The sequence below is a fragment of the Peromyscus eremicus genome, chromosome 16_21, assembly GCF_949786415.1.
Source record: "Peromyscus eremicus chromosome 16_21, PerEre_H2_v1, whole genome shotgun sequence".
NCBI classification, from domain to species: Eukaryota; Metazoa; Chordata; class Mammalia; order Rodentia; family Cricetidae; genus Peromyscus; species Peromyscus eremicus.
Window position 1 is genome coordinate 67,905,500 of NC_081432.1, and position 144,179 is coordinate 68,049,678.

Below are 144,179 nucleotides of genomic sequence, written 5' to 3' on the forward strand. Positions count from 1 at the left end.
ACATGGAAAAATTATAAATTCTCAATAGGATTAAGAAGAAATGATACACATTCATATAATTTGTACTAACCCAAATCTGCAACAACAAAGAATATGTACAATATTTGTGAAAGAATAAAGGGAAAAGTGTGAGAAATCCAATAGCAAAAGCATAAAACTATAGTCAAGCTTTCATTAAAAGACCTAAGGAAACTCAGACAGGAAAAGTGAGAACTCCACCAATGTTACCTATGATTGTATAATGTATGTGTATAGAAATTAAACAGATTTCACTAGTCCCACAAAAATAACTTAAAGTGACTGCTAAATGGTTATATTTCTGACCCTCCAGCTACTACTGATCTCTCTTCCAAATCAAGAGGCTCCATGCTCTAGAGCTCTTTCTGGAAATTGAGATGATCAGAAAGGTTGGCTATTGAATTGCATCCCCCCATCCCCCCTGTGGTTTCAGACAAACCCAGTCTGACTGATGCCCACATAGAAAACAGTGTTGAAGGATAATTTAATGTCTGCTTCCTGCCACATGGATTATGGTACAAGATGTGGAATCTTCCCTTATCCATCAGCCCAATACAATGCACACCCAAGGAACCTCTGCAACTCAGAAATTCCGTTTGTCTCCTAGAATTGAATTTCCCTGAATCATGTCATTGTAGCTTGTGGTAGAGGAAAGTTAAAGCATTCTAATCAAGTATTTCTGAAGGATGATCCTCATTACCTCCTTTCTATCAGTTTCTAAACTAGTTGTAAATTTTATCACACAAAACTGAATGTGGAATGCAACCAGGCCTCCAGTTTTTCAATCTGTCTGCCCACTGCACATTAAAAGCATTGCCTGTGTATACAAACAGGACAGTGATATTATAAGCACCACAGCTCCAATGGCCAGGCATGAAGAGTCTCTCCATCCCTAGGAAATACACACTCAGGGAGGCTTAGAGTCCAAGGGCCACTGCCCAGGTCAACACATGGACTAACAGCACCACAAGTCCATCTCATGGTCCACCCAACTCTCAGCATAACTGCATGCTCAGCTAATCTGCTTCTCCTAAAGGGAAGGCAATGCACCCTCATTCAACATGGCATGGCTAATGGTCTCCCTCATGGCTCCCTAGAGCTACATCAGAGAAGAAGCCTAGAAAAACCCCTTAATCTACCTCCCACTAATGCTCCTAATTGCTAGGCTTGCCCAGAGTTCCTCAATACCACCAGGCTGGGCCTCAGGACAGAGATCCTACTAGATGAGCAGAGATCAAACGACTAAGGCAACAAGGCCTTCCCGGCTCTGCCCTTCCACCCAAGGGGCAGGTAGGACTCTAGTCTGGAAAGTTTGTGTTTTAGTAGAAAGTCTTACAGTCTCTCAGAGTGCTTCCTGTTTCTCTTCCAAGATACAGTGTCCCTTGTGTGCATATGTCATTATACAGTTACTGTCCAAAAGTGGGGCCAACCCTTTTCTTTATAGCTGGGAAGTTCTGCAGCCAAACATAGGTCACATTCAAATAGCAACTGTTGTTAAGGCAAAAAGAGGCCATGAATGAGAAAACAATGGAGGAGAGTTTAAAGTCAGGAAAGAAATGGTTGAAATGATGTAATTATAATCCCAAAAAATTATTTAAAAAGTTGAAACAGGCTTTATGGCTACATACTTCAGACACTAGGGATTTGTATTAGAGCAAACCAAGTATTAGTCACACATTTTCCCTCAGGCTGTACATCGTAAACCTACAAAATAACAGTTCTTTTAGGCAGGGCCACACCATTTTATCCAGTTCTATTTTGGTTGAACTAGTGTTAACTACTGTAGTTTGGGCTCATGATAAGTTTAATTCTTTATCCAGATTCTTTATCCAAATTACCTGGTCTGAGGACCCAAGAAATGGCCAGTGAGAACATAAATTGATTACCTCACTACTTATTTCTAATGTGAGCTACAGTCAAAGGAAAAAAGTTTTCATGCTCATTCTTGCCTACACATTCCTATGCTGGACTACAGCTGCTTTAAAGTTGGTCAGGGAACTCAATTCTTACACAGTCCCTCTTCATTTGTAAGTTTGCAATAAAATCCAGAGAAGTTGGAGGTCTATTTTCCCTTTTTACTGACCATTCAAGCACCAGCCTGGAAGGAGTTGTAGGACTTTCCTTCCAGCACTGGGCAGCAGATGCAGTAGTAGATGTTCAAAGTACATACTGTAAGGCAGGCATTAGCTGAAGGAGGCATTGCTCTACATAGGAAAAAAAATCAACAACACTTGAGAAAAATGACAAGAAATTCTTAATGACCTAGAATCAATGGGGAGTAAAAACAAATAAGAGAATGGAGCAGTGATGCATTTAAAGAAAATCAAATTTAAAAAGTGAAACTAATAATTATCTTTTTAAAAAGATAAATATAGGGCTGGAAAGATGGCTCAGAGGTTAAGAGTTGTTCTTCCAGAGGTCCTGAGTTCAATTCCCAGCAACCACATGGTGGCTCACAGCCATCTGTAATGAGATCTAGTGCCCTCTTCTAGTGGGCAGATATACATGCAGGCAGGACATTGTATATATAATGAGTAAATAAATCTAAAAAAGAAAAAAGACTATAAAAATATAAATATAATTGAAAAAACACATAGCTATACTGACTTTGAAAAAGAGAAAACCATTCCCTGGTAGAGGGAATGGCATTAGTTAAGATACTTTTTCACATGGCCCTATGTGCAATGTTAGCTGCTGAGACTTGTAACCTCATACACATAGCTACAGCCAATGGATTGTGTCTCAAATCTCTAATGTAATCATGACAAGCAGGATTGATCTTATCTGCATAGGAGAGTTCCCTTGTTGGAAATTCAGTATTCATTGGCTCAAGCTAGCCTGTCCAAATTGTACAGTGCTGTGGGCCACAGGAATATATCATAAGAACTCAGCTGGTTATGGCAAAGTCACTACCTGGAGGGATCAAGAAATTCCTCCAAAGGAAGCCAAATTCCAAGGAGCTTTTGGTATTACTTGGCTTGTTATATATCAGCTATCTTCTGTTGTGAAAATCACGTGTGTCTTCATAGTTTTCCCCTAAGAAGGGCTAACAGTGTGGACTGATCACTCTCTGGACATACACATCCAATGTTATTTGGAGAACAGCCTCAGGAAAGGCTTCCTCTGGAAGCAGATATCTCCCTTAGCCACTTTCAAGGACTAGCAGTGATAACAGTCCACATGCAAGTCTCCTGGTTTAAGGTAAATTACACAAGGAGACACTGCCTACGTCAGGTGGACCTTAAGTAATAGCTTTACACAATTTAGCTCGGACACTCCTTTCTTACAGCCTTACTAACTTTATAGACCTTTAACTTCTTACCTAACCACTTCTAAGAATATTTAGAGAACCTTCTGCGCTGACAGCTATGGTCAGCCAGAACCCCAGTTCAAACCTCCCTGTAATTATCGTCATTGGCAGCATCCGGCCAGGTCCATTCCCAGATGGAGGAAAGTACCTTATCAGAGATACCTCTGTACTCTCTAAGAACAGACTTGAGCATCCAGACTACCTGTTTGAGAAGGCCTGGTGGATGTGTCAATTAAGCTTAACTTCCTCCTTTCCCAAAACTTACCTCCAGTTCCAGATCTCCCTTTAACTATCACCAAAGGCATCTAGCTGTACACAGGTTGCCCAGTGACCAAGCATACTTTCCCCCACCCTGCAGAAAAATGGCAGATAGCTTGGACAGATATGAGCCACAGGAAAAAAGAAGGCAGTTTTATTTTTCTCCCATTGACATAGCAACTTATAGATTCTTAATATTTTCTACCAATCACATTTAAGACTATAGTGGAGCACATAAGATTCTTCTTCTTAAATATTATCCAAATTTAGCCTTTAGTTAATTCATTTCCCCATTGGTCACTTCTCTTTGGGATTGCAAATGATAATTGTCCCTCTATGTGATTCTTATCACCCCTCTGTTTGACCCTGGAAGCCTGGCTTTGCACTGCCAAGGGATTACTGCTTGTAAGTGTATATATACTGGGACTCCCAGGGCACAGGACAGAGAGATGGAGAATGGGGAGGGATAAGGAGGATTTTGACCAGAGAGTACCTGTGGGCGAGATGGAAGATGAGGAAGAGCCAGATGGGGAAGTATTAGCTGGATAAGAACAAGATGAAAAGAGCCTAGATGAGGCAGAGATGACAGAATTAAGATAGAACTTAGAGGGAGCAGTAGATAAATACAGAGAGAAATCTGGCAAGAAAGGAGCTAGGCACGAGAACAGAACTGAAGCTGTGTAGATAGGATGTTATGCCAGAGGAATTAAAGCAAGTGGACTATAGAGCTCGGTGTGCTGAGATTCTATTTCCCAAAAACAGTCCTTGCCATTCATAGTTCTCTCTCTTGAGCTCCTGGGATATATAATATTAAGGCTGGTCCCTCTAATATTATACAAGAGTACAGCCACCAATCTGACCTGCCTTTATTCACATGACATGGATTAATACATGCTGAAAAATTTAAAAATCACTGATCCTGCCGCAATTGGGTCCTATTTTACAATGGTGACTCTATCAACTGTTTACCTACTCTGTTACCCCCTCCAGTATATATAATAAACTGTTTATCCTATTCTGATCTGAAGGCAGAAGCCATGCTCCATACACAAATCTTGTTCCTGTTACTGAAATCTTGTTCCTGTTCCTGTTGACAACATGACTCAAATTTGTAATTTTAAAACTCAATGGTGTTTGAGTTTTTTAATCTAAGAATTCAGTTGATTTAATCACAAAGACAAGAAGGTCATTACCCTGGGGAGCAATGGAGTGGGAAAGAAGGTTGTCTTAGAAACATTTTTCTAGAAAGCTGGAGGAACTGCTGTTCTAGAAGTATTAACATGCCTTTTCAGGGAGAAATCATTCTACACACTTGAAAGTTTAATAAACAAAAATTTCTTTAATAACAGCATGCATCCAGTGGTGGCTAATGCTGAAAGAGGAGCCAGATGAGGATAGACTTTGCAGTCCTCATATGCTGTCATCCTCAAATCTTTTTTAGGTTCAGATCCCAGGCTATACATTGAACAGTTTAAGTAAGGACAGGAGAACGCATGCCTAGCCACTTAGGCAGATGGAGATTTACAGAGCAAGTCTATCTTTTATATCATGCATTATGATCTATTATCTTTAAATGTAAAAGATACATTTAAAAGATGTATCAATACCACAATCCTCACATATCACTGTTTGTCACGGCATAGGTGTGTGGGTTCATGTGGATCCATGGAAAGAACACTCAGAGGTATCTTAAGAATGAATTTGGCCTTACATGGCTGCAGGGAGGGTCCAGCCTCGAAGGACTGAAGCACTTTTCCTTCACCTTGGGCATTTTTGTTTTCTCTCAATTTATAGTTTAGTCAGTTAATTTCCAGACCTTCAAAGCAAACTGATCCTTTGCTCCCAAAGATAAAATGCCAAGTGCAAATTCCTTGATTTCTCAGGTATCATGGTTTTCCTGGTTTCCTGAACCAAGTTTTGCATAGGCCTTTGATCCTTGGGACTCTTTGATCCTTGACTCTCAGACAAGATTCACATAGGGCAAAAAGAGAAACAAAAGGTTTAAGAGAAACAAAAGGTGTTGGTTAAACAAAGGATGAATTAGGGCCAGGTGCTACTCTCTGGAACTAGGCCAGGTGTAGCTCAGCAGGAAAGCAGCCACACTCACATGTACAAAGGACATAGAACACAAATACAAAAAACAAAACAAAAAAGGGAAAGTTACCAATAGAACACAAATACAAAAAACAAAACAAAAAAGGGAAAGTTACCAATCCACACTGTGGATGCCGTTCTTAAGTGAACAGCTAATCCGAGCTATTCTAACCTCAGAATCAGGCTTCTTTTGCCCCTGAGCAAGCTAGCTCAGAAGAAAGTCACAGCTGCTTCTATGCAAGACCAGAAAGAGTTTATTTTAACTAGTCCTGACTGCTGTCTGTCTCAAGGCTGTGATATTACTGTACAGGATTCCATTTTTAAGTCTTATTTTATGTATATGGATGTTTGCCTGCGTGTGTCTGTGTGCAGCTCCTGCAGAGACCAGAAGAGGGAATCAAATCCCTTAGAACTGGAGTTACAGGAGATTGCTGGCTATCATGGTTTCTGACAATGTAACCTATGTCCTCTGCAATAACACTCAGTGCTCTTAATTGCTGAGCTATCTCTCAAGCCATATTGTTATTTAAAATTTATTTGTGTTTATTTTAATTAAATATATTACATCACTTTCCCTTTTCTTGTCCTTTCTCTATCCTATCCCAAATTCCTCTCTTTTAATTTCTTCCTTGTTAAGTATGTGTGAAAAGGTATGTGCAAATATATGAATAAGACCTGCTGGGTCCATGTCTGTTGGTTGTGTGTTATGATTTCAAGACTGTGTTGGATACACAGATCAGGAGTTCATCCCTGCCTGAGGCTAATTCACCCACTTGCAGGAGAATTTTATTCTTTATTGAGCAACATGAGTGTAGCTGAAGTTTTCCTGTGTCCTGCCTGGTCTGCAGTCAGGACAAATCTCTCTCACCCACCAGTCCCACAGCTGCTCAGACCCAAGTAAACACACACAGGCTTATTAATTAAAACTCCTTGGCCATTAGCTCAGGCTTCCTACTGACTAGCTCTTACACTTAAACTCAGTCCATTTCTGTTAATCTATAGGTTGCCATGTGTTCCATGGCTTTACCTGTCTGCCATTATATGCTGCTCCCTGGATGGTGGGCTGGTGTTTCCTGACTTAGCCTTCCTCTTCCCAGAATTCTCCTTATGTGCTTATCCTGCCTATACTTCTTGCCTGGCTACTGACCAATCAGTGTTTTATTAAACCAGTGTACAAAAGCATTATCCCACAGCACATGAGTCTGACCCCAAAGTGACCTAGGCTGCCTTGGACAGGAAACATTTTCAAGAATAGAAAACTTGGGGTGATAAATACCTCAGCTAACACTTGCTGGTGCCATGGCCCTGAAGTTCTAGAGCTGCAGGGAAGACTGTGTCCTGAGCCAATCACAGTCTCCCTAGGTTCTTTGTGCCTCCCACCTTAACCCATTGATCATTCTCATCTTGGATGACTTTGAAATCCTGAAATCTCTACCTCTCCTTTCTAAGTATCATGGTTACAGGCATGTGCCACCATACCTGATTTAGGTGGCTTCAATTTCATCTAGTGAGTCATTAGAATGATGGGATGAGGAAGATGAGCAGTTACACTTAAGTATATTCAAAACCCACTGATTTCTATGTGCCTGAGTTTCACCATTTGTAGTATAATGACAGTACTCTGCCCTAGTCCCTTGATGAATTATAATAGATTCAAAGATAAATAAAAACAATATTGCTCATAGTTGGAATACAGTGGACTTTAAGGAAGGAGGGCTGCATTTGATGGGAGCCTTCTTCTAATATTGGAGTTAGGCCAGAACTTGTGTCCTGGCTACCCTAACCAGCCTGGCTCAGCCACTCACTCTTATTAAGCCAATTAAAAAAAAAAACAAGTTACACTAGGTGGTGGTGGTACACTGGAGAGGCAGAGACAGATGGCTCTCTGTAAATTCAAGGCCAATCTGGTCTACAGAGCTAGTGTCAGGAAAGCCAAGGCTAAACAAAGAAACCCTGTCTCAAAACAACAACAACAACAAAATACAAAAAACAAAAACAGAAAACCAAGTTAGTTGTTTGTGATGTGTCCACCTATAATTCAGGTACACTGGAGACAAGGTAGGCAAACCTTTCTGACATTCTAGAAGACCCTAGGCTACATAGTGAGTTCCAGGCCAGCCACAGATTCATACTGAGATTATTCTTTAAAATAAAAGAGAAAAATATAAAAGAAAAAAGAGCAAATTATTAATACAAATTATAAACATGACATTTTTTCAGTGTGACTAATTTGGAACAGCGACGAAGATATAAGGTGATGAACAGGTTTAGATAAAAAGTAAGAGATGTGGACAATTAAGTAATATAACTAAATCATATGGTGAAATTTTTCCCCATCTTTAAAATCTTCCCTCATCCTCAGGTCATTTATCTCTTGCAAGGTGATCAGATAATGAGTAAATGTTTCTTCAGTAGAGACATTTCATCTTGAGGAGTTAGTCTTTTCCCACAATGAAATTCCCAGGAAAATTGGAATTTCATGGTGTCTACTGTTTCACTAGTTGTTAGCCAAAGGCAGGTACCAGGGATTGGTGGGGTGGAGACCAGGAGCTTTAAGATCCCAGTGGGTATTGCAAAGTAGAGGCTGTAGGGTATTGCCACTGACAGCTACATGAGTTGCCAAAAAAAAAAAAAAAAAAAAAAGCAAAGTAGAAGACCTGGAGGGGGCTGACCCACCACAAGTAAGGGGATACAGAGTACAGTGCATGTCAGCTTAGGTACACCTCAAGCACTGCTCTATGGCACTTGATCCTCGGTTTTCACACCCAAAACCCCCTCCCTATTAATTACTCCAAACCCCTAGGTCTTTGCAAATGCTTGATTGCCTTAGCCTTCGAGTAACTTCTGTTTAAATCTCAGGATCTCTTGACAACCTGGATGTCATCTGGAGTCGCCACCATTCAGAGCTGCCAACTGAAGGCTTTGCAGGCATCAGGGAAGCAGAATATGATCCCATTCGGACAAGTCAATCTTCATGCCTGCAAGTTCCTTTTCTCTCCTTACAGGAGGTATAAACTCAAGCAGGAGTACACCTGACATATGCCCCTTTGGGCCCCATCACTGCCTACTTACCACGTTAGAGATAAACCAAGTCTTGTGGCTTTGGTTATATGGTCAGCCACCTTTTAAAGACTTCTACTGTCAGCTTCTCTCCTGATTATTTTTTGTACTTTCCCCTCATTTTGTGGAGATTTGGGCTTGGAAAAATCTCCTTTAACTACCAACTGTAAGTTAGTTTCTGATACTATCAATCTTATATTTCTTCTGGGTCATCAGGGCTGAAGTACAGATGAACTTATATCAGCCATTCACACCTTACTACTATTAATAACATGTTCATGGGGCTGAATAGAAGGCTTAGCACCTAAGAAGACTGGCCACTCACTCACTGGGCTTGACTTTGATATCCAGCAACCACAAGACAGCTCACAACCTCCAGTCACAAGAGAGCAGACACTGTCTTCTGGTCTCTACTGGTGCCTGGAATGCACTTGATACACTCACTGGCAAAACTTATAGACCTAATTTAAAATCTTTCTTAAAATAGCATACACATGAAGATAACCTTTTTCACAATATGTAATCACATATATATCTGTCTTTTCACCACTTCCATATCTGATGCCCTAGAAGGTCAGAAAAATGTACCAGATCTCCAGGACCTAGAAATACAGGTAGTTCTAACCAATCTGATGTGGGTACTAGGAACCAAACATGAGTATCCAGGAGCACAGTACTACTTATTCAACTTTCCAAGTCCCAAATATGTCATTATAATGCAGAAGATGAAGATGTCCCACCACTCCTTCTGTCTCCTATGACTTGAAACTTCTGAGTCTCTTCTAGATGGTTGTCAAAGGATTCAATGGACTTCTGGCCCTCTGTGAATGGACTCTCCATATTGCTCTTTATTTTCAATGTTATCACAGTTCTCTTCATGTGAGTAAAGATAACAAAAAGGTTTTGTCAAAACAAGTCAGAGTCCAGCCAGATTATATTAGGAAAAGTTCCATAATTTGAGATATGCATTTTCTTTTTGGAGTTTTTTTGAAACAAGATATGTCCACATAGCAATGGCTGCTCTGGAACTCACTATGCAGACCAAGCTGGCCTCAAACTCACAGGAATTGGCCCAACACAGCCTCCCAAGTGCTGAGATGACAGGCATGCACCTCTAAGTCCAGCTCATATGTTTCTTAAATAATCTGTCATTGAATCAGAGAATGAAAAGATAAAATAAGATTTAAAAAGAAACCATCATTACTTTGATGAAAAGTAATACTTCTTGAAATATGTTCTATAATAATTTAAACTGGCAAATCATTTCATATGTTCTCAATAATTGAGTTATTTTCTTTGCTTTGTTAATTTCATCCATTTAAAAAATATTTGAACTGTATTTGTGTGTATACACCATGATGTATATGTAGCACTGAGAAAACAACTTACAGGTGTTTATTATCTATTTCCCCTATGTGAGTTTTAGTGATGAAATCCAAGGAGTCATTTGGCAGCAAGTGACCTCTATGACACTTATTTAGGTTTAAAATTTATTTATAGGTATGCTAATGTAGGAGTGTACATATGCCACAGCCCAAGTGTAGAAAAAAGAGAAAAATTTGTAGGAGTAATATGGGTCACCCAGAGCTAGAACTCAGGTCATCAGGTTTAGCAGCAACCAACTTTACTGGCTAAGGCAATTCCTTGGCATTCAATTGAGATTTTGAGAAAGTGTTATAAACAAATATTTAGTCCTCAGAATAAACAAATTAAAAAATATGAATGGTAGTATAAATTATTTTCATATGTAAAGGGGATTTATTTTTTCAAATTGTCCTGTGTTCCTCTATCCTTGTATGAAATTATGTTTACAATCTGAAAAGAAGACAACAGTTTATTGATGTAATATTTCTACTAATGTTATTTGAGCATCAGTGAGAAAACTAAGTGCAAAATCTCTGTGATATGCAAGGCTGGAAACCTGACCTTCATCACCATATAAAGAAGACCAAAAGTAGACCCCACAAAGCTGTCTTCTTGTCTCCACATATCTGTCATGGCCTACAAATTCATAATCACATTACACACATACATAAATGTTTGTTACAAAATAAATCTTAGTGCCATTACATTATATGACATCTCTAGACAATTCCCTTAGAAAGAAGTACTTCAAGATGAATTGTGAAATGGTTAACTAATGGGGACAGGAAGAAGTATGGAATGTTAAATATATATGTATATATATTATTTATGAGAGGCAGAATTATGTCATGAGATACACAGTTGATTGCTGATTATCTCACTTTATTACATCTCTACCAGATAAATAAAAATACTGCTCTGAATATACACGAGTTATTTAATGTTTCTTTTATTCTCTTCTATAAACATTTTAACATTAACAATGTTAAATTGCATTGACAAATCAGCAAATATTGAGACTACATCACCTACTCTTGGACTTGTACTCAGAAGGTTAACACATAAGGATCATGAGTTCAAATGTATTCCTGAATAATTACTGACATCCAAGGAACACTGAATAACAAACAACAAAATTTCAAGGGAATTTGTGAAAATATGAAAAACAAAACCAGGAACAACAACCTACGACCATTTCACAGACATCCTTTCCTTGACAATATGTTCACATACTGCCTGATATTTAAATAAACAATGATTACTTACATGATGGGCATTCCATTCTATACATTGCAGCAGAAAACTACCTATCACTAAGTAAGAGCACAATAGAAGAACAACAAAAACCACATGAGAAATATAAGGACCAAAAAATAAATGTCATTAACCATACATATAACACACTTTAGTATCTACATCAAATGTTTCAAAGTAGAAACCACAATACATTGATCACCACTATCAGTCTTGATTAAACATGATAAGTAATTTACTTCCTTCAAGGATATGATGAAAATGAAACAAGATTTTTTTCTTGGACTTAAAGACAACTGTGATGTCTAAAGTCTTTACCAAATCATTTACATGAATAGGGATTTTCTCTTGTATGAGTTCTTCCCTATTTCTTGACTTCAAAATGATGTAAATAGGCTTTAAAATATTTATAGGACTAGATATATGGCTGAGCAGTTAAGAAAAATTCATTTCCAGGACCAAGGTTTGGTATTTGAAAACTTTCTGTAATTCCTGCTATAAGATGATCCAAGGGTCTAACCTTCTTGGGAACCAGCATACACATGCACATACAAATACACACTGATATCATGCAATTAAAATGAAAACAAATCTTTAAACAAACAAGTTTTCACTCATGAAAGGTTGTCTCTTGTAAGCATTAATTCCTGTAAGACAGGTGTTGAGGCATCTAAAGGCTTACTTGCAGATGTTTTCTTTATCATGAGTTGGTTCATATAACAGAAAGCAAGTGTGTAGTCTTGAAGTCAGAGAAACCAATCCTTCTCAGTTGGTGGCATCATTTAGGAAGATTTAAGAAATACTGCACTGCTGGAAGAAATATGTCACTGGGGGTAGTGCTCTGAGAATTTATATCCATGCATCATTTCTGTTTCCACTCTGCTTCATGCTGCAGATTAGGGATCTGAGTTCTTAGCCTCTTGCTTTAGCTGCCATGTCCGACACTTGTTGCCATGCCACTTTCATGGACATCCTGTACACCTCTAGAACCAAGGGCCAAATTAAACTCATTTATAAGTTGACATAGACATTATATTACAAAAACAGAAAAGGCACTAATACACATCCATAAAGTTTTACATCTGAATTAGTTATTTCATGTAATTGAAGAAGTATGAAATCTAAAAGGGTTGCCTTACTGTTTAAATTCAAAGGGCTTTTGTTCACATGAGTTTGTAGGTACAAACAAAACAAAGACAGATATAATGCTTGAACATATTGTTGACACTGTCAATTTTTCGTCTCCAGAATAAATACTCTTGTGCAACTGAATGTAAGTGTTTTGGCTAACATCTTACCAAATACTTTATAATAAGGAGCTCTTCAGTATTAGTTTTTTAGGCACTCAAAGGCTACTGTAATATGCAAAGTCTTTAACAGATTGATTGCACACAAAGTTTTATTCATGTATAAAGTGCAAAACTTTACCACACTGACTACTTTTATACAGTTTCTCTGCAGTATGATTTTTTCTCATGATTTCGAAGACTACTGATACATGCAAAGGTTTTATCACACTGATTGCATTCATAGGGTTTCTCTCCAGTATGTGTTCTTTTATGCCTTTGAAGATGACTATGACATACAAAGGCTTTACCACATTGATTACATTCATAGGGTTTCTCTCCAGTATGTATTCTTTCATGACTTTGAAGATGACTATGACGTCCAAAGGCTTTACCACAGTGATTACATTCATAGGGTTTCTCTCCAGTATGTGTTCTTTCATGCCTTTGAAGAGTACTAAGATGTGCAAAGGCATTACCACAGTGATTACATTCATAGGATTTCTCTCCAGTGTGTGTTTGTCTATGTATTCGAAGACTACTGTGATATGCAAAGACTTTACCACATTGATTACATTCATAGGGTTTTTCTCCAGTATGTGTTCTTTTATGCATTTGAAGATGATTGTGATGCTTAAAGGCTTTACCACACTGATTACATTCATAAGGTTTCTCTCCAGTATGTGTTCTTTTATGCACTTGAAGATGACTATGATGTGTAAAGGCTTTACCACACTGATTGCATTCATAGGGTTTCTCTCCAGTATGTGTTCTTTTATGTATTCGGAGACTACTGTGGCAAGCAAAGGCTTTACCACACTGATTACATTCATAGGGTTTCTCTCCAGTATGTGTTCTTTTATGCATTTGAACACTACTGGGACGGGTAAATGTTTTACCACATTGATTACATTCATAGGGTTTCTCTCCAGTATGTGTTCTTTTATGGATTTCAAGATGACTAAGACGTGCAAAGGCTTTACCACATTGATTACATTCATAAGGTTTCTCTCCAGTATGTGTTCTGTTATGTATTTGTAGATTACTAAGACGTGCAAAGGCTTTACCACATTCATCACATTCATAGGGTTTCTCTCCAGTATGTATTCTTTTATGTACTCGGAGATTACTGTCACATGCAAAGGCTTTACCACACTGATTACATTCATAGGGTTTCTCTCCAGTGTGAGTTCTTTTATGGACTTGGAGACTACTCTTGTGTGCAAAGGCTTTACCACATTGATTACATTCACAGGGTTTCTCTCCAGTATGTGTTCTTCCATGCCTTGGAAGATGACTATGATATGCAAAAGCTTTAACACATTGACTATATTTAGAAGATTTCTCTTGCGTATGACTTCTTTCATGCCTGCAAGGAAAGATAATTGGCACATGTAAAAGCTTTACCACATTCATTACCCTTTTGAATCTTTATATCTGAATGAGTCAATTTTACAATTAATTGTAAAATTACAATTGGTCTAATTGTAAAGAGGAAAGACCTTAAGCTTTTGTCACTGTATTTATACTCATGTTGTTCCCCTTCATTAAGGGTTTTTTTTGTATCTTTGAAGATACCTGTATGATTAAAAACCTTTATTACATGGTTCACACTTATAGAATCTTTTTCTTATATGAAAATTTTCACACACTTGAAGAGAACTTGAAGAACTCAGATTTACCATGACTATTGCATTCATAAATTTTCCTATATTGTGAGTCATACTATATTTGTTAAGTGAACTAGGACAAAGAGAAGTATTTACATGTTCCTAGTACTCATAGGGCTTTTAGCAATGTGAGTTTGTTAATGTATTAACAATGAAACTTGAAAGCCAATTACTTATGTACTTGAATAAAATTTAACAAGTTTACTCAATGTGGGGACTACTACATACCTTCTAATTGTTCTGAGAAAGAAAGAGGTTACATCTTTCCATATCACTATGCTCATATGGCTTATATACAGAGTGACAAATGATATATCTACTAAGAGAAGAATAACAAACAAAAGGTTTTCCCATCGAATTCACATACTTTTACTTTTTGCTCCTCATAGACATATGGAATAGGGATTGAGGTTTCTCCACAATAACTGCCCCTTGACGTTTGACTCTAACTCCCTCTTTCACTAAACTTAGCAAAGTCACAAGTATAACAGTAACAGTAGCTTTACTATGGACTATTTGCTTATTAGAGGGTTTTGGACACTAATTATCACCTCTTTAATGTATATACATTTTGTAATATGAGCACTATAAAAATAAATGGATTGGCAGGTCTACAGCATAGTTCTAATGAGGATATGATTCAAATGGTGATATCTGTTAAGACATTGTTATTGTTTCCCTGTCTTCTTTCTTTAAAGAATGCTTTGAAAATGAAATTCACTTCATGATAACTGAAGTATACAGTTTTGTGAGAACTTAATATTCATCAATGCACATTAAGCTGTGCTTATTTAAACTGCTGCTTTTCTTTAAAACTTCCAGCACACATTACAATTTCTTCAGAGGCACATTTATATCAGCTTGCACATGAAAATTACCTTTCATGTCTTCTAGAACTTTGATAAGTTTCTTCAGTATTATGGTCTTCCCAACTGTATCCTAAAATAGATTACCAGAAAATATATGGTATATTATTGAAAATTGTGCAAAATTTAAGTTACTATCTTCAGTGAACCTTAGAACCATGCCTGATTTGCTAACCTTGTTCTTCCTCTTTCTCAATCAAATTACAGAAGAGCATCAATAACCAAAGAACAGTTGTCCCTCTATTTGAAAACATGAAGGAAAATTCAGTCTTACCTATAATAGTGAGGTTCCTGTAGGTCTCCAGCATCACATCTTTGTAGAGATTCTTCTGGGAAAGATTCAGCAATGTCCACTCTTCTCGAGTGAAGTTGACATGCACATCTTCATAGGTCACTGCATTCTAAAATATCCCATACATATGTACAACAGAAAACATGATACTGAAAGCATTGTAAATGTATACTTCTTTGACAATATAGACATAGACATATAATTCTGGTGCTATGCACACTTACTCCATCATACAGACATTATAATGTAGTCACCAAGTCACTTTAGAAGGAAACCAAATAGGAGGTTCACTTTTTATTGATTCCCCAGGGTCCAAGGGGGCTTTGCTATGTCCAGCATGGGATATCAGGGGGAAAAAAAAACTACATACACTATGTTCTTATGGCTGTTAACTTTATTCCTCTAAGACAAAATTACATCAATTCAGCTATAGTTCCACCAGGCATTCAAGGCAGGAATAACTCTAGACATAACAAGCTCTATATCTACTTTACTTCTCTGGGATGAAATCCTGTCTCCATAACTGCAGTTCTGTCTAGCTCCCTAGTTCATAGTCCAGCTAATGACTAACTCCTATGCTTTCAGCCTCATCTTCGTTCTCTGTATCCTCTTTCTCCATCTCTGCTACTCTCTACTCCTGGGCACATGGTTCCCTGCCTCCTCAGGAATATTGTTTTATCTCTCACCTTGATATGTAAAAACCTCTTTTGTTCTCAGTCAAAATGCTCTGGAGAATCACTAGGCCTCCTCAAGGTGAGGGGATGGTCTGAGCTTCATTAGCACAGGAAACAAAGCTATGTGCCTCTTAACAGCTTGTCTCCTAAGCTCAGCAGGGCAGTTAGTAACTTAGTAGGTACAGCAGATCTGGGGAGCTGAATTGTTTACCATTTGGTCTGGACAAGCAAGGATTTCATAGCAGAAGACAGCTGGAATATTAAAGGCTGGGTAACAACAAATATTCATAATAAATGGGTTTGCCTTTTGACAGACCCTTGGCTGGTCAAAGTTCAACTTTAATACACAGCTGAATCTCTACGATGTATTCTTACGGCCCGCAAGAACTTCTGCAATTTCTGAACTGTTTGAATGGGATATCACTTTGCAAGAAACATGCCTATTAACGAACATAGACAAGTTAACAGATCAACAGGACAGAGTACACATCAGAAAAATTGTATGAACAATTACTAACTACAAAAAAGAAAAATAAGATTTGAAAACTGGGTGTATTGGCAAGTGCCTTTAATCCCAGCACTCAGAAGGCAGAGGGAGGTATATCTGCTTCAAAACTGAATGCCAGCCAAGAGTATGCAGTCAGTTCCAGGACAGCCAAAAGTATACATTAAGACCCTGTCTCCTGTGCAAAAATCAATTAAACAAAAAAGATAGAAAGAACTCAGAGGTTTTCATTGAAGTTCCTACAAAGAGGTATGCATTCATTTCAATTTTATATTAATCTTGCAGAAACCTGAAGTGTCCCAGTTTAAAATGTAAAATCAATAAGATCCTACTATGTAGCTGGAGAGTTTCTCTCCAGCTCCCAAAAAGTCCCACCAGTCCCAGAGCCCACTTATAAAATAAACACACAGACTCTTACATTATTTAAACTGCTTGGCCATTAGCTCAGGCCTATCATTGTCTAGCTCTTACTCTTATATTTAGCCCATTTCTATTAATCTATACTTTGCTACATGGCTCGTGGTTTATCGGTACCTTACATCTTCCTTGTCCTGGCAGTGGCTCTCACAGTCTCTCCCTTCCTTTCCTGTTTCCTCAATTCTCCTCTCTGTTAGTCCCGCCTATACTTCCTGTCTTGCTATTGGCCAATCAGTGTTTATTTATACAGAGCGATATCCACAGCACTTCCCCTTTTCTTCTTTTTCAAAAAGGAAGGTTTTAACTTTAACATAGTAAAATTACATATAACAAAACAGTTATTGAGCAAGAATTACAGTTACAATATTAAAGAAGATATCTTATCTATCTTATAATTGTGAGTTTAAGGTTTTATATCTAACTTATCTTTTATCATAACTAAGGAAAACTGTAACTATGTAGCTTCAACTACATCAAAGACCTCAGAAGGATATAATATTACCTGAGAAACAGGAGGATGCAAGCAACTCTCAGGAGTCTTGCAGGGTAGACAGAGACAGCTGGCAGCCTGGACAGTCACCTCATGTTCCTTTGTAAAGTTGGGGCATCTGTCTTCAGCTCACAGGGCTAGAGTGTCTTGGTCATTTTTCTCAGTGTCATGTAGAATGTCTGGCAGTTTTCTCTGCAAAGCAGGAACCTGAAAGACCATTTTGTCAAGCAAAGTTCAGTGGTCACCTTTCTATGGGTCCTGTATGTCCAGTTGATCAAGCAGTGCAGGCAAGAACAGTTTTTTGTCCAAATGGCTATTTTTGCCAAGGTGAAGATAAACTCCATATGGAGTGTCTTCAATGCCCATCCTCCTCTCTGAAGTAAATCCGGTGTTGTCAGGAGCAGACATGTCTCATTGTCCAGAAAGTCTAAATTTTTAAAAATATTTTAAATGCCATATTCTGTAGGTCTTTGAAGTATTTGAAGATTACTTATCTATCTGAAATATATATATGTATACCAAGAAGACTTAACTAACATGGCTATAGGTATGATTATCATAGATGACTAATTATTAATCTATTTAATTATCCATTTTAATCTAAATGAGTTACATAAACATAATACCTCAAACGAGAATAGAAATATATATATACAGTATAACAAAATTAAGTTTAACCTTGTATCAAGAAACTAAAATCTATATCAATGTAAAACATTTTTAAAATAAACTAAAATCTATACCAAATGTAAAACATTTTAAACAAGTTGTTGTTCTTTTAATAGTAGGTTCTTTAATCTACCCTTTTATTCTATCATATCTATATCCTATATATCTATATCATATTCCCTTTTCTTTAGAAAGAGATTGAATTTATAATCAACCTGTTTTAAATAAAAATATTGGTTTTTCTCTGTCCCACACCAGAGGGCTCTTCTGATATGGGACAAAATAATCTTTTATCCTTTTATTTTAGGAATATGTTTGGGTTTAGAGAAGGAATGAGCCAATTCCATCTCCAAAGCCAGCATGGTATATTTGGGAATTTGGGCATAGCTTCTCTTACTACTTCCTGCTGGAGGTGGATGCTATATCTTATGGGGACACAAAGAAAATTTTAAAATTATGGAGTAGTCCGTAAGGGTGTATCGTCTGAGCCAGTTGCCTTGAAACAGTTCTGGATGTTGGATCATCTGGGCCATGATGTCATCAGAGACCTTTCAGGTGGTCTTGGCTGGTCAATTCTGATGTATCTTAATCTGGAACAAATCCATAGCCTCTGGCCTTCTGTGGAAACAAAAGAAGAGCATCCTTTCCAAAGCAACATATCCTTACATCCAAATTTTGAAGTTAAAGTACCTTTAAAGTATACATTTTGGCATAACTCAACAGCTTTTACAATCAAATGTTTTTCTTTAGTTACGAATATCAAAGACAACATAACCCAGATTCTCTGTGTGATAGCCATCTTTACATGGCTTATTACCTTTACTGTTTCTTTAAACCCTTTATTTTTAAAAACTATTTGTTTATATAACTGTATATATTCCTTTTTCTCTCTCTTTCAAGCCTACATACATTTTTACATACATTGTAAACTATTCCATCTGAACCAGTCTTATTGTGAACCTATTGCTTTAAACTGCAGCATACTAAGACTGAAACGGCGCTGTGGCTGCTGGCTCTGCCCACTTCAGCTTCCCAACATGGCAGTGGTACATTTTCCACTAGCTCTGGCAGCCATCAACTCTCAGAGATAGTGGGTCTATGCTTCTATCAAAGCAGCATGTAGCCCAGAAACCTCTTTGTTTTGTACTAGCAAAGGCTAAATCCACTACGCAGCTTAATGTGCCACTTGCAGAGGCCTCATTCCCACCATACTGCAGGTCCAGCGTGCACACCAGGAACCCGCCATAGTAGATAGTAGCTCAAACATGCAGGCTGCCGCTAACTTGAAAGAGACAACTAGAAACTTTTTTTTAGCTCCGTTTCAGTATCTTTTTACTCAGGTTCTAGGTGGAAACTCTTGCCAACATGTTGGGTGCCATTTGTAGCTGGAGAAATTCTCTCCAGCTCCCAAAAAGTCCCACCAGTCCCAGAGCCCACTTATAAAATAAACACACAGACTCTTACATTATTTAAACTGCTTGGCCATTAGCTCAGGCCTGTCATTGTCTAGCTCTTACTCTTACATCTAGCCCATTTCTATTAATCTATACTTTGCCACATGGCTCGTGGTTTATCGGTACCTTACATCTTCCTTGTCCTGGCGGTGGCTCCCACAGTCACTCCCTTCCCTTCCTGTTTCCTCAATTCTCCTCTCTGTTAGTCCCACCTATACTTCCTGTCTGGCTATTGGCCAATCAGTGTTTATTTATACAGAGCGATATCCACAGCACTACTAAAAAGCACTCCATGTTGAAACAGTTACAAATGGACAGATGAAAACATCAGCGGTATAAATGTTGATCATAAATAATCAAGACAGGGCAGGAGAAATGGCTTGGTACTAAAGAACTCTTCCTGGTCTTGCATATAGGTGGGCTCAATTGCCAGTACTTACATGGGGGATCACAACTATCCATTATTCCAAGTTTAGGGTTTCTGATACTGGCTTTTTACCACCGTGAAGATCAGGTACCCATGTGGTGTACATCCATGCATACAGGTAAAAGACTCATGTTCATTCAAACGAATTCAAAATAAGCCAGTAGGTAAAAAGAATGTCACACACCTGGAATCCAGTGGCTCAGATGGCGTAGGCAGTATTAATGTCATGAATACTGCCATCCTGGGAAAGAGAATGATACCCTCTGCCAAGTTTAAAAATTCAAGATGTGGGTGAAGCTCAACACAATAGCATATCCTTGACATGTATACAAACTTACATTCCAGGCCCATCACTCAATAATATAAAAACAAAACAAACCAGCAATCTTGGCCCAACTTTAATCCCAGAACTTGGGAGCCAGAGGCAGGGGGATCTCTGAATTTGGGGCTAACCGGGTGTACAGAGCTACTCTCAGGACAACCAGGGCTACAAGTCAAATCTTGTCTTCAAAAACAAATAAACAAATTAAACAGCAGGCTAGCAAACTGGCCTAGCACTGAATAGAAATTGCTTCTACTGTATCTTATGTGATTTAGAAATAGAGTCTATAATGGTGATGAAGGTATGACAGCACAAGAAGGAAGCTGGCTTATTAGTCTCAACCACAACACAGTAGACACAAAGAACAGCAAATAGGCTGAGGCTATAGACACTAATACCCATCTCCAATGAGGAATTTCATCCAGAAAGGCTGTTCTACTAAAGGTTTCACAAGCAACCCATAGAAAGCCACCAAGGAGAGACACATGATCAAATACATCATCCTATCTGGGAGGTTTTTCATTTCATCAAATACATTCTGACCAAGGTAACTACAGGCTCATGATCATCCATAAAAAAATGCATTTAGTCATTTCAATGGTCCTCAGAGTCTGCAACAGCCTTTACATTGTTCAAATGTCCAAAATTTCTTCTGACACTCAAGACAATTTCTTGATTGTGACATCTAGTAAAATTAGAAAACAAGTTACATCTCTCCAACATACACAGAGAATGGGGAGTGAAGAATACCTATTTGTATTCCAAAAGAAATGAATGGGGATATACTGAAGAAAGATCAGACAAAGGCAAGACTGAAGCACAGCAGGACAAACATCAAATTCTGTAGCTCTGTCTCAGACACCCTGGGGCTTCAGTTTCAAAAGGCTTAGATGTAGCTAGAGTTTTCCTGCCTGGCCCACAGTCAGGACAAATCTCTCTCACCTGCCAGTCCCACAGCCGCTCAGACCCAACCAAGTGAACACACAGAGACTTATATTGCTTACAAACTGTATGGCCATAACAGGCTTCTTGCTAACTGTTCTTATATCTTAAATTAACCCATTTCTATTAATCTATAAGTTGCTATGTGGCTTGTGGCTTATCAGTATCTTAACATCTGCTTGTCATGGCGGCAGCTCACAGCACCTCTCCGCCTCAGCCTTCTTGTTCCCAGAATTCTCTTCTCTGCTTGTTCCACCTATACTTCCTGCCTGGCTACTGGCCAATCAGTGTTTTATTTATTAACCAATCAGAGCAACACATTTAACATACAGAACACCCCACAGCACTTCCCCTTTTCTTTTTTTTTAAAAAGGTTTTAACTTTCACATAGTAAAATTACAGATAACAAAACAATTATCAAGCAGAATTACAGTTACAATGTATAGTCTATTTATAATAACTAGTCTATTTGTACTTGGCAAAATTAAAGAAGATAACCTATCTATCTTATATTTGTGAGTCTAAGGTATCATATCTAACTTATCTTTTATCATAACTAAGGAAAATTATAACTAGTCTTCAACTTCATCAAAGACCTCAGAAAGATATAATATTACCTGAGAAATGGGAGAAGTATGCAAGCAACTTTTGAGAGTCTTGTGAGAGTAGACAGAGACAGCTGGCAGCCTGGACAGTCATCCAAATTTCTTTTGTAAAGTTGGGGCATCTGTCTTCAGCCCACAGGACCAGAATCTCTCAGTCATTTCTCTCTGTGTCCTGTAGAATGTCTGGCAGTTTCCTCTGTGAAGCAGGAATCTGAAGGACCATTTCACCAAGCAAAGTTCAGTGGTCATCTTCCCATGGGTCCTGTATGTCCAGTTGATCAAGCAGTCCAGGCAAGAACAGTTTCTTGTCCAAATGGCTATTTTTGCCAAGGTGAAGATAAACTCCATATGGAGTATCTTCGATGCCCATCCTCCTCTCTGAAGTAAATCTGGTGCTGCCAGGAGCAGACATGTCTCACTATCCAGAAAGTCTAAATTTTTAAAAATATTTTAAATGCCATATTCTGTAGGTCTTTGAAGTATTTGAAGATTACCTATCTATCTGAAATATATCTATGTATACCTAGAAAACTAACATCGCTACAAGTTTGACTATCATAGAGGACTAATTATTAATCTGTATTTCTTAATTATCCATTACAAACTAAATGAGTTACATAAACATAATACCTCAAACGAGAGTAGAAGTATATATACAGTATAACAAAATTAACTTCAAACTTGTATCAATAAACTAAAATCCATAGCAATGTAAAACATTTTAAACAAGTTGCTCTTTAAAAGTAAGTTCATTAATCTACCCTTTCATCCTATTATATCTATATCATATCCCCTTTTCTTCTTTAGAAAGAGATTGCATTTATAATCAACCTGTTTTAAATAAAAATATTAGTTTTTCTCTGTCTCACACCAGAGAGCTCTTCTGATTTGGGACACAAGAATCTCTTAATCTTTTCTTTTAGCAATATGCCTGGGTTTAGAGAAGGAGTGAGCCAATTTCATCTCCAAAGCCAGCTTGGTGTATTTGGGAATTTGAATGTAGCTTCTCTTACTATTTCCTGCTGGAGGGGGATGCTGTATCTTATGGAGACACAAAGAAAAATTTAAAATTATGGAGTAGTCTGTAAGGGTGTATTGTCTGAGCCAGTTGCCTTGAAACAGTTCTGGATGTTGGATCATTTGGGCCATGGTGTCATCAGAGACCTTTCAGGGGGTCTTGAATGGTCAAACCTGATGTATCTTAATCTGGAACAAATCCATAACCTCTTGCTTTCTGTGGAAACAAAAGCAGAGCCTGCTTTCCAAAGCAACAAAGTGAAGATATCTTTAAAATATACATATTGGCTTAACTCAACAGCTTTTACATTCAATTTTTTTTCTGAAGTTAAAAATCCCAAAGATAACACAATCCAGACTCTATCCATCTTTATGTGACCTATTTTTTCATACTACCTTTACTGTCTCTTTAAAGACTTTATTTTTAAGAACTATCTATTTGTTTATATAACTTTATATATTCCTTTTTCCCTCTCTTTCAAGCCTACGTACATTTATACACACATTGTAAAGTATTTAAAGTCTTGTTCCATCTGAATCTGTCTTATTGTGAATCTACTGCTTTAAACTGCAGCATTTTAAAACTGAAAAGGCCACTGTGGCTGCTGGCTCTGCCGATCTCAGCTTCCCAATATGGCGGTGGTACAGTTTACTACCAAGTAAACACACAGAGACTTATATTGCTTACAAACTGTATGGCTATGACAGGCTTCTTGCTAACTGTTCTTATATCTTAAATTAACCCATTTCTATTAATCTATAAGTTGTCATGTAGCTTGTGGCTTACCAGTATCTTAACATCTGCTTGTCATGGCGGCAGCTCACAGCATCTCCCGCCTCAGCCTTCCTGTTCCCAGAATTCTTTTCTCTGCTTGTCCCACCTATACTTTCTGCCTGGCTACTGGCCAATCAGTGTTTTATTTATTAACCAATCAGAGCAACACATTTAACATACAGAACATCCCACAGCACTAGATAGCCCTATTCCTGCAACTTCTCATACATCTCTCTCTCTTTGGTTACATCTACTCCATATGTGTACCTAGCTCTCCATGGCAGATATATCATAGCTTAGGTATCTTGACATCTTGTGGTCTCAAAATGCAACCCAGGCTTCATCCTCACACCTTCATGCAATGAACTCTGTTTCCTCACTGAGTTTGTGACTCTGCTAAACACAGATGCCTGCAACAATGCTGAAATGAAACCACAGACTAAAAATTCATGACCTAAAATTTAGATTCTTTCTTCTTTCCAGGACCGGCACATCATGGGTGATTGTGCAAAGTCTGACTTCTTAATTGGGATAGACACTAACACACTTGGATGACAGGTGCAGCAGATTTTACATTGAGTTGCTCCTGGGACTAGGAACCACTTTGCTTACTCCTTCCATAAACTGAAGGTTTGGCTACACAGAGTCTTACCCTTAGGACACCTTGCGAAGCTTTGATTCCAGAGCAAGGGCCTTCTATAGAGTGGTGATAAACTCCTTAAAAATTCCTGCCTGTTTCAGCACTTGACTGTCATCTGAAACTACCTTCTCATTTTCATTTATTTCTGTCCCACTCGATTTTTTTCCACTGTAGACCTGAATCATCAGTAGTAACCATCCAACAGATTTTGATACTCCTTTTAAGAAATTAACCCATTATTTTTTAATTCTACCTTATTAAATTGCCAGGTCATAGGCAGAATAAAATGACTTTTGAGCCAAAAAATCACGCAAATGACCTCTAGCTTAATTTTTTTTTGAAATCTATTTCTGACTGAAACCCTATGACCTGAACCTCCACTGTCTGCCATGACTCTCAACATTCTCATCTTCCTGATCCTACAAAAAAAGTCAATTAAGTTCTATGTACAACTTTCTATGGCTTTTGCCACCTAATTTTCTGATATCTCCCACGTTCCTCCAAAAGACAACACTCCCAGGTTCTACCTAGCAACAAAATCACTTTTAGTGTCCCATTTTTTGTTCTAACTTGCTTTTACGTTGCTGTCCTTCAATCCTCTAACTAAAAGCATTTCAGGCAATGAATGGGTTTACTTGGGTGATCATATCAAAACATACTCCATCATTTTGGGAGTGTAGGATAGAAACTCAAGCCAATAACTGAAGATTAAGCCCATGGGAAAACATAGTTTCCTGGATTTCTCTCTTGCCTAGTCACTGTCTCATGCTCATATAGTTATCTTATCCAGCCCAGGCCCACTTTCTTAGAGATATTGCCACCTTCAGTAGAGAAGCCTTCCCACATCAATCATCAATCAACACAATCTCTCACAGACATACTATTTTATGGCTATTACCAACAAAGCTGCTATGAACATAGTTGAGCAACTGCCCTTGTGGTAGGATGGAGGTGCATCTTTTGTGTATATGCCCAAGAGTGGTGGTATAGCTGGGTTTTAAGGTAGATTGACCTCCAAATATCTGAGGACTACATACTGATTTCCACAGTAGCTCTACAAGTGTGTACCTGCATCAGCAATGAACAACTAACAATGAACAATGAACTCCACCCAGGGAGCAGCATGTAAAGGCAACAGGTAAAGCCACAGAACATGTGGCAACATATAGATTAATAGAAATGGGCTGAGTTTAAGTGTAAGAGCTAGTTAGTGGTAGGCCTGAGCTAATGGCCGAGCAGTTTAATTAGTTCCAGTTGGTCCACATTCTTGCCAGCATTAGATGTCACTTGTGTTACTGATCTTAACCATTCTGATAGGTGTAAGATGAAATCTCAAAATAGTTTTCATTTGAATTTCCCTGATGGCTAAGGATACTGAACATTTCTTCAAGTGTTTCTCACCCATTTTAGATTCCTATTTTGAGAATTCTGTTTAGATGTGTACTCCATTTTGATTGGATTATTTGGTTTGTTATCTAGTTTCTTGAGCTCTTTATTATCTTGAGTGAGGGAACCCAGAAACACATAGATAAACATGGCATGTACCAACTTATAAGTGGATATTAACTGTTCAGTAAAGGTTAACCATAGTACAATCCAAAGATGCAGAAAGGCTAAGTAACAAGGATGGCTCTAGGAGAGATACATGGCTCTCCTTGGGAAGTAGAAATAGAATAGCTTTTGTGGGTGCATGGGAGGTGGTTGGGGATGGGAGCAGGAAGTACTAGGTGAATAAGGAAGAGATAGAGGGTGAGAATACAGGGATAGATGACTGGAATAGTGGAGCTTTTAGCAAGGGATGTGGAAACTTAAGTGCAGTGCACACTTCCTGGAACAGTATGGAAAAATAGGGGGGGGGGGAAAGCTAAGAATAATAACAGAAGGAAAGAATTCCCAAGTCAATGGCCTAGAAAATATTTTCAAAGAGTCAATCAAAAACTTTTCCAATTTAAAGAAGGACACCCAGAGAACAAAGCCCACAAAATCAACTATGCAGGGCTCATGGAGGCTCACAGAGATTAAAACAACAACCACAGAGCCTGCAAGGGTCTTTGCTAGGTCCTCTGCATATACATTATGTTTGTGTAGCATGGTGTTTTTGTGAGACTCTTAAAAGTGGAAAGGGGTGTCTCCGACTCTTTTATCTGCTGTTGGGATCCTTTTCCTCCTAGTGGGTTGCCTAGTCCAGGCTTGATATTGGGTTTGTGCCTATTCTTATTGTAACTTGTTATGCCATGCTTAGTTGATATTCCTGGGATATTTGCTGTATTTTGAAGGGAAAAAGAGGAGTGGATCTGGGAGCAAGGAGGAGACTGAAGTGTGCTGTGTATATCACTCTGTATAAATGCTGATTGGCCAGTAGCCAGGCAGGAAGTATAGTTGGGACAAGCAGAGAAGAGAATTCTGGGAACAGGAAGGCTGAGTCAGGAGACACCAGCCTGCTGCCCAGGGAGCAGCATGTGAAGGCAACAGGTAAAGCCATGGAACATGTGGCGACATATAGATTAATAGAAATGGGCTGAGTTTAAGTATAAGAGCTAGTTAGTGGTAGGCCTGAGCTAATGGCTGAGCAGTTTAATTAATATAAGCTTCTGAGTGATTATTTTATAAGTGGTTGTGGGGTCTGTGGGGCTAGGCAGGACTGGAGAAAACTTCAGCTACAGAAGTGGAGGGGGAGAAGACTGTAGTCAGGATGTATTGTATGAGAGAAAAATAAGTAAAACAAAAAGAGGAATGTGGACACAGTGAGGGAAGACTGAACCAAGGCAAGACTAAAACTTAGCAGGGCAAACACCAAATTCTGTAGCTGTGTCTCAGACACATGGGGCTTCATTCTTAAAGGTCTTAGATATCTCTACCCTGCAAATTTTCATACATGTCTCTCCTTTGCTATTTTCACTCCCTGTATGCAGTTCTCCATGGCAGATGTCTCATAGCTTGAGTATCTCAACATCCTATAGTTTCAAAATACAACACAGGCTTCATCTTTAGAGAATCATGCAATGAACTATTGCAGTCTTCTTAACGGATTTCTGACTCTGCCAAACTTGAACAGGTCCCAGCAGAGGATGTAAGGAATTGGCAAGGGAAGAAGGCCATGGTGGTAGTCAGAATCTTGCAGTCTGACTGACTAGCAGCCAGAATGCTTCTTTATTTATACAGAATGTAGTAGCAGGAATAAGTTCATGTTGTTCCAAATCATAGATAATATTTTTGTTTTGGGGCATGTGTTTCCCTTCCTCTTGCTTATCTTTTAGTCATCTTTAATAAACTATGATAGAACAGAATTAACATTTCCAATCATTTTCCCTTAAGTTTTGACATCATTGATAATGTTTTCATTTTTACTCATTAACCCATAACCCAGTAAGAATCTAAAGGAATATGACAGCCTGTTCTCAGGCTGGTAGCACTAGTTGCTTCAAGGTTGCTAGGCCAAAACAAAATCTTCAAGCCAGCCTGAGCATACTGCCATGTCTCGAGTAGTGTATTATTAACTCTTAATTGTCCGAGTGCCCACGAAAATTCCTCAGGCCAAAGCATATGAAATTACTATTCAAATTCTGGCATAATACAATGTTTAAATTTTATATAGTTATAGAATTTGTTTATATGTCTAATCCTGGCATTCTGTTGTTCTTTGGTCATATGTCATCACAGTGACCTTCATGTACTAACTTTTCTAAGAAAGGGAGGTCCTGAAATCTCATTCTTTTATCATATATCCCATCTATCCACTCCATTCTTTGCTCACCAATATAAGTTTCTGTGTAAGGCAGAGGTAACTTCAGCTAATCTCACTTTGTTGCTGTATATGCCACATAGTTGCCTGAGTGTATAGTGAGAAGAGGCTTGCAATTTGAACTGTGGCCAACTCCTCTAGCCCACTGAATGTTGTTGACCTTTTCAAGTTTATTTTCTTTTCAATATCTTGTTCCTGAGTAAGTACAGGGACAGATGTTTAAATATCTCATAGCCTCCTAAAGAGACCTCTGGCTTCTTTATGTGTCACAACCTGCAAGGCATAAGGAAGACCTTCAAGTGATAAGGATATCTCCCTGAATGTGGGAAGGGTAGTATGCTCAGGACTTTCCTGGGAAAGCCTAGAAGCAATAGTCCTGGGAGAAGGCATAAATGATTCATAAAAAATTTTCCATCAATCCAATATTCCCAAATTGTACAAATATTAAAAGTCTCCCAAGTATGCAACAGATAGAGATGAAAACCAAAGGTGGCACAGTGGCCATCATGTGGCTCAGCTTTGCTAGATCTCTTTCAAGTAGTTGTGCTGGCCTTATGATTTTTGCCATTCCCATCAGATATGGCTGTGCCATAAGTGCAACAGTGCTGAACTGAAACCATAGAGTAAGAATCCATGACCTTTAAATTTTGCAATTTTCTTGTTTCCAAAACCAGTACAACATTGATAAGCCCCCAAATTTGCCTTCTAAGTTGTGATGGACCCTGCCATGCTTGGACCAGAATTGCAGTAGGTTCTATGTGAAGTTGCTTCCTGGGACTAGGAATCACTTTGCCTATTCCTACCATAAAGGTTTAGATGGATAGAGTCCTACCCTTGGGGTACCTTCTTACACTTCCAATGCAAAGCAAGGACCTTCTCTTCAATAATGCTAAACACCTTGAAATTTTCTACCTCTGTTTCACCACAGGACTGCCATCTAAAACTACCTAGGGCTGTTTTTATCTACAAAACAGATATTTCTGCAGAGATGACTGGCCACACTGGTGGAAGCCCATGAACTGTAGACTAGTGGCTATGGAGCCCCCATGGGACTGGATATGGAAGATGGTTGTTTGGCTCGAACTATTTGGGGGGCACCCGGACAGGGGGATCGGGATCCATCCCTGATGCATGGGCAGGCTTTTGGGAGCCCAACGCAGGTGGTGTGACACCTTATGTAGCCTTGGTGCAGTGGAGAGGGGCTTGGACCTGCCTAGGCTCAGTGTGCTGGGCTCTGCTGACTCCCCATGGGAGACCTTGATTTGGGGGATGTGGAAATGTGGGGTGGATTGGGAGGGAGGGCTGGGGGGGTGGGAGGAGGGAGGAGTTGGGATTTGTGGGTGGTATGTAGAGTGAGAAGATAGTTTCTTAATAAATAAAAATGAAAAAAATAAAAGAAATGATAAAAGGTAGACTTTTGAATCTACTCAGAAAAGAAAAAAGAAATATGGATATGATAAGATAAAAAGATAGATTATTGAATCTATTTTTTAAAAGGAACCACTTGTTTTACATAGGATAAGTAATGAAATTTTTTTGTCTGAATTTGTCAAATGTTAATGGACTGGTCATTGTTAATCTGTCAAATGTTAATGGACTACACATTGTCAATATAATTCTTGACTGTATATTGTATATACTTATTGTATATACTTTTTCTTATATTAGTTATAACCTTTTAAAATTTTAAACAAAAAAGGGGAAATGTGGTTGATATATTGTGCACCCCAATAAACTTATCTGGGATCAGAGAACAGAACAGCCACTAGATAGACATAGAAGCCAGGCATGGTGACACACACTTTTAATCCCAGCACTTGAGATCTCATGTCTTGCTTGGGAAAGACACGTGCCTTTAATCCCAGGAAGTGATGGCAGGAAGCAGAAAGGTATATAAGGCATGAGGACCAGGAACTAGAGGTCTCTTTAGGCTTTTAGGAGCAGTTCAGCTAAGATCTATTTGGGTGAGGATTCAGAGGCTTCTAGTCTGAAGATTCGTGGAAACAGGATTGGCTGAGAAGTTGGCAAGGTGAGGTTAGCTATCTGCTTCTTTGATCTTTCAGCATTCACCCCAATATCTGGCTCCCATGTTTTTTATGTAATAAGACCCTTTAGAAATTCATCTACCTACAATTTTCAGTAAGTGATTAGAGTAATTTAAGACTATTTGGTATTGCTATGTTTTCTGGGTATTTGCTTCTTCTGTGTACATTTTCTCTTAACTAATTAAATCAAAATTTCCCTCTTCCCCCCCTGGTTTTAATGTTGTACTGGTTAGATTTAACTATAAAAAAGGCAGTAGGTGTGAGGATGGCAGTGGTGTGTGACTTGAAATGGCAACTACTCAGTGGAAACCTTGCTTATTCTTCAATTGCAGTTAGAATGAGTGGAAGGTTTCTTTTTCTCTTCCCTTTTTTTTTTTTCGGTTTTGCGAGACAGGGTTTCTCTGTGTAGTTTTGGTGCCTGTCCTGGATCTTACTCTGTAGACCAGGCTGGCTTCGAATTCTTGAACTCACAGAGATCAGCCTGGCTTTGCTTCCCAAGTGCTGGGATTAAAGTCATGTGCCACCACCGCCTGAATGGTCTCTTAATCATAGCAAAAATTTAGCAGTTTGAATCCTCTGGAGAGGGTGAACTTTTGTTTTATCAAGTAAAAACTATGGAATTTGCTAACATCTCTGGTAACTGATCCACTTTTAACTATAGTATTCTCTATTGTCTCTGTCAGAACATTGCTTAATATGTCAAATTCAAATCCAGAAATTTTTCTAAGGAACTCCTCAAAAGAAATATGAGGCTGATTTTTCTCCTTAATTTCTTCTGTAGGCTCTTCAAGTTTATGTGTTTATAAATAACACTTGCAGAGAAATATTTTATATTGGAAATATCTTTGCCAAGGAGTCAGTTAAGTAGCAAGCTATATTGCAAATCTTAGTAACACATTTTTCTCAGTAAACATTGAGCAAAGGCCCAATTATTCTGTCCTCAAATTTATTTATTGTATTTAATCTCTGTAGGCCTACTATGACAAAAGAAGTGATGATTGTATTGATACTGAAACAGTTTTGAGAAAATAAACTAACACATTAAAAAAACATATTTCATTTTTTCTGTCCCACTTGTTTCTTTTTTACTATAGACGTGAATGAATCATCAGTAATAACCATCCAACAGAATTAATACTATTTCTAAGAAATCAGCCCATTAGTTTTTAAATCTACATTACTCAATAAGAACAAGTTGGGGCCAAAATATTATGTAAATGACCTCTAGCTAAATTTTTCATGGAGTCTATTTTCCACTGAAAACCTATTTTCTGCATTACTTGCAACACTTCTGCTGTGGAATAATCCTTTGGTACACTATGAAGATTTGGCACTCAGATTGGCTTAATAAAGGTTTAAATGTCTAATAGTTAGGCAGGTAGAGGTTAGGTAGGATTTGCAGGCAAAACAAAAAACAAACAAACAAACAAACAAAAACCCAAAAACCCATGGGGAAGAAAGAGGCCAGAGTCACCAGCCAGATACAGAGAAAGCAGATGAACTTGCCATGCTGAAAAAAGGTATTGCCACATGGTAGAGAATAGATAAAAAATATGGGTTAATTTAAGTTGTAAGAGCTGGTTAGTAACAAGCCTAAGCTATCTGGCAAGCACTTAGAATTACTAAATCTCTGTGCGGTTATTTGGGAGTGGGTTGGTGGGACAGAAAACTCCACCTACAAATTATGGAATCCTCTTTCCCTCTCACCCTGTTGGCCACCAGGCTGAAAAGGGAAAGAGGTAGGAGTGACAGAAAGCTTTGTACACAGCCCAAGAGCAGAAATGGAGACAGCCTTCTGGGAGACAGATTTCAGTGAATCAGCTCAATTTTCTTCCAGACTATAAGGAATATATAGGCATGCTCCTATCACAAGGCTTAGTATGTGACAGTAAGGTCCTATAACAGAGCTCCTAGAGCAAGTCTTCTTAGCGAGGATCTGTGCCAAGGGTCAAGGTAAAGACAAATCAGGCATCTAGTTTAGAGACAGCTTTTAGATAAGGTCAGTCTTCCAGGCCCTAGAATATTCTCCAGATAAGGGCAGGTAGAGAGCAGGAATCTTTGTTGGAGGCAAGGAACTCTATGCTGCTGAGCTACTGAGATAAGCTGCCAGGCCACGGGGAGGCTGAGACCTCTGTCTCTGAGACAATGTCTTCCAACATCTCCCATTTTATTTTTTTTAATAGAGAGGTGTCATTTTAATCCCTAAGGAACCTGTGGCCTGTGCCAGAAGGTTCCAGGGCCTGGTAGTGAACCATTACCTGACTGCTGGTAATTTAGCAATGGTGGTGATCTGTCACTGGACGAACTGAATAAGGTAGGTGCTGTGGGATGGTCTGTATGTCAAATTGCTCTGATTGGTCAATAAATAAAACACTGATTGGCCAGTGGCCAGGCAAGAAGTATAGGCAGGACTAACAGAGAGGAGAATTGAGAGAACAGGAAGGTGGAGGGAGACACTGCCAGCCAGCACCATGACAAGCAGCATGTGAAGATGCTGGTAAGCCATGAGCCACATGGCAAGGTATAGATTTATAGAAATGGATTAATTTAAGATGTAAGAACTAGATAGCTAGAAGCCTGAGCCATTAGGCCAAACAGTTTAATAATATAAGCATCTGTGTGTTTATTTTATAAGTGGTTTGTTGGACTGCCGGGACTTGGCGGGAGCTGGAGAGAAATTCTCCAGCTACAGGTGGGGGCAAACATCAAAATAAAACAGCATAATCAGAGTACCAATAAAGTGTAGGAGCCAAGAAAATAAGTGTTTATGGAACCAGCTAATTTGTTATACAGACTGTGATTTTGAGAGTAGGTCTTTGTATAGTTTTTTGAGTGTTGACATTAGTTTAACAACATCTGATTTGTTTACATAAAAGCAACATTCTTCCCCTAATACGAAGCAAGTTTCCCCATGTTCAGCACTTATGAGGTCTAATGCTCTTTTGTTTTGGAGCACAACCCTGGCAAGAGACTTCATCTGTTTTTCAAGTGACTCAAGGCTCTCAGTTGTAGATATCATTGTCTGATCAAGTCTGTATCTGAAGTCTCCAGACAGATGATATGTCTGGACGATGGCAGTTGTTGTAGCCCTGGAAGATCCAAAGGAGATGACAAGATGGCAAGTCTTATTGCTATCAGTAAAGGAAGGAATATCTTTTGTCTTTGATTAGCAGCAGTGTCACTTCTTTCTCTTCATATGGACAGACCTGTGGAATAATCATACAATAGTGTAAACCCTGGCAGGGGGTGTCTGTGCAGGAGGTTATCTTACATGTCAGCCTGGAAAGAGTGACGTTAGTGAGACACTGGTCCTAGGGTAAAGGAGAGGGGTACTAACCAGTACAGCTGCCAGCAGAGGTTTATTGCTCAATATATAAAATAAGCAGTTAGAGGCATTAAGGTAGATGGTGAAAGGGAGAAAGTTAACAACACATTGAACATACTGTAGCTAGGGTGGGCTGAGCATTTCTTCTTAGCTGTATCTCCTCTTTAAGAATATTTCTATGGGTTAGCATGGACTGGAGGTCTGCAATAGCTGTTGAGAAATATGAACATCAGCAGAGAGATATTTAACATAACTGTTTTCCTATGACTCCTGTTCTTTATCTTTCATTCCAGGAGTCATCTACAATAATGGTGAGATGGTTATTTAGGTGTTGAAATAGGAATGGCATCCTTGGTTGGGCCAGTCTATGGATCCAATATCATTGTTTTATGTCCGAGTAGGTTTCCTCAAAGAAAACATGCCAGTGGTGACTGTTGAGTTGAGAATTAGGGAGTTAAATGGTGGCAGGACAGCCCTATAATAAAGACTACCATTAAAATAGCAGAGGAGGTGGGAGGGCATATGGCTTGGGCAGTGGCCACCAGGTCATGGATGTCCCTTCAGGAGATTTTGTTGTTCTTCAAGAGGTGGAGTTTCTTCTATCTTCTCTGTCCCTGACCAGACAGTGAGAGATGAGCCATCTTTATGGTTGGGGGTGTGTTGCTGGACATTTCTGGCTGGGATCCAAATAGGCCTCAGTTGGTCCTTTCTGTAGAAAAAAAAAACAAAAACAAAAACAAAAAAACACAAGCAAAGAAACCTCTTCCTGCTATGGGGAGGTCAGGTCTCTTACATATTCCATTCATGGGGTGAGGCCATCCATCGTACCAAGATGGGAGGGTGTTTGAAGTTTTTGAAGATATAGAATATTTTTAGGGTGGCCATTGTCTTTGCTAACTGTATTGCTAGAGGTGTAGATGGTCATTTTTGTTTTTAAGTTGACCTTTATTAGTTTTTCTTTTAATTTTTAAATTTAGGACAGGGTATGTGAGCCATACCCTGTAAAAGGTAAGGACTGAGGGGCACTGGGAGAACCTGGCAGCAGGTCTAGCTTTGATATGTTAAATAGGCATCTCAGCCTCTTGTCCCAGATTTGAAACATACATACATACATATACATACACACACACACACACACACACACACACACACACACACACATATACATATATGGGACAGGAGGTAAAGTTAAAATTAGTTTTTATTAAAATTTTAAATATTGACCAAGATGGAATCTTGTCAGAGCCATCATCTGGAAACCTTTTAGTTGTGTGGCTTTGATATACATTGTTGGGGCTTATATGGACAAAACCCATATGAAATCATACCTTTTTATAAGGCTTTGTTATTATATTTTAAGAAGTACAACTCCCAGAGTCCTAGGAAGTTACCTGGTACTTGGGTAGGTGTTATCTTTTAAGAACTACAGCTCCCAGAATTCCAGGAAATTACCTGGTCTCATTAGCCATTGGTGTTAGTGAATTGTTTGTTTGTTGAACTTACCTATCTAGCCACTGTTATGGTAGCAGGGATGATACCTTTCATAGCTGCTTTCAGGTGAGCTGAGGCATATGTTGTCAGGGCCCAGGAAGGCTGAGAGGCTTAAGCAAAAGCTTGTTTGTAAGAAGCATCTGATTAGCTGTTCCAGGTGACGGGGAGGGAGCACTTATATCAGCGGGACTGGTTTATATTAGCATTTAGTAAGTCCAGAGCTCAGTAGCTTGTAATTTACAGGTGTTTTTTGTTTTGTTTTGTTTGGGTTTTTGTTGAGGCGGGGGATGGTGATTGTCAGCCAGGTGGAACTCTGTTAAGACACAGGTTGGGCAGAACTTAAAGTTTAAAGAAAAAGAGAAATTTTACATTTGGAACCCTTTTTGTTTGATTTGTTGACAGATAGATGCAAGCCTTATGATTTTGATTCCTGGAAGCTTATATGAATTTTAGTTTTTACTAAAGCAGATGAAAGTTTTAGATATATTAGTATTATCATTATACTGAAATCCACACTATAGAAAAGGCAGTTAACTGGTGTCTGTAAAACAGCTGGAACAGATTTACATCTTGGTGTCATAGCAAAGGCTATGGCTTTGGGATAAAAGGCATGAACATTTTTTCTATGTCCAGAGAATCAGTTACTGATTGAACAGAGATGTCTTTAGTCCAATGTGAAGTACCTTTAAGTCTATATTTAGAGGATAACTAAAGAAAACGTACACTTTTGTGGTTGTTGATTTTTTTGGGGGGGGCAGTTGAGACAGGGTTTCTCTGTGGAGCTTTGGAGCCTGTCCTGGAACTTGCTCTGTAGACCAGGCTGGCTTCGAACTCACAGAGATCCGCCTGCCTCTGCCTCCCAAGTGCTGGGATTAAAGGCATGCACCATCACCGCTACCACCCCCTTTCCACCCTCCACCCCCCCACCCGGTGGAAACTCTTGAGCTTGTGACTAAACAATAAGTAGTCCGTATTTTTAGAGCTAGATTAATAGCTTGTCAGAACTCCATTGGTTAATGCTAAAACTTTGAGCTTTTAAAGTCTTAATATCATAATATCATAGCAAAGGAGAGAAATCTGAAACATTTTTTATATACCTTAAGCCATTTTTATATCTTTATAAATTGTATCCATCCAAGTATCTCCAAAATATCTTTTATAGATCCTCACAATCCAGGTCTTGATGTCCTCAGACCTTTATAATTTGTATTTATATAACTTAATAACTTGCAATTAATTACTTGCATTTAAATACTTAAGTCATTTTTATCATAATTTAAGCTTTTACATCTTCAGACTTTTACAGCTTATATTTATATACCTTAATATACCTTCTTAGACCTTAAGACATTTGTTTAGATCTTCACAACTTAAGGTTTAAACTTTACATCCTTTTATAGATTTATAGATTTTTTTAACTAAATCCAATAAATTAAGTTTAACTTTTTTTGATGTTTCATTTTTAGTGTCTGCATCAGGAGGCTCAGCCTGATAAAGGACATAAAGAGGCTTTTAAACATACTTGAATTTAGGGAAGGGGAGAGCCAGATCCCAACTCTAGAAACAGCTTTTTAATAAAATAGAGCATCAAAAAAATAATCCTTAATGTTATCCATACGAAAGGATATGTAAGCTTTTGTTAACCTGAATCTAGTGGCCAGAGAGCTCAGATATATTCTGAGGTCCCGCAAATAAGAAGTAGCCACATGGTGACTTGCAAAGACAATAAGAGACAAAGATATTTAACCCATCTTTGTTTTATGATATATTTAAATGACATTCATAGACATACCAGAATGCACAAACTGATGAACAGACAAACTGCTAACAACACAGCTTTCTTGAGAAATAGACACACAAAAACTTCCCATGAGCGGGATATTTCTTTGTGAATTATATAGATTTTTAATTTTGTCTGATGGGCATCCTATAGACTTTGAAATAAAAGAGAAAAGTTAATATTTTTAAGATATAGAAAAGAGGAATTTTAGTGGGTCTTTAAGGTTTTGTAGTCAGGATTGTAGTTTTGAGGAGATGGTAAAAGGCAGCATGGTGGAAGTGTCCTGCACCCAGTGGCTGCCGGCTTGGGGAGGAAAAGTGAAGTTTCCCTGGGAGGGAGGCAGTGCAGTGGATTGTGGGAGAGTTCAGCAGGCCTGGTATTAAGCAGGTTGTGCTACCAAGAGGGTGCAAGATGGTTTGGCACACTTTGGCACTATCTTTCCCAGCCCCTTTTCCAACAAGGCTATCCTAGCCATGGGGGAGGGGGGGGACAGTCTCCCACGGACCTCATCCCTGGCCTCGTCCATCCATCACCCCCATCCATCCATCACCCACTGCCATTGGAGCCACCGGGCATGGGGTGAGTGCCCTTAATCTGTGATGGCCCAAGCAGTGGCTCATGTGGGCCTCCAGCTGCACTCACAGTGAGACAAAAAGCTGCCACCCCTCAAGTAGGCTGTCTACGAGCTGCAGTTGGGACACGAGTTCAGTGTGGCTAGGGGCTCCCACCCCTGGTGCAGGCTGTGCTGTGGTGGTGGGAGAACATAGTATTTGTTTTTGAGGCAGGGAGTTGGGGAGGGGTAGAGGCCTCTCCTTCTTGCAGGGCAGAAGGAATCTGCAGCTGCAGATGTTGTAGGGGCAGGAGTGAGGGGCAGGAACCTCTCCATCTGACTTATACATTGTAACAAACGTATGGACAGGAAATTTATGTAGTTTAGGGAGAGAAAGAGCAGTGACAGGGACCCAGGCTGTACCCCAGCAGGGCTTTAGATTGGCCCCACGACCAGGCTGCCCGTACATGGCAGCCTGGACAGGGGGTTCCATTTGTCCTGTTCACGCAGAACATGGACTCTGCTCTGCCCAGATCACAAGCCAGGGTGACTCGGGAGGGAGTCTCTGTTCAGGCCCTGCTCGAACAGCAGGACTTCCAAGAGATAGGCTCTGTTCTGTGCTCACTCGCATGTCAGCCAAGACAGGCTGTACTCCTGTGAGTTCTTATGCGAAGAATTTCCTAATATTGAAAAGAGAGGAAATGCTATCAGAGGCATTCAACATTCCTGAGGCAATTTAGCCCAGGGGGTTGAGACGTTCTAACAAGCTTAAGCCTGTCTGCAGATTTGAGAGGTTGGCAGCTGCCCTAGTTGGCATTTAACTGGCTGCTGCATTACCAGGTTTTGTTGTACCTCATGGCTTTTATTGCATAGTAAACAGTGCAACTTAAGGAATAACATTGGTGCCACATAATAAACAACAAAGGGATAACAGAACATTTTTTGCATGGCTCATGAGCACAAACAGACACATCTCTCCAGGAGACAGACTTTCGTGAATCAGCTCAATTTTTTTCCAGTCTATAAGGGATAGGATTGTAGAGCCTTTGGACAAACCCTAATTTTCATTAAGTGGCATGGTCCTATCACAAGGCTTAGTATGTGACAGTAGGGTCCCACAGCAGAGCTTCTAGTGCAAGTCTCCTTAGCAAGAATCTGTGCCAAGAGTCAAGCTAAAGTGGGGGGGGGGGGCTGGAGGAGCCGGAGAAGAGAAGAGGGAAATCTGTGATTGGTATGTAAAATGAATAAAAAATTTCTTAATAAAACACACACACACACACACACACACACACACACAGAGTCAAACTAAAGATGAATCAGGCATCTGGTTTAGAGACAGCTTTTAGATAAGGCCAATCCTCCAAGGTTCAGGGACATTCTTCAGATAAGGCTAGGTAGAGAGCAAAAAGCTTTGCATGAGGGAGGGAGCTCCATGTTGCTGCCCTAATGAGATAAGCTGCCAGGCCATGGGGCAGGCTGCGACCCTGACTAGCCAGCAATGTCTCCCAACACAAATGGCATTCCAACAAGGGGCACGAATTTCCACATAAAACCTGAGAAAGCTTTAAAAAAGGTTCCAAACACAAAAATAAAGCCAAATGTGGCTTGCTAGTCTCACAGTCTCATGCCAGCCACAGCATAGAGACGCACCTCCCAGCAGCACCCCTGTGGGATGAAGCCAGCTGCGAGCTGCCATGTGCTAGCTCCAGCTTAAGATTCATCTCATGAGATCAGAGAACACTACAGATGCTCAATAAAGACAAACCCAGATAAAGAAACTTCTAAATAGGTTACAGTGTGCTTAAAAATGTACATAAGCTTAAGAAGGAAAAGAGAAAGCATACAGACAGTCACAGAAAAAAGGATGGTTTAAAAATAATAAAGTCCTTAAAATAGGAGTAAAGTAATATAAAAGAAAAAAGCCACATAAAGATGGAAAAATACATGGAAAGTCTGGATCCTGTGTTGTCTTTAAATTTTTTGATTGCTGATAAACAAGTGATAGCTGACAAGACACACTGGATTATGGAGGCTGCTGGATTAAACCAACATAGACATTTTTAAAATGTCTTTTTTTTTTTTTTTGGTCTTCTGAGACAGGGTTTCTCTGTGTAGCTTTGCGCCTTTCCTGGAACTCACTCTGTAGTCTAGGCTGGCCTTGAACTCACAGAGATCCGCCTGCCTCTGCCTCCTGAGTGCTGGGATTAAAGGAGTGCGCCACCACCGCCCGGCTTAAAAATGTCTTGACTTCAAAATGGAAGTCAAAAGATGTGCTGTTTTGAGGAAGAGGTTATGCTTTCTTTCCCATAGAAAACGAGAGGTTGTAGATTCATTCAAGGTTGGAAATGTTCAGATTTGATTGAGGAAGATCCCCTGAAAATCCTGGCTACAAACATAAAAAAATAAACCTACAAAAACTACAAGCCACGTCATGTATATTTTACCTGCTCAAACATAAAACAAAAAAATCTTTAGCTGACTTGTGTACAATGCAGTCTATACTTGTATTAATGCAGATATGTATGTTACCTTTAAAAGTTTATGTATTTTCAGAGCAAGGGGACCAGACACCAATAAAAGGGGGCGGGCCAGGTGATCCAACAACTGAAAACACCTCTGTTGCAAGTTTCTCAAAGTTCAGTATCCAGAATAGCTTCAAGGCTGCTGGTTGAGATCATCCAGCCTCTCAGACTACTCCAGCCAAGACTTAGCCATTATCCTGATTTTTTCAAGGTTCCCCAAAGATGCCAGCACCCCCAAACAACAGGAAGCAGTATAGAGAAAACAACATCCACAGTCCCAGAAGGATGGATTACGGATGTTTGTCATCATTGGGGTGGTGGTGGTGGTGGTGGTTACAAGTTGCTATTAGCCATGGTCAAGAAAAAAGCTAAACAAAAGAGTTAGATTCAAAGATCTCTTTCCAAAAAAAAGTAGGGGATATAAGAATGATAGAAAAACAGTTAGATTGTTGAATCTACTTTAATCCAAAAAAAAAAACAACCATTAATCTCAAAATGTCTTTCATTGGTATGGATTTTAGTTTATTGATACAAATTTAAAGTTATTTTTGTTATAGTGTATGTATGTTTCTACTCTTGTTTGAGGTATTGTGCTTTATGCAACTCATTTAAAGATATAATGTGTAATTAAGAAATACAGGTTAGTAGTTAGTCATCTATAATAATCAAACTTGTAGTCATGTATATTTTCAAGGTTAAACAGATATAATTAGATAGATAGATGGTCTTCAAACACTTCAAAGAATACGGCATTTAAAATGTTTTAATAACATAGGGCTTTTCTTGACAGTGAGACATATCCACTTCTGGCAGCACTTCGGAGAAGATAACTAGTATTGAGGAAACTCCATATGGAATTTGCTTTCTTTATGGCAAAAGCTAGTCACTGGGCAAAAAACTGTTTTTGCCTCAATTGCTGGCAGTATACTATCCAAACTGGACTAGGAGGACTCAAAAGAAAGCAGCTGCCAAACTTTGCCAAGACAAGGTAGGACAGTCCTTCAAAATTACCTGCTTCTCAGAAATGTCTGTCAGATATACTAGGCCTATAGGCCAAAGACGGATGCCCCAATGTTGAAGAGGAACTTTGGGTGACTGTCCAGGCAGCCAGATGTTCCTGTCATTAGGTAATATTACATCCTTCTGGGGTCTTTGATGGAGTTAAAGACTAAATAGCTAAACTTATAATTTTCCTTAGCTATGATAAAAAGTAAATTAAGTATACAATTTTAAACTCACAAAGATAAGATAGATAATAGAGTATTTTCTCTAAATTTGCCAAATACAAATGGACTGGATATTGTAACTGCAATTCTTACTTGATAACTGTTTTATTATATATAGTTTTACTCTGTTAAAGTTAAACCTTCCCTTTTAATTAGACAAAAAGAGGAAAATGCCATGGAATAATCCTTTTGTACACTGTGAAGATTGGTCACTCTCATTAGTTTAATAAAGGGCTTAATGTCCAATAGCCAGATAAAAGTTAAGCAGGACTTGCAGACAAAAGAGAGTAAAAGGAAGACAGAGGGCTGAGTTACCAGAGAGACACAGAGGAAGCAGGCCATGAACATGCTGTTGGGGTGGGGGAGAAGGGTGTACTACCACATGGTAGAGCATAGATGAGAAATATGGGTTAATTTAAGTTGTAAGAGCTAGTTAGTAACAAACCTAAGCTATCAGCTGAACATTTATAATTAACAATAAGGCTCAGTGTGGTTATTTGGGAACAGGCTGGTGAGACAGAAAACTCTACCTACATACTCCCATATTCCAAGTTCTACAAGAACAGCTGATTAAGTAACACAAACTAAATGGTCTTATTAACAACAAAAAACAAACAAACAAACAAAAAAACCCAGAGCCAGATATTAGGGTGAAAGCTGAAAGATCAGAGAAACGGAACAAGCCAGCCAGTAGTTCTTGCTGTGGATATTGGTCTGTATAAATAAAACACTGATTGGCCAGTGGCCAGACAGGAAGTATAGGTGGGACAAGGCAAGAGGAGAATTCTGGGAAGTGGAAGGCTGAGTAAGAGAGAGACTGCCAGCCACCGCCATGACAAGCAGCATGTGAAGATGCCGGTAAGCCATGAGCCACATGACAAGGTATAGATTTATAGAAATGGGTTAATTTAAGATATAAGAACAGTTAGCAAGAAGCCTGCCACAGCCATACAGTTTGTAAGCAATATAAGTCTCTGTGTTTACTTGGTTGGGTCTGAGCGGCTGTGGGACTGGCGGGTGAGAGAGATTTGTCCTGACTGTGGGCCAGGCAGGAAAACTTCAGCTACAAGTTCTTACCTCTATGAAACCCTCAGTCTAAAGAGAGTGAGTTTGGCCAGACAGTGGTGGTGCACGCCTTTAATCCCAGCACTTGGGAGGCAGAGGCAGGTGGATCTCTGTGAGTTCAAGGCCAGCCTGGTCTACAGAGTGAGATCCAGGACAGGCACCAAAACTACACGGAGAAATCTTTTCTCACAAAACCAAAGAAAGAGAATGAGTTCCTGTTTTCTCACACCTTATATACCTTTTTCTGCTCTGCCATCTTACTTCCTGGGATTAAAGGTGTGTATACTTCCCAAGCAAAGGCATGAGATCTCAAGTGTTGGGATTAAAGGTGTGTGCCACCATGCCTGGCTCTGTTTCCAGTGTGGCCTTGAACTCACAGAGTTCAGATGGATCTCTGTCTCTGTGTGGAACGATAGGATTAAGGATGTGTGCACCACTGTCTGGCTTCTATGTCTAATCTAGTGGCTGGCTCTGTCTTCTGTTTCCCAGATAAGCTTTATTGAGGTGCACAATATATCACCACACAGCTAATTAAGTTCTGTGTGAAGCTTTCTATGATTTTTGCCATCTAAAGTCCTGATGATATCTTTAACATTCCTCCAAAAATCAACATTCCCAGGTACTCTGTAGCAAGAAAATCACTTTTGGTGTACTACTTTTTGTTCTAACTTGCTTGTTTCTGGCTGTGATTAAATTCTCTAATCAAAAGCATTTCAGGTAATGAACAGGTTTATTTGGCTGATAGTGATAGATCACAACCCACATTAGGATAGGAACTCAAGGTCACGGCTGAAGGCAAAAACCATAGGGAAACATTGTTTACTGGCTTTCTCTCTTGTTTGGTCACTTGTCTCATTCTCAGCTAGCTCTCTTATTCATCTCAGACCCACTTGCTTAGGGTATTGAAACCTCAGTGGAAGAACCTTCCCATGTCAATCATCAATCAACACAATTTCTAACAGACAGCAACCAGCCATTCTGGTGGGGGCATGCATTCAACTGATGTTACCTCAGTTGATTCTAGGCTGCATCTTGTTGACTGGTGGAGCCAATTAATACAAACAGACAATAATATATGAGAAGGTTTTAAAAACCCCAAACCAAAGTATAACCATATCAATCATTTAAGCAGCAACAACCCAAACATGAAGATAGCAAAAACTAGAAAACAAAGATATGCCAAGAAACGAGGAGAGGCAAGGCTTTAAGATCAAGAAAATAAAACTATCTCCATAGAAAGTTTCCAAACCAACAAAAATTCAAGGAACTCATAGCAAATTATAGTAAATTTTCTGAATACAAAAATTGGTGAAGGTCTATCATTATCTACAGAAACAACAAAATTATTAGATGATAATTAGTAAAATCAACAAAATAAGTGGTGTTTGGGTGGGAGCTCCACCTCAACCCCTGGCACACTGGCATCCATATACCCAAAGAGTCTGGAATGTTCTGGTGGAAGATCCACTTCAACTCCTCTCCCCCATCTCTCGCCCCAAACCTGCCCCTTTAAAACCTGCCAAACACAGCTCCTCCCCCAGAGAGGCTCAAGACCACTCCCACAGGGTATATAAGCTGCATCTCAGAAAACAGTTTTGTGGTCTCTGTGGGGCCAGAGAATCACCTGGGAATGCTTTACCCATTAAACTGGGGCTTTTTCTAACTTGGTCTGATTTGGATTGCTGTGTTGGTGGAAAGGCTTATGGGGTGAAAAACCTATCAAGTGGCACCACTGTGGAGAGTATTACAACTCTGGGGGCAGGGTGGCAGTAAGGTATCCTGACTGCTTGGGGAGTCAGGCTATACCTTGAACTGCTAGGACAGCTCTGGCGGCTGGAGCTGCAATGGGACAGCTCAGCTCTGGATGAAAAGGTATCCTTACTGTTTGGGGAGTCAGGATATACTCTGAGTTGTGGTACAGTGGGGATGGTCTCCCCACAGGATATAGCAACCGTGCTCCTCTCCTGGAGAGCCACTACAGCCGAGCTTTGCTCAGACCCCACTTAAGGGGGCTTCCCAGCAGAGCTCTGCTCCTTCTCTGGACCAAGATATTGCTTCTTTTGCTTCGCTCTGCTAAAGGGGAAACTCCTGCAGAAATGAAGCAATCTCCTCCAATGAAGTTACTTTTTCTGCTCTACCTTGCTCATTCCCCTAAGAAGTCTCAGTAAGGTTCTTCTGTTCAGCTCTGCCTTGCTCAGCCCCCTAAGGGAACGTCTCTGCATGTTTTTTTCTGCTCAGTCCCCTAAGGGACATCTTAGCAAGGTTCTTCTTCCCTGTGCTGGCAAATGAAGATCTTCATACCTAAGACTCTTTTAAGATATTTATTTGGGAAGGAGGAGTCTAGGACAGTGGCTGCCTCTACCAGGGTGGAAAAGAACAGCCAACAACTGAACAGGCAGGGTGGTTTATATAGGGTTTCTTATGGGCAAAGTTTCTCCAGGGAGATTTTCTGTTCAGGGATTGGTTAGTTTTTCCTGCTCAGGGATTGGTTAGTTTCATTGGTCAGGGGCAAAGATGGCCCTGATTTCAAAGCCAAACTCTTTCTTTCACTGGCCTTTCTTAGCTTTTCTAAGGTCAGGACATATTTCTTTCACTGCCTCTGATTCTAGGGACAAAGTGTGTTTCTTTGGCACTAGTTTCAGAGTCAAGGCATGTTTCTTGGGTTTTGGGTTTGGGGATAAAGTGTTTCTTTCACTGGTTCTGAGTTCCAGGGTCAGGGTGGGTTTCTTTAGCTGGCCCATTTTCCCTACAACCACTGACAAAATGAAACACAAAGACATACCTACAAATATATCATGGTCCTTTAAACAAGAACTACAAGATTCTACTTAAAATCCAAATCCAAGAAATCACTGGCCGACATTCATCCTGTGCATTCTAGCTATCTCCTGTGCTAATAATAGAAAATTGGTTGTTTAAGGAGGGCTGTTCAAATGGAGAGTTTCCCCTGAAGCTTTCTAATGTTTTAACATTATAAAAAATAGATTTGACTACTAAAAGGATCTCATTTTCTCATGATAAAGAAAAGGATGTTTGTTAGGATCACTTGAAAATCATTTTGTTTCCTATGATTGATGATTGGATGTAAGTCTGTATTAGAGTGAGGAAATGAAAACTTTCCAAATCAAAAGGAAGGTGACAGATTTTTAAAGAAACAGTGTATAGTTTGTAGTATATACCTAAAGCAACTTGTTTTGTTCTTATTGTTTTATAAATCACAAGAAATTTTGAAAACAAGCTTATCCCCATTGTTTTGTGTATGTTTGTGTGTGAGAGAAAAATTCTTCCCTATGTGCAGGTGACATACAGGAGAAGAGGTTGTTGGATCCTCTTGATTTGGAGAAGCAGGTGGTTATAATCCTCCCAATTTGGGTGTGGGAATCTGAACTCAGATCATCCCCAAGAAGAATTTGTGCTGAGCTGCTCAGTACCATAGTATTTATATCCAATAAACTAAATGTCTTTTGCAGATTAACAACAACAACAACAACAACATAACCTAAATAAAGAAGTAAATAAATGGTCCTTGGGAACATGATGCAACAATATTAAGATGTTGTGAATGGTTAAATTTGCAGTATGAATTGAATACAACCAAAGGAAATTTCCAACAATTTAAAACAGGAAAACTGATTACAAAGCTACAAACAAAGTAGAAACACTCAGAATGCTCAATGGGATTGTGAAAAAACAGTTCACACATGAATACAATGTGACTTCTATACTTACCACAAAGCTACAACAATCAACAATGTGTATAATATTTGTGAAAGAATAAAGAGATGGCTGGCAGTGGTGGCGCACGCCTTTAATCCCAGCACTTGGGAGGCAGAGCCAGGCGGATCTCTTGTGAGTTCGAGGCCAGCCTGGACTACCAAGTGAGTTCCAGGAAAGGCGCAAAGCTACACAGAGAAACCCTGTCTCGAAAAACCAAAAAAAAAAAAAAAAAAAAAGAAAAAAAAAAGAGTAAAGAGATGGAGAGAAAAAGCCATGAACAAAAGCAGTAAAATACAGTCAACTTTTTTTTTTTTTTGAGACAGAGTTTCTCTATGTAGTTTTGGTGCCTGTCCTGGATCTCGCTCTGTAGACCAGGCTGGCCTTGAACTCACAGAGATCTGCCTGGCTCTGCCTCCCGAGTGCTGGGATTAAAGGCATGCGCCATCACCGCCCAGCTACAGTCAACTTTTAATCATAAGACCAAAGAAATTCAGCCAGGAAAAGTGTGATCTTAACCAATGATACCCAACTACCTGTGATTCTATATGTATAGAAATTAAATAAACAGACTTTACAACTCCCACTAAATTAACTCAAACTGACCTTTAAAGTGTTATGTTTCTGACCCTCCAGCTACAGATATTTCTTCCAAAGAGTGGCCCCATGCTCTAGAGCTCTCTCTGCAAATAGAAGTGATCTCTTGCTATGGCTCTGCAAACTCTTGTGTCCCCTTGTGGTTTCCAGCAAATCCAGCCCCACTGATTCCCATACACAAAACAATGTAGAAGAATAACTTAAGGTCTATTTCCTGCCACATGGATTATGGCACAAGATGTGGAATCTGCCCTCTCCACCAACCCAACACCATGCACACCTGAAAAACCCCTGAAGCTCAAGAAACTCCTTTTCTTCCTAGGAATTTCCCTGAATCATTCCATTGTGACTGGAGGTAGCAGAAATTTAAATACATTCTAATCATGTATTACTGAAGGATGATCCCCATCACCTCTTTCTACCAGTTTCAAAACTACTTGTAACATTTATAAAACCAACTTGAAGTGGAATACAAAGTTGAGAACTTCTAGAAACCAGACCTTCAGTTTTCCAACCTGTCTTCCCACTGCACACCTAAAGCAATACTTGTGTGTGTACACTAGACAGTGATATTACAACCATCAAAGCCTCCCATAGCCAGCAGAACCTCTTCCTCACAAGGGAATTTACACAACAGGGAAGTTCAGAGGCCAAGGGCCACTGCACAGGTTGGTCACCACATGTATCAACAGAACCACACAATGGCCCGTCGTCCATCCCTGCCCCAGCACCTCTGACAGTTCAGCAGACTTGTTTCTCCTTGTCCGGGGACAGTGGCCCCACACTCACTATGACATGGCTTGTGGTCTCCCTCACAGCTACCTATAGCAGAAACAGAGAATCCTGGGAAGAACCTGAAAGCTAATTCCCACTGGTATTCCTGATTGCTAAATCTTTCTAGAATGCCTCATTAACTAGGGCAACCCAGCTGGGCCTCAGGACATTAGCAGCTCCCCTACTGAGTGAGCAGCGATCAAATGACTAAGATAGCACAGGCCTTCTCAGGTCTTCCCTTCTGCCCTAGGGGTAGAAAGGGCCCTGGTCTAGGAAATTTGTATTTTAGTAGAAATTCTGCCAGTCTCTCAAAGCACTTCCTGTTACTCTTCCAAGACACAGAATCCCTTGTATGCACCTTCTACTACACTCACAATGTGCAGTTCAGCCAACCCTTTGTTTCATAGCTGGTTAAGTCCAGCAGCCAAACATAGGTCACACTCAAGCAATAACTGCTGTTACCATGTAACTGTTGTTAAAGCAAAAACAGGCCATGAATTAGAAAAGAATGAGGGGGTCACAGTAAGGCTTGGAGGTAGCAAAGAGACTGTGGATACCACATAGTTACATTTCAAAAAATAATTTTGAAAAGTTGAAACAGGCTTTATGGCCACATGCTCATCACTAGGAATATATAATGAGAGCACAAAAGGATTACTTACATCTTTCTCTCAGGCTCTACATCTTAAACCAGGAAAATAACGGTCCTGTTAAGCAGGGACACAGTATTTTACCCAGATCTTCTATTTTGGTTGAACTAGAGTAACTATAGTAATTTGGTTTTAAGATAAGTTCAGTTCTTTATTCTGATTCTTGATTGCCCTGGTCTATGGACCCCAAGAAATGGCCAGTCAGGAGAATTATGGAGTATCTAAAATTGATTACTCGATTCCCCATTGCTGATTTTAACTATTGTCAAAGTAGAAAAGCTCTCACCCTCTTTCCTGCCCCTCCCTTTCTGCACTGTAACAATACCAGCTTCAAAGTTGGTCAATAAACTTAATTCATGCACAGGTCCCTCTTCATTTGGAAATCCATAATAAAAGCCAGATGTATTGGAAGACACTCATTAACGGGTCTATTTTTCCTTCTCAATGATCAGTCAATGCCCAACTTGGAAGGAGTTGCAGGACTGTCTTCCTAGCACTGGACAGCAGAGGCAGGTTTAGGTGTTCAAAGCAATTCTCAACTACATTGTTTAAGACAAGCCTGGCCTAGAAGAGGCATTGCTCTGAACAGAAATGAATAAATCAATAGCACTTGAGGAAAAAAAGGAATGAAATTCTTAATGACCAAAAAACATTGGAGAACAGAAACAGAGAAACAGAAAAATGTGTTCAAGGAAAATGAAATTTTAAAATTTAAAAATGATATCAATAATTCACTTTTAAAAATAATTCATTTTTAAGAATAAAAATCTTAGCTATATTCAATTTGAAAAATTCCATAGTAAAAGGAATATTATTAATAAGAGACTGATATGATATTGCCCATATGTGCATGTTGGCTTCTGAGATCCATAACCTGACACACAGAGTTACAATTAATGGCCTGTATCTCAAACCACTGAGCTAACTTAACTTTGTCAAGTAAGATTGAACATATATACATAGGAAAGTTCTGCTATTGGAAATTCAATATTCATTGGCTCAAGCTATCTTCTCATACTGGATACCCACCAATCTGGTCTGCATTCATTCACATGACATGAAGTAATACATGCCGGGATATTACAAAATCAATGACCCTGCCACAATCAGGTCCTTTTTCATAATGGTGACTCCAGCAGCTGATTGTCCACCCTGTTTTCCCCGTGGTGTACACACTAAACTATTCCTTCTATTCTGGTCTGAAAGTAGAAGCAATGCTCCATATGTAAATTCTTTTCCTGTGACTGAAATAGATAGTTAATATTGTAATAGATACATTACTCAAATGGATAATTTTAAAACTCTGAGGTGGTACAGTATTTAAGAATTTTGGGGGTGTAATATAGATGACAACAAGTTTTTTTCCCTGGAGAGCAATTGACTGTAATCAATACCACCTGAATCAACATGAGAGCTTGTCTCTGAAACATTTTTCTAAGAGGCTAGAAGTGCAGCTGTTCTAGAATTAATATGCCTTCCCAGGGAGAAATCACCTCACACAGTTAAGAGATTCATAAGGAAAAATCTCTTTAATGATAGCATGCATCCATCAATAGCTAATGCTACTCACAATGGAGCCAGCCTAGGACAGATTTTGCATTCCACATATGCTGTCATCCTTAAGTTTCTTTTAGGTTCATGTACCAGGTTACACTTTGAACAATTTAAATAGGACAGGAGACTGAAGTGTGATCCTTATTGGTCTTAACAACAAAAACCCAGAGTCAGATATTGAGGGTGAAAGCTGAAAGATCAGAGAAGCAGAGCGCCAGCCACCAGAGACTTCTTACCTCTATGAAATCTCAGACCGAATAGGAGGCCATCCTGTCCCCACCTGCCTTATATTCCTGTCTCCACCTCCCTAGTACTGGGATTAAAGGCATGAGCCTCCCAAGTCTGGGATCAAAAATCATGAGACTCCCAAATGCTGGGATAAAAAGCATAAGCCTCCCAGGTGCTAGGATTAAAGGTATGTACCACAACTGCCGGGCTATATTTTTTTAGACTGGTTCAAGCTTGTGTAGCCCAGGGTGGCCTTGAATTCCTGATCTTCCTGATTCCTCCTTCCAAGTGCTGGGATTAAAGGTATGTGCCACTACTGCCTGGCCTCTATGGTTAACTAGTGGCTAGCTCCACCCTCTGATCTCCAGGTAAGCTTTACTTGTCAGAACACAAACAAAATATCATAGAAAAGGAGACTGCAAGTCTAGCCACTTAGGCAGATGGAAGACTTAAACAGCAAAGCTATTACCAGAATTCCTGTAATTCATAGAGCAGAAGCCCTAAGTACATTACACTTTTTTTAATCTAGCTAAGCAGAAATTAGTTTAAGACTGCCTTTAAATATGGACAGGAGACTGAAGTGGTCCAACAGTCAAAGTGGACAATCCAAATGTTTGTATTATAAAATAGAAATTCAATAAAATTATACTCAACAGCTATTTCTCTAAAAAAAACCAGAAATGTAAAAATAATGGCTTGACAAAAAGCTATAAGACAAATGTCTTGTTATTATTGTTCAAATATCAAAATTTATAAGCACACATGCTTAGACCATGTGCATGCCTAGGTGTTTTCTAAAATTAAGGAAAAGTACCAGAGTTGAAACATTAAGAATTCAGATTGTGGATATACTCCAGCACTTCAAAAGTGTAGGCAGGAGGATCAGGAATCCACAGCTTGGGACACTGTTTCAAATAGATAAAAAAATAAAAGCATTACTGAGCAGCTGGTGAGAAAGCTGGGTAGAGAGGCTTGCTGCCAAGCTAGACCAGAGTTTGATCTCCAAGCACCACATGATTGGAGAGAGAGACCTTCTGACCTCCACACATCTCCTATACACAAATATGTGAATACAATTTTTTAAAAAGTAACTAGGAATGCTGAGGCAGGAAGATCAAGACTGGATAAGGCTACTACAATGAAACCCTGTGTCAACAAAACCAAACACTGAAAATAAAATCAGACTCCTTATATTTAAACCTCATTCTGTTGATCACGAAATATTTCCTGTGTTTTTTTAAACTCACCTGAAAAGATTTAATGAATGTAATTCTGTCAGTGTTTTTTTTTTCTTTTATAATTTGATTTAATTTTACATATCAGCCACGGATTCCCCTGTCCTCCCTCCTCCTGCCCCACCCCGTCCTCCCCCTCAGCTCACCCCCCATTCCCATCTCTTCCAGGGCAAGGACTCCCCTGGGGATTCAGCTCAACCTGGTAGATTCAGTCCAGGCAGGTCCAGTCCCCTCCTCCCAGGCTGAGCAAAGTGTCTCAGCATAGGCCCTAGGCTCCAAAAAGCCAGCTCATGCACTAAGGACAGGTCCTGTCTCCACTGCCTGGGGGCCTCCCAAACAGTTCAAGCCAATCAACTGTCTCACTCATCCAGAGGGCCTGATCCAGTTGGGGGCTCCTCAGCTATTGGTTCATAGTTCATGTGTTTCCACTAGTTTGGCTATTTGCTGTCAGTGTTGTTTTAAAGCTAGGTTATTTTTAAAGAAAGAAAAATATTTCTCTTTGCACTAGACCAAAAGTACTTATTAGTTAATCAAATTATTGAAATACAAACATTAATATATTAAATTCTGTACCAAATTTTCAACCTCATTTATTAAAAACATAATAAAGAAGCTTTATCCTAAGAAGAGGGAAGGTGGCTTCTTCCTAGAGAAACTTTTGGTATGATTTAAAGTTGAGACACCTTTTTAAATAGAAAACACTACCAAGTAATAACCTGGCCAGGAGCTATACACGTATACTATAGTATAATGTCCACAGTCCTAAATTTGACATTACAAATTAGATTAAAAACTAACCACTGAGGAAAGTTTAGCAAACGTATTATAAGAGCATAGCCAAGTTTTAAACTAATTTATCCCATATTATTAAACACTACCAAATAAGTTTTCAGTTTGTCTCATTTCTGAGTTTAGAACTTACCAGCAAAGAGAGAATTCCAGACTCACCTATCAATAGTTTCCAATTTTATTTCTTTCATTGTAAAATTGTAATAATAGGGATGCTATTTATGTTACTTTCCAATGTCAACATTAGGGTCAAGTGTATCTCAGCAGTTTTCTATTGTTAATTCAAAACCCTGTTTAAATGTATCCCAATGAGCATAAGGCCACACTGAATACTATTATAAAATGATGCAAGCATTATTAAATTATATCTAGAAAACTTAAATTATTTCCAGTGAGCAATACTGAGTAATTCTCCAAAATGTCAGTGTGTTACAAAAAAGTATCCAGCACCTTTTGATGTTTGGGGTGTCTCTTTAGACTTTACCAGCTAAGCTTGTATCATCCATAAGGCTTTTCAACATTTTGACAGGATTTCAGATTTTCTGATGAGGCATTCTCAACATATCTAGTGAATATATTAGAACATGAGAACACATTTCCAGAACTGATGGAATGAAAAACATCATACAGCTAGAAACTTAAAAATCCTTAGAAGCAATACTTACTCTCTAAAACAAGCAGTTTTCCTATCTACTAAAATCATTTTCTAATTTCAAGTAAAGAAATATGTAATTTACTAAACTCCCACAAATTTAGGAACTAATAAATATGCAATTGAGATATTGCTCAACATTAAAAAAATGTCCTCTACCACATTACCTAAATATACCTCTTCACACTAATTCCGAGGATAGGAATGGATATTCTAAGACTGAAGTTCTGTGAACAGTTTCATGGAATCCCACAAAGACACCACAGCCTTCTCTCCTATATTATTTGTATCATTCTTAAGTTTCTTGTTTAAGTTTTTAAAATTGTAAGGATCCTCTTAAGACTTATTTTTGTTTTTGAACACAATGAAAACAAAAACAGATTCAGAAACTGTGGATCATTCCTTTAATCTCATAACTCAGGAGGCTGAGGCAGTGGGGCTTGTCTCAAAGAAAGACAAAAAAAGTATATATTTCATACACGTGCGTACTAAACTTCAAAGATATACTGAGTTCTAGAATAAAAAGTGATTTTATAATAATCAGGTGTGTCTCAGTGAGTTTGGGCCAGCCTGGTGTATAATATAAAGAGCCATTCTAGCAAGTTCTATACTAAGAACCAAATTCTGAATAAAAAAGATTATTTTATGGTATGTCTCATTCTTGTTGTAAAGGACTATGAAAGAATGGATTTTGGTATCTGTTTTATTCCTGGAGAAGGCATATACATGGTGGAAGTGAATTACAAAGTGAAGCATAATTTAGCAAATGACTAAGTGAGGAAAATGACTAATAAACTGCTTGCAAATGGAACTAATCAACAAGGATGCACATGAAAAGGAAACAAAAGCCAACAAGTACTTATGAGTTCACTTATGAATGAAAGTAAAAATAAAAAAAAAATGTAAGCAATTAAAGCACCACTAGGCTCATGTCCAGTCAAAAATTCTAAGTTACAGCTCCTTTCTCAGGACAGGTAAGCACATCTAAGATCTCCAGCCTAACCCTGGAACAGAGACATGTTTTTGACTCAAGTACCCTATATAATAATGAACCTGAACCTGATGACTTGCTAAGAAAGGCTAGGAAGCCATTAACAGCATTTCCACTGTTCTTCCTTTAACATGCCACAATTACAGTCAATGGGTTATGAGATTACTAGGGATAGTGGGACAGACAGACAGAGTCCTACGTTTATCAGCTCTACTCAAAGCAGACACTGTTGCCTATACCCATAAAGTTACCAAGTTTAAAAATTGCTATTTATTTGATGTGAATGGTAGGATATTTAGATTTGAGTATACTTGCTTCCCCACATGGAACTTACTCCACTGGATAAAGGAGAGCTTTTGGCTTTTTGTATATATCATGTTGCCCTTTTGGCATATAATTCCTTATGATTATTTTGGCCTTGTTTAATAAACTTCATTTTAGAAGGAACTATGACAACGTGCTCCAGAAACTATTACACCAGAAGGAACAAACCACCTATATATGATTCTGGCAGACACACCTGTACAAGTCATAATTAAAGAAACTTCTTCAGGAAATGTTTTGTCTCCATGATGATACCTCAGGCCAAGATTATTGTATTCCAGATTTTTGGTTCAGCCCCACATGTCACTGCCATTTTTACCAAAAGACCGGGTCTGTATACACTGGTCATAGACCAGAGATGGATGGCTCTGGAGACTCATCAGATTTCCTAATGCTTTATATTCATCATTTGTTTTTCATAATGTTAACATACAAACAACTGAGAAATATCACTGGAAGCTAATTATGAAGAGTACTGGATTCTTAGTTGCTCTTTTCATCAATAAAAGAAGAAAAACTTCTCCTATGGCCATGAACTACATTCTACTTGACACTGATCAGGTTAGAATGATGCTCTACAATGATTGGCTTAGCTCAGAGTCCTATAGCTCCAACCTTACTATGTCCCTTTTACAACATTTTTATTTGAAAGTGACTGCATTTCCTTTTATTTCTAAATGTGTTTTCAACTTGGGGTATATTAAACCTGAGAAAATATAAATTTGGGAAAATATATGCCAGAGGGATCACAACAATATCCTGTGATTTATATTGTGTCAACCATTTTGCTTAATAATTGTATGTTATAGTCCCTGAGATTTATTTTCCTGCATTTGTTTATCTATTAGTTATTAGAGTATATGTTGTATGCTTTCTCCTTTTTCTGTTGTGGCCCAAATTTGCAAACTGCTGTGAAATTGTTAATAATTCTTATACGTGGTCTGCATTGGCACTGTTTATGCCTCAAGGACCAACGGATGGAGTGTAATGAGCATAGTAAAAATTTAAAAAAAGTATTTTAGACACGTAAAAACAGCTTAGTCGGGAACCTGACTACACCCAAGTGTACCTGATAACCAGAACCTTGTGATATCACTCACTCCAGATAACCAGACACAGTCCTAGAACCCCATGACACCCACTGGACAGTATATAAGCAAAGAATAAGAGCAATGCTCAGCTCTTGACATGTGGAGAGACATCACCTTGATCAGTCTTGTAGCTAGAGCATCTCCCTCAGCATCCTGACCCTTGAATCAGAGACTTCTGTTAGAGACTGAACCTGAACTTCAGATAAAATATATCATGTACATGTGCAGCCTTGGGGAAATAGGCTTAGGAGCACAGTTAGGAATTTAGAGTGTGAACCTTGAGTGATGACCATCAGCATAATAAAATATAACTTTTGTTATACTAACTATGCATATCTACCTTCTTGCTCACAAAGTTAGGATCGCTTTCCTATGATGCATTATTAGATGTAAGTCTGCATCAGAGTGAGGAAAGCAAAACTTTTCCAAACCAAATGCAAGATAACAGACTTTTAATGAAACATTGTTTGACTTGTATTATACACCTAAAGCAACTTGTTTTGCTCTGTTTTATAACTCACAAGCACTTTTGAAAACAAATTAATCCTCATTTTGATGCACATGTTTGTATGTCTGAGAGAATGTCTTCCATGTGTGTACAGGTGACACACCAGAAAAGAGGGCATCAGATCGCCTGGACCTGGAGAAGCAGGTGGTTATGAGGCTCCTAATTTGGGTGCTAGGATTTGAACTCAGGTCATCCCCAAGAAGAATTTGTGCTGAGTGACCTACCAAGCCCCATAAAACTTCTTATCCAATAATCTAAAAGATTTTCATGGATTAACAACAACGAAACCTAAATGAATAAAGTATATAAAAGATTCTTGGAACCATGATGTATCAATATTAAGATGTTGTATATGGTCAATTTGCACCATAAACTGAATACAATCTAAAGACAATGGGCAACAATTTATCACAACAAAGCTGATTACAAAAACATGCAAAGTGGAAACATTCAGAATGCTCAATGGGAATGTGAAAAAACAGTACACACATGGACACAATGTGACTTTTATATATTTACCACAAAAGTTACGGTAATCAAGAACATGTACAATATTTGCAAAAGAATAAAGGGGATGGAGAGAAAAAGCCAAGAGCAAAATCATGAAAATATAGCCAACTTTTAATCAAAAGATCAAAGGAGGGACTGGAGAGATGGCTCAGTGGTTAAGAGCATTGGCTGTTCTTCTAGAGGACCCAGGTTCAATTCCCAGCACCCACATGGCAGCTCACAACTGTCTGTAACTACAGTTCCAGGGATCTGACACCCTCACACAGATATTCAGGCAGACAAAACACCAGTGTCATTAAAAAAAAAAAGATTAAAGGAAACAGGCAGGAAAACTGTGACCTTGACCTACGTTACCCAGCTACCTAAGATTCTATGTGTATAGAAATTAAATAAACAGACTTTACAACTCCCACAAAATTAACTAAAACTGACCCTGAAACTGTTAACTTTCTGATCTTTCTTCCAGAGAAAGATAAGCTACTGATATTTCTTCCAGAGGGGTTCCATGCTCTAGAGCTCTCTCTTCAAATGGAGGTGATTTCCTCCAAAGCCTACTAGGGCTCTACAGTACCTCAGGCCCCCTTATGGTTTCAGGCAAAACCAGCCCCAATGATGTTCAATCACAAAACAATGTAGAAGAATAATTTAATGTCTGCTTCTTGCCACACAGACTATGGCACAAGATGTGGCATCTGCCACACGTCCAACACCATGAAAAACTGAGATACCTCCAGAACTCAGAAACTTCTTTTGTCTCCTGGAACTGAACTTCCCTGAATCACACCATGATGGCTGGCAGTAGCAGAAAGTTAAAAGCATTCTAATTATGTATTGCTGAAGGATGATCCCCATCACCTCCTTTCTACCAGTTTCTAAACTATCTGTAACATTTATAAGACAAACCTGAAAGTGGAATATAACATTTAGAACTTCTAGAAACCAGACCTTCAGTTTTCCAATCTGTCTTTCCACTGCATATCAAAAGCAATGCCTGTGTGTGCACACTGGACAGTGATATTACAGGCACCACAGCCTCCCATGCCAGGGAGGCAGAACCTCCCTCTCCCTAGGAAATCCACACTCAGGGAGGCTCAGAAGTCAAGGGCCAAGGCTCAAGTCATCACATGGACAAACAGAACTACAGTCTGAATGATGGTCCATCCCAGTCCCAATAGTTAGGCCTCTGACAGCTCAGCCAACTTGTTCTTCCTGATCCGGAGACAGTGGCCCCAAACTCACCATGGCATGGCTTATGGTCTTCATTAGAGCTCCCTATAACAGAACTAGAGGAGAATCCTAGAAAGAACCTGCAAGCTACCTCCCACTGGTACTCCTGATTGCTATGCCTTCCCAGAATCCCTTGTTAGCTAGGACCACCTAGCTGGGCTTCAGGACTTTAGCAGTTACCCTACTGGGTGAGGAAAGATCGAATGACTCAGAAAACACAGGCTTTCCCAGCTCTGCCCTTCCACTCTAGGGTCAGACAAGGCTCTAGTCTAAGAAATTTGTACTTTAGTAGAATATTTCATTCTCTCAGAGCACTTCCTGTTCCTCTTCTAAGGCACAGGGTCCTTTGTGTGCACATGTCATTACACACTCAATATCCAGTGCAGCCAACTCTTTGCTTCATTGCTGCGAATCCTGCAGCCAAACACAGGTCACATTCAAACAGTAATTGTTGTTAAAGCCAAAAGAGGCCATGGATTAGAAAACAATAAATGTGTCGGGGAGCCCCAAACAGCTTGACCACACAACTGCCATGACAGGCTTAGAGGCCCAGACAGGCTTACTGGCAGGCAATACTAGGATCCAGGAGAAGCCATGAGCTGACCCCACCCAGGGAGGGCTTGCTTCTAAGGGGAAATTCCTGACATTCCAAACCTTCCCTATACCCCTAAACACATGTCAGCCAATCAGGGTCCTGAACCCTGGAAATTCCCTCACCCCAACCTCTGCAATGATAAAAACCCCACCCTGCCTGGGCTCAGTGCTCTCTGCTCTCACCACTGTGTTGGACAGAGAGTCCAAGCTCTGAGCTTGAAATAAAGGCTCTTTGCTTTTACATATGGGATTTGGTCTCCATGGTTGTCTTTTGGGGGTCCCCTTTATCTGGGCATAAACAAAAGGGTCTATGGGAGGGCTTGAAGGCAGGAAAGAGATAGTGGGAATGATATAAATATAATAAAAAAAATATGTTAAAAAGTAGAAACAGGCTTTATGGCCATGTGATCCAGAGACTAGGGGTTTGTATTAGAGCACCAAGTACTACTCATGCCATTTCTCTCAGGCCGAACATCTTAAACTTTGAAAATAATAATGTGTTAGGCAAGGCCATACCATTTTATCCAGTTCTTTTATTTTGGTTGAACTAGTGTAACTACAGTAATTTGGTTTCACCAAAGTTCACTTCTTTATCCAGATTCTTGATTGTCTGGTCTGTGAAACTGAGAAATGCCCAGTCAGGACATTTATGGAACATCTAAGATTGATTGCCCCACTACTTACTGCTAATGACAACTACTGTCATAGCAGGAAACCCTCCTTCCTGCCCATCTCTTTCTGTGCTATGACTACACCTGCTTTACAGTTGGTCAGTGAATGTAATTCCGACACAGGTCTCTCTTCATTTTTAAGTTCCCAATAAAAGCCAGAGAGGTTGGAGGACACTCATTAACTGGTCCATTTTTCCTTCTCATAAACCAGTCAAAGCCCAGCCTAGAATGAGTAGCAGGACTGTCTTCCTAGCACTGGGCAGCAGAGGCAGGATTAAATGTTCAAGCAATTCTGAACTACATAGTGTGAGGCAAGCCTGAAAAACAGGAGACATTGATCTAAACCAGTGGTTCTCAACCTTCCTAATGGTGTGAACCTTTAATATAGGTTCTTCATGTTGTGGTTGTTAATATTCTGACCTGCTCCTTGGTGCTGCCCTGTGTCCTGATGTAGAAGCCTCTTCTTAAGGAAAAACTCTACCCCTTTCTCTCTCCCTCCAGTCCCATGAGGTGTGCACTCCTCAAGCCCCTCTTTTCTCTTTTCTCTTCCTCTTTCCTATCTTCTTTTTGTATCCCTATTATAATAAACCATTAACACGCAGATGTAGCATCTGAGTTGTGAATGTCCACCTGCCATCCTGCTGCCATGCCCACATGGAGTGGGTCACCCACCAGCCCGTTGCTGTATCTGCCCTGCATGCCAGCATGTTTCCCTGCACACGCAGGATACCCTTGGGATTCCTCCCACATAATATATCATAACAGTGGTGACCACCCCAACTCTAAAATTATTTCTACTGCTACTTCATAACTGTAATTTTGCTACTGTTATGAATTGTAATATAAATATCTGTGTTTTCTAATGGTCTTAGGTGACTTCTGTGACAGGGTCATTTGATCCCCCAAAAGGATGCCTTCACCACCTCAGGTTGAGAACCACTGCTCTAAACTGATCTAAATAAACAAATTAATAAATAAATAACTAAATAAATAGCACTTAAGAAAATAATGGAATGAAACTCCTAGCGACCAGGAAACATTGGAAAATGGAAACAAATAGAGATTAGAGCAGTAATTAATTTAAAAAATGAAAATTTAAAAATGATACCAATAATTGACTTTTTAAAATGATAAAAATAATTGGAAGAACACTTAGCTATACTGACTTTGAAATGGAATAGACACTTCCCTGCTACAGAGAATGCCATTAAAAAGAGACTTTATGACTTTGTCCCATGTAAAATGTTAGTCACTGAGTGCTGTAAGCTGACACACAGAGTTACAGCCAATGGCCTATGTCTCAAACCTCTGAGCTGACTTAATTGCTTAACTGTGTCATACAGGGCTGCACAAAACTGCATAAGAGAGTTTCCTAACTGAAAACTGAATACTCAGTAGTTCAAGCTATGCTCCCTAAATTGTATACCCCCAAATTCTGTCTGCCTTCATTCACATGGAAGGAATTAATACATGCTGGGAAATTACACAGACAATCACTCATGCTGCCCCATCAGATCCTTCTTTATGATGGAGACCCCTGCAGCTCACTGCCTTAAACTTAAGTCTGTGATCTGGCTATTGTCTAGTCTGTTTCCCCCTGCAGTGTACACAGTACACTGTTCCTCCTCTTCTGGTCTGAAGGGAGAAGCTATACTCTACACACAAATCCTTTTCTTGTTGCTGCAAAGGACAGTCCACTATATGACTTGAATGGGTAATTTTAGAACTCTGTGGTGCTACAGACCTGTAATCTAAGGATTAAGGGTGGTTAGTCAGGAGGATAGCAAGGGCAATGCCCTGTGAGGCTACAAACATGGTTCAAGTCCACCTCAATCAACATGGAAGACCTTAATTCAAAACCACTTTTGAAAAAGGCTAGAGATGCAGCTGTTCTAGAATTAATATACCTTTATAGCACATCAGGACTTAATGTTGGTTGTGACCCTGTAATAAAACCTTGAGCAGCAAGTTAGAGGCCTATTCTTTGATGAGAGTTGGGCATTTTGCCTGGTTGTAAATCAGGGTTATCTCCTTTGTTATGAGAATGAAGTTTAATGGCTGATTAATCCTGGTGAACAAACATTTACATCTTACCACGCTACTTAATTTCTAACAGGCATGGTTAGCATACTACTTATCTTTGGGGTATTTGGAAGGAAGCTTTTCCTTAGCTAAATTCTGCTTTATGTGACTTAATGTCTCATATGATTTGGTAAATTCTTATGCCATCAATCCTATAACCATTAATTCTACTCTTCTATATCACAGTTTATCAGTGGAGTGCTACTTTACATAGGAGATACCATTTACAAGGTCCACAAAATTAACTCTAGATGGATCCTAAGCATAAATGTTAAATGTTAAACATGGAGAACTTCTGTAAGATACTAGAGAGACCAGGGCTCCCTGAGTTTGGCAAATCTGTCTTCCATAAAGACAATACAAGCACTACAGGCACCAACATTTCACAGTGATGTCAACAACTAGGTATTTCTAAGCACAGTCCCGCTCCAATGCTCTGTGCATACTTAGCCCATGGAGAGAAGTTATTCAGAGGCTGCCCCACCAGCCCAGGGAGTTGCAAGGACCATGCAGGACCACACAGGACCACTCAGGATTACGCAGGGCACGCAGCACCGGGCAGGAACATGCCGAACCTCTGCGTCTGGCCACTAGCTCCCACCTAGCTGGGGGAGGACCCATTACACCAGCTCCCGAGGCTCATCCAGCCACTCCACCCAGTCTGGGGACAGCAGCCCCTCATTCACCACGGCCGGCCACTCCTCCTCGCCTGGGGACTGCAAGTAGACACTCGCTCACCGTGGCTGGCTGCTCCACCCAGTCTGGGGACAATGGCCCCTCTATCACCGCAGCAGGCTGCTCCACCCAGTCAAGACACAACAGTCCCTTGCTCACCATGGTGTAGCTGCCGAGCTCACTCACGCTCTCCCCACAACGGAGCACAAGGTACAACACTAGAGACAACTTCCTACTTCCTCAGCAGAGGAGCTGAGCAAGAAGCCTTGCCTTCGGAAGAACCCGCCCATTGGTCTGCTGGAGGCTCTGATTGGCTAGTGAAGCCTGAGTGACTGGATAGGGTGAATGGAAGGAACAAGGCGTAGTGGTTCCCAGCCTTGGCTTCCACTCTCAGCACAGACCTATCTCAAATGGGCTGGAGATTTGCACCAAATTCAACAGCAAGTCTCTTGTTAATGTAAACCAAAGGGTACAGTTTTAAAAGGAAGTACACAAATTCAGGAGGCTAATCAATGTTGCTCAAAAAGAAAACAGGGTGTCTCAAAACATTATAAACAAAGTCCACAGTGGCATTGGGACTGATAACCACAACCCCATGTGGGGAAAGACTTGAGTTCTCAGGATCTGAAGCAAACTTTCCTAAAGGCCCTGACCTCAGAACATGACCAGCTCTCCCAAGTATATTCCTGGTTTTAGACAAAGAGCTCTGTTTTGTTCTCTATACATCAGGGCCTTAGAGAAACCTCCCAAGGCCTAGACAGGTTGCCAAATTCATAAAGGCCTGGTTTCAAGTATCTTCTAGAAGCTCTGCACTTCCAGTTTGACATTTAGGAGATTCAGTTGGAGTTAATTTTGTGGTGGTTGTAAAGGGCATGTCATGTACTGGGTAACACTCCACTACTAGCTGTGATGTAGAAAAGTAGAACTGGTATTACAAAGGACTTACCAGTGCTTAGGAGATAGTAAGTTACACAATGTATAACTTAGCTAAGGGATGGCTACTTCTAAAATATCCCGAAGATAACTAGTGTGTTAACTAGGCCTGTTAGAGATTAGGATGCTAAAATGTAAATGTTTATTCACCTTTTATGTATATTGTTATTGTTCACATGTCTGTAGTAAAAGCAGGTAATGGGATGCTCATCCATGGAGAGGATAGAGAGAATGTTCTGAGTAAAGATCTCACTATAGTAAGCTGGAGCATCATAGTTTAAAGAGGGATTTCTTAGTTGTTTTGTACTAGATGCTGTACACATCAATTTGATAATGTTTTGTTATGTATTTGCTGTTTCTTTATATTGCCAACATACACCCATTAAAAACCAAAGGCATGTTTATAGTAGTAATGCCATGTATTCTGTGAAGACTGTCTTGTGTTTTCTTTAAAGTTTAGTTTAACAGATTGTACTAGGAAATGTGTAATTTATTACATTATTTTATATGCAGTTTCTATTCAGCTTTCTTTTATTTAATTCCTGTTGCTCAGCAATGTCTTAAGACAAACAATTGGCATCTTCTGATGTTCAGCTATGCCTGCTTACAAAGGATGACCACCACCAGGTTTCCTGACTGTTGACAGTTCATCATTGAAGGAGGTATCCCCACCTTCTGAGTATACAGCTTCTTTCCCAGGCAACTGTATGCAATTCAACCCTAATGACATGTGACCTTGTGGTTTGGGGAGGAGCTACAGCACATAGCCTGGGTAAGACTTGGGAAGAGGTGGATTCTGTATTTGCATTTATAAGAAAGTTATCCATGTACACTGAGAAATGTAATGTAATGGTAGAGTATATAAGCAGTGGAAGAGTAGGGAGAAGTTGACATCCACATATACAGGTGTGGGAAAGCCATTGTACATACTGAATGAAAACATTCATGTGTTGCTGCTTTTGGATATCTGTTTTAATTAGAGTTTCTATTTCTGCGAAGAGACACCATGACTATGGCAACTCTTATAAAGGAAAACATTTCATTGGTTCCCCCAAGGGTGGACTTTTGTGAAATTGTATTTTGCATTGTCATTGGGACTTATGGGGATGGTATAGACATTGCTTCGTCCCCCTCCACAGGGGAGAAAATTCTCACAATAGATCATAAATATATTTGTTAATGTTCTTATGTCTCCTGATATTATAAAAAGGAACAAGTACATAAAAGAACAAGATAGAAGAATATAAACATGGTAATGGCCTTAGGAAAGAACTTAGATATATGAAGATGATAATGACTGGGTGGCTCCAGAATAAAAAAGACTAGAAAGCTTTTGCAAGTTATGAAGTTCTGAGTAAGTTGTTTAAGGTACATAAAAGATGAGATTTAGAGATCATATATTGTATTAAAGTTGGTAAGGTCAGATATCAACTATTCCAAGGACTGGCTAAAATGTATGTCAAACAAAAGTTTATTGAGTTATATGTGGCTACTGAAATAGTATACAGTAATTAAAAGAACCAAGCTGGTATAAAACTGATCTTTTGGTGTTTCATAATCATTTTTGGAGGCTGTTCTAATATGGTTAAAAGGACTAAAAGGGAGAATATTTCTCCCCTTTTCCTACAAGGTCAATGAGGTCCCATTGATCACTTACTGTCTTGTTCATGGAGGCTATCAAGACCCTACTGACCCCACTCAATAAATTTGAAATACTGTCTGGTCTACAAAAAGGAGGGTCAATGTGAAGGAAGATTTCCTCAAGGCTTCAAAGGAAGCCACAGTACATAAAACAAAGGCTTTGACTTAACCTCACATTGGTGGACAACTGGTAAAAGAAAGGCTAAGAGTCTGATGTTCCTGCTATGGGATATTTTTCTGTATGCTGTGAATGTATGTTACTCTGATTGGTTGATAAATAAAATGCTGATTGGCCAGTAGCCAGGCAGGAAGTATAGACAGGATAAGCAGACAAGGAGAATTCTGGGGGAAGGCTGAGTCAGGAGTTGCCAGCCAGATACAGAGGAAGCAAGATGAGAAGGCAGAACTGAGAAAAGGTATCAAACCACGAGGCTAAATATAGATAGGAATTATGAGTTAATTTGAGTGTAAGAGCTAATCAGTAATAATCCTGAGCAAATGGTGGAGTAGTTATAATTAATATAAGCTTCTGAGTGATTATTTTATAAGTGGGCTATGGGACTGCAAGGTCCTGGTGGGACCAGAGAAACTTTCCAACTACAGGTTCCCCTCAAGCCCAAGTGACCCCTGAGGACTAGTTACTCAACTAGCCTTGACAGCACAGAAAGAAAGATTAATTTTACCTACCTGCATGGTTCTTATCACTCATCAGGAAAGTATAACCAAAGACAAAGGGAACTGGTAAAGCCCAAGGAATTGCACTCCACAGACATTCAACTTAATTCTACATGAGATATTATTTAGACAACCAATTTCACTAATATTTTCTTCTTTATAAAAAGATGTTGCCCACATGTGAGATGTCAGACCTTGGCTCCCTGAGCACCTGCCCACAGCCAAGAAAGACAGGCCCATGATTGTTTTAATCCCCAAATTAAATGATGCTAAATACCTCTTCTCTCCCTCTCCAGAAGCTATATGGGAAGGGCTTCATGCTAACTTTTGGCTGATGAAACAGCCTTGAAAGAGTGTGAAAGCTTACTGTAGGTTCATCACTCTGGAGACCAACTATAGAGGTTAAAGGGAAATATCTAATAAACAGGGGCTACTGTGAGCCCATCAAGAATGTCTCATGGACTTTGGACATTTTAGTCCTTTCCAGACACCAGTAAAGGAATTTCTTTCCTGTCTGAATCTGAGAGATTGGTCCTTGTGATAGGTCCTCTGGAAGGGTAGCCCAATACTGCCACCTGATACCTCAAATTCAGTTGGAAGGGACAGATCAGTCATTACTCTAATCCCATAATGGCAGTTTGGGTTATCTCTTCAGATGGAGGTGAGATAAGAACTGGAGGTAGAAATCAACTAGGCAGTTTAGAGTAAAAAGACCACAAAGAAAATTAATTAGTTGCTTTCTTGACTAAAAGCCAGAAGAGTCACTGTGATTCCTGCAATTCTATCCTAGTCAGAGGCCAAAGATGCCAAAAGTGTTTTGGGAATTCTGACTGATCTATAATGCTAAGTGATTCTGGAAACCTTAGGAAGGAGGAAACTTAAAAGTAGTAAAGAATGCCTGTTAAGAGATAAAGGCCCTTGGTCAAGAGAATAAAATCTCTGTCCTGGGTGTAGACCTAACATTTCAACGAGTCAATCTCCTGGCCAAGAAGCCTGCTCTGTAGAGCCCAAGAAATGGCCACTTGTAACATTTATTGATCAAGTATAATTGGTTCACTGTTTGCCCATTGGTGATCCCAACTACAGACAAAACTGGAAAACTTTCAAGTTCCTTCCTGCTTCCCTTCCCTTTCTGTGCTGGAACTATAACAACTTGTAATGTATGGACCATGAATTCTCATTCTTACACAAGCACCTCTGCATTGGTACTCCCCAATAAAAGCCTGGGCTGCATTAGAACACTGTCTCCTTTTCCTCCTTGCTGACCAGTCAGGGCCAAGCCCGGAATGATTGACATATGTGTCTTCACATCACTGGGTGGCAGAGACATGATTGGTGTTCAAAGTCATTCTCAATGACACAGTGTGAGGCAAGCGTGGGTTACAGGAGACATTGTTCCAAACAGAAATAAGTGAATAATAACCACTGGAGAAAATGGAAGTGAAGTTCTTAATGACTGGGAAACATTGGAGAACAGAAACAAATAGTGATTAGAGCAGTGATCCTTGTACAGAAAATGAAATTTAAAAGTGATACAAATATTTGACTTTTTAAAAGGATAAAAATAATTAGAAGAACTCTTAGATATACTGACTTTGAATTAAAGTAGGTGCTTCCCCATAGAGAGAATGCCATTAGTAAGATACTGTTTGACCTTGCATTGAAGCAAGGACAGCACAGGATGACATAGGACTTCAGCAGCTGATATTTTGTTCAAAAAATTATCCTGGAAATATCTTTAGGGTATAAATATCCCCTCTAACTAAGGACTGGACTTGCAGTCTTCTGTCTCTATTTCAGCTGTTTAAAGTATAACAAGTGGCCAGACCTGAAAGAGATTTAAGAGATTTAAGGATTAAGATTTATGGGTGTGTGGAATGCATAGACCTAAGGTATACGAAAGTTATCAAAATCTATTCCAGGCCAGCTCCTCTTTAAGCATTAGCCAGACTTGAATATGTACTGCTATTAAAGAGATTTTTCTTTATTAATCTCTAAATGGGTGATACGATTTCTCCCTGAGATGGCATATTAATTATAGAACAACTGCATCTCCAGCATTTTTGAAAAGTAGTTTTGAGTCAACATCTCCAATGTTGATTGAGGTAGACTTGAACCCTGTCTGTAGCTTCACAGGAAATTGCCCTTGCTATCCTCCTGACTAACCACCCTAAATCCTTGGATTACAGATATGTAGAACCACAGAGTCTAAAATTACCAGTTTGGAGTCACACAGTGAGTTGTCTATGGTAGTAATAGGAAAAGGATTTGTGTGTGGAGCATGGCTTCTTTCAGACTAGAAGAGGAGGAACAGTGTGCTGTGTACACTGCAGGGGGAAACAGATTAGACAATAGCCAGATCACAAACTGAAGTTTAAGACAGTGAACTGCAGGAGTCTCCACAATAAAGAAGGACCTTCTGGGGCAGAGTGAGTGACTTTCTGTGTAATTTCCCCAGATGAATTAATTCATACTATGGGGATAAAGGCAGAAAAAATTGGCTGTACAATTTTGAGAGGTTAGCTTGAGCCTCAATATTTAGTTTCCAAGTGGGCAAGACTTCTAAATAGTTAAGTGCAAATCTGGTTGACAAAATCAACAGTGGTCAGAGAATTGCCGCAGGGCATTTGGCTCAGCATCTGGCTACTAGTTTCAACTCATCCTTATGGAGGACCTACCACACTAGCTTCTGAGGCTCAGGTGGCTGCTCCCCCCTCTCTGGGGACAGAAGCTCCTTGCTCACCATGTAGTGGCATCTGAACTCACTTGTACTTCGACACAGTTCCCAGCAGTCATGTTCACATTGCAGCACAAGGGCTCATTCTGAAATCCCTTAGTACAGGAGCTGAGTTAGCAAGCATGGAGCGTAGAAGAGTCCTCCACCCAATCTGAGTGACTGGTCCTCCCAGAGGCTTTGATTGGTTAGTGAGGCCTGGGGGACTAGAGCTGTTATCATGAGAGAGAGTATGCTGAAGGGTTGGATACTTTAGTTCTGATTCTTGGCTTCCACCTCAGGCATAGACCTGTCCCAGTTCTTCAGAGATTTGCATAATAGTAGAACTCCTCCCCAGCCTCTAATATCTAACCCCTGCTGTCTTCCTGTACTCTATATGCACTTGCCCTTCTTCCTCCTGGGCACAGAGCTGCTAGGATACACACGATGTGAAGTGAAGTCATTCCCCTGCCTCACAGGTGGAAGAGTGGCTAGCCAAACCACAGACCAAATTTAAACCACCCAGTTGATATTCACCAGACATTGATAATTTTAACAAGACAAGCTTAGGATTTTTCACACCTTTCTTACCTTAACTTTTGTCACCTAAAACATTAACACTTTCTGAACCTTCTGCAGTGGCACTGGCCTATCATGCCGCACTTGGAAAGTGGAGGCAAGACATCAAAAGTTAAATCCAGCTTGGGCTATGACCTGAAACCCCAGAAATTGGGGTCCCAAAAGATTAAGTGTTGAAGGTATGGACCAAGGATGGGAAGAGAAAGATAGAAGCTTTGGGATCAGTAGGTCTGGTATAAGCTGATACCTCATGCCAAGCAAGTTGCAGAAGTACAGCTTCTAATACACTATTTTCAGGGGGACTTAGGGCAAAGTCAGTAGAAAGCTAATAAATTCTGCTCTCTTTATAAGATCAATTCTATCACTTTTGGGATATTTGCTGTTAATTTCTCCCAAAAAATTACTGCAAGCTCTGTGCCAAGATTCATTTTCTGTCCATAATTTTTCAATGTCCTCCTTAGTTAAAGGTATGAAAATTTCTGCTGGGTCTATTCCTGCTAATTGACGAAGTCTCAATTTTCCTTTCAAAATCAAGTCAGAGATTTTTTTCCACATAAATTTTAAATTTTTTATTCGGTTTATTTGGTAAAAATATCCACTCCAATATAATATCTTCCCTCTGCATTAATATTCCTGTAGGAGAATGTCTCGAGGGTAAAATAACCAAAATGCAATCCAGCTTTGGATTGATATGATCCACGTGTCCTTCATGTACTTTCTTTTCTACCAAGGCCAATTCTTTCTCAGCTTCAACAGCTCAAGTTTCTACCTAAAACCTGAGAAAGACGATTCTAAAACAGAGCTAAAACAGCTTCCTAGTTGTCTCTTTCAAATTAGCCGCAGTCTGCATGTTTGAGCTACTCTATGGCAAGTTCGTGGCATGCATGCATGCATGCGTGCGAGCTTGTCTTACACTATGTTACACAGAGGTGTCTCCAAGCTGTGCACTACGCTGTGTGTTGGATATAGTTTTTGCTAGTAAAAAAAAAAAAAAAAGGTTTCTGGGCTACACGCTGCTATGATAAAAGCATAGACCCACTGTTTCCAAGAGTTGATGGCTCCCAGAGCTGGCGGAAAACGTACCACTGCCATGTTGGGAAGCTGAAGTGGGCAGAGCCAGCAGCCACAGCGGTCATTTTGGTCTTACAAATGCTGCAGTTTAAAGCTATAGTTACACAATAAGGCAGATTCAGATGAAACAAGACTTTAAATGCTTTACAATGTGTGTAAAAATGTACATAGGCTTAGAAGAGAGAGAAAAAGGAATATATACAGTTGTATAAAGAAATACATAGTTTTTAAAAATAAAGTCTTTAAAGAGACAGTAAAGGTAGTATAAAAATAAGCCACATAAAGATGGATATTACACAGAGTCTGGATTGTGTTGTCTTTGGGATTTTTAACTGCAGAAAAACATTTGATCATAAAAGCTGTTGAGTTAAACCAATATGGATATTTTAAAGGTACCTTGACTTCAAAGTTTGAATGTAAGGATATGTTGCTTTGGAAAGGAGGCTCTGCTTTTGTTTCCACAGAAAGCAAGAGGCTATGTATTTGTTCCAGATTAAGATACATCAGGTTTGACCAACCAAGACCCCCTGAAAGGTCTCTGATGACTCCATGGTCCAGATGATCCAACATCCAGAACAGTTTCAAGGCAACTGGCTCAGATGATACACCCATACGGACTACTCTATAATTTTAAAATTTTCTTTGTGTCCCCATAAGATACAGAGTCCCCCTTCAGCTGGAAGTAGTAAGAGAAGCTACGCCCAAATTCCCAAATATACCAAGCTGGCTTTGGAGATGGAATTGGTTCACTCTTTCTCTAAACCCAAGCATATTGCAAAAAAAAAAAAAAAGTTTGAAAAATTCTTTTGTCCCATATCAGAAGAGCCCTCTGGTGTGGGACAGAGAAAAACCAATATTTTTATTTAAAACAGGTTGATTATAAATGCAATCTCTTTCTAAAGAAGAAAAGGAGACAGTTTAGATATGATAGGATGAAAGGTTAGATTAATGAACCTACTTGCAAAGAACAACAACTTGTTTGAAATGTTTTACATTGGTATAGATTTTAGTTTATTGATACAAGTTTAAACTTAATTTTGTTATACTATATATATATGTTTCTATTCTCATTTGAGGTATTATGTTTATGTAACTCATTTAAATTGTAATGGATAATTAAGAAATATAGATTAATAATTAGTCTTCTATGATAGTTAAAATTATAGTTATGTTGTTTTCTAGGTATACATAGATATAATTCAATTAGGTAGGTAATCTTCAAACACTTCAAAGACCTACAGAATATGGCATTTAAAATGTTTTAAAAATTTAGTCTTTCTGGACAGTGAGGCATGTCTGCTCCTGGCAGCACTGGATTTACTTCAGAGAGGAGGATGGGCATCGAAGACACTCCATATGGAGTTTATCTTCACCTTGGCAAAAATAGCCATTTGGAAAAGAAACTGTTCTTGCCTGCACTGCTTGATCAACTGGACATGCAGGACCCATAGAAAGGTAACCACTGAACTTTGCTTGACAAAATGGTTCTTTAGGTTACTGCTTCACAGAGGAAACTGCCAGACATTCTACAGGACACAGAGAGAAGTGACTGAGAGACTCTGGTCCTGTGGGCTGAAGACAGATGCCCCAACTTTACAAAGGAACATTAGGTGACTATCCAGGATGCCAGCTGTCTCTGTCTACCCTGCAAGACTCCTGAAAGTTGCTTGCATTCTTTTGTTTCTCAGGTAATAGTATATCCTTCTGGGGTCTTTGATGTAGTTGAAGACTAGTTATAATTTTCCTTAGTTATGATAAAAGATAAGTTAGATATGAAACCTTAGCCTCACAAATATAAGATAGATAGGGTATCTTCTTTAATTTTACCAAATACAAATAGGCTAGAATTATAAATAAACTAGATATTGTAACTGTAATTCTTGTTTGGTAATTTTGTTATATGTAGTTTTACTATGTTAAAATTAAAACCTTCTTTTTTGAAAAAAAAGAAAAAGGGAAGTGCTGTGGATAACTGTATGCTGTGAAATGTTGCTCTGATTGGTTAATAAATAAAGTGCTGATTGGCCAGTAGCCAGGCAGGAAGTATAGGTGGGACAAGGAGGGAGGAGAATTCTGGGAAGTGGAAGGCTGAAGAAAAGATGCTGCCAGCTGCCACCACGACAAGCAACATGTGAAGATGCCAGTGAGCCTTGTGCCACGTGACAAGGTAGGGATTAATAGAAATGGGTTAATTTAAGATAGAAGAACTAGATAGCAAGAAAGCCTGCCATGGTCATACAGTTTATAAGTAATATAAATCTCTGTGTGTTTACTTAGTTGGGTCTGAACAGCTTGGGGACTGGTGGGTAAGAGAGATTTGTCTTGACCATGGGCCAGGCAGGACCAGGAAAACTCTAGTAACATCCCCAAGTTGCTTTGGTCATTGTGTTTCTTCTTAGCAATAGTAACCCTAAGATAAGTTGATAACATAAGTGGGTGTTCCTGTGATAGACCTGGCCATGTTCTTTTGGGGAATATTGTGGGAGGATTTTGGGACTTCAGGCCAGAAAAGCTACTGGGTATTGAGAGCTCAGTGAGCTGTTCAGTGGGACCTTGGAATACAAGAATGTTGAGAGCAATGCAGATGATGGAGGCCTGGCCTGTGAAGTTTCAGAGGGAAGTGAAGACTCTACCAGTTCTTTCGTGTGAACAAGCTGTGGTGTCTGGTCAGCTGGAGCTGAGAAATCAGCTGTGATTAAGAAGAGATTGGTGTGATTGAGGTGAAATCTTCGGGGAAGTGTTTCCCTAGGATCAGCATCCAGAAGTTCTGTTCCAGAAGTGGCCAATGTTGTACCTCCTCTTAACAGCCAAACTTGGTAGTGTAAGAGTCACCTAGGTGGTACTGGTTTTGAAGGCATGTAGAGGGCATGGAGAACAGCTGAGGCTTGATACTGTGTGGCAAGACTGGAGTCTCAGAAGACAGCCCAGGAGAGACTACTGGTGAAAATATAGCCTAGTTGCAGCAGAAGTCCCCAGCAGTTTTGGAGATGACAGTACCATGGGCTGACCGTCAAGAATGGAACCAGCCGGAGCCCAGAAGAAAGCTGTATGTGCTGCAGAGGGTGCAGCTGGAGAAGTGACCCACGGCCCCTGGAGAAGCCCAAAAGACCATTAGTGGATGCCAGACATTGGACATTGTGTTATCTACACTGTTGCAATTTGGTTTTGCTTTGTTCAGATTGTGACTGTGTGAGGGTTCTTCCCTCTTGAAATAAGGAAGTACTTAATTTATTTTTAATTTAAAGGAGCCTACAGTTGAGAGACTTTAAACGTTAAAAAAAGATTTTGGAGTTTTGCAGAGAATTTGGATTTGAAAAGAGACTGGATATTTATGAAACACCTTGTAAAATGTTTGAATTTGTAAGGCTGTGGGTCTTAAGTCTTATAGTGTGATATCTGATAAGGATGATAAGTATTTTGAATCCTCCAGTAATGGTTTTCTCTGCTGATGCAATAAGCCAAATCAAGCCGAATTAATAAAACCAGGTTTAATCTGAGCAAAGCACTCCAGGGTGATCTCAGGGGAAGGAAGGAAGAGAAATCACATGGCAGGTCTACAGCTGGGAGCCCAAATACCGTGTAGGTGGAGTCTTGAACAGCTCTGGGGGAGGAGCTGCCACTTGCAGGCTTTCTGAGGGTCAGGGTTTGAGATGGAGGAGGGGAGACTGAAGTAGAGCTTCCAAAGGAACAATATTCTTATGAGAGTGAAGTCTTGGGGACAAACAAGATCTTTCCCTTCCAACCCCCCTTCCTAACTCCTTGCTGTGTCCCAGCTCCCAACCCCAACAGGCACCCTCTAACCCAAGGCTGTTCCTGCCAGGGCAACAAGAAGGCTGAAGGTGGATGCACACCTCTCCTTCTGCTCCTCCAGATCTAATCCCCTCAATCTAATCTCCAGTTCTCTAGCAGAAAATCTTCTAGGTCTCTGTTTCTGCTCTGACCCCATCCCCAGTGTTTCACAAAGATCTTCTCCCACAATTTTCTTTCCCCCAAGTCTTCCCAGCCTCCAACACTAGCAGGAACTCACTGGGAACACACAAGCTGATAAAGGAAACAGGTAAGCCAACTGAAGACTCCCTTCTCCCCTCCATGTCAAATCCCCCAGTCTCATCCCTAGCACTGCAACAGAATGCCAGATGCAGCCTCCTCCCTCACCCCATCTCCTCCTGCTGTCTGTACTTCCTGTTGATCTGTAGCACAAATCTTAAAAGGTCTTATTAATAAAATCAAACCTGGAGCCAGGTATTGGGTTAAAGCTGGAAGATCAGTGAAGCAGAACAAGCCACAGCTTCCTCACCTCGCCAAATTCCTCAGCTGATCCTGTTTCCTCAGATTGGAAGCCTCTGAGTCCTCATCCAAATGAATCTTAGCCAAACTGCTGCTTAAAAGCCTAAAAGCTTAACCTGGCTCTGGTTCTTCGTCCTCATGCCTTAAATACTTTTCTCCTTCCTGCCATCACTTCCTGTGATTAAAGGCTCTTGTTACCATGCCTAGCTGTTTCCAGTGTGGCTTTGAACTCATAGAGGTCCAGATGGATCTCTGCCTCTGGAATGCTAGGATTAAAGGCATGTGCTACCATTTTCTGGTCTCTATATCTAGTGGCTGTTCTGTTCTCTGACCCCAGATAAGTTTATTAGGGTGCACAATATTTTGGGGAACACAATATCATTGATTCCCAAAGACCATCCCCTTCTATCTCCCTCCCCACTCATCAATTTACCCGGCCCCTAACTCATGCAAGCACCACCTGCAGATCTTCTCTTCTCCCTCTCTTCCCCTAGATCCAACACCCCATCTCATCCCTAGCTCTGCAGCAGAACATCTGTGGCAGCCTTCCCTGCCTGCCTGTTCCCATCTCCTATGGATCCCACAGATCTTCCCCTTCTAACTTCCCTCTTCCTAATTAGTGTGAATGATGATGTGGTGGGACATGTAAGAGCTGTACCCTAATGGAAGATTACTGATTCTGCTCTCCTCACTAGGGATTGCTTTTTTTTTTTTTTTTTGGTTTTTCGAGACAGAGTTTCTCTGTGTAGCTTTGCGCCTTTCCTGGAACTCGCTTTGGAGACTAGGCTGGCCTCGAACTCACAGAGATCCGCCTGGCTCTGCCTCCCGAGTGCTGGGATTAAAGGCGTGCGCCACCACCGCCCGGCCGGGATTGCTTTCTTAACCTGTAGTTACCATCACATATATTTCTACCATTGTGATGACAGTAATCGTGATGTATGGCATAGATGGCAGCATGCAGTAGCCTGTGAAATGTTATTTTTGATTAATTCTCCAAAACCATTTTAGATAAAGTAAGTCTTACATGTGAAAGCAGAGACTTAGTTATGTATACAAGCTGGAAGTTAAGTCCCTGGAAATTTACAAAAAGATATAAATTATTTAAAAATAATTTAAAATAATAATAACCTTTCACAAGATGTTCAAAGATGACATCATAGATCCTAAAGAAACTTGTTAACAAGGAAAATATATGCAATATTTCAAGTGGCAAAACCTGGACAAGAGAAATGGTGCATAAAGAATATAGGAATCTGAAATTTAAATGTCCTAATTCTGGAAAAAGTAATGTCAATTACCACTCAACATAGTCTCACCTAAGTATGATTTATTATCTCTGTATACATTTATTGGAATTCCCTTCAAATGACAGATGAACCTTTAGAAATTCAGGATGGACATGAAAAAAAATACATTTATTCAGAGTGTTTGACCAAAAGTACCAGGAGAGAAAGGGATCAGGGATACACAGACACAAAGATGGGATGAGGTCTGTGGCCTGGGGACAACTGCTGCTTTCAACCTTAAGCAGAGAAACTCCTTTAGTAAAGACAGATACCCTAGCTCAAGGCACTGAGGATTATTTAATGTTGAGTTTTTTTTTCTATAAATGGGACATCTACATTACTCTCTCTATGGCTCAGAAAAGATTGTGGAGCAGGATGTCCAAGGAGTCTAAGCCATGGATTTGAAAGTCTATTCTGGTATTATATAGCCTTTGTCATCATGAGTTTATACCAATGTGGCCCTTGCATTGCACCTGAATAAGACTTGGCCTGTCACCTTTCAGTCTTGGACTAGGGACAATTTCAAGGGGACTTATGGTTCCCTGTGGAAGCTATTGGGTGTTTATGGATACTTGTGAAAAGGATCATTGACATCAGTGATATAGTGCCAAGTCCATCCAGCATAGCTCCAGGGATGAACTTGACTGGAGCAGTGAGAGAATAAGGAAAAGACAGGCAGACAGACATGTGGACATAGATCTGGGGTTAAGTGCTCTGGGGTCTCACACAGCGAAAGCTCAGAGCCCCAGAAGCTCAGCACATTTATTGTATAGAGTTGAATAGAGACACAGGGTTACTGCACACACTTGAACAAGGAGGTGGAGTTATAACGTACAATAAACAAGGAGATGGGGTTGAGTATGTACATCTGGATCAAGGAGAAAAATTTAGCTAAGTAGGTAGGAGCCATGTCTGTAATACAGATGAGGGCCCCTCTTCCCAACAATTATATCAAGAAATCACCCCAATTAATGTCACCAAAGTGGACAGCATAAGTTTGCCTGATATGATGGACTTATAGGGGGAGCTCAAAATCTGATCTCTATGTTCTCTCCAGAAAAGCTTGTCATGTATGAATTATTCCTCCTGCCTTTGGGGAGAGGTATTGTAATCTGGAAGGTCATATCATGTATAAAAAAATCAATCAAATACTCAAAAGGTATTCCTCATGGAACTATTTAGCCTTGAGTTAATAAAAAAGGAGGAACATAAGGGGTCAGTTCAAATGGTGTCACTAAAAGACAGGGAATGTGAGAAGTGCCAATACCTCCTGTGGCTGTTTGAGCAGAATTGAGTCTCTGGAACACACAATGACTCATAACAGAATCCTAGCTAACTGGAGACCCTCTAATTTGGCACCAAAGCCCAGGGTGTTGTCTGCTTCCTGCCCTTTGTCTGCAGACACACTGACTGGACATACTGCCCCCTGTACACCATCACATAATGTGGGTAGTGTGTCATTTGGAATGACTGGACAGCAACTTGATATGACCTTAGCTGACTGGATGATGTATGCATACATGCCAGTTAACATACACATTAAACTAGATCTGCACCTCAATGCTGGTCTCTGGAGTTTGCTTCCCAGGAAACTCTTTAGGACTCTGTCTCTCTCACCTCTCCTCCACTGAGCCTCTGGTAAGAGGGAGAAAAAATTTCTACACTCTGTGTAGGAATGGCATTCAGGCTGTAAACATCCAGTTGAGAAAAATATGGTGGACTTCTTTTTGAACACACTATCAATACCCACATTCAGACCACTGAGGTAGGGCATTAAATTTCTCTGAGCCTCACCCTGGATAATACAAGCTTTTTCATTTTTCCATGGGTATGAGATTATTGTTCTTTACATGACTGGCTTATGTGAAGAACATACACACACACTAAAGACTTTACACACTCTGGGATTCCTCCACTCTACACAGTGTAGCCGCTGGTTAGTCCTCCTTGCTGCAAAGAGGCATGCTGCAAGTGAACCATGGTGAGAAAGTTTCACTGGGCATGTCTCTATTGGGACCTACAGCTAACTTCCTAAACTGGACTCATCAGTCGTTAACAATGAATGTTTGTTAGCCCCCAATGTGATGAAGTGTCCTTTTTCCTTCTCATTTCTGATTTCTGTTTTATTTGAAAACCTCAGCACAGTGGAAACTGCTTTCACTGGGCCTCTCTTGGGAATCCCAAGTAGCTACCTTAAAGGAGATTCCACATTCAATTTCTTCTTGATGTTTTGCTTGCCCAATATAAAGACATATTTTTATATACCTGTCTTCCTGGCTGCTTGCCTTCCTGTCATCTTTCTGTTTATCATCTATCTATCTCTCCACTGGTACATATTATTTTGGATAGATCAGGTACACATACACACACACATATATACTTTATAAATTAGGATACACATATGAGAGAGAGCATGAGATTTTTCTGAGACTGGGTCACCTCATTCAATATTATATTGTCAAGATCCATTCATTTTTATGCATATTTAATTGTGTGTGTTTGTGTAATTAATGACTGATTTAGAACAAAAACAATTACTATGACAGACAAAACACACAGCACACCTGCAATTCGGAAGATAATCATCACTGAAACAAACCCAAGAATTCACTGATGTATCTAATGATGATTTGAAAAGCAGTGACATTCAGGCCTTCCATAGCAGAATATCAGGGCACTGTTGGTTACCAGTTTTGTGTGTGTGTGTGTGTGTGTGTGTGTGTGTGTGTGTGTGTGTGTGTGTGCTTGCATTCACAGTCTGTTTTTGACTCTTTCTCAGTTGAAGCTCTCATCAACTGCACTTGTCTGTCTTGTTTAGTTTTATTTTTCATTTCTCATTAGCTCACAAAGAATCAAACTTTATTATAGCTTTTTCAACATTTTTAAAAATTTTATTTCCCCTTTGTTATTCCAATCTCCCTCTTCTCATTGATCCCCCCAACTCCAGTAGCTTCCTTTCTACTTTTATGTCACATGTGACCTCTCCCCATTCTTTACCTCTTGTCCACCTCTCATGGATGCCTATCTAGTTTTACAGTCTATGGTCCACTCTCACAGCTTGTTATTTATGTTCATACAAACATAAGTTAGGATACAATATGAGAGAGAACATGGGATTTTTATCTTTCTGAGACTGGGTCACCTCATCCATAATATCAACCCCCAAGATCCATATATTTTTCTGCAAATTTAATAATTCCATTTCATATTTTTTAAACAGGTGAACAAAACTCAGGCATTTTGAGACTATACTCACTGATGAATCTGAAGAAATAAGACTGCATATCTTCTTTATACTTTGGGCTTGACATCTAACAGGTTAAATAGTAGTATGGGATAATTTACAATAAAACTTTTCAATTCGTCATTTATGTATTTCTAGTGGAATCAGAATGCCATGGTTATTTTTTATTTGCATCAACAACCATATGTTTAAGAATAATTGCACAGTAAGGTGACTACAAGTAATAATACTATATTGGATATTTAAGGTCACTGAGTATACATCTTCAATGCTCTCTCTTGAATGTATGAAATAAGAGATGTATTAGAGGGCTGGAGAGATGGCTCAGTGGTTAAGACTCCCCTTCAAGAGGTTCTGAGTTCAATTCCTAGCACCCACATGGCAGCTCACAACCACCAGTAATGAGATTTGATGCCCTCTTCTGGCCTGCAGGGACACATGCAGGCAGAATACTGTATACATAATAAATAAATAAATCTTTAAAAAAAAGAGAGAGATGTATTAGATTAATTCATTTAACAGTGCACATGTATATCAAATATGCTGTATATAAAACCATGCAATACTTGTTTGTCAATTATACTTTTCAAAAGCTGAAAATTTGTAAAAATTAGGCTATGAACATACTGGCTTCATTCTTCTCTCTCTCTGATTAAAGACAGTTACAATGCTATGAGCTGCCCTGGAACACATAACAGGAAAAAAATGAGAAGTGTCTGGTCAAGGGCGAGCAAACAACTAAATCCCTGTGAGATACTGAACCCTGTAGACAACTATTCAAGTGAGCAAGATGAAGCCTATTGGTCTTCACTTTGATCCATTCAAGTCAAGATGTTGATTGAACTTTCTGAAGCTCTAGAAACTCCCTGTCTTCTTTGGCTAACACAACCCTTCTTCCTTCCAGAGAAAGAGTGGTTAACTGAATCTCTCATGCCATATCACTTTGACACTCCCTCTCTGTCTTCTTCTTATACTTACAAGCAACCCTGTGAATGTACTTGACTCACCTAGATAATCTAGGAAAAATCTCTTCATTCCAATGGTTGTCTAACTAGCAGCCTTACCTCCATAGGCAACTATAATTTCCCTCTTTCATGTGCTATTACATATTCACAGTTTTCAAAGATTAGCTCAGGACAGCTTAGATGTTCTCACCACAATTTTTCTGGGTTTTTTTTTTGTTTTTTGTTTTTTGTTTTTTTTGAGACAGGGTTTCTCTGTGTAGTTTTGGTGCCTGTCCTGGAACTTGCTCTGTAGACCAGGCTGGCCTTGAACTCACAGAGATCCACCTGGCTCTGCCTCCTGAGTACTGAGATTAAAGGCATGCACCACCACTGCCCGGCTCTCACCACAAATTTTAACTATGTCAAGTAATGGATGTGTTAATGAGTTTAATTAAATCATTTCACAATGCATACATATATCAAAACATCATCTTGCACTCCAGAAAAATAATAATCCTCTATTTGTTAATTAAAGATTTTAAAAGCTGTTTTAAAGCTGAGTGTGGTGAAGCTTGTCTTTAATCCCAGCACTGGGAGGCAGAGGCAGGAGGATCTCTGAGTTCAAGACTAGCCTGGTTACATATCCAACCAGGGCTATGTAGTGAAGCCATTATTCCATATAACAGACAACATGTTTTGTTTCTTTGTTTCAGGGGGGAATGCTGGGAGTGATCTAAAGGCCTTGTACAAGCTAAGTATGTACCCTACCCTTGATCTATACTCTACCTCCTTACAAAAACTTTCTTATCTGGCATTATATCAAGTTAAAAGTCAATGTGTATGAATCATCAATTATAAACTAAAATGACCCTTGAAACAAATACAGCCTATAAAATACAAAACTGAAGAAGCTCTACATTGTCTTTTTCAATATTTGAAAGTTGCAAATATCATAGCAATTTCTTCAAAAATGGTGAAGCCCATTCTATTTTCATAATACTGTTAAGAAGTTTAACCTTGCCGGGCGGTGGTGGTGCACGCCTTTAATCCCAGCACTCGGGAGGCAGAGCCAGGCAGATCTCTGTGAGTTCGAGGCCAGCCTGGGCTACCAAGTGAGTTCCAGGAGAGGCGCAAAGCTACACAGAGAAACCCTGTCTCGAAAAACCAAAAAAAAAAAAAAAAGAAGTTTAACCTTGACAATTAATTAAAGCTCCTCTTTGTCATAATTCCCTTACTTTCTCAAGCATATCCTTTACAGAAATCAAGGATCACTCATTGCATTTAATTATCAGATAGATCATTTTAGTTTGTTTAAAACCAGAAGTCACACTTCCTTTTTTGTTCTTAATAGCACAGACTACACTCTAGCCTTGAAAACAAGCAGTCCATGTGAAAAACAATATCCTGGAAGTTCCAGGAGGAGGAATAGGTTTGGCATTCCAGCCCACACACTCTCTAGATAGTTTACTTGTCTGTTCGTGCACACTGTGATACAGTGATATGACAAGCAACACAGCCTCCCATAGCCAGGGCTGTGGGACCTACTCCTTCAAAGGGAATCAAGACTCAGAGAGGCTCAGAAGCCAAGGGCTACTACCAAGGTCACCATAAGAACCAACAAAACCACAGTCTGACTCATGGTCCATCCCAGCCCCAGCAGCTCTTACAGCTTAGCAGACTTGTTCCTCCTGGTCTGGGGACAGTGGCCCCAAACTCACTATGACATCATTTGTGATCTCCCTCAGAGATCCCTAAAGCAGCACAAAAGAAGAATCCTGGAAAGAACCTGTAAGCTACCTCCCACTGGTATTCCTGATTGCTAAGCCTTCCCATTGTCCCTCATTAGCTAGGGCCACCCAAATGGGCCTCCACACATTAGTAGCTCCCTCACTGGGTAAGCAGAGACAAATGACTAGGACTGCACAGGCCTTTCCAGCTCTGCCCTTCCACCCCAGCAGATAGGGCCCCAGTCTGGGAAATTTGTATTTCAGTAGAATCTTCCATTCTCCCAGAGCACTTCCTGCTCCTCTTCAAAAGCACAAGATCCTTTGTGTGCACATTCCATTACACACTCAGTGTTCAGTGCAGCCAACCCATTGCTTCATAGCTTGGAAGTCCTAGTCAAACACAGGTCACATTCAAACAGTAGTTGTTGTTACTGTGTAACTGTTGTTAAAGCAAAAACAGGCCATGAATTAGAAAACAATGAGGGATAATGGTAGGGCTTGGACACAAGAGACTGGGCATATGATGTAGTTATAATCTCAAATAATTATTTTGAAAAATTGAATTAGGCTTTATGACCATGTCTCCAAAGAGTAGGGATGTGTATGAGTGCACACCAAGGATTACTCACACTTTTCTCTCAGGTTAAACATCTTAAAGCAGAAATATAACAGTCCTGTCAGCCAGGGCCACATCATTTTACACAGATCTTCCATTTTGGTAGAACTAGGGTAACTATAATGATTTGGTTTCATGATAAGATCAGTCCTTTATCCAGATTCTTGATTGCTCTGGTCTGTGGACCCCAACAAATGGCCAGTCAGGACATTTATGGATCATCTAAAGTTGATTAACTGACTCCACATTGCTAATCTCAACTACTGCCACAGCAGAAAAGCTCCCACCCTTCTTCCTGTCACTTCCTTTCTGCACTGTCACTACATCAGCTTCAAAGTTGGTCAATGAACTTGATTCCTGCACAGCTTCCTCTTCATTTGCAAGTCCCTAATAAAAATCAGAGAGGTTGGAGTGCAGTCACTAACAGATCTACTTTTCCTTCTCACTGACCAGTCAAGGCACAGCCTGGAAGGAGTTGCAGGACTGTCTTTTCAGCCTTGGGTAGCAGAGGCAGGTTTAGGTATTAAAAGCAATTCTCATTTACATAATGTGGGATAGAAGCCTGGGATACAGGAGGCATTGCTCTAAACAGAAATAAATAAATTAATAGTACTTGAGGAAAGAGGAATGAAACTATTAATGACCAAGAAACATTGGAGGACAGAAACACATAGAGATTAGAAAAGTAATGCATTTAAAGAAAATGAAATTTAAAAATTATACCAATAATAGACTGTTAAAACTGATAAAAATAATTTTTAAGATAAAAAACTTAGCTATGTTGACTTTGAAAAAGAGTAGACTTTTTCTACTAGAGGAAATACCATTAATAAAAGACTGATTGACATTGCTCATATGCACATATTGGCACACAGAATTACAGTCAATGGCCTGTTTCTCAAACCTCTGAGATAACTGTGTCAAGCAAGAATGAACATGTCTGCATAGGAGAGTTCTCTAAATGGAAATTCAATATTCTTTGGCTCAAGCTAACCTTCCCAACAAATACACCAACCAATCTGGTATGTACTCATTTACATGACATAAATTAATACAAGTTGAGAAATTACAAAATCAATGACCCTGCCACAATCAGGTCCTTTTTCATAATGGTGACTCCAGAAGCTGGTTGCGACACTAAACTATTTTTTCCATTCTGGTCTGAAGCCATGCTTCATATGAAAATCCTTTTCTGGTAAATGCAATAGACAGTCATGATTGAAATGGGTAATTTAAAAACTCTGATGTGATACAGTCATTTATTTAAGAATTTAGGAGGTGTAATATAGAGGACTGCAAGATCATTGCCCTGGAGAGCAACAGATTGGGATCAAGGACATCTGTGTCAACATAGGAGAATTTGTCTCAGAAACATATTTATTAATTTTTCTTTCTTTTTTTTAGATTATATAATACTTTATTAACTTTGAATTTTCTAAATGCTAATGAGAAAGAAACAACAGCTGTGGAGAGACATTGGGTAACAGAAAAAAAAACTGAACTAATTAGCCTGTATACTTTAAAATTAGCCTGTTGACCTCAGAATGGAAACCAGGTTATGTGTTATGTTGGTGAAGAGGTTTTATTTTTGTTTCCACAGTAGAAAAAAAAAAAGCTATCAATACCATCAAAATTGATAAAGATTAGATTTGGACAAGAGAGCCCTCCTGATTAGAAGAGGTGATAGTTCATCAACCAGCATGACCTTTCAATCTAAACTAACTTATGAGACTAACAAATGCTTTTCATTTGATCAGATATAACTTGTCAAAAGGGAAACTCCTCAAAGAGTTGGGACAGGGTTTTGTTTTTGTCTTTCCAGGAGAATAAAGGCATCCAGTTAAGGTATTTGAAGACCACTGGACAAATGAGACATTTGAAGAAAAAGGACGAATCATCCAGAGAAAATGTCCCAAGAAAAAGAGTAAATTGACCTATTGGTATATTACATTTCTTTTTTCTTTTTTTTTAAGATTTATTTATTATGTATACAGAAGAGGGATGCCAGATCTCATTATAGACGGTTGTGAGCCACCATGTGGTTGCTGGGAATTGAACTCAGGACCTCTGGAAGAGCAGTCGGTGCTCTTAACCTCTGAGCCATTTCTCCAGCCCCTCATTATGAGATTATTTTTTAAATGCCGAATGCTGTTTATTGAAAGAGGGAAGAGGTCTTAAATACAGGCTTACAGCACAATGGGAGAACCCTGGAGGGCAGAAGTTCGCTACCGATGTTTTACAATCTTGCATCTAAGCTGTTAATGCCCATTATGCAGGATACACAGACAAGGAGCTTCCCTTAAGCATTCAGGAGGGTGGAACCCAGCAGGGAATTAGCATAGGGAGGATATCAAGGTCAAGGTCAGCAAGCAAGACAACAGTTACCCAAAACGGGGGGCCAGGACCCTACAGGTCCCCCTTTTACTAAAAAATGAGCTTCTGACTTAGGTTGTGTGGGACGTCAGCAGGTCACCTTACCCATCATGGAGACACCTGCCCAGGCCACACAGGTGCTCTTTCTTAGGTTTGTGAGCGCCCCCCAGGCATTACCCATCTCTGAATACTCATTATCATACAGGCTCAATCGTGTGTGAGCTGCAGAGTTAACTGCTGTCAAAGATCTCAAAGTGGCACTGGGCTTGCAATCTGTGTGTTCGACACAGAAAAGATCAACAGAGGTCCTATCCCACCCATAGCCAGGAGGCTAAAGGCAACTGAGCCATTCCCTTCCTTAACGAGCCTTAATGCAAATTGGAGTCCTTGTTAGATGGTAACCCAAAAGCAAATGGAACTTGAGTTTATAAATTTATAATTTTCAAAGTCAATCAAAATGTATATAACTATTGAATTAAATTTATCATGCCCAATAGAATGAAAGATTAACTAACTGTGGTAACTACTTTTGCTGCCAGGGTCTCCACTGTGCTAGCTATAGTAAGCAATTATGAAATGGTAATCCCAGAAACAGTAGCAGCGGTGACTGCCACTGCTATAACAGCAACAATGGTAGCAGCAATGTCAAATTCTCTTCTGGAGCGTGTGGACATCCACTGGCATGGATACAACTCCAGGAACATGAACCACCAAGGCCCATTTTTCTTGATCCCAGCACAACTTAAGCTGGCAGCTCTGCAAAAGAACAACTAAGAACCATAAAGAAAAAACAGGCAGCTCATAAGGAGCATAAATAATGGTCTTATAATGGCTGCATTCAGGCTCATAAATTTTAAGGTATCTTCAAAGGGGGGCTAAATTAATTTCAGGAGGCCAATAAATGTTGCACAGAGCCACTCTTGAAAAGTAGGTACTACACCAGCTTGAAGAGGATTGTGAAAATGAAAAGACTTAGCTGGCATGCTACTGTTAACAAATGGAGGTCAGTGACCTTCAGGGTTATCCTTAATCTCCAAGGTGTCTGTGACACGTTCTCAAACATACTTGAAAAAGCAGTTACCATACATTACCTTCTGGAGAATCCAACCTCATGGCTACAGTTCCTAGGCTTACGTTAATGCTGGCCATATTGGGCTCTCAATCCCCATTGGCGTCAGAAGGGTAGAGTTTTTCCTGAAGACCCAATAGGTCTCTGTCATGTTGGGCTTCAGCAGCAGCCACACGGCTCACTCAGCACTCAGGAATCCAAAGAGGAACCTCATTGTCCTGAGGAAAGACATAAACAGAACCCCGGGTCCATACCAACATCAGATCGGGTCTCCTCCAAGTGCTAGTAGAAAGATGCTTCCATCACTCCAGAGGGTGATTTGCAACAGGAGCCCCCCAGTGATTATCTGCAGTGGATACTCCAGCAGAATCCACTGATAAAAAATTTTAAATATATAAAACAAGGGAAAGAATAGAATGTGGAGAGGAATGATGAGTCCCTAGTTCCCCCTTTTTTTTACTTTAGTAAAATATGTTTGTTTGTTTTTTTTAATAGTTCAAATTTTTCTTTTCTTTTTTCTTTTTTCTTTTTTAAAATTAATTAATTAATTAATTTTTCTATTATCAGCTTGATACAGTATGTATTCTTACCTTAATAGTGAAATGTTTCATTGAGGCTTGCTCAGTAATTGAATAAACCCAAAATTTATTATAAGACACAGTCATCCTAGGGTCCCCCATGCTATATATATATAGCCTCCATGGTTCTGTGGGTTGTAGTCTGATTGTTCTTTATTTTATATCTAGAATCCACTTATGAGTGAGTACATACCATGTTTGTCCTTCTGGGTTTGGGTTACCTCACTCAGGATGATTTTTTCTAGTTCTATCCATTTGCCTGCAAATTTCATGCTTTCATCATTTTTCTCTGCTGAGTAGTACTCCATTGTGTATATGTACCACATTTTCTTAATCCATTCTTCAGTTGACAGGCATCTAGGTTGTTTCCAGGTTCTGGCTATTACAAATAGTGCTGCTATGAACATAGTTGAGGATGTATCTTTGTGGTATGAATCAGCATTCCTTGGGTATATGCCCAAGAGTGGTATGGCTGGGTCTTGAGGTAGTTCAATTCCTAATTTTCTGAGAAACTGCCATACTGATTTCCACAGTGGTTGTACAACTTTGCATTCCCACCAACAATGGAGGAGTGTTCCCTTTGCTCCACATCCTCTCCAACATTGACTGTCATCAATGTTTTTGATCATTGCCATTCTGACAGGTATAAGGTGGTATCTCAGAGTCGTTTTGATTTGCATTTCCCTGATGATTAAGGATGTTGAGCATTTCTTTAAATGTCTTTCAGCCATTTGTAGTTCTAGTTTTGTGAATTCTCTGTTTAGCTCTTTAGCCCAGTTTTTAATTGGATTGTTTAGTATTTTGATGTCTAGTTTCTTGAGTTCTTTATATACTGTGGAGATCAATCCTCTGTCAAATGTGGGGTTGGTGATGATCTTTTCCCATTCTGTAGGCTGCCTTTTTGTCTTATTGACCGTGTCTTTTGCCCTGCAAAAGCTTCTCAGTTTCAAGAGGTCCCATTTATTAATTGTTGTGCTCAGGGTCTGTGCTGTTGGTGTTATATTTAGGAAGTGGTCTCCGGTGCCAATGCGTTCAAGCGTACTTCCTACTTTCAGAAACATTTTTCTAAAAGGGTGGAAGTGCAGCTGTTCTAGAATTAATATGTGAAGCATGATCCTAATTAGTCTTATCAATAAAAACTGAGTCAGATATTGAGGTAAATACTGAAAGTGCAGAGAAGCAAAGGAGCAGCCATAGTTATTTTTTACCTCTCCAAATCTTCAGACCAAAAAGGGGGCCAAGATCCTGTCTCCACTGACCTTATATTCCTGTCTCTACCTCCCAAGTGCTAGGATTAAAGGTGTGAGACTTCCACATGCTGGGATTAAAGGTGTGAGCCACCACTGCCTGGCTTCTATGGTTAACTGGTTAACTACTGGCTAACTCCACCCTTTGACCTCCAGGCAAGCTTTATTTGTCATAATATATATATATTATATATTATATATATATATTATATATTATATATATATATAAAACAAATATGCCTTCCCAGGGAGAAATCACTTCACACTCTTCAGGGATTAATAAAGAAAAACTTCTTTAATGAGGGCATGCATCCATCTCTGGCTAATGCTCAAAGAGAAGGCAGCCTAGAACAGATTTTGCATTCCACATTCATTGTCATTCTTAAGTTTCTTTCAGGTTCAGGCTCCAGGTTACACTTTGAACTATTTAAATAGGGAATGAGACTGTAAGTCTAGCTAGCCATTTAGGCACATGGGAGATTTACACAACAAAGATGTTACCAGAATTATTTCTTAAGTACACCAGTGACCTGAAACAGCAGATCATTCTTTAGTGACAGGGTCCTGAGGTGGAAGTCCCAGAAGATTAAAAACACAGGACAAGTAGAAGGTAGAAAATATAAAAGCTAAGGTGAGAAGGTCTTGCACAAGCTATGTCTTATGCCAAGTAATTTTCTTAAGAAGAATAGCATCTTGTATACTAATTCCTGGGGAGGGGGTGGGTGGAAGGAAATGGGAGACATCTATGAAGTCACCAGAAACTATCATACAATAGCATGAACTCAGGGAGGAGGCAAATCTAACAATGCTGCACAAGAGGAACACAGGGTGTTGTACTCAGAGTCCCCCAAAGACCACCAACAGACCAAATCCAATGCAAAAGTAAAGAATCTTTTTTTAAATTGCAAGTTAACTCTGGACTCTCCATCTGATGGAACAGCAGAGCAGGAGAGACCCTGAGTAGCAATGGAGCAGGGTTTTTAAAACAAACGGAGCTTGGGGTTCTATAGACTATGTAGGAGGAGACTCAGGATTGGTTTGTGCAAGTGATAATCATGTTAGTAACTTTTAATTGGCTAAGGTTAGTTGGGGGTTACAGTTAAACATTTTTGGGTAGGCCTGGACAAGTACCAGGCTCTGTCCCTGAGCTGCCGTGGAAGCTGGCTGACCTAACACATACTGACTGTGGGGCTGGCCCAGGCTTTCACATTGACTCATGCACATAGCTCTAAGTTGGTGAGGGGTCCAAGACAGTAAACAATTGGCTGAACCTTGCGCAGAGTACCTGCAGAAAGGGAGCTACTGCAAGGACTATGTCTTTTGTTCACGGCCCTCCCAGAAACTGCATGCTCAAGACTCAGGAAACTGAAATTGAGGCCTGATCTCTGAGAGAAGACTGAGTAGCCTGTTATGGCATGTGCTTGGTCCTTTCAAGGGTATCTCAAGAATATTACTGACCAAGCTCACATTGGCCTTGGGACTGATAACCATAGCTCCATGTGGTGGAAAGAGTTGGTTTTGTTATGCCCGGATCATAGGTGACAGGAATTCTAACCGTGCCCCTATGGCTGCACATGCCCTGGTGAGATACCTAGTCATTTCTGGGGCTGTAAGTCCTATGTAATCTATGTGCTGCATGGTGACAAAATTTTCGTGTAGCATGATCATGTAATCTATGCGAATGTGTGGTGTAGCGATGTGGACTCATATGCAAATTCATGGGGGTGGTCCATAAAAGGTGGATCCCATGTACCCTCCTCCCGCTCCACATATGTCTTTCAAACAGGCCTGATCACATTCTCTTCTGTTTCTCCTTTCTCCTAATAAAACTCTCATAGTGGGTTTTGTTGTGCCTCATGACTTTTCCTCGCAGGGTAGAAGTGTCACATAAAACCAACAATGGGGACCCCCAAAAGACCACCATGGAGACAGAATGCTGCATGTTAAAGCAAAGAGCCTTTATTACCTTCAAGCTCCAGGCTTGGTCTTTCTGTTGTCTAAGATGCATTAGTGAGAGCAGGGTTTTTAGCATAGCAGATGTTGGGGTGAGAGGATTTCCAGGGCTCAGGACCCTGATTGCCTGACATTTCTCTAGTGATATAGGGAATGTTTGTAATGTCAGGTATTCCCCCTTAGATGCAAGACTTTCCTGGGTTCAGGTGTTGTCTGCCAGAAACTGTGTCTGGGCCTCTAAGCCTGTCATGGCAGCTGTGTGGTCAAGCTGTTTTGGGGCCCCTCCATAGTTTCTTGGGATCTGAAGCAACCCCAAATAAAATATTCTGTAAATCTCTAACTTAATCTTACTTTAAATTAGTTCCTACAAGTACAGTATAATTTTATTCCTGTTTTGAAGATTTAATGTATCTTCACTACAAGTTGACCCTAATATTCCATGAACTGAACAGGTAGGAGGACATGGATCAGGAATTAAAAGCCAATTTTGGCTATATAGACAGTTTGAGGCTAGCTAAACAAAAATAAATGAAGAAAAACAATAAGATAATTAAATTTCATCAAACCTCAGTACTTTTCTCACTCAATAGCTACAGAACCCTACAAGTTACACTCATTCTTGGTATTTGAAATATCCATTTCTAAAAAATCCATAATGAAATTTTGGTCTTAATATTCACACTACATTTATATTCTATTAAACCTGGAAAGTTAACACCTCTTTACAAAATGTTAAATGGCGCTTTAAGATTGTAGAATCCTAGAGAGAGAGCTTCAAGCAGTTAAAGACTGATGATGGAAGAACAAGTGAGTCTGTCTTTTCAGGGAGGACACTGATCTCAATCCTAAATGATCAGCCCTAAACACATGCAGATAAAGGCAACATAACTAAATTTAGGATGACAAGGTGTGTGTGTGTGTGTGTGTGTGTGTGTGTGTGCGCGCGTGTGTGTGTGTGTGTGTGTGTGTGTGTGTATGTGTGTGTGTTAATGTGTATAAAGCAAAGATAAGCATAGAATAATATGTCATAAATTTGTGAAGAGGTTCCTCCACTCACTGAAACATCCCATCATCCCAGTATTTTCACTTGCATTTTTATTTTTATTTTTCCTTTTTATTGAAAATAGAGTCTTTTCACATAAAATATATCCTGATTGCAATTTTCCCTCCCTTTACTCCTCCCAGTTGCTTTCCTCCCATCTAGAATTACTTTTTCTGTCTTTCATTAGAAAACAACTCATTTCTAAGAGGTAGAAACACAGGGCTGGAAAGATGGCTCAGTGGTTAAGAGCACTGACTGCTCTTCCAGAGGGCCTGGGATCAATTCCTGGAGCCCACATGGCAGCTCACAATTGACTGTAACTCCAGTTTTAGAGCTTCTGACACCCTCTGTGCAGGCCTAGACTTAACCTTACAGGCTCAGGAATATGCCATGATAACTCGAACGGATACAGAACAGTATCCTCCTGAAGACATCCTGTCTATTGTTTAAAGGAAAACTTAACAGGATCCAGACACTCCTGCAGACATTCTGTCTGTTGTTTATACAGGAAAGGAGATACTCCTGCAGACATCCTGTCTGTGCTTTATGGCCCTTGGAGATATCTAGACAATCCTGCTGAGCAGTCCAAATAATCCTGTTCAGTGGGTTGTGGTTTCGTGCCCAAAGTCTAGACCAATAATTTCAAAAAATCACCCTGCCCTTTCTACCCAATCCCAAGTTGCCAATTCCCAGCTTGTGGTTTTTCCCTATAAAAACCCTCTACACCTGTGCTCGTGGCCACCGCCACATTTCCTTCCATCTGCCATGTGGTGCCCCAGGTTGAACCTGAATAAAAGGAGCCTTATGTGCTTGCATCAGAAACCGGCTCCTTGGTGGTCTCTGGGGGTTTTGTGAAACCGGTACAACACCTCACACAGACATACATACAGACAAAGCTCTAATGCACATAAAATAAAAAACTAAGAAAAAAGAATAGGAATAAAACAGAACAAAATAAAATATAACAAGTTAAAACAATATCATCACATCAAAGTTGGACAAGGCTATCTCGAACAGAAGAAAAATGGCCCAACATGGCCCAACAAGAGGTACTTGAAGCAGAGCTCCAAGATGATGTACCCAGGAGTCCCATAAAAACACTAAACTGAAAGCCCATCATAGATAGGCAGAGTACCTGGTGCAGGCCTTGTGGTTGCTTCTTGATTCTTTGTGAGTTCATATGAGCTTTGCTCAGTGTATATAGAGGGACTTGTTTTCATGGTGTCCTTCCATCCCCTCAGGCTCTTACACTATTTCTGCTTTCTCTTCCAAAGAGTTCCCTGAGCTCTGAGGGTAGGAATTTGATGGAGACTTCCCATTTAGAGCTGAGTATTTTCAGTTTTAATATTAAACACAGTAGAAACAAAAATTATTATTTGACTAATAATAAAATAGAATTTTTGAGGGGGCAAAATCACACATTCTGATGTTAAGTATTTTTTAATTAGCATACCAAGTGTTAGGCTTCTTTATAGTATTTTTAAAATACAACTTGTTTTTGAAGATCCTCCTTCCATATTCTCACCCCTTTACAACTTTACATCCCCAATAGACTGCTTTCAATTTTCCTAGTGCAGGAATTCTATTGTTATACCCCATATCACTGTCTGGACATCTCTTTTCCCTCTTTCCCTTATAGGTTCATGATCCACGTATAGCCCATCACTGATACAAATACATATATAAAAAGCTAAGATTTGGGGACTGAAGAGATGGCTCAGCCAGTAAAGTGCTTGCTGTACAACCGTGAAGACCCAATTTCTACTCCAGAATCCATGTGTCAGCTCATCAAGAAATTCCTTTCCACAAAGTCTGTCATTTAGACAAAGCCAGCATTCTCTTGGGGGCTTGAATCAGAAGAACTTGAAGACAGTTCTAATTGCTGAAAGGTATCATGCTCATCTCTGGCAAAAGGGAACTGTGACTACTCATTAACATATGACTGTGATGCCTATTAGCATGACAAAGTTGATGCTAGCCTCTAGGCTCCTTAAATCTCTTCTCTTAAGCCCCATCTCAGCTCACAGATGCCCTTCCTCCCAGGTGAAGCAGGATGATTAGAACTTGGTAAAGCTACTACAAGAAAACACTGTGTCAACAAAAAACAAAACAAAAAAAGTCAGACTACTTATATTTCAACCTCTTCCCAAAATCTGACATTTAGACAAAAGCCAAAAACAGTGATTTTTGTGAGATGCAGGTGGGTCTTTGTGGGTTTGGGCAGCCTGGTCTACAATATCAAGTTCCAAGCCAGCCAGTTCTACAGTGAGACCCTCTCAAAAAACCAAAACCTGAATAATAATAATAATAATAATAATAATAGTAATTATTATTATTATTATTTTAAGATATGTTTTGTTCCAGGTGTAAAGGATTATGAAAGAGTCTGTTATGGTATCTATTATGTTCCAGGAGAAGACTGATATATGGTAGAAGTGAATTACAAAGTTAGGTATAATTTAGCAAGTGACTAAGTGAGAAAAATGACTAAAAAACTGCTTGCAAATGGAATTAATCAACAAGGATATAAATGAAAAGAAAACAAAAGCCAATAAGTACTTATGAATTCATTTATGAAAGAAGATAAAAATTAGGAAAAAATACAAAATTGTAAGCAACTAAACCAGCACTAGGCCCAAGTATCACATAAAAAATTCTAAGGAAAGCTTCCAAGCAAAAGATCACTTTTGGGTCCAGGGTCATGCAATAATGGGGGACAGACCACTAAAGTCTGTTAAACCAGAAGCAAACTTTATTCCAGAAAAATAAAAATAAAGAAATTTAAAAAAATAAAATAAAACGCCACAGGGCACAAAAGCTTATCAGGTAGCTGAGACCACAGCCAATGTTGGAATTCTGGGGCTGCGGCACAGGAGGCAGGTACTGGCCCCCTTTCATAGTGTCAGGCATGGGGTGTATGCTAGGAGTCACACAGAAACAACTATTAAAAGTTAACTTTGGTCCAGGCAGTTGTTGGCTATAAGGGGCAAGGGGGTTAAAAGTTAACCCCTGGCTATTGACAGAGGCGCTGGCTGTAAAGCAGAGAGCCATTGTTAGCAGTTAACCTTTATGGCTGATGACTGTCAGTTTTTATCTCTTAAGCTTATAATTTTATATTTATATTCCTGGACCCTTCAATCACATTGTAGTTTGACTTCCATTTGATAAGCTTTGAATCCCTGGTTGCTGGATTCCTGCTGTCACTGATGTAATAAGCCAAATCAAACCATATTAATAATTCCTGATTTAATGAGCAAAGCAATCCAGGGTGACCTTTGGGAAGGCTGGGGAAGAGTCACAGGGGAAGATTGACATGGCAAATATGGTTACCTGGCCTTAAGTAGTGACCTGTAGGTGTGGTCTTGAGCAGACCCAGGGAGGGGCTGGCTTTTGGTGGGCTTTGAGGGGATAGGGGTCTGGAATGGGAAGGCAGCTGTAGGGGGGCGCTTCTGTTTGGCAGACTTTGAGGGGGTGGATTTGTGGAGAGAGATGGGGAGGGGATTTGAGGTAGAGCTTGCACCAGAACATTCCAGACTTTGGGTATAGGGGTGCCAGGTGCAGAGCAGTGCTTCTACCAGAATATGCCAGACTCTTATGTATAGAGGTGCTGGTTAAAGTATGGATACTTCCTGCAGACATGGGACAATGTGTCCATGTCTCAAAACCCCCAGAGACCACCAAGGAGTGAGTTTCTGATGCAAGCACACAAGGGTCTTTTTATTGTCAGGTTTGAACCTGGGCTACCACTTGACAGATGGAGGGAAATGCAGTAGCAGTGGTAGGCCCAAGGGTAGTAGAGTTTTTAATAGGAAAAACCATAAGCTGGGAATTACATGCCTTGGCATCTTGGGATTGGGTAGAAGGGATTTAGGGCAAGGTGATGTTTTTGAAACTATTGGTCTAGACTTTTGGTGAGAAACCACATTTGAAACTATTGGGTTAGACATTGGGCGGGGAGCCACAACCTGCTGACAGGATTATCTGGATATGTGCAAGGGCCATAAACCTCTGACAGAATGTCTGCTGGAGCATCTGGATCTTATTAAACTTTACTGCTCTGTATCTGTTCGAGTTGTCATGGCACATTCCTGGGGTTCTTTCTGGAACTGAGTATAGCCCCCGATCATCAGGTGGTCTAAGATGATGGCCCTTCCCTAAGATGGAGTCTGTAAAGTCAAGTCTAGGCCTTCATATGGTTTTCACAGCAAATATGGCTACCAGGCCATATTTGTACATGTGGTCTTGAGCAACCCCAGGGAGAGGCTGGCTTTTGATGGGCTTTGAGAAAACAGGGATCTGGAATGGGATGGCATCTCTAGGGGAGGGGCTGCTTTTTGGAAGGCTTTGAGGGGTTAGGTTTGTGGAGAAAGATAGGGAAGGGGAGTTGAGGTGAAACTTGCATCAGAACATTCCAGACTCTTTGGGTATAGGAGTGCCAGGGGCTGAATGGAGCTTCCACCAGAACATGCCAGAATCTTGGGTATAGGGGTGTTGGTTCAAGTCTGGCTACTTTCTGTGGGCATGGGATGATGTGGGAAAGGGGAAGCTGGGAATCAGTGGGCTCACATTTGGTAGGAGGTGTGAGTGGAGGAGCATCTGGTTAACTGTCACCAATAGTATCACACAATTCTTAGCACATGATATATGTCCAATGTTTATTGAATGAATGAGCACAGAAACTCACTGACTCTCTATAAATCAGTGAAATCATTTATAGACGTTTTCATGAGTGTCTAAAATTAACTTTTTCCAGGATTCAGAATGAATGACTTTATCAGAATTTTGAGGTCTAGCCTCTTAATTTCCTTCCCAGGGGCCTAGGAAAGACACTACCAATGGCAGGGAAATGAATCTAGATACACCAAGCTCTTTGTTCATCTACTTTATTCCTCTAGGATAAAATCCTATCTACACAGCTTCAGTTCTGTTCTCATGCCTAGCTCCTTTCTTGCCTGACTTCTCTCTACCTTTATCTGTTGTCCCCTCTAAGTTCCATCTTAATTCTCTCATCTTAGTTCTGCCTCAACTAGGTCCTTCTCATCTCATTCTTACCCATCTAGTACTTCCCCATCTGGCTCTTCCTCGTCTTCCATCTCATCCTCAAGTTCTCTCTGGTCAAAATCCTCCTTATACATTTCAGTTCTTCCCTCTAAGTCTCTGAGGTGTTCAGTTATAAACCCAAGCAATAGCAATCCTCCCCCTCCAGCCAGGTCACCAGGCTTGAATTCCTACAGGGTCATAAAGGCAGATAAGAATTTTCCTTGGGCAGTAACTGTTAGGCTTTCTTTTACAACTAAAAATGGAAATGGTAAAGGAGGAGGTCAACTTAGAGCTAATGATCAGTCAGTATATCAAGAAAAGGGGATTTGTGTGCTCAGTCTACATTCCTAGAAGTGGCTAGGTAAGAAGTTAGGAGTCTATAATGTTAGTAAGGCTGTATAAAAAAGGAGGGTCTCACCTTAAATTGCACAAGAAGTAAAGCTATCTGCCTGACCTAGGAGATTGGTGCTGTTACCATAAGGGTATTACCTTAGTTTAGGAGATCATTTGGTCTTGGATGTTTGATAGATATTCTAGATAAATACACAATTCTTGGAAGTACATAGCATACAAGAAAATCATTGTAGGAACCAGCTAATATATATACAAAAGCTAAAACATCACCAAGCCATGGCTTGACCTTCAGAAAAGTCCTTGACTTTTCCAAGTAGTAGCTTTTGTGATAGTAGCTGGGCTCCATTACATTTTCCTGTGGCTTACAGCATGACCTAATTTGGTCCAGTTATTATTAAAACAACTTTAGAACCTATCTATCAGATCAAGTGCCATATCCTATTATGTTAAACACCAAAATGGTTCAAAATAAAATACATTAAATGCACAGTTGATCCTGCCCTCCAATGGTAAATATCTAAAATAAACAGAGAAGTGTGATATGGAATACTACAAAAAATTCACCCATGAAACTGACAATAATCTTTTTGATATCAAAGATTTCCTAACACTTGAATAAACAGCTACTCTTACAAACATGTAGTTTATCTATATAAACAGCACAAAGTGGTATTTATATACAAGACAACTATTTTCCTTCCATCCAATTACTCCTGCTCAATGGGAGGTATGGGTAAAGAAGCGTTTGGTTAACTGTCACCCTGGAGACCTCACAAATCTGTTCCTGGAGAAAGCAGAGAAGGCAAGTTGCTAGGAGGGAAAAAATAGGTTATTACCACTGGCTCTATGAATGGGGCTGGCCATGGGAAGGGTGAAGACTGTCAGAAAGAATGGAACAGAGATGTGCCCTGGTTGTACTGGAGAAGTTCCTCAGAATATTTGTGGAATGACTCAATATTAGTTTCTACCGGGCCAGATTTGTTGATACAGCAGCAGCACCCTCTCCCCAGGAACATGTAGCTGTCTGTTAAACAGATGAAACAGATTTATACCTTGGTGTGATAGCAAAGTCTGTGGCTTTGGGTTAAAAGGCAAGAATATTTTGAGGGAAAAATATAGCCAAAATAGACAAAAGATAAAAAGGTGAATGAGCAAGACACAAGAGCAGGTAGGCTTAACCATCATGACCCCACATTGGGACATTCTGGAAAACCAGAGGGTGGAGGGTCCCAGTTGATAGACAGACCATTCATCCTGGGTAAGTGCCTGCTTGAACCTGAAGAGGTAGTACCATATTTGATGTCCCAGGAGCTTGGCAGCTGAAGGGGTGGTGAGGACCACAGTGTAGGGTCCTGTCCATAGGGGCTCTAGAGACTTAGAAGACAACTGTTTGAGAAGTATTGGTCCCCAGGGGAGAGTAGGGTGGGCTCAGGAGCAGTTGGGTCTGTTGGCATGGGGGCAAGGACATAGCTGTCAGTACGTGAACCAAGAAGAGACCCTAGAAGAGAGAAGTAGGGTAGGTATCTGGCCAGTAGAGGAGTCTGAGCCAAGAGGTGGTGGTTAAGGAGGAACAGCCTTCCATAAAGGAGCTCAAAAGGGTGTAGGCCTGTAGTAGAACATGGTATGGCTCAGAGGTAGGTAAGGGCAATAGGGAGGATAGAAGGCCAAGACAAAATGAGTTCATTGGAGAGTTTGGTGAATTGTTGTTTGATGAGTCCATTGCTACTCTTAACCCTTCCAGAAGATTGTGGGCAGCAGGGGAAGTGGAGTATCTGGAGATATTGAGGACTTCAGATACTAGCTTGAAGAACCTGGAAGTAAAAGCTGGGCCGTTGTCCATTTCAATAGTCTGTGGCATACTCAACAGAAAGATGATGTATTCAAGCAGTACCTGAGCCACCATATCTGTTGTTTCCCTGGAGGTGAGGAATGCCTCTATCCATTCTGAAAAAGTGTCGACAAGAGTTAGGAGATAGTTGAGGTTTTTATGAGTGGGCATGTGGGTGAAGTCAACCTGCCAGTCCTTGCTCAGTTGGTGTTCTCAGAGCTGATGCAAAGTCTGGCATATCTGGAGGCCCCCTGAAGGTTGACCTTGGTACATGTCTGGCAAGAGGAGCTGACCTAGAATATATGGGCTTGAAGATGGTTGGGATCAATGAGGGGCTCTAAGAAGTGGAACAAAGCTTTGGGCCTATATGTAAGGTGTGGCAGATGTCTGAAATGATGGAGAGTGCCTTATCCTGGGAAAGGATGAGACAGTTATTTCAGTAGAACCATTTGTCTTTTGCTTGTGTGGCCCCTTTATTCAGGAGTTCATCCCTTTCCACTCATTGGTAACAGGGCTGATGGATGTCAAAAACAAAACATGTCCTGTGGATGCAGTGAAGCTAGAGACCAGTTTCTGGGCTACTGAATCGGCCCTGGCATTGCCTAATGGCACTGGGTCCTTGGAGGACTGATGTCTCCAGCAGTGGATTATGGCTACCTCTGCAGGGAGCTGGAGGGCCTCCAAAAGCTTGGCTATATGGGGTCCATTGACAATTGGAATACCCTTAGTAGTGAGGAAGCCCCTTTCCTTCCAAAGGACAGAATAGGTATGGGCTATTAAAAAGGTATGTTTAGAGTCACTATAGATGTCAGCCCACTGACCACTATTTGGAGTGCTCTAGTCAAGGCAATTAATTCAGCCTTTCATGAAGAGGTCCCCACCAGGTCACTTCAACCATTTTAGTGGAGGTGACCATTGCATAAGCTGCCTGGTAGTTTCCTGATTTGCCTATAAGAGATCTTCCTTCAACAAAGAGGGTGAGTTGGGGGTCTGTGAGGGGTTAATCTAATCTAGGAGATCAGGCTAAGGTGAATGTAAGGCCACTATAACCTCTGAGAAAGAGTGGGAGGGGGTATCAGGGAAAGAAGGGACAGGGGGAGGGTTACAAGATTTAGGGCAGGGCTGGAGGCCAAGACAATTTGGGGTTTTTTTAGAAACAGTAAATGAAAGACCTGGACCCATGAGGGCCCAAGGAGCAAAAGAGAAGAATGATTCAGAAGGTCTGAGAGGTGCTGGGCAGAGTATACAGTGATTGTCTGAAACAAGGTGATTTTGAGGGCCTCTCAGGTGAGTTTGCTGCTTATAAAGCTTAAAACATGGCTGTCGTCCACACACAGTGGGCTCTAGCTGTTTGGACAGGAAAGCAACAGCCCAATTTGAAGGCCCAACCAGTTGGGCTAGAACCCTGGTAGCCACTCCCACACTTTCATCTGTAAAGAGGTGGTAGGGGTGAGTGGAGTCCAGGAGAACTAGACCATTAAGAGGGCAGTGAAAGAGAAGTGGAAGCAGATGGTGGCCAGATGGCTGAGGGGCCTTGTGGGGGTCTCTCTGGTTGCCTGGTACAGGGGCTTGGCTATGATGACAAAGTTAGGGATCCAGTGACAGAAGAATCCCATCAGGCCCCCAAATGAGAGAATCTGGTGTGCTATGGTTGGGGGCTATAAGTCCTGCAGGGCTCTGACTTGATCAGAGGTGAGGGTCTTAGACCCTGGGGTGAGTTGAATGCTCAAATACACAACAGCAGGAGAACATAGTTGAACCTTAGGTAAGGAAACATGGTATACAAGAGAGCAAAGGTAGTTTAGGAACAAAGAGGTGGCCCACTGAGATAGAGACATGGAATAACTACAAAGTAGGAGGTTGTCAACATACTGGAGAAGTGGGTCAAAGGTGGAAAAATCCCGGGCCAAGGCTTGGCCAAAGAAATGGGGACTATTCCAAAAAAACAAACAAACAAACAAAAAAACCCCTGAGGGAGAACAGTCTATGTGAGCTGTCTGGTGGACCATGTATCAAGGTCCTCCCAGGTGAAGGCAAAGAGAAAATATGAGTTAGGGTGTAGAGGGACAGTAAAGAAAAGGTGTCTTTTAGGTCCAGGATGGTAATGTGGAAAGTTGTAAGAGGAATGTTAGCCACTAGGATGTAAGGGTTAGTGATCACTGGGTGGGTCAGGTAACTGTCTCATTAATGAGGCAGAGGTCCTGAACTAGGTGGTAAGCACCAGAGGACTTATGCATGGGGAGAATGACGATGTTGCAAGGTGAGTCCATAGGGATTAACAACAGTCCCTGAGATAGGAGGTGGGTAATAATGGATTTGAGGCCTCAGTAATGGCTTTCAGAAATAGGCAACTGGGTTCTGGAAGGGAAGGAGGAGAGCTCCTTAAGGCAAACTAAGACTGGCTGGTAGTGAGTAATAAGAACCAGGGTGGAGATACCCCATACTTGGGGGTTAATTGAGTCTGGGAGGGTAAAGACAGGTCAGTCTGAGGTAGGGCCCTGTGAGGCAATTAAGGGAAGAAGATGAGAGTCAGAAGAGAGTGTGGGGGCCAAGGAGAGGGTAGCTTCAAAATGGCTGAGGCTATCACAGCCAAGTAAAGGTACTGAACAAATGGGTATGAGTAGAAAAGGGTGTGAGAATTGTCCTGCAAGAATGCAGAGAAATGGCAGGTCTTAGGCAGAAAGGAGGGGCTCACATGCACCCCCATGACAAAAATTGGCAAGGAAATTGTGTGACTCAAGTGAGAGGTTAAGACAGAAAAAGAAGCGCCTGCATTCACTAGGAAGGTGATTGACTTACCCGTTACCTGGAGCGTTACCCTAGGCTCGGCAAAGGTGATGGGAATCTCTGAGTCTGAGTGAGTTTATTCTTCCACTAAGGAGCTTGAAGTCTCAGATGTCTATTACGGTGGGTGGACCTCCATGGCATGGCATAGAGGACAAGTCTGCATGGGGACGTTTTTGTCTTCCAGGGCTGACAGGGCATGGCCTTTTCAGTGGCTGAGGGTTAGGGCAACATTGGGGATCAGTGCCATATTTGAAGCAGGCCCCACATGGAGCCAACTTTGGCTGGGTCCAGGCAAGATGGTACCTTGTGGATTTCCCCTGTTCTCTCTGCAGGAGTGCCAATGTCCTCACGGCAGCTGCCAAGGCATGAGCTTGGAGCATAGCCTTCTGTTGCAACCAAGTCTGCCAGGAAGACTCAGCTGTCTCCTCTCAGGCATTAAAAACCTTAAAAGCCATTGTCACTAATTCTTGTACAGAAGTTTGGGGACTATCTGCAGCTTTTTAAAGTTTCTTTCTAATATCAGGTGACAACTGAGAAATGTAATGGGTAGCCAGGACCATGGCTCCTGCTAGGGAGGCTGGATCAAGGTGGGTAGAGTAGGCAGGTGGGATCCCAACATAGTAGGGTAGAAGAGCAGACAGAAACAAACAGAGATAGGATCTGTTTTGGGTGGAGCAGGCAGGCCAGCATGGCCAGACCAAACGCCAGGAGAGCCTAGTGAGTCTTAAGAAACCAATGAAAATATTTTTTAAAAAGGCAAAGTAGGTACCTTTCTGAAGACCCTGCCAAAGTATGCCACTAAGAGAGCACACCATGCTGGTCGGTGGTGGTACATACCTTTAATACCAGCACTTGGGAGGCAGAGCCTCTGTGAGTTCGAAGCCAGCCTGGTCTGGGTCCTGAGATCCAGGACAGGCACCAAAACTACACAGAGAGACCATGTCTGGAAAAACAAAACAAAACAAAACAGAAAAAAAGAGAATACATCACAAAGAAAAGAGTTAGTATAAGAGGTTTATTAGGGGATGGGGAGAGTAAAAAAAGCGAAAGACCATCTCAGAGTGAAGACTTGAGAGAGGCAGGTAGACAAACAAACAAAAAATAGGGAAGAGACAAGAGGAAGAAGAGAGGTGGGGTGGTGGTGCCTGTGACTTAGGCAGCTCAGTTGGAGTGCAGGGCTCAGGGTCAGTCCCTGGTTGAAAAGGCACCTGGAGCCACCACAATCCTGGCCAATAAAACCTGGGGTGTTGAGCACTGGCTCCAGAGGGAAGATAGGGAGTGCAGAGCTCAAAAAACCCTGGATAAGGGAGCTTAAAGCATTTGTTTTGGGCATATGGTGTGAGACAGCCCCAATTTGAATTAATTTTGTAGCAGATACCCCAGGCAGGGGTGACTGAGGATTGGGTTTAGAGCCAGTTTTGCCCATTTCCAAGCCTGTGCCAGAGACAAAAGACTAGGGTGAGGCATCCAACACCAAACTTTTGTAGTCTCAGAGTTCAAACTTGTCAGGCAAACACTCTGCTACTGAGATATGTCTCCAGCCTTATAGGTGACAGAAAATACTTGAGGAATGATGGATTTGATTCTGGAGTCTTGGAGTTGGCAGCAGCCATGATCACTCTGTGATAAACAGAAGTACATCAGGAGAAAGCACTTTTAACCAGAAATAACAGACAAATGGAGTCCTTCTACACATGTGGTGAAAACATTCAAGTAGCAGGCTGGGCTTGGACCTAGACAAGGCTGTCTTCTGTGGAACCTTTGTACTAAACCTTGCCTATACATTTAGGGTTTGATATGCTGTGAAAGACATTAACTAGAAGTTTTAACAATGTTTCCATCTCCCAAAAGGGCCTATATGACTAATCCAACAAAGCAAGTGGCTGTAATAAGCCAGCAAAGCTTGCCATTTTCTCCTTCTACCCAAAGCTGTGATGTACCCTAATATTGGCAGATGTAATGACATGAATGGCAAGAAACATACCAGGCCTTGCACTTCAGAACTTTTGGTAAACCATGTACTCAATGCAATGTTAACTTCCCTTCATTCTGTTAAGAATAATAAGCTAAATAGTGCTGAGAGGAATGAAACATGCCCTTAAAAAACAAAGTCAGATGATTGTTCATGAAAGAGTGGCTGCCTGAAATGTCATTTGATTAATCACATTTTCTGTTGAAAAACAAGAGCTAGGAAAGTATTTCTTCTACTCTTTTTCATTCCATCTTCAAATGAAGAAACTATTACAATATCCAATGGTTCTACATGTCTTTAATCTACATAATTGGGAGGTCTCAGAGGTAGGAGGATCAAAATTTCAAGGTCATCTTTGGCTACATAGCCAGTTGCCTGGAATATATAAGACCCTGACTCAAAAAAAAGAATATAAAGGAAAGGAGGCATGGGAAGAAGGAAGGGAGGAAAGAGGAAGGGAGGGAGGGGAAAGGCTAGAGTAATGTGTGGCTGGTATCTGTAGTCTAAGGTAGACTAGTACCAGCGCACCAAGTGAGTGGTAAGATTAGTAGTTTAGCTGGGTGGTTGTGGTACATGCCTTTAATCCCAGCACTCGGGAGGTAGAGCCAGGCTAATCTCTGTGAGTTTGAGGCCAGCCTGGTCTACAGAGCAAGATCTAGGACAGGCACCAAAACTATACAGAGAAGCCCTGTCTCAAAAAAAAGAAAGAAAGAAACAAAGAAAGAGAGAAAAGAAAAGATCGGTAGTTTAAAGGGATAAATAACTCCCTGGTGCCTCTTAGACTTTGCTGCTCTATGTCTCATCACTAGCTCTGAGAAGTCACAGCCTTAGTCTACCCAACTTGCTGTGCCTGGGAATCTCTGAGAAGTCACAACCTTGGTCCACCCAGCTTTCCATGCATGAGGATTTCTGGGACAGATTTATTGATATGTTGGAATAGAAAAAGAAGAGTTCAAATATTCACAAAGACATTTAAGGACTAAAAACATTTTCAGAACATACTAAGGTTGAAGTAATCCTTTCTGATACTCTTAGTGCCTGGAGCTGCCAAGTGTAACATTCTGCAACCTTTAGAAAACAGTTTACACTGTAGGCTTGAAACTTACATTTATAAAAGAATTGTTTAAACCAATGGGTCACCTATGAATTTTAAACAATGTTAAAAAGTGATATTATGAAAATATTTTAAAACAAAAAATTTTAAAGGTACCATTAACAGAGGAGATAGATGACTAATAAAATTATAGATGCTTCAGTGAAATTCAACTTAATAGTAAGCATTAGTTAGAAAGCAAAAAGGACAGAAATTGAAGCAGTAATTAAATGCCCCAAATGGAAACACATATTTGTAATGATTTAATACAGTTACTGAAATATCATGTGTATAACATTGAAGAGGTGAAAATCAGACTGGAGAATGAAAGGCTTCTCAGTGTCAACAATAGGAAATTACTTTTCAAGATTCTTTGAAATATGTCTTAAATATATATCATGAACCCCCTAGAATCCTCACTGTCAAACATGCTTCTAAGTTCAAGAAAGCATTCTTGAAAACTGAGTGATGTCATTAGTGTAAAGCACTTATATAGTATGTGTGAACCCTGGCTTCTAATCCCAGTGCCACAGAACAAAAAAAATATATATTTTTGAGCCACCCTTGTCCTTTTTGTTCCCTAGAAACCTCATTAATTCAAACATACCCCTAAATTATCTTAACCTCTGAAATTTGAGAGACTCCAGGGAAGAATTGCAGTGTTCTTGCTTGATCCACTTAAGGACTTTGTGGTGGGGCAGACTGGCTCCCTGTCAAGGGCTTCTGCAGTGGCTAGAGCTCAGCCTTAGAAGGAAGGGTCCTATACCTGCTTCCATGAGCTGGTCTGTGCTGCTTCTCAGGCACAGTGTGCACACTATACAGTCATCTCACCTGGCTGATCCTTCAGTAGAAACACTCTGAGACTGTAGCTAAACATTTCTTGAAAAGACAAGCCCAAGGAGCTCAGAAACCTCTACTTACTATGTTACATGACCATGCAGAGTTTGTTGTATGGAGCAACAAAGAATTGTATGTCCTGGAAAGAAGATCAACATGGAGAAAAGGAAAGCAACAGTCTCAGGAATGCAAAGGGTACTCCACAACCGGGTGTTCCCTTCCCCTTTGCCTTCAGAGGTCCCACCAAACACCCCTAGAATGTTTTCTTCCATCAACCCTTTGCACTTTTTGCAACAGTTGCAAAATTCAGAGTGGAGTGTTGGGGGTAGGGTGGTAGGGTTGGGATGGAATGAGGGAAGGTGTGTGTGTGAGCAGGAAGCAATCCTTGAGAAACAATCTCTTACAGAGTGCTGCTTTTCTAATCTACTTAAACTCAAGGATTCACCTTTACTTAGACCATTAACAACGCAACAATTCAGTACTGATGGGGCGGGTCATTGTCTCTCAGTTCAGGAATAATGGATCCCCTATAACTGCATTGATTTGGCTGTCCTCTTCGCAGGCCTACTGCCTTGCTTCTTCTCAGAGCATAGCTTGAGACTCCATCCTGTTTTCCATGCCGAGGGAGTTTCTCAAGGCAGGCTGCATATTCCTGACAGTTGCAGAGAGAGAGAGAGAGAGAGAGAGAGAGAGAGAGAGAGAGAGAGAGAGAGAGAGAGAGAGAGAGAGAGGGAAAGAGAGAGAGAGAGAGGGAGGGAGGGAGGGAGGGAGAGAGAGAGAGAGAGAGAGAGAGAGAGAGAGAGAGAGAGAGAGAGAGAGAGAGAGAAACATGCTTGGCAGGGTCATCTCATTGGCTTTCCCTCCACAACAGACATCACGAAAGACCATTCCAGATTCTGGATTTGACCTACTGCAGTCCTGAGGCAAATAAGAAATCTGTGAGATGTTCCTTATCTCAAATGTTGCCTCCCATGCTCTCCACAGCTCAGAGTTTCCTAACAACTTGTCAACCCAAGGTTCAAAGGCTTGTTGAATTATGACTGCTCCTTAACATGAAAACGCTACAAAGTTGACTTTCAAGTGTTAGTGTTGTGCAGTCATGTTTGCAAACCCCTTGTCTTAGGGAGGGTTTCTGTTGTTGCAATAGAACACCATGACAAAAAAGCAAGTTATGGTGGAATGGGTTTATTTGGCTTACACTTCTGTATTGCTGTTCATCATCTAAGGAAGTCAGGACTAAACTCAAACTAAACTCAAGACAAGAACCTGGAGGCAGGAACTGATGCAGAGGTCCTGGAGAGGGACTGTTTACTGGCCTGCTTCCCACGGTTTACTCAGTCTGCTTTCTTATAGAACCCAGGAAGGCCAAGACCACTAGCCTAGGATGGCATCACCCACAATGGGCTGGGCCCTCCCCACCAATCACTAATTAAGAAAATGCCATTTTAAGGGCCTCTATCATCTTCATAAACTTATTTTTAAAGTGATTTTTTTTGTTTCATCTGTGTTGGGATGTTTAGGGCTTGCTGCTGTAAGACCACTAGGTTCTAGTGGTGCCACATTGTTTTTTATATTGTTGAATGTATTCTTTTTTTTGTTTTTTTTTTAATGTATTCTTTTTTTAATTAAGAATTTTTTATTTGTTTTACATACCAACTGCAGATCCCCCTCTCTTCCCTCCTCCTGCCCTCAAGTCTTTCCCACCCCAACCCACTCCCCATTGCCTCCACCAACAAGGTAAGGCCTCCCATGAGGAGTCAGTAGAGCCTGGTACATTCAGTTGAGGGAGGTTCAAGCCCCTCTCCCTGCATTAAGGCTGTGCAAGGTGTCTCATCATAGGTAGTGGGCTCCAGATTGCCAGGGGGCTCCTTAAGCAGATTAAGCTACACAACAGTCTTGCTTATGCAGAGGGTCTAGTCCAGTCCCATGGAGGCTCCACAGCTGTTTGTCTAAAGTTTATGTGTTCCCACTAGCTTGGTTTGGTTGTCTCTGTAGGTTTCCCTATATGATCTTGATGCCCCTTGCTCATATAATCCCTCTTCCTGCTCTTCGACTGGACTCCTGGAGCTCAGCCTGGTGCTTGGCTGTGGATCTCTGCATCATCTGCTTCCATCAATTACTAGATGAAGGCTCTATGATGACATTATTCACTGATCTGATTACTGAGGTAAGCCAGTTCAGGCACCCTCTCTATTATTGCTAGTAGTCTAAGCTGGGGTCATCCTTGTGGATTCCTGGGAACTTCCCTAGCACCTGGTTTCTCCCTAACCCAATGATGTCTCTCTTTATCATGGTATCTCTTTCATTATTTTCCCACTTTGTCCTATTTCATTCCCTTATATTTTCATCCCCTACTCCCTACCCTTTATTGCATTCCTTTATCCCCAATTTATTCATGGAGATCTCATCTATTTCCCCTTCCCAGAGTGACCCATGCTTCCCTCTAAGGGTCCTCCTTGTTAACTAGCTTCTCTGGAGCTGTGGGTTGTAGTCTTATTGTCCTTTGTTTTACATCTAGTATCCACTTATGAGTGAGTACATACCATGTTTGTCCTTTTGAGTATGGGTTACTTCACTCAGGATGATATTTTCTAGTTCCATCCATTTGCCTGCAAATTTCATGATATCATTGTTTTTTACTGCTGAGTAGTACTCCATTTTGTATACGTACCACATTTTCTTTATCCATTCTTTGGTAGAGGGGCACCTAGGTTGTTTCCAGATTCTGGCTATTATGAATAATGCTTCTATGAACATAGTTGAGCAAGTGTCCTTGTGGTATGGTTGAGTATTCCTTGAGTATATGCCCAGGAGTGGTATAGCTGGGTCTTGAGGTAGATTGACTTCCAATTTTTTGAGAAACTGCCATACTGATTTCTACAGTGGTTGTGCAAGTTTGCATTCTCACCAACAGTAGATGAGTGTTCCCCTTACTCCACATCCTTTCCAACATATACTGTTATCAGTGTTTTTAATCTTAACCATATTGAATGTATTCTTATCCTGGTATTTACTAATCTGGGTTTGGGATAATTATACAAGTGTCGATTCTTGTGATATCTTTGTTGGATGGGTCTTTTGTTCCTTTATTATCTGTTTCTTTTATTGTCTTTTGGCCTGAATGGCCAAGAGTTCTGGTGATTGGCTGGTTGTCAGGTCCAGTAGGGATGTCTCAGCTGAGGTTTGTGGGGGTTTGGGTGCCTAGATCCACTGTATCCTCCAGCTCTTCTGGCTGGTGTATGCTTTACTTGCGCCTGTGGGTCTGTTCTTCCAACTGGTGTGTGTTGTGCCTGTGCCTGTTCTTCCACCTGTTCTTCCAACTGGTACGGGTGGTACTTGTGTCTATAGGATCTGCTGATGTTACAGGAAAGAACTGCCCAGAGGGAAGATGATGAGGTAGGTAGCATTGAGTGGCAGAGTGGATCCCGTGGGAACAGAGTCCAATGTGAGGCAGCAGTGGTGGTGTGGCCTGCCCACACGTTTCTCATCTGCCTGCCTGGCTGCTGGGGACCGTACCAGAGCACCAGAGTTCCACCAGAGTTGGGAGCAGGGCCGAGATGCCTTGCTGGGGCTGAGAAGGGAATGAGAGGAGCTTGCGGATGTGCCTTGGGGCTTAAGGTGTAGAGATTGGGGCAGTTTAGTTGGGAGACCAATCACTCACCTATTCTCCCAACTGGAGTAGGTGGTGCTTGTCTAGGGGCTGCTGATGTTGCAGGGGATGGTTGGCCAAGGGGAGGTTGGTAGTGATAGTGGGTTTGGGTGGCAGAGTGGATTGTGGAGGTTACAGAGAAAATGAAAAGTTTCCTTAAAGAAATCGAAAAAAAGATAAACAAAAAGTTGGAAGAAATCAATAAATCCCTTAAAGAAAGCCAAGAAAAAAAATCAAGTATGTGAAGGAAACAGTTTAAGACTTGAAAATTAAAATACACACAATAAAGAAAACATAAACCAAGGGAATTCTGAAAATGGAAAATCTGATAAGCAAACAGAAACTACAGATGCAAGCATCACCAACAGAATACAAGAGATAGAAGATAGAATCTCAGGCATCAAAGATATAATAGAGAAAATAGATTCATCCATCAAACAAAATGTTAAATCCAAAAAATTCCTACATAAAACGTCCAGGAAATCTGGGACATCATAAAAAGAACAAACCTAAGAATAATAGGGATAGAAGAAAGAGAAGAATTCCAGCTCAAAGGTGCAGAAAATATATTCAACAAAATCATAGAAGAAAATTTTCCCAACCTAAAAAAGGACATTTCTATGAAGGTACAAGAAGCCTAAGGAACACAAAAAAGTTCCCTTGCCAATTAATAATCAAAATACTAAACGTACAGAATAAAGAAAAAATATTAAAACCTGCAAAGGAGAAAGGCCAAGTGACATACAAAGGCAAACCTGTCAGAATTACACCCAACTTCTCAGTGGAGACCCTAAAAGCCAGAAGGTCCTAGATAGACATTTTGCAGACATTAAGAGACCATAGTTGCCAGCTCAGACTACTATATACAGCAAAACTTTCAATCACCCTAAAAGGAGAAAACAAGATATTCCATGACAAAATGAGATTTAAACAATACCTATCCATAAATTCAGCACTACAGAAAGTACTATAAGGAAAACTCCAACCCAAGGAAGTTATCTGCACCCATGAAAACACAGGTAATAGATAATCTCATATTGGCAAAACCCAAAGAAGGGAAACACACACACACACTACCACCAACACCAACCTCCCCCCAAAAAATAGGAATTAACAATCACTGGTAATTTATTATCTCTTAATAACAATGGACTCAATGCACCTATAAAAAGACACAAGCTAACAGAATTTATATGAAAACAAGATCCATCCTTCTACTGCATACAAGAAACACATCTCAACTTCAAAGACAGACCATAGTTGCCAGCCCCTCAGAGTAAGGGGTTTGGAAAAAATTTTCCAATCAAATGGACCTAACAAGCAAGCTGGTGTAGCTCTCCTAATATCTAACAAAATAAACTTCAAGCTAAAATTAATCAAAAGAGATGGAGAAGGACATTCCTTATTCATCACAGGAAAAATCCATCAAGATGAAGTCTTAATTTTGACCATTTATGCCCCAAATACAAGGGCACCCATATTTGTAAAAAAAAAAAACATTACTAAAGTTTAAATCACATATCAAGCCCCACACATTCATAGTGTGAGAATTCAACATCCCATTCTCACCAATGGACAGGTCTGCCAGACAGAAACTTAACAGACAGACAAGGGAACTAACAGATGTTATGAATCAAAAGGACTTAACAGATATCTACAGAACACTTCACTCAAACACAAAAGAATATACTTTTTTCTTAGTACCTCATGGAACCTTCTCTAAAACTGGCCACATACTCAATCATAAGGCAAATCTCAACAGATACAAAAAAATTGGAATAATCCCCTGTATCTTATCAGATCACCATGGCTTAAAGTTAGATTTCAACAGCAACACAAACTACAGAAAGCCTACAAACTCATGGAAATGGAACAACTCTCAACTGAATTACCACTGGGTCAAGGAAGAAATAAAGGAAGAAATTAAAGCCTTCCTATAATTCAATGAAAATGAATGTATAACATACCCAAACTTATGGGACACTATGAATCAGTGCTAAGAGGAAAGTTCATAGCACTAAGTGCCTACAAAAAGAATTTTGAGAAATCTCACACTAGCGACTAAACAGCACACATGAAAGCTCTAGAGCAAAGAGAAGCAAACTCATCCAGGAGGAGTAGATGACAGGAAATAACCAACCTTGGGGCTGATATTAACAAAATAGAAACAAAGAACAATACAAAGAATAAATGAAACAAAGAGTTGGTTCTTTGAGAAAATCAACAAAACAGACAAACCCTTATCCAAACTAACTGAGAGAGAGAGAGAAATATCCAAATTAACAAAATCAGAAATGAAAAAGGGGACATAATAACAGACACTGAGGAAATCCAGAAAATCATTAGGTCATACTTCAAAAACCTGTACTTCACAAAATTCAAAAATGTAAAAGAAATGGACAATTTTCTGGATAGGTACCACATACCAAAATTAAATCAAGATCAGATAAACAATTTAAAAAGACCTATTACCCCTAAGAAAGTAGAAGCAGTCATTAGAAGTCTCCCAACCTAAAAGAGCCCAGGACCAGATGGTTTCAGCACAGAATTCTAACAGAATTTCAAAGAAGAACTAATACCATTAAGCCTCAAATTGTTCCACATATTAGAAACAGAAGGAAAATTGCAAAATTCTTTTTATGAGGTTACAATTACCCTGATACCCAAACCACACAAAGATGCAACAAAGAAAGAGAATTACAGACCAATCTCCCTATGAACATTAATGCAAAAATAATTAAATACTGTCAAAATGAATCTAAGAACACATTAAAAAAATCATCCACCATGATCAAGTAGGCTTCCTTCCAGAGATGCAGGGATGGTTCAACATACAAAAATCTGTCAATGTAATTCACCATATAAAGAAACTGAAAGAAAAATCCACATGATTATGTCATCAGATACGGAAAAAGCCTGTGACAAAATCTAACACCCCTTCATGATAAAGGTCTTGGAGAGAGCAGGGATACAAGGAACATATCTAAACCTAATAAAATCAATATACAGCAAGCTGACAGCCAACATCAAATTAAATGGAGAGAAACTCAAATGGATTCCACTAAATTCAGGAACAAGACAAGGCTGACCACTCTCTTCATATTTATTCAATATAGTACTTGAAGTTCTAGCTAGAGCAATAAGACAACATAAGGAGATCAAGGGGATACAAATTGGAAAGTAAGAAGTCAAACTTTCACCATTTGCAGATGATACAATGGCATACATAAGTGACCCCCAAAAATTCTACCAGGAAACTCCTATAACTGATAAATGCCTTTAGTAATATGGCTGGACACAAGATTAACTAAAAAATGAAACAAAACAAAACAAAACAAAACAAAACAAAACAGTAGCCTTCCTATATACAAATGATAAACAGGCTGAGAAAAAAAAGTCAGAGTAACAGCATCCTTTACAATAGCCAGAAATGATATAAAATATCTGGGGGTAACTCTAATCAAACAAGTGAAAGACCTTTATGACAAGAACTTTAGGTCTTTGAAGAAAGAAATTGAAGAAGATTTCAGAAAATGGAAAGATCTCCCATGCTCATGGATAGGTAGGATTAACATAGTAAAAATGGCAATCTTAGCAAAAGCAATCTACAGATTCAATGCAATCCTCATCAAAATTTCAACATAATTCTTTACCCAGAATAACCAAAACAATACTGTACAATAAAGGAACTTCTAGAGGCATCACTATTCCTGACTTCACTCTCTACCATAGAGCTATAGTAATAAAAACAACTTGGTATTGGCATGAAAACAGACACGTGGACCAATGGAATTGAATCAAAGACCTGGACATAAATCCACACACTTATGAACATCTGATTTTTGATAAAGAAGCCAAGATTACACAATGGAAAAAAAGAAAACATTTCAGCAAATGGTGCTGGCATAATTGGATGTTGATATGTAAAATATGCAAACAGATCCATATCTACTACCCTGCATGAAACTCAAGTCCAAGTGGATCAAAGACTTCAACATTAATCCAGTTACACTCAACCTGATAGACAAGAAAGTGGGAAGTAGCCTTGAATGCAATGGCACAGAAGACTACTTACTAAATATAAGACCAGTAGCAGAGACACTTAAACCGGCAATTAATAAATGGGACTTCCTGAAACTAAAAAGCTTCTATAAGGCAAAGGATACTGTCAAAAGACAAAACAGCAGCCTAAAGAATGGGAAAAAGGACAGGCAGTGGTGGTGCACGCCTTTAATCCCAGCACTCGGCAGATCTTGGTGTGTTCAAGGCCAGCCTGGTCTACAAAGCAAGATCCAGGACAGGCTCCAAAGCTATACAGAGAAACCCTGTCTCAAAAAAACCAAAAAAAAAAAAAAAAGAATAGAAAAAGGTCTTCACCAACACCACATCTGACAAAGACCTGGTCTCCAAAATATTTAAAGAACTCAAGAAACTAGACATTAAAATACCAAATAATCCAACTATAAATAGGGCATAGATCTAAACAGAATTCTCAACAGACGAATCTCAAATGGCCAAAAATACACTTAAAGAATTGTTTAATGTCCTTAGTCATCTGGGAAATGCAAATTAAAATTACTCTGAGATACCATCTTACACCTGTCAGAATGGCTACAGTCAGAAACCCTGATGACAGCTTATGTTGGAGAGAATGTGGAGTAAGGGGAACATTCTTCCACTGCTGCTGGGAATGCAAACTTGTACAGCCACTTTGGAAATCAGTATGGCAGTTTCTCAGAAAATTGGCAATCAATCTACCTCAAGACTCAGCTCTATCAATCTTGGGCATATACCCAAAGAATGTTAAATCATACCACAAAGACACTTGCTCCACTATGTTCACAGCAACATTATTTGTAATAGCCAGAACCTGGAAACAAACTAGATGCCCCTCAAATATCGAATGGATAAGGAAAATATGATAGATTTACACAATGGAGTACTACTCAGCTATAAAATAACAATGACCGTATGAAATTTTCAGGCAAATGGATGGACTTAGAAAAAAATCATCCTGATTGATGTAACTCAGACCCAGAAAGACAAACATGGTATGTACTCACTTATAAGTAGATATTAGAAGTAAAGTATAGCATAACCAGCCTACAATCCACAGTCCCAGAGAGCGTAGATAACTAAGAGGACCCAAAGAGGGATGCATTGATTTCCCTGGGAAGGGAAAATAGAAGAGATCTCCCTTTTATACTGGGGGCAGAGGTGGGGAGTATGAGGAGTGATGGGAAATTGAGGGAGTGGGTTGGGTGGTCTGGGTGTGGGAGGTTGGTTTTGGGTGAGACAGAGGGGAAAGTAATGAAAGAGACACCTTGATGGGGGGCATTTTGGGGTTAGGGAGAAACCTGGTACCAGGGAAACTCCCAGGAATCCACAAGAATGACCCCAGCTAAGACCCCTAGCAATAGTGGAAAAGGTCCTTGAACTGGCCATTTTCTGTAATCAGATTAGTCAATACCCTAACTGTCATCATAGAGCCTTAACTGGTAACTGATAGAAGCTGATGCAGATTCACAGTCAAGCGCTGGGCAGAACTCTGAGAGTCCTGATGAAGAAAGGGAAGATGGATTGTACAAGCCAGGAGGGTCAAGGTCATGATGGAGAAATCCACAGAGACAGCTGACCTGAGCTTGTGGGAGTTCATGGAATCTGGACCAACAGATAGGGAGCCTGCATGGGACCAACCTAGGCCCTCTACATGTGTGTGAAAGTTGTGTAGCTTGGTCTGTTTGTAAGGCTCCTAACAGTGAGATCAGGGCCTGTCCTTGGTGCTTTGAGTACCTGTTCCCCATGTTGGATTACCTTGCCCAGCCTTGTTGCAGGGGGAGGAGCTCAGTCTTGCTTCAACTTGATGTGCCATGCTTTGTTCAAGCCCATGGGGGGCGTGCCCCTTTCTGAATGTAGATGGAGGAGGAATGGATGGGGAAGTGGGTAGATAGGAGGTGGGGAAAGGGGGAATGGAAAGAGAGGATGAAGGGGAAACTAGCCAGTATATAAAATAAATGAAAATAGTATTAAATAAATAAATAAATAATAAATACAAAGACAATGCCTTATAGCTGGATCTTATGGAGGCATTTTCTCAATTGAGGTTCTCTCCTTCCTGATAACTCTAGCTTGTGTCAAGTTGACATAAGACTAGTTAGCATACCCATTGAAAGTTGAAAATCTGAATCTGAGTCATTACTCAGGGTTTTTTCCCAGCTTCTGGCTTCTATTTAGGCAGTATACAGTTTGAGATCTATAAGGTGGCCATCTGTACATAGACCAACCCCTCAGCTGCTGCTGAAGATTCAGTCTTTTGCTCCATGTGCCCAACACTCAGGATGATAGTAGCTGATAAATAGCTGGAATCTTAAGCACTTTCCCAGAGGATTCTGCTGCTAACTAAACTTTGATAATAGTTGTATAATGAATGGTGAACTTTGAATCAATACAAAATTGTAAACTGGCTTTTTCATACTATAATTGTCATCTTTAGTTTCAGTTTTGGTAATTACACACAATTATATAACCACAGGATAGTGATGATGTAGATGTTTTCTTAAATTCAAAATTTCTTCATAGTCATTTGTATTCTGTCTCTCCCTGAGCCTTGGCCTCAACTATGAATCCACATGATCACTATAATTTTTTAATTTACACAACCACAACACCATTGTATACAGCCTTCTCATTTGATTTCTTCATTTAACACAATTTTGAGGCCTAATCCACAGTGACACATATGTAGTACCCAGTTTACATATTTTTGCAGCAATGACACTCAACAATTCACTTATCTACTTGACAATGAAAAAATAACCTTTTCCTGTTAAGGATTATGACAAAATATGACTCTGTTAGTCCATGAGAATATGTCATTCTAGTCTCAGGAAAATATTGAGAAGTGGGACTGTGCATTGTGTAAGTATGTATTTAATTTTATGAGGTCTCCCATCTTGATTTTCAAATGGCTGTACCATTTTACATTGTACTAAGTGTCAAAGTAAACCTATGCAGACAGTTATTCCATTCTTTATCTTCTTGCTCGTGGTTCAGAAATGCGCTTTTTCTTACTTGGATACACTGTAAGGTAATTGCTTCACAAATATCTATGCCAGTTGTGGGCTTTAAGTTGTATCTCTGTAGCCTTGTTCCACATAGCCAAACTTCTTATGCTAGTGAAGTTTAATGTTTACTGTTCTCCTCTTTTGTGAATTCATTTTCTGAACTTTAACCAAAGCAACAGTGGTTGTTCTGTTACATTAATTCAAGGATTATGGGAGTTCCTTTAAACAGCCATTTAAAAGTGTTATATTGTTTTACTTGAATATTGCAATGTGCATTTTTATCAGCTGTTATGAATCTGGAATTTGAGGTAGTTTGTATTGCTTATTCTTAAGACTAATAATTTTTTATTCAACATTTGTAAATATAGCATGTAAGAGATTTACTACTTCAGATTGTATAAGGGGAAATATGATGCTTATATGCACTAGTGAGAATAGTTTGCATTATATTTGTAACAAATATTTCTTGATTTGAGCTTTTGTAGATTTAATTGTGCCCATGTCTACAGGATCCTCTGTTTCTATCTGTTTCAGTAAAGCACCCAAGGCCCAGAATTCTTCAGAATTTTGAAGATTTTATTTCTATAATACAGGAGTGTACAGCACACTAACTCTGAATAAGATTTTGCTTTGTTGGTCTTGTTGACCCATTTGAAATAGATTATTTCTCCAAACCAGTGTCTTGTTCAGTTCTTTACGACTAAGTTTTCAATGCATTCAGAGTGTGTAAAGCTAAAGAAAATTATGTGTTTGTTAGTGATGTTATGTGCAGTTTTGGTTAACAGTATCACACATAACCACTAAGAGCCTTCTATAAAAATAAAGGTTTATTATTATTATTATTATTAATTATTATTATTTGTTTTTTTTGAGATAGAGTTTCTCTGTGTAGCCTTGGCTATACTGGAGCTCACCTTGTAGACTAGCCTAGCCTCAAACTCAGAGAGATCCACCTGCCTCTGCCTCTCAGATGCTGGAATGTACGACCACTACCCAGCCCATAAAGGTCTTTTTTTTTATCTTTTGTAGTTGATCATATATTGCACCTCATAGGTACCTCCTAAATTAACTTTATATTGTTCCTTGGCATAGTAATCTTTGACCAATATGACATTAGTAAACATTGGCCTCTCTTTCTTCTGAAAACTTTTCTACCATGTGAAGAAAGCTGGACTAACTTGCTGTAGACTGAGAACAAATCACTGGCCAGTTCAAATGGCAGATATGTTAATGAACACTAAATGAGCTGCTATATAACCGCATGTCCAAAAGTTACACAACAAAGACCAGATAAAATTCTCAGCTGAGCACTCAATATAAAACTATAAAAAAAAGAACTATGTAAGCCATGAATAAAACATGACTGGACATCAAATTATTGGATATTTATTATTAAAATAAAGAATATGTTTAATACAACATTATCAAATATATTTAATTCATATAATATTCTGAATAGAATCCAAATAATATAAAATAGAAAAACAGAGGAGATATTTTGGAGGTAGAGTTTTCTCAATTGTGAATTGAGAAGGAAATTCATGCTTGATGTTTTGATTCTTTGTTGAAGAATTCATTTATTTCTGTACAGACAGGATTTAAACTAAGTTCTAACAAATCATGCTGGCATTTGAAAAAAAGTTGTCAGAAGAGTACTGTAACACTAAATGAAGAAGGAAGTTGCTGCAAGCCGCAGGAAAATGTAATGAAATTCAATTACTGTCACAAAAGCTACTACTTGGATAAGTCAAGGACTTCTCCAAAGGTCAAGCCATGGCTTAAGAAGTCTTGGTGATATTTTAGCTTATATATATATATATATATATATATATATATATATATATATATATATATATATATATATATTAGCTGGTTCCTAAAATGATTTTCTTGCATGCTCCCAAGAACTCCTAACAGTATACTTATCTAAAATGCTTATCAAGCATCCAAGGCCATACGAAACAACACCTGTCTCCTAGGTCAGGTAGATAGCTTTATTTCTTGTACAATTTAGGGTGAGCCCCTCCTTTCTTATACAACCTTACTAATAGACCCCTAACTTCTTACCTAACCACTTCTAGGAATGTAGACTGAGAACATAGATTCCCTATTTGATATACTAACTGGTCATTAGCACTCTGTTGACCTCCTTCTTTACCACTCCCATTTTGGATTGTAAAGGAAGGCCTGACAGTCACTACCTGAGGAAAATTCTTACCTGCCTGTATGACCCCATAGAATTCAAGCCTGGTGACTTTGCTTGACCAGGGGATTGTTATTGCTTGATAACTGGATTCCTGGGAGACTTAGGAGGAACATTGAGAACTGAGAGATGGAGAATGGAGAGGGATAAGGAGGATTTTGACCAGAGAGAACATGTGGATGAGATGGAAGATGAGGAAGAGTCAGATGGGAAAGTACAACCTGGGTAAGAATGAGATGAAAAGGATCTAGATGAGGCAGAACTAGGATGAGAGAATTAAGACAGAACTTAGAGGGGACAGCAGATTAATGTAGGGAGAAATCAAGCAAGAAAGGAGCTAGACATGACAACAGAATAGAAGTTGTGTAGAGAGAGAACTGACACAGAATAATAATAAAGTGTATGGACTAAGGAGTTTCGTGTGCAGAGATTCATTTCTTTCCATGAAAGATTAATTATCTCCTGGACCCTGGGAGAGGACTATCTAGGGGCTGGACTCCCATAGTCCCCGATAGGAAGTAATATGTGGTTACAGAGATTCTAGTCTTTAATTAATGATAAAATATTGTAGACAGCAAGCTAAACAGGCTGATACAAATGGGGCCTCAGTGCAGAACACTCTGGCATTTAATGGTCTTGGGTCTAAAGGTTGTCCCATAGTCACTGTTGAATGAATGAAAAATATGTTATTTTAGAACAGATATCCTCTCAGAAACTAGACTTAACTCAGTTCTTACTGAAATAGATTCTAAAGACTTTCTAAAACAATTAGACAAATAACATCAATCAAAGAAATGCCAGAAATCTGAAGATTAAAGGACTTCAAATTTTGAATTTCATCTCCACTCTAGACAGTAAATTATGAACTGATAGTTAGCTGTAAATTCCTGGGCTAATGGGATGCTAACTATTGATTAAAAAAAAACTTTACTAGGGCTGGAGAGATAGCTCAGAGGTTAAGAGCACTGCCTGCTCTTCCAGAGGTCCTGAGTTCAATTCCCAGCAACCACATGGTGGCTCACAACTATCTGTAATGAGATCTTGTGCCCTCTTCTGACATGCAGGCAGAACACTGTATATATAATAAATAAATCTTAAAAAAAAACTTTACTAACTATACTCAATGTATTATTTCAGAAATTCATTGTGCAATATATCTTATTTAAACTATTTAGTAAGGCTAATTTTTTGATATTTTACATGTATTTGAGATGAAGCAAGTAGGGTTGTAGAATATTTTGAAACTAACAACACAGTAAAAAGTGGCACAGGGCTTTGTTCTTTAGAATATTTGATGTTTTAATCAAGTAATTTTTTTTCTCAAAGATCCTAGTTCTTTCATCCATTTCAAAGCACTCTGCCATCTTGTGTAGTCCCATGGATCATTAGGAAGTAAAAAGTTAAGGCATGAACTTGAGTATAGTGAAAACCTCACAGAGGACTCAACTGGTCATATTGATCATGAACATGCATAGATTCCATTTACACTTTTGATTGAAAAAGTTCCCAAATCTAGTCATAAAATAGTATGTCCTGATCCTTCTATCATTTGATTAGCAACTATCTGGATTTATGGATGTCTTATCGATGACACTTCATTTGAGTCATTCTGTCACTTCCCTCTACTCTGTCTTAGTATTTATAGCTCTCAGTGTAGAAAGATTCTGTCAGTGTTGGTTAAATTGGTGCTGCTTGTGGCTGGATGCTGCCTGTGGCGGCCATGCCGCTGGTGGAGGAGAGTCATGAGCCATAGTTACTTTTTTTAGAGCTTTATTGAGAGAGGGGAGGCGGAAAGAGAGAGGGGGGAGGAGGGAGAGAGGGGGGGTGACGGGAGGAAGGAGTGGAAAGGAGAGGGCGCACAGAAGGCCCACCCGCTTTTTTAAGCTGGGATGCCATTGAAGGCTGATGACATAATTAAGGACCAAATCCTTACATCCCAGACTTTTCCTTATTGTAAAAAAAAAAGCAGGTAGATGGGACTAGGGGCTTTGTTCCTCTCAAAAACTGCTTCCAGCTGACTCTTGGACATCAGTTGGCTCTGGGGGAATGGAGAAGGGGAGTTTTCTGAGGTAGATAGGCATTGTGGAATGCTGTCTGTCATCTGTTTGCTCTGGAGACATGTATCTCTCTTGGCTGTGGCTGGGAATTTTTTGTTTGACAAGATACTGGTGACACAGAAAAAAACTTAGAGAGATAAAAGAATCAACATTATTTTATATTGACATTTATCTGAGGTAGATCCGGCCTGTCCCTATGGATTTTGAAACATGTTAAGCTTTATCAGAGACAGATTATTTTAAAGCACCTGTTTTCTTTACTAGTTCAGCATCTAGGAGACAGGTGATCAATTGTTAAAAGCATCTCATAGTAATAGATGTTTACATTAAAGTCTTTTTGTAGCACCCAGATGCTTTTGGGTCTGGGGGTGTAAATACCTTTTAGCTGTTATAGTTTCTTACTTGATGATCTCTGGGCTCTGGTTCTGTGGTGGTCCTGTATCATTGGCTGAACAGTGAGTTAGATAGAACAGGGAACTGGGAAGAGAAAAGCTTGTGGTGCATGAGAATTTATTTTCTTGGAATTAGGGACAAGGCAAAGATCAGGGCCCTGTCTGTATGTACGTGAGAAACACAGGCAGTGGATTTGGAGTGGAGCAGTGAGCTCTTATTTTAGGTGGAAATCTTTTTTCATTAAGTAACTCTGAAAGTGCAATTAAATCTGATGAGGTGGTAAGGTTGTCCTCTCTACCCGACAATAAAGGAGAGGTGGCATCCCAAAACTCCCAGGACTGAGTCAGTGGCTCTGGTGTCCAGAAGGAAAGAAACGGATCACTTCCTTGCTGTGTTCTGGGTTCCCTGCCATGTCTGTAGCCAAGCCTAGGTCTGCTGGAGGTCTTAGCTTGATGTACCCATGCATCTTGGTGCCTGGGGGCAGTCAGCTGACTCTTTGTCTTTCTAGGCGGCACTTTTAACAAGGCCTGGCAGGGCATTCGCTAGCCCGTGGCCTTTTCCCTCACTTAAAATAGGGACCCAACAGCTTTTGGGAGTCAGTGAGTGCCAACACTTGGCAATTTTGTTTTTGGGCTTTTATCTCTTCCCTGGCACACCTTAAGTGCCACAGATGACTCTTTTGCCTGTGGGGTCAGGAATCTTGCTCTCCAGATGCTTAAGTTTTAGTCAGGGAGGTCTGGGGGAACAAGAGACTGATTTTACTCCATGTTCTGATTTTTTTTCCTGATGATTGGTGGCTTAAGGACAGCTTTTGGAAGATCTGCCAGTAGGCAGAGTATAAAACCAATCCCTTTGGAAGACTTGTCTGAGGCTATATGCTGATTTTTGGCTTAAGAGCCATCCTGACTACTGTAAACTTATTTGTATAGATTTTAGCCGCTTCTAGACTCGTCTTTGCTTCTCAAGGCAGTTTGAGAATGAGTGGGTAGAGTTAAGGTAAGTTAGGGTGAGTCATAGAAATCGCCCAAGCCTGCCCATTTGAGCTCACCCACTGCTGGCAGAAATCAGACAGAAAAGGTTGCACGTGGCAGACACAGAAGTGGGGAGGGAGAAGGGTTTAGAACTTTAGCAGAAAGCTTGGAGGTAAAGTAACTCTTATTTGCCCATTCGCTGATAGAAGTTCCCGCAACTCTGTTATGCCGCCAGGTTTACGCTGTTATGAGGCCAGGTTTACGCTGTTATGTGGCCAGGTTTACACTGTTATGTGGCAAGGTTTATGCTGTTATGTGGCCAGGCTTGCTGGTGCCCACCCCATCCTTTAATGTATTGTCTCATGGCTGTAGCCAAGAGAAAAATAAAAAATTAAAGTAACAAACCAGGATCAGACTACAATCTTGGGTGTCCCCAAAGAGTGGAGAGAGATCCATGAATCAGCTCAAGTCATGAGTCCTCTTCATCAAGGGATCGTGAGGGCTGTGACTGTACTGCAGTTGGTCCACCCGGTAGACCCGAGACAGCATTTATTTCCACATCAGGAATGAAAATGTGCCTGCCATTGCCAGTACAGCCTGAGGACAACCCCCAGGTGTCCCTCGCAAAGAATATAGCTCAGACTACAGCTTTGAGAACAGAAGACTTACTGTGGTGAAGAATCATGGCGGTAGCAGTGTGGGGGTCCAGCAGAGGCAGTGAGGGATGTACGTACGCTCGTGGTCTTGCTGTCTTGCTGGATGGGGGAAGAGGTGGCAGTGGTCACAGCAGGTCCTCGGTGCTTGGTGGTGTATCCGAGTCACAGCACCAATGTTGGTTAAATCGGCACTGCTCGTGGCTGGCCATCGCCCGCAGCGGCCATGCTGGGAGAGGAGAGTGCTGGAGGAGAGTCACGAGCCATAGTTACCTTTTTAGAGCTCTATTGGGGGAGAGAGAAAGTGGGGGAGAGGGAGAGAAGGGAGCCGATGGGAGGAAGGAACAGAAAGGAGGGGCACACAGAGGGCCCACCCACTTTTTTAGGCTGGGACACTGTCGAAGGCTGATGACATAATTAAAGACCCAATCCTTACAGTCAGAATCACAAACCCACACTGACTTCAATCTATCCTGTCATTGATTTATTCTGTTATCTTCAGCACAAAACTTACTGAGGTTTTTAATTTTCACAGGTATTTGAGAGGCATGGGGTTCCTCCCAGTCTGCAGCAACTTCGGTGAGGTCAGATGGTAGCTAGAGCTTCAGGGGTCATCTTTACATCTGCCCAGGGAAACTGCCTCTTCTCCAGGCAGCCTCAGCCAAGCGATACCTCTCTTCCTTGGATGTGCTTGGATGATTATTCTTCTGGGTCTGGATACCCAAGGGTGCCAGGTATTAGAATTTTGAGATCCAGCCTCTTAATTTCCTTCCCAGGGGCCCAGGAGAGATGCTATCAATGGCAGGAAAATGAATCTAGATGTACCAAGCTCTTTTTGTCTGTTTACTTTATTCCTCTATGAAAAAATTCTATCTATACAGCTTCAGTTCCATCCTGACTCTCAGTTCCTCTCTGTACCTACTTTTTCTGTCCGCTCATAGTCCTAGTAATAACTAAGCCCCTATGCTTTTGATCTCATCTTCGTCCCTTGTTCCTTTGTCCTCCATCTTTTATTCCTCTTCTCCTCTCCTGATCAGATTCACCTACAATCTACAAGAAACTTTTCTTTGCTCCTCACTCCTCAGCCTGAGCCATTCTGCCTTACCATCTACAGATTCTCAGCCTGAGCCATTCTGCCTTACCATCTACAGATTCTCTGCTTTTTTCCCTTCTCTCTGGCCACAGGACTCTCTGCCTGCCTCTGGAATTCCACTCCAGTCCTTACTGCACCTTGTTATGCAAAAAGCCCTATTGTCCTCAGTAAGACTCTCTGCAATGCCCCTAGGCCTGAAGGAAGGGAATGGTCTGAGCTTTATTTGCACAAGAAACAAAGCTATGCATCTACAGCCTTGCTCTTCTTCTAGGCTCTGTGTGGGAGTTAGTTGTCTAGTGGACCAGCAGGTCTGAGAAGCTGAACTGTTTTCCAAATGGCCTAGAAGTATATGGACCTGCAAGAATTTCATAGCAGAAGATAGCTGAAATATTAAAAACTGAATAACACCAAATATGTCATGATTAATGGCTTTCTCTAGAAAAATACCTTGAAATTTCTAGGTGTAGCTTTAATACATAGCTGAATCTCTATAATATATTCTTATGGCCTGCAAGAGATTATGGCAGTCATGGCTACTGTTAAATTTTATAAAACATTTAAGGCTTATTGTAGTACAATCTTGTTCCTAATATGATAAACTTATTCCCATACAACATAAACTTCCCTATATCGAGTATAGTGCTTGGAAGGATGCTGGCTATTCAACAAATGCTTCCAATGATAATTTAGTAACTTATTTGAAATAAAACAGGCCAAAATATGGGATATGCTTTTGATGATTTTGTTATGATTAAAGAATTAATACTGACCACATAAATTTTTTTTCATGTTGAATCACTTAAAATGCAACTGAAAGCATGACAAATATTTCACATTAGAAGAATTGAGCACTCCTAATGCAATTGATGACCATGAAAGGGGGTCTCAGACTAGTGTGGAATTCAAGGAAGATGCTGACATGATCATGTGAGGCAGAGGTGAGTTCACAGGGTCATGTCCATTGTGCCCCCTGCTGTCATCCAGAACGTAGTGTCTTTGCTCAAACCAGTGGAAAAGACAAGAATGTATTTTCCTCTCATGCTTGCCTTCTCAAAATTAGTAAAACCTAAATGAGGTATTTTTTTCTTTTTTTCTTTTTTTTCTTTTTGAGACAGGGTTTCTCTGTGTAGCTTTGCGCCTTTCCTGGAACTCACTTGGTAGCCCAGGCTGGCCTCGAACTCATGGAGATCCACCTGGCTCTGCCTCCCAAGTGCTGGGATTAAAGGCGTGCGCCACCACTGCCTGGCCGGTATTTTTTTCTTTAAAAGTGATATTTTACCAGCTTTTCTTCCCTAGTCATGGGTTGTGTAATGGTTCTTATAATTAGAGAAAGGATTTAAAAGTGCTATATTATCTAGAAATACTGTGGGCACAGAAGAAAAAAATTGATTCTTACCAGAATTGGAGCACGCAGCTCACCCTCTTCACAAATATCCATGAGGGTCTTTCCAAAAAGATTACCAGTGTTTGGTGGTTGGTGTGTCTCCAGATGGATGTAGTCAAGGCCTTGTTGAAAAATCCAGTTTATCAAAGAACATCTTCTGTTTTCTTTGAATATGAGTAAGAATGGAGGCCATTACTTGCAGTAGTCTGATAATTTCCCAACATGGTTCTATAATGCTTGCTTAAATTAGCTGCACATATCAAATAATTTAAAAGTGAACAGAAGGGGCTTGCTATAGATGATGTGTGATGTTCACCAAATATCTTATCTACCTGGTCACTTGTCTTTTCTGGTATTGACTCCTTAAATAAACTCAACTCACTGTTCAAGGTACTAGATAAGATCCTGTGTTAGTTTTTTGGCTGCATTGTGTTCTTACCCTGCAAGGAAATGCCATGAAACACGACAGAATCCGCTAACAAAGAGTTTTATTAAAGGTAAAGGGACAGAGAGTGAACAGGCCTGCGGGAAGCACGTGTGTGGAGAGGAGGGAATCGGGAACATGGCGCCTGATTTTAAAGGCTGGGCGTGGACAAATCAACGTCACTACTACACGCAAGCACGTAGACCACATGGCCACATTGCGCGCTTACGTGGCTAGTGAAACATCACGAATCTTGGTCACGCGAGATGCCCTGACCCGGAAATGGCTATCCTGACCTGGGCCTGGCTAGGAGGAAGTGTCCGCCAGGCATATGTAAACACGCCTGACCGTGGGGGCCTGTTGTAAACCTTTCATTCCTGACTCTTTCTTTTTAAAAAAGAAAGAAAAAAATTGTGGTTGACTGGGTATGGGGGCGACGTTTCTCTCAAAGACTGCTTCCAGCTGAATAGTAGGCGTTGGTTGGCTCTTGGGGGCAGGGGGATGAGAGAGTATCTTGTGAAGTCCTGGGATGATGGTGGGCAGGTCCTGGAATGAAGTTCTGCCATCCCCTTGTTCTGCAGCTATCCATCCATGCTGTGGCTGGGAACCTTCCGTGCTGTTTGACAAGATACTGTTGACATACAAAAGACTTAGAGAGAAAGAATTATTATTATTTTATTTTGGAGTTGGCATTTGTCTGAGGTAGATCTGGCCTGTCCAGATAGAGACATGTGATATTTACCTGAGGTAGAGCTGGCCTTAGTACTCTGCTTAATTTTTATCTGAGACAAGCCTTATTAGAGGTAGTTTATTTAAGGCACCTGTTTCCCTTATTAGGTTAGTATTTAGGAAATGCAGGTGATCAGTTGCTGAGTATTGAAGAATGATAGATTATTATATTACATTATTCTTTACCACCTGGATTGTCCTTTTTGCCTCCGGCTCTGTGTGGCCCTGGTTGGGAAATGAAGGGGTGATACCTTATTCCTCTGGAATTGGTGACAAGGCAGTGGATCCTGGTGTCCTCTGGAGCTTGAGAGTGAGAGGCCCTGTTTGTTTCACTGTATATGAAGAGAGATTTTTCTGGGATGGAGGTGAGATAAAAGGTTTTAGATGAGACAGGTGGACCCAGTGAGGAAAGCCCTCGAGTTTAGCAGCTGTAGGAGTCACAAGAATTACCTTGAAGGGTCCCTGCCACTTGGGGGAAAGGGGTGAAGGGCGCTGGCCTGGAGGAAAGAGAAGAACCTGATCCCCAATATGTATTGGAGGTGGACAATTATTGTCACATGGCTGAGGTAATGAACAGTCTACATAGCTCCATAGAATAGACCTTAGGTGACATAAAAGAGGAGTTAACAGGCTATCTGGAATAGTTGGAGGTTTGGATAAAAGACCTGGTGTTAGAACTGGCCTTCCATACATTAGTTCAAATGGAGAGATTGAAAGAGGCTTCTTAGGGAGAGCCCTGAGCCTGAGGAGAGCTAGAGGCAATAATCTTACCCAGTCAAGATGAAGTTCCTGTGACATCTTAGTAAGAATAGTTTTTAAAGACCGGTTGGTACGCTCCACTTTTCCTGAAGATTGAGGGCGGTATGGGATATGAAAGTTCCAGGGAATATTTAATGCCTTAGCTAGTGTCTGAGAAACCTGAGAAGTGAATTCTGGGCCATTGTCAGACTGGAGAGAAGCAGGGACTCCAAACTGAGGAATAATTTCTCAGAGAAAGAGGTCTGCAACTGTCTGAGCCCGCTTATTAGAAACCGGATATGCCTCCACCCAATTTGAAAATGAGTCCACCATCACAAGGAGATACTTAACTTTCCTGATGGTGGGCATATGGGTAAAATCGAGCTGCCAGTCAGTCCCTGGAAGGGAACCTCTAGCCTGGTGGGTGGGAAAAGGCTGACTCCTGTACTTGGTATTGGGATCTGTTTTTTGGCAGATCTCACAAGAGGCAGTAATAGTTCTTAAAAACTGTAAATCCTCCGAGGTGGGCTGCAGGTGAGCTTTTACGAATTGAGACAGAGCAAGATTATTAGGATGAAAGAGCTGGTGTAGGTAGGAAAGAATTTGTCTAGTGTCTGGAGTTCCCTGTGAGGGTGTAGGCTGTACTGTATGGATTCCCTGTGGTGGGTGAGGTGAGACTTGGCCCTGGAGGGCCACTGTCCTGGCTGCCTGGTCAGCCCGGTTGTTTCTCCTAGAGATGATGGAGCTATCGGTCTGATGAGACCGGCAGTGGACAATTCCTATAGCCCTGGGGAGGTAGGAAGCCTCCAGCATGGCCATTATTTGGCCTGAGTTAGATATAGATCCCCCTTTTGTTGTGAGAAGGCCACGCTCCCTCCAAATAGCAGTGTTGGACAGGAGGATATGAAAAGCATATTTGGAGTCTGTGTAAACATTTAGAGATTGTCCCTGTGCCAATTGGAAGGCACGGGTGAGAGCTATCAGCTCAGCCTGCTGGTTAGTGGTGTGTGTGGGTAATGCCTGTGCCTCCACTGTCTCAGTATCTGACACTATGGCATAACCTGCTTTACAGGTCCCTTCATATAAGAAGGAGCTGCCATCTGTGTACCAGGTATAAGTAGCCTGAGGCAACGTGCCCTCCTGTATGTGTGAAAGGTGAGGTAGCAGCTCTTCTAAAGTTTCAGTGCAGGAATGAGAAGGAGAATAGTCAGTGTTAGGTTGAGGAAGGAGGCTTGAAATATTGAGAGGTGGACAGGTCCAGAAAGTAAGCGTGGCATCCTCTAGTAATGCCACCTGGAGAGAAAGAACTCAGGAAGGAGGTAAAGTTTGTAAGCCTTTATAAGTTAAAAGATGGGACAGATTATGGTGAGAGAAAACAGTAATAGATGACCCAAAACTTAGCTTCTTTGATTCCCGAATAAGGAGCTCTGCAGCTGCTAAGGCACGGATGCAAGGTGCCCAGCCCTGACTGGTAAGGTCTAGCTTCTTTGACAGATAGGCTACAGGTGCAAAGGAGGGTCCCAGCTGATGCCCTAGAGTTCCCAGGGCAAATCCCTCTTTCTCTGCTACATAGAGGGAGAAGGGATGGGTTAAGTCTGGGAGATGGAGCGCTGGAGCCTGAAGAAGAGCCTGCTGGAGCTTTTGGAAAGGTTTAGTGACAGGATGAAGGAGGGGCTCGTGCGGTGAGCCCTGAGCTGCCTCGTATAAGGGGCGAGCAAGGAGAGAAAAAGATGGAACCCAGGACCGTACAAAGCCAGCTATTCCTAGGAAAGACAGAATTTCCTGTTTAGTAGAAGGGACTGTGAGTGACTGGATTAGACGCTTCCTGTCTACAGTAATAGCCTTGTGAGTTGGAGTAATGGATAGACCTAAATAGGTGACCTGGGGTGTTGACAACTGAACTTTAGAAGGAGATACCCTGTAACCCCGGCTGGATAAGAAATTTAGGAGAGCAGAGGTGTTAGTTTGGCTAACCTGTAAGGATGGGCTACATAGTAAAATATCATCTACATACTGTATTAGTTTAGAGCCAGGGAGAGACAGAGAAAGCAGGTCAGAGGCCAGAGCCTGACCAAATAGGTGTGGACTGTCTCTGAATCCCTGTGGCAGAACAGTCTAGGTCAGCTGTGTGGACCAGTGGGTGTCAGGGTCAGTCCAGGTAAAAGCAAAGATATTTTGAGACTGAGGACTGAGAGGAATAGAAAAGAAGGCATCTTTGAGATCTAGAACTGAGAAGTGAGAGGTTCCTGAAGGGATAGTGGACAGGAGAGTATAAGGGTTAGGCACTACAGGATGGAGAGGGACCACTGCAGAGTTAATGAGCCGGAGGTCTTGAACCAGGCGGTAGGTTCCATTAGACTTTTTAACTGCAAGAATGGGAGTGTTAAAAGGTGAAGAGGTTAGACGAAGCAGCTTTTTCCTGAGAAGGTCAGAAATGATAGGCTTAAGTCCTCTTAGGCTCTGGAGTGAGAGAGGATACTGAGCTTGGGTGATATACCTTGTAGGATCTTGTAGCTGGATAATAACAGGCTGATGGTGCCTAGCAACAGAAGGGTTCTGGGTATCCCAGACTTTTGGGTCTACCTGAGAAGCTGGTAGGGGAAAATAATTGTTAGAGTCAGAAGAGTGAGTAGCTAGGAGGAGAAGTAAAGGAGCTGCTGGCGCATCTGGGATGAGGCGAATGTGTGGAGCGAAAGAAATGGATGCTCCTACCTTAGCTAGAAGATCCCTCCCCATTAAAGGTACAGGGCAGCTTGGCACCACTAAGAATGTGTGTGTGAGAGGGATGCCTCTGAAAATGCAATTAAGTGGTGGTGTCTGGTGAGGTAGATAAGGCTGTCCACCAACCCCGACAATAGGGAGACAAGCAGGAGAAGTGGGCCCCCAAAACTCTCTCAGGACAGAGTAGGTAGTTCCAGTGTCCAAAAGGAACGAGATGGGGCGCCCATTGACTTTTATAATTACCCTAGGTTCCCTGTGTGAGATGGGAGTGGCCGGGGCGGAAACCAGGCAGCGTCAGTCCTCGCTGTAAGCCAAGCCTACAAAGTCAGCTAGAGGTTGGTCTTCATCTGACGTTCCTATGTCGCTTGGGACATTAGGACAGTCAGCTGACCAGTGACCCTTTTGGTAACAGTTTTGACAAGGCTTTGTCGGTGCCCTTCATGGGCCGTGCAAGCCCGGGCCCAATGGCCTTCTCTCCCACACTTGAAACAGGGACCAGATGGCTTTTGGGGAGCCGGTCGGGCAGTGCTTGCCAGCATCTGGCAGCTCCTTCTATGGGCTTTTTTATCTCTACCATGGTACACCTTAAATGCTATCGCCAGCATATCTGCCTGTGAAGTTAGAGGGCCGTTCTCCAAATGTTTAAGTTTATCCCTAATGTCAGGGAAGCTCTGTGAGACAAAGTGGGTCATTAGCAGCTGCCTGCCCTCAGGGCTCTCTGGGTCTAAGCTAGTGAACTGAAGTAGAGCCTTGGTGAGCCGCTCTAGGAAATGAGATGGATTTTCATCTTTATCTTGAATAACCATTTTTAGTTTTTCATAGTTTACTGGTTTTAGGGCAGCCTTACAGAGACCTGTCAGGAGACAGGTAATAAACCTATCTCTGGCTAGACAACCACCCTGGGTGTTATAATCCCAGTGTGGCTCTTGGTCAGGAACCGCCTCAGCTCCTGGAGGGTGTGAAAGGTTAGTTTGATGAATTTCATCTGCGTGAATCCTAGCCTGCTCCCAAACCCGCCTGCGCTCCTCAGGAAGTAAGTTATTAGAAAGTATCATGAATATATCATGAAAGGTGAGACTATAACATTGAGTTATATATTGAAACTGTTTAATAAATGCAGCAGAATTAGAAGTATAAGAACCCAGCTTACTTTCTATCTGAGAGAGTTCTGCTAGAGAGAATGGAACATGAACTTTAACCAGTCCATCCACATCAGCCACCTCTCGCAAAGGGAGAACAGTGGAAGGTTTTGGATGGCTGGAATCCGGCAATTTAGCAGCCTGAGAGCGCGTGGTAGGAGGAGTGAAGTTTGGAGCTAAGGCAGGGCCTTTGGAACTGGCCGCTGCCGAGGAAGGAGCAGCTTTAGAAGAAGAAGAATCCGGAAGAGGAGCAGAAGGAACAGTTGTTCTAGGAGTTGGAACTGGAGGTCGAATAGGTGGAGGTTCGTTAGCAGGATCTAGAGTCAGAGATTCCGGAGTCAGAGAATCCTCCGGTTCAGGCATAGCTAAGAGCATATGAGCAGGAGAGAAGGAATCCAGAAGAGACGGTTTAGCACTGAGAAAAAAAAACACAATTATGTAAGGCAACTCTTTCCATCTGCCTGAGCGCTGACAGTAATTAGATAACTCCCGTAAAATATCGGGATCTAAGGAGCTGCTCGGCGGCCATTTTTTGTTGTTTCTAAAGCATACTTTGGCCATTTTTTAGAACATAGATGATTTAGCTTAGGAATCTTTATGTAAGGCATTAAACTGAGAGGTTTTAAAGCTTCAACAAGACAGCCTAATGGAGAGGAAGGACTAACAGGATTGGAAGCCTTGTTTCCCATGTCTGCAGCAGAGAGGCAGAAAAATAAAAAATAAAAAAACAAACATGATCCGGAGCCAAGGCCCCAGGCATCCCCAAGGGCAAGGACAGATACGGGGCACAAGCTGCTCCTTGGCTCGTCAGCCACAGAAGCAGGGGCCCCTGCCACGTGAGGAAAGGATTCCCCGGGAATCCAGATAGCGTCTGCCACTTCGTCAAGTTGGATGAACGCATCAGCCCCACGTGGCCCCCAGGACGCACCCAATGGCGGTGGTCCCAACGCGAGAAATATTTCAGGCTGCAGACGTGGGAGAGGGCTAGAAATCTCAGGCCTGTGATAGGGGCCGGCCGTAGCCAATGAAGACCATGGCTGGGGGTTCCCCCGGTCTCAAGAATACTTGTGAGGCGCCGGACGATCAACGGTCGTTCTCACAAATTCAGGAAACCATTTACACTGGCCGAAAAATGGGGGCACTCACCAATCGGAGAAAGAGGTGTTGCATGGAATTTTTGCGGTCAGGCAAAATGGAGAGTGGTCTGTCACGTACAGAGTAGAGTACGTGTAGTCCCCGGTTTATGGCTTTCCAGGCGCAGAGCGCCTGGAAGCGCCCGCTTGGTTTCGGCACCAAAAATGTTAGTTTTTCGGCTGCGTTGTGTTCTTACCCTGCAAGGAAATGCCACGAAACACAACAGAATCCGCTAACAAAGAGTTTTATTAAAGGTAAAGGGACAGAGAGTGAACAGTCCTGCGGGAAGCATGTGTGTGGAGAGGAGGGAACAGGGAACATGGCGCCTGATTTTAAAGGCTGGGCGTGGACAGATCAACGTCACTACTACACGCAAGCGCGTAGATCACATGGCCACGTTGTGCGTTTATGTGGCTAGTGAAACGTCACGGATCTTGGTCACGCGAGATGCCCTGACCCGGAAATGGCTATCCTGACCTAGGCCTGGCTATACAGAAGTGTCCGCCAGGCATATGCGAACACGCCTGACTGTGGGGGCGTGTTGTAAACCTTTCATCCTGACCCTGTAAACCAATACTAAGTCAGTTATTAAAAGCTCTAGATAAGTGTGTTTCACTTGGAATAGGCTTAGAAGTCAGAAAATTAGTAAGGGATGATGGGGAGAAATTTCAAGGCAGGGGAAATTTCACACAATGATATAAAGGGGGAAAGAAACATCATGGAAAAAGAGGTTAAATGATGTAAGAGTGAGAAGGGAGCATAGGGGAGTGAATACTAGGAGGATAACTAACATTAATTTTTTTTGAAAAGCCATCTGGAAGCTAACTGTTATAGAAGCTGCCTAAATATATACATGTATATATGTAAGTAAAATAGTGTAAGTGGAGCTACCCACTAATAGGTGATGACACTGACACTAGATTCCATAGTCTAACAAATACATGTATAGTGCTAGAAATGGGAAACTCTTTGTGAGATGTTGGCTAGTGGATCCCCTAGACTCCCAACAGGCTATTGACATCAATCTTGGTTACCATCCAGAACTTGACACTAAGCTCCTATTATTGGAGATAACATATGCTTGATAAATAGAGAAATCAACCTGGTAATGGCCTGGAGGTTCCTTCTAACTGTGCTATGTACTCTACTGGAGAAGAACAATAATCATCAGTCTTATCTCAGAGTAACCCTGTGAGCTACAATAATAAATAAATGTCCTGCCAAGATTTGCCTAGTGGTACAATAGTGGCAGAAATGCCATGGGGTTACCAACCATGTTCTGAATCTATTAAGGTTCAATCCCCAAGAAGGAACACATCTGGCACCATAATCTGGGACAATAACCTCTAGCTAGCTAAGGTTTTAGGCTTTAAGCAACAAACTATCACTGTCATTTTACTAGTATATGTACATGGTATTAAACCAACTCCTAATGATATATGCAATAGATTAGTGCAATTCTCAGTCCTCATCAGAATTGCATTTTTGGTAGTAGATAGTGATTTAACACACAGATCCACACCTGGTTAATGTGAGGAGAATGAAAGGCTGTGGAGTGCAGAGTCCCAAATGGTATGTCAACAAATCATAATTCTTCCTCCGGTGGCTCAGGGATACTTGCATATACGAGAGAAGAAAGATTAAAAGAGACAAAAGAAGTGGCTGAAAACAATGTTTTCCATACACAAAACAGCAGTTGCAAGTATGAACTGTCAAAAGTTGTGACAACATGCATAAGAAATGTGTGAACTCAAAATTCTAGAAATAATCCCAGCATGGGGAATGGATTTGGGCATAAAGTCACATCCACATTTGATGAGCTATGGACAATTTCTATCTACCTAATAGTGAAATTCAGTTTGCTTTAAGGATATGGTATCCATTTGGTGGACCATGCTTCAGTGGATGGCCACACACCCAAGAATATATGGGTAATATAAAACTGGATGTTTAAAATTGTTTTAAGGAAAAATAAAGAGGACACAAAGTTGATGGGTTTGGAGAAAGGCATGAATGTGGGAGAAGTTGGGGGTTGGGATTAAATATGGGAACTATACAATATATGAAATTGCAAAAGAATTAAATATCTCTCTAATCTTATGTTTAATCAGTTTTATTGTGAATGAGACTAAGTGCCCATGAGTGACATTAAGTACTGCACAACTCAAGGCATGGTCAAAGAAATGTTCATAAAATGCTAACCTTTACTTAGGTGATTTTTGTCATTCTAAACAAAACTGCCTCCTCAGCTATACTTCATTTGGATGAGGAGTCACTAGCAGGCACAAAGTCCTGAAGCCATACAGCCCCATTACCACAATTAATATACTGTCCTCTTAAAAAAGAGAGAAAGGAGAAAACACACATCCATACATCCAAGAGGGTGTTTCTACAAGTCAATAGGTACATATGTTTGATAACTAAACATGGAGATAGACATTTCAGGTTTTCTATGTAACCTGGTATCTCTATTCTTAAACTGATTTTATTATTTCAAATGCCACCCAAATACATTCTCCTTCTAGCCTTTAATGGGAATACTGTAACAGGAAGGCTCTGTCCTAGCTATGTTTGTGTCAACTTAACATAAGCAAGATTCATTTAGGAAGAGTAACCTTCTATTGAGAAAATGCCATCACCAGATTGGCCTGTGGGAAAGACTGTTGTCTTTTTTCTTGTGATTTTTATTTTATTTTATTTTTTTATTTTTATTTTTACTTTTATTTTGGTTTTTTGAGACAAGGTTTCACTGTGTAGACTGATATCCATCATCTCAGTTCACTGTGTGTGGTGCCATCCCTGGACTGGGGGTCTTGGGCTCTGTAAGAAGATATGCTGAGCAAGTCATGAAGAGCAAGCCTGTAAGCAGCACTCTGCCATGGCTCCTGATGCCAGATTCTTTATCTGTTTGAGTGCTTCCCTGTGTTAAGTTGGAGGTCAGGACAAAAAGGTCCTCTCCCTCCTGCTTCAAGCCAGAAACCAGTGCTCACAAAGAAATTCCTGCCAGAAGCCCAGGCTCATAAAAGCCCACAAAAAACAACATACAAAGCAGACACTTCGTTCCAGATTCCAAAGTGACCACTAGACCCAGGACACTCTTAAATTCAGACCCAGCTAGTACCCCAATACCTTAACAAGCATGACACTGGCACCCACTGCTCCCACAAAAGGTCCCTAACCCAGTCCACTTAATGGGAGGTTACCCAGCAAGGGATGAGAACCCAGAAGTTTTCCTTAACAGATTACAAGAGGCCATTAGTACACCTGCTTTGACTTGACCTCTTCAGCAGAGGCAGCAGTACTGGCCCCTCATTTTATTCTCAATCGACTTCAGACATTCAAAAAAAAAATATCAAAAAGGTTGAGGATGGTTCCAAAACTCTGATTCAGGAAATAGTAGGGCAATGGTGGCACCTGTTTTTAATACCAGTACTCAGGAGGTAGAGGCAGGTGGATCTCTATGAGTTCAAGGCCAGTCTGGTCTACAAAGGGAGTTATGAATAGCCAGGGCTGTTACAAAGAGAAAATCTGTCAGGAAAAGCAAACCAACCAACCAAACAAACAAAAGAAATAAACTCAGAGATGCTGATATCACAAAGAACACACAAATTAGTAGGTATCCAGTTTCATTTCCCAAATGAATCTAAAGGAATGTAACTTTATATCATTTAAGAAGTAGGCTCTTCTGATTCCTTTAGAGTCTTTCTTATTTAAAAAAGTGTTCAGGTGCTTTTGCATTTTGCATTTGTTGAGGGAAAAGATTTCTCTTATTAGGTCTTTTGTTTTCTTTGCATTCACATTTCTTTTTTATGTTTGGTGTTTCAAATACAGTTTGTATTAAGGGATTTTAAAATATCAAAACTGTAACTCAGTACAGTGGATTGCTTTCTGTTATGATGTTAGTATTATACAGTGAATTTATATACAGTGTCAACTTGATTATTGACACAAATAACATGTTTACCAATAAACTGTGATGCTGATCAAGTGAAAAAAAAAACAACCAATAGCTGGATCTCCACACAATAACAATCACAACCAAAACATGTTTATCAATTTCTTCTCTTTTGTAAACACTTTCCCAATTGATTTAATTAGATATGTATATGTTTTCATTAGATAAAGAAATATCAGTGAGGTTACACTGGAATTATTGGTGGGAAATGGGAACAGAGGGTTTAAGAACCTGTAAACTTAAAACCTGGAAGTAAGGTAAGAGACTCACTGCTCTGGTCTTTGGGTGGGTCCTTGGGCTTCAGCATGAATAGTCCTGGCATATTGGTGGAATTATTAAGGCAACTATGTAGTTTAAAGGGAGGATTATTTTGTGGGGTAACTTACAAGTAAAGGGATAGGTTACAGGGTCTGGGAAAGGTGTAGTGCAGTCCAGCGGTGTTCTCTGGAGAACTCTGCTCAGTCTACCTCCAGCGTTCAGGATTCAGGAACCAAGAGAGCCGGCACATCTGAAGTCTTAAGTGCTCCTGTCTCAGCCCTACATCACAGGCATGACAGTTACCAGAAACCTCAATGGTTTTAGTACTTCCAGGACAAATCTGGAACAGCTACTCACCACATTGGCACATGTGGGGACTGCAGCTCCTGGACTGCCTTGTTGATATCAAGACAATCAGTGTAGTCACTTGGCCCCACTGCCACAAAGGTAGAATTTTGAAGGTTACTCATTCTGATGGCATATGGATTATTATGTCCTATGTAGAGAAAATACTAAATATAGATTAATGCTAACAGTGATGAATGATCAAACACCTTTTGGTGAGCATGAGCACACATTGAAATGAGCTGCAGGTATCCTCTGGTTCCAGGAGTCCTCAAGGAAGAAACTTCAGTGAAGCAGATGTCCAAGCATGGACTTCAAAAGACTAGAGAATAAAATTCAATCATGTTGCCTTGGTATACATCATGTACACTGGAGATTTACTAGAGCCTTCTAGCTCTAATCATTTCAGTCATGTGTCCTCCATATATCAAGAGTTATTATGAAAGAAGCATATATTAATTTCTTGTTGGTTACTACCTTTTCAATAATTTAACAATACATGTTGGAATAGCTCTGATCAGTATTTTCTCCAACATGGTTTCTGACAGATTTATAGAGACAACTAATTTCCCTTTGTAAGTTCAGAAGCCAGGCTTCTCTAGTGGAGTGGAGTGGTTTTCCTTATGCTTTTCTTCCACTTTTTCCACCAGGCACCTATAAGGGGAAAGTCACAGGATATTAGAAACACAGAAGCCCCTGCAAAGCTGTATTTATAATACAAAAGGCAACATACTGTCTTGTCACCATTCATGTGTGTAATCCTTGATTTGTTATTTCATGCTTTTAATTACTTCCTCTACAAAGAATTCTCAAATATCCTGTAGTGTCAAATGTCTTTCCTTTTTTTTACAGGAAGTCTCCTTCCTCATTAATCACTGATAAAATATGAAAGTTCTTGCATTTCCCTTCCTATAATTGCTCCAATGAGACTTAAAAAGTGGCAGCACCAATTGAACTGCCACTGTGGATGGGGTAAATCTCATAAAACCTTACTCTTAGATGAAGAGCTAAAGACAGTCAATGGCTGCTCAGAGGGAGAATCAGTCTTCCCCAGGGATGAACCAATAGGTTATCTTGTTCCAGTTGCTTGTGTCTAAACACACATCCATATGAACAACACTAAATGGGCTCGATCTCTCCGCCCCCAAAACAAATAATCAATAAATCATACAAACAAACAAAAAACCCACCAAGATTAATTTTAAAAGGTCATGAAATTGAAGGGAAGTGAGGAGAATTGGGGAAGAGATGGAGGGAAGTAAATGATGTAAATACATTGTTCATGTGTGAAATTCTCAAGTGGATATAAATTTAAAAAGATTTTATCAAATACTTAGATGAGGGGTAGGACTCATTAAGTATTTTAAGTATTGTTTAAATGTGTGGAAGAACATTTCATATGATGTAGCATGAATTCTAATTGGTCTTAGTTCTTGTATAATATTTGAGGGACCAGCCTTAATATTATACATCCCAGGAGCTCAGGAGAGAGAACTATGAACAGCAAGGACTATTTTCAGGAAATAGAATCTCAGCACACAGAGCTCTAAGTCCAGTCATTTATTCTTCCAAATCTTCTTTCTCCTCCCATGCCCTGGGAGTCCCGGTATATATACACTTACAAGCAGTAATCCCTTGGCAGTGAAAAGCCAGTCTTCCACGATCAAGTGGAGGGGTGATAAGAATCACAAAGAGGGACAATAATTGTTAATTATCATTTGTAACCCAAAAGGGAAGTGACTAATGGGAAAATGAATTAATTAAAGGCTAAATTCGGGTGGTATCTAAGAAGAGAGATCTTATGTGCTCAACTATAATCTTAAACATGATTGGTAGAAAATGTTAAGAATCTATAAACTGCTAGGTCAATGGGAGAAAATAAAACTGCCTTCTTTTTTCCTGTGGCTCCTATCTGTCCAAGCTATCTGCCATTTTTTTCTGCAGGGTGAGGGAAAGTGTGCTCAGTCGCTAGGCAACCTGTGTACAGCTAGATGCCTCTGGTGATAGTTAAAGGGAGATCTGGAACTGGAGGTAAGATTTGGGAAAGGAGGAAGTTAAACTTTTTTTTTAATTTTTATGTTGCAATACAATTCAGTTATACATATCAGCCACGAATTCCCTTGTTCTCCCCCCTCCCGCCCCCTCACCTTCCCCCCAGCCTGCCCCCCATTCCCATCTTCTCCAGGGCAAAGCCTTCCCCGCAGACTGAGATCAACCTGGTAGACTCAGTCCAGATAGGTCCGGTCCCCTCCTCCCAGGCTGAGCCAAGCGACCCTGCATAGGCCCCAGGTTTCAAACAGCCGACTCATGCAATGAGCACAGGACCCGGTCCCACTGCCTGGATGCCTCCCAAACAGATCAGGCCAATCAACTGTCTCACCAACTCAGAGGGCCTGATCCAGTTGGTGACCCCTCAGCCATTGGTTCATAGTTCATGTGTTTCCGTTCATTTGGCTATTTGTCCCTGTGCTTTATCCAACCTTGGTCTCAACAATTCTCGCTCATATAAACCCTCCTCATTCTCGATAATTGGACTCCCAGAGATCCACCTGGGGCCTAGTCATGGATCTCTGCATCCAGATCCCTCAGTAGTTGAATGAGGTTTCTAGCTGGACAATTAGAGTGTTTGGTCATCCCATCACCAGAGTAGGTCAGTTCGGGCTGTCTCTCGACCATTGCCAGCAGTCTGTTGTGGGGGTATCTTTGTGGATTTCTGTGGGCCTCTCTAGCACTTTGCTTCTTCCTATTCTCATGTGGTCTTCATTTACCATGGTCTCCTATTCCTTGTTCTCCCTCTCTGTTGTTGATCCAGCTGGGATCTCCCGCTCCCCCAAGCTCTCTTTCCCTCGACCCTCGCCCTTCACTACCCCCACTCATGTCCAGGCTGTTCATGTAGATCTTATTCCATTTCTATGTCATTGGGTGATCCCTGTGTCTTTCTTAGGGTCCTGTTTTCCAGGTAGCCTCCCTGGTGATGTGAGTAGCAGTCCAGTCATCCTTGTTCCACATCTAGTATCCTGTTATGAGTGAGTACATACCATGTTTGTCTTTCTGAGTCTGGGTTACCTCACTCAGGATGATTTTTTCTAGATCTATCCATTTGTCTGCAAACCTCATGATGTCATTGTTTTTCTCTGCTGAGTAGTATTCCATTGTGTATATGTACCACATTTTGTTTATCCATTCTTCAGTTGAAGGGCATCTAGGTTGTTTCCATGTTCTGGCTATTACAAACAATGCTGATATGAACATAGCTGAACAAGTGCTTTTGTGGTGTGGTTGAGCATTCCTTGGGTATATGCCCAAGAGTGGTATAGCTGGATCTTGGGGGAGATGGATTTCTAATTTTCTAAGAAAGCGCCATATTGATTTCCAAAGTGGTTGTACAAGCTTGCATTCCCACCAGCAGTGGAGGAGAGTTCCCCTAGCTCCACATCCTCTCCAGCATAAGGTGTCTTCAGTGTTTTTTATCTTAGCCATTCTGACAGGCGTAAGGTGGTATCTCAGAGTTGTTTTGATTTGCATTTCTCTGATGATTAGGGATGTTGAGCAATTCCTTAAATGTCTTTCAGCCATTTGAATTTTCTCTGTTGAGAATTCTCTGTTTAGTTCTATAGCCCATTTCTTAATTGAACTGTTGGGCATTTTGATGTCTAATTTCTTGAGTTCCTTATATATTCTGGATATCAGTCCTCTGTCAGATGTGGGGTTGGTGAAGATCTTTTCCCATTCTGTAGGCTGTCGCTTTGCCTTTTTGACCGTATCCTTTGCTCTACAAAAGCTTCTCAGTTTCAAGAGGTCCCATTGATTGATTGTTTCTCTCAGTGTCTGTGCTACTGGTGTTCTATTTAGGAAGTGGTCTCCTATGCCAATGTGTTCAAGACTACTTCCTACCTTCTCTTCTAGCAGGTTCAGAGTAGCTGGATTTATGTTGAGGTCCTTGATCCACTTGGACTTAAGTTTTGTGCACAGTGATAGATATGGATCTATTTGCAGCCTTCTACATGTTGATATCCAGTTTTGCCAGCACCATTTATTGAAGATGCTTTCTTTTTTCCATTGTGCACTTTTGGCTTCTTTGTCAAAAATTATATGTTCATAGGTGTGGGGATTAATGTCAGGGTCTTCAATTCGATTCCATTGGTCCACATGTCGGTTTTTATGCCAGTACCAAGCTGTTTTTATTACTGTAGCTCTATAGTACAGCTTGAATTCAGGGATCGTGATGCCTCCAGAGTTTGTGTTATTGTACAGGATTCTTTTGGCTATCCTGGTTTTTTTTTTCCATATGAAGTTGAGTATTATTCTTGGAGGAAGTTAAACTTAATTGGCACATTCGCCAGGCCTTTGTAAATGGATAGTTTGGATGCTTAAGTCTATTCTTAGAGAGTACAGAGGTATCTCTGATAAGGTACTTTCTTCTGTCTGGGGATGAACCTGACTGGATGCTGCCAATGATGATAATTACAGGGAGGCTTGGACTGGGGTTCTGTCTGTGCATAGCTGTCAGTGCAGAAGGTTATCTAAATATTCCTATAAGTGGTTAGGTAAGGAGTTAGAGGTCTATAAAGTTAGTAAGGCTGTAAGAAAAGGAGGACCCAGAGCTAAATTGTGCAAAGCTATTACTTAAGATCCACCTGATGTAGGCAGTGTCTCCTTGTGGAATTTACCTTAAATCAGGAGACTACCATGTGGTGATCTGGACTGTTATTTCTGTTAGGCCTTGAATATGGCTAAGAGAGGTATCTGATTCCAGTGATAAAAGGAGAAGAAACAGATGAGCCTGAGGGAAGAAAATCTTTCCTGAGGTTGTTCTCAAAATACCTTGAATGCATATGCACAAATAGTGATTGGTCCAAACTGTCAGCAATTCTTAGGAAAAAATTCAATTGGGAAAGCTATGAAAGCACACATGATTTTCATAACAGAACACACTTGATATATAACAAACAAAATAACACCAAAAGCTCTTTGGATTTGGCTTCCTCTGAAGGAATTCCTTGATCACTTCAGGTATTGGCTTTGCCATAACCAGTTGAGTTCTTATAATATATTACAGTGGCCTGTAGCAGCATTGCTAAAGCAGTAAGAGAAGAGTGCTTCTTTCTCAAAAATAAAGTGTGTTTCATGTAAAGTAACTCAGTGTTGAATTCCCTTTAACAAACACAGTTTAACCACATGTTGCTTCTTGTCCTAGAAACAACAGTTCTTCTCTGGTAAGCGAAGTCACTGTTGCACTCCCTTTTATACAAACAGTGGAAATACAACTCATATCTGTTTCTGGCAACTAGAGTGTGTTTGATGGAAGTGAAGCCACTGTTGCCAAGTGTCTGAGCACATTTGAAAGAGATATAACCTGTGGTTCTATGACACACAGTGCTTTTCTTCTGATTGGGCTTACTGTTCTAGTTGCATTGCTAATAAAGACAAGAGTGCTTCTGTCTCTCAAACAAAGTGTGTTTCTTGTTAGGAAAATCAATGAATAATTCCCCTTTATAAACACAGTTTAATCACATGATGCCTGTTGTCCTAGAAACAACAGTTCTTCTGTGGTAATCAAAGTTACTATTGCACTCCCATTCATATACACATTGGATATGCAACTAGCCTGTGTTCCCAGCAAGTACACTGCATTGGATGCAAGAGAAGCCGCTGTTTTTATTAAGTACCAGAGCAGAGTTGAAAGAGATATTGCTGTGTTTCCAGGAACCACATACTTTCCTCCTAGCAAGCTCATTTTTCTAGTTACATTGCTAATACAGTAAAGGGAAGAGGACTTCTTTCTCTAAAATAAATTGTATTTCTTGTAAGGTAACCCAGTAACTTTGAATTAGCTTTCATAATTGCATTTTAATCACATGTTGCCTTTGTCCTAGAAACAATAGTTCTTCTCTGTTAAGCATAGTCACTGGGGTAATCCCATTCACATACACAGTGGGAATAAAACTTGCATCTATTCTCAGAAATTACAGTGCATTGGATGCAAGTGAAGCCACTGTTCTTATCAAGTTCTTGTGCAGAGTTGAAAGAGATATCACTTGTGTTTCTAGGAAGCACAGTGCTTTTCTCCTGATCAAAGTCACTGCTCTGTTCTCATTGATAGTACAGTAAAGAGCAGAGTTCTTGTTTCTTGAAAACAAAGTGTGTTTCTTGTACAGGAACACAGTGTTGAATTCCCTTTGATAAATGCAGTTGAATTACATGTTGCCTCTTGTCCTAGAAACAACATTTCTTCTCAGGTAAGCAAAGTCACTCTTACAATACCATTCATATACACAAGGGAAATATCTCGCTTCTGTTCCCAGTAAGTACAGTGGGCTGGATGTAAGAGTAGCCACTCTTCTTATCAAGTTTCTGAACAGCATTCAAAAAGATATCAGCTGTGTTTCTTGGAAGCATAGTGCTTTTCTTCTGAGCAACCCCACTGTTCTAGTCACATTGCTGATACAGGAAAGAAAAGAGTGCCTCTTTCTTTATAACAAAGCAAAGAGTGCTTCTTTCTCTATAACAAAGCATGCTTTTTGTAAGGGAACTCAGTGTCAAATTCCCTTTCATAAATGCAATTTAACCATATGTTGCCTCTTGTCATAGAAACAACAGTTCTCTGGTAAACAAAGTTTCTGTTGTGCTCCCATTAATAAACACAGTAGAAATACAAAACTCAAGTCTGTTCCCAGCAAGTACAGTGCATTTGATGTAAAAGAAATCACTGTACTGATCAAGTTCCTGAGCAGAGTTCAAAGAGATATTGCCTGTGTTTCTAGGAGGCACAGTGCTTTTGTTCTGAGCAAGATCACTGTTCTAGACACATTGCTGATACAGTAAAGAGAAGAGTGCTTCTTTCTCAAAAACAAAGTGTGTTTCTTATAATGGAACTCAGTGTTGAATTCCCTTTCATAAACACAGTTTATTCCCATATTGCTTCTTGTCCTAGAAACAACAGTTCATCTATGTTAAGCAAAGTCACTTTTGCACACCAATTCATACACACAGGGGAAATAAACTCATGTCTGTGCCCAGCAAGTAGAGTGGGTTAAATGTAAGAGAGGCCATTGTTCTTATCAAGTGTCTGAGCAGATTTGAAAGGGATATTGACTGTGGTTCCATGATGCACGGTGCTTTTTTCTGACCAAGTTTACTGTTCTAGTTGCACTGCTAATAAAGACAAGAGTGCTTCTGTCTCTCAAACAAAGTTTTTTTTTGGTTAGGAAACTCAGTGTAGAATTCCCCTTTATAAATGCAATTTATCCACACATTGCCTGTTGTCCTAGAAGCAACAGTTCTTCTCTGGTAAGCAAAGTCACTGTTGCACTCCTGTTCATATACACAAGTGGAAATACAACTAATGTCTGTTCCCAGAAATTACAGTGCATTGGATGTAAGAGAAACTATGGTTCTTAATAAGTTTCTGAACAGAGTTGAAAGAGATATTGCCTGTGTTTCCAGGAACCACATACTTTCATCTTAGCAAGCTCACTGTTCTAGTTGCATTGCTAATACAAAACAGAGAAAAGTGCTTCTTTCACTAAAACAAAGTGTGCTTCTTCTAATGGAACTCAGTGTTGAATTTGTTTTTATAAGTGCAGTTTAACCACTTATTGCCTCTTGTCCTAGAAACTATATTTCTTCACAGGTAAGCAATGTCACACTTGCCCTCCCATTAATATACACAGTGGAAATACTACTCATATATGTCCCTAACTATTACAGTGCATTGGATGTAAAAAGAGTCACTGTTCATTCAAGTTCCTGTGCAGAGTTGAAAGAGATAAGCCTGTGCTTCTTGGAATCACAGTGCTTTTCTTCTGAGAAAGCTCAATGTTCTTGTTGTATTGCTTATATAGTAAAGAGAAGAGTGTTTCTTTCTTGAAAAAAAGGGTATTTCTTTTAAGAAAACTCAGGTTGAATTCCTTTTCACAAATGTAGTTTAACCACATGTTGCCTCTGGTCCTAGAATCAAATGTTCTTATCCAGTAAGCAATGCCACTGTTGCACATCCATTCATATACACATTGGAAATACAACTCCCGTTTATGTCCAGCAAGTAAGTGCCCTGGATGTAAGAAAAGCCACTATTCTTATCAAGTTCCTTGGCAGAGTTGAAAGAACTTTCTCCTGTGTTTATAGGACATAAAGTGCATTTATTCTGAGCAAGCTCACTGTTCTAGTCTCAGTGCTGATACTGTAAAGAAAAGAGTGCTCCTTTCTTGAAAACAAAGTGTGTGTCTTTTAAGGGAACTTGGTGTTGAATTTACTTTTATAAACTCAGTTTAACCACATGTTTCCTCTTGTCCTAGAAACAATTCTTCTCTGGAAAGCAAAGTCACTGTTGTGCTCCCATTCTTATACACAGTGGAAATACAACTCGTGTCTGTTCCCAGCAAGAACAGTGAGTGCATTGGACATAAGAGAAGCCACTGATCTTACCAAGTTCCTGAGCAGAGTTGAAAGAGATATCACCTGTGTTTCTTGGAAGCACAGTTATTTTTTTCTGAGCAACCTCATTGTTCTAGTTGCATTGGTAACATAGTAAAGAGAGGAGAGCTTCATTCTCTGATGCAAAATATGTTTCTTGTATGGGAACACAGTGTTGAATTTCATTTCATAAATGCATTTTAACTACATGTTTACTCTTGTCCTAGAAAACACAGTGTTTTCCTGTAAGCAAAGTCAATTTTGCACTTCTATTCATATGCACAGTAAAAATACAACTCCTGCATTTTCTTAGCAAGTACAATGCATTGGATGTAAGAAGAGCCACTGTTAGTATCAAGTTCCAGAGAAGAGTTGAAGGAGATATTGCCTGTGTTTCTGGGAAGCACAGTGATTTTCTTCTGAGTAAGATCACTCTTCAGGTCACATTGCTAGTACAGTAAAGAGAAAAGTGATTCTTTCCTGACAACAGAGTGTTTCTTGTAAGGGAAATCAGCGTTGAATTTCCTTTCATAAATTCAGTCTAAACATGTTACTTCTGTCCCTGGAAGCAACAGTTGATTTCTGGAAGGCAAAATCACTGTTGCATTCACATTCAAATACACAACGGAAATACAACTTTCGAATGTTCTTGCCTAATACAGTGCAGGGAATGTAAGAGAGGCTATTGTTCTTATCAAGTTCGTGAGCAGAGTTCAAAGTGATATCATGAGGTTTTCTAGGAAGCACAGTTCTTTTCTTCTGAGCAAGCTCATTGTTCTAGAGGCATTGCTGATACAGTAAAGAGAAGAGTGCTTCTTTCTAAAAAACAAACTGTATCTCTTGTATGGGGACTCAGTGTTGAGTTCCCTTTCATAAATGCAGTTTAAACACATGTTGCTTCTTTCTTAGAAACAACAGTTTTTCTCTTGTAAGCAAAGTCACTGTTGTGCTCCCATTCATATATACAGTGGAAATACAACTTGAGCCTGTTCCCAGCACGGACATTGTGATGGATGTCAGAGAAGCCACTGTTCTTGTTCAGTTCCTGAGTAGAGTTGAGAGAGACATCTGTTTTACTAGGAAGCATAGTGCTTTTCTTCTGAGCAAGCTCACTCTTCAGGTTGCATTGATAATACAGTAAAGACAAGGGTGCTTTTTTCTCAAAAACAAAGTTTGTTTATTTTGGGGGAAATCAGTGTTGAATATCATTTCATAAATGCTGTTTAACCACATGTTGGCTCTTGTCCTAGAAACAACAGCTCTTTTCTGTTAAGCAAAGTCACTGTTGCTCTCTCATTCATATACACAATTGAAATACATCTCGCTTCTGGTCCCAGGAAGTACAGTGAGTTGGATGTAGGAGAAGCCACTGTTGTTATCAAGTTCCTGAACAGAGTTCAAAGAGATACCACCTGTGTTTCTAGGAACTACAGTGCTTTTTTCTCCCTCAGGAAGCTTACTGTATTAGTCTCTTTGCTGAGACAGTAAAGAGAAGAGTGCTTCTTTCTTTAAAATAAAGAGGGTTTCTTATAAGGGATCTCAGTGTTTAATTCTTTTTCATAAACAAAGTTTAACCACATGTTGCCTCCTGTCATAGAAAACAAAGTTCTTCTCTGATAGTAATGCACTGGTGCACTCGCATTCATATACAGAGTGTAATTACAAGTAGCATCTTTTCCCAGAAAGTACAGTTCGTTGGATGTAAGAGAAGCCACTGTTCCTTTCAAGTTCCTTATCAGAGTTGAATGAGATATTATCTGTGTTTTCAGGGAGCACAGTTCTTTTCTTCTCAGCAGGCTCCCTGTTCTGGTTGCATTGCTAATACAGTAACAAGAAGAGTACTTCTTTCTTGAAAAAAAGTGTTTTTCCTACAAGGAGACTCAATGTTGAATTCCCTTTCATAAACACAGTCTAATCACCTTTGACATATTGTCCTATAAAAA

General features: G+C 40.4%; 1 protein-coding gene and 1 long non-coding RNA gene across 3 annotated transcripts; both read right to left on the reverse strand.

Annotated features, from left to right (window-relative positions):
• Positions 1-11,929: 11,929 nt before the first annotated feature.
• On the reverse strand, positions 11,930-18,149 carry LOC131926274 (zinc finger protein 431-like). 2 transcript variants are annotated; one of them, XM_059281605.1, is made up of 4 exons: positions 17,572-18,149; positions 15,456-15,582; positions 15,194-15,254; positions 11,930-14,014 (listed from the first exon to the last, which is right to left on the reverse strand). In XM_059281605.1, the coding sequence occupies exons 2-4, from the start codon at positions 15,487-15,489 to the stop codon at positions 12,802-12,804; spliced, it is 1,308 nt and encodes a 435-aa protein (XP_059137588.1). In that variant the 5' UTR covers positions 15,490-15,582; positions 17,572-18,149; the 3' UTR covers positions 11,930-12,801. The 2 variants fall into 2 exon arrangements, with proteins under 2 accessions (XP_059137588.1, XP_059137589.1); XM_059281606.1 differs by lacking the exon at positions 17,572-18,149 and having other exon boundaries at positions 15,456-15,853.
• A 13,534-nt stretch (positions 18,150-31,683) lies between these two features.
• Positions 31,684-61,258, reverse strand: LOC131926386 (uncharacterized). The gene is made up of 3 exons (XR_009383484.1): positions 61,182-61,258; positions 33,641-34,231; positions 31,684-33,403 (listed from the first exon to the last, which is right to left on the reverse strand). It is a non-coding gene; the product is annotated as an uncharacterized LOC131926386 (long non-coding RNA).
• Positions 61,259-144,179: the final 82,921 nt, after the last annotated feature.

Bases quoted from the DNA above. Each gene is read 5' to 3' on its own strand.
- LOC131926274 (XM_059281605.1), bottom strand. From the start codon at position 15,489: ATGCTGGAGACCTACAGGAACCTCACTATTATAG. The intron at 15,255-15,455 runs GTAAGACTGAAT...AATCTATTTTAG, and splicing joins CAGGAACCTCACTATTATAG to GATACAGTTGGGAAGACCAT. The intron at 14,015-15,193 runs GTAATTTTCATG...CTTTCCTTGCAG, and splicing joins AGTTCTAGAAGACATGAAAG to GCATGAAAGAAGTCATACGC.